Source organism: Hyperolius riggenbachi, chromosome 6 (genome assembly GCF_040937935.1).
Source record: "Hyperolius riggenbachi isolate aHypRig1 chromosome 6, aHypRig1.pri, whole genome shotgun sequence".
NCBI classification, from domain to species: Eukaryota; Metazoa; Chordata; class Amphibia; order Anura; family Hyperoliidae; genus Hyperolius; species Hyperolius riggenbachi.
This window is the reverse complement of record NC_090651.1, coordinates 329083215-329227393: the sequence shown is the minus strand read 5'-3', so window position 1 is coordinate 329227393 and position 144179 is coordinate 329083215. Positions and strand designations below refer to the sequence as shown.

The window sequence follows — 144179 nt, the reverse complement described above, 5'->3', positions numbered from 1 at the left end:
TAGGTCGTGGGCGGATTGGGTAGTTGGCTGGTTAACAGATTCTGAGATAAGGAGGTGGGAAGTTCTAAAAAAGAAGTGGTGGGAGTTGGGTTTGTTGTGGCTTCCAAACTTGGGGCTCTGTTGGACTGGATGTTGAGTGGTTGGAAAAAGGTTTTAATGGAGGTTTGTAGAGTATTTGGTGTTTTCTGCTGGGAGGCTGTCTTAGTAGTGGTAGGTTGAAGTTGAGATAGATTAAAAAAGGAATTGTTAGGTGACGGTGGTTCCGTTTCGCAAATGCTGATCTGTGAAATTCTCAATTCGAGGGGAGTGGAAGTGTTGGATTGATAAGGATCTATTTGCTCTTTAATGTTGTCAGGGGTTGTGCAAACGGGGGTGTTGGAGGCCATTTCAATATGTGCTAATCGGGCTGTTTTGGATCTAGACTTGGGGGAATTATGCGTGTCATTGGTTCCTGTCGTCTCCTGTGTGCAGGCCGAATGTTCAGGGCTGGTTGAGATTTCATTAAAATGTCTTTTCTTGGGGTTATTCCTAGGAGGTTTAGGTGCTATGTTGAGTGTGGGATCAGCAGAGTCTGGGGGTAATGATTGAGGTGGTTCTAGAACCTTGGGGGTTGAAATGATAGGCGCTATTGCTGAACTTGGAACAAGGATAGGGGGGCCATGGGTTGGGGCCGTGGGGGGAGGTGGGAATAGGGGTGGGGGTGGAAAGGGTGGAAATTTGAACGGGGGTGGGGGTGGTGGTAAGTTCAGGCTCATAAGAGGACGTGGTGTATTGATAGGTGGGTGATTATGTGGTGGACCAGGGTGTGGACCGGCAGGGGGGAGCCGGGGCCTGCGCTCCCTCTCCCTGTGCTCTGCATAGGCCTGCCGGTCCCTGTTTAATTTCTTCATTTTGGTGTCAATAGTGTCTAACTCAAATTTCCTGACCCTATTGGTGAGACTAGACATCATTACATGGTATTGTGAATTGTCGGTATGTAGGGACAAGAAATCCCGGCATTCCAAAATAATAGGCTGTAAATCTTTGATTAGTGATTCCCTCTTTTTAATTAATCTAATCATCATTCCTTCTACACAAAATTCGAGGTATTCATACCACTCAGTTGAAAAAGTAATATCTTTAGGAAAGGCTGAGAGTGTCTTTATTCTTATTCCATCTGGCGAAATTTTTTCTTCAATGTAAGTCTGTTGCATGGCAATATCGGCCAGATGGAAAAACTCATCCTTGAGTGCATTCTCTAGTCTTGTGAAGGTAGGTTTAAGATCAATGTAAACCTCCTAGGAATAACCCCAAGAAAAGACATTTTAATGAAATCTCAACCAGCCCTGAACATTCGGCCTGCACACAGGAGACGACAGGTACCAGTGACACGCATAATTCCCCCAAGTCTAGATCCAAAACAGCCCGATTAGCACATATTGAAATGGCCTCCAACACCCCCGTTTGCACAACCCCTGACAACATTAAATAGCAAATAGATCCTTATCAATCCAACACTTCCACTCCCCTCGAATTGAGAATTTCACAGATCAGCATTTGCGAAACGGAACCACTGTCACCTAACAATTCCTTTTTTAATCTATCTCAACTTCAACCTACCACTACTAAGACAGCCTCCCGGCAGAAAACACCAAATACTCTACAAACCTCCATTAAAACCTTTTTCCAACCACTCAACATCCAGTCCAACAGAGCCCCAAGTTTGGAAGCCACAACAAACCCAACTCCCACCACTTCTTTTTTAGAACTTCCCACCTCCTTATCTCAGAATCTGTTAACCAGCCAACTACCCAATCCGCCCACGACCTAAACTCTCTCCCTCCCCTGTCCGTTAATGACCACAACCCAGCACGATTGAGAAAACGAGGCAGTAGAGGTAAAGGAAAGAGTAAAAAGAAAAATAGAGACACAAACACTGTCCCAATACCCATCCCAAATACACCCAACACCGAAAATATCAAATGCATCTTCAATTTGTCAGACCACATCCTCACCAAACATGAGACCACATTACTGGAGAAAGGACTCTCCTTCTGTCCAGTCAATGCTCCAAACATGTTTGAAGTTTTTACCGATCTCAATGCGTTTATACGCAAGCTCACCTTAAAAAGACATTTCGAAATCAAAAAACACCAGAAACTCCCTGAATCGACTGCTATGATCATTACCAATAATGACACTTTACCGACTGTATCCATAAACCCCCTTGAATTAGAACTGGAAAAATGTATCACCACTAACTTGAAGGGGAGATCTCGTTTCTACCCCACAGCCTCTAAAGGCAACTTTATTGAGACATTCTATACCATGGTACTCAGTGACCTCCAAAACTCACAGTCCTCCAACCTCATTCTTAATAGTAACCTTACCCATAGAGAAAAATTTGCACTTAAAACCCTCCAAAACAACACAGAACTTATAATCAAACCAGCCGACAAAGGCGGGGGCATTGTGATCCTAAACAGAACCGATTACATTGAAGAAGCTTACAGACTTCTGAATGACACAAGACATTATGCTAAACTTACTCTGGACCCTACCCCCACATTGAACAACACCCTTAAAGAATTCATAAACCAGGCTTTCCTCCATAACATAGTCAGTAAAAATGAAAGAAACTTTATTATAAATTTACAGCCTAAAACTCCATTTTTTTATTACTTACCCAAGATACATAAGAATCTCCAAAAACCACCTGGTAGGCCGATAATAGCAGGGATAGATTCCATGAGCAGCAATTTATCACGTTTTCTAGACCAACACCTACAGCCCCTGGTCCGAAATCTACCCTCCTATCTTAGAGATTCTCAACATCTCATACAGCTCCTGTCCGACATAAATTGGTCCCCTGATTTTCACTGGCTCACCTGTGACATATCCTCTCTCTATACCAACATCCCACACCAATTTGGACTTTCAGCTATTCAATACTTCCTTTCCACGATTCCATCCATGCCCGTTATTCAACAACAATTCTTATTGCATTGCACTGAATTCATTCTGGAAAATAACGTTTTTTCTTTCCATAACCAATTCTATCATCAGATTAGTGGTACTGCAATGGGCAGCTCATTTGCACCATCTTATGCTAACCTTACAATGGGCCTATTGGAAAATCAACTTCTACAACACAATCAATTATTCATCAATAATATTGTATTTTACAAGCGCTACATAGATGATTTAATCTTCATTTGGAAAGGCGACACATCCCTTATCCCCATTTTCATTCAACTTCTCAACAGTAACTCAGCCGGACTAGAATTTACGTCACATCATCACTCCACAACCATTGACTTTCTAGACTTGACCATCTTCATCGAGTCTAATACCATTAAAACCAAAACCTTTTTTAAAACAGTCGATTCCAATAACTACATCCACTTTAACAGTTATCATCACCGGCCGTGGACACTCAATACCCCATATTGTCAGTTTAAACGTATTTACCGCAACTGTACTGAAAATATTGACTATGAGGAACAATCTAAATTACTGACCAAAAAATTCACAGCTCGTAAATATCCTAGAAAACTGATTAGAGACGCCAGTTGGAGAGCAAAATCTATGAACCTAGCTCCACCGTCCTCCTCTCCGACCACATCAGACCCACCACCACGGTTTATCACAAGATACAACAAAGAACATCAAAACATTAAAAAGATTCTTCATAATAGATGGGAAATCCTTCTACAAGACCCCTATCTTAAAACAATTTTACCATCCAAACCAGCAATCACTTATAGGAGAGCTCCCAATCTCCGGAATCTCCTAGCCCCCAGTCGTCTCCATACACCACCTCCAGCTCCCACTCTTACCATGTCCCCGATCGAACCAGGCTCTCACCCTTGTAGAAGCCCCAGATGTTCTGCATGCCAGTTTGTTACCAATACCCCAGTGTTTCATTCCACAGCCACAGGTATTCAATATTCCATCAAACAGAACAACACTTGCCTATCAAAATATATCATTTACGTCATAACCTGTGCCTGTCGTCTCCAGTATGTGGGCAGGACAACACAAATGGCACGTAACAGGATAGGACAGCACAAGAGAAACATCTTAAATAAATTTCCCTTCCACAGTGTCTCCAGGCAGGTGGTTTTCATTCACACCACCACAGTAACCCAGACTCCTTCTCCATAACCTTGATTGACTCTATTGGTGAGACCTCACCCAACGCCCATGAAAATCTCAAAAAAAGAGAAATGTATTGGATCCAAGTACTCAAAACCCTTATTCCAGAAGGACTGAATGAAGTACTGGAAAAGGTTTACTGAATGTTGGATCCACATATAGCCGCTATAGTTTTTAAATGTCGCTCTCTTTTTATTATTATTATTATTATTAGTATTATTAATTTTAAATTTATTTATTTATTTTTATTATTTATTATTATTATTTTTATATATATATACATTTTTATTATTATTATTATTATTATTTACACACATTTTTATAAACTTTTTATTACCACGTTATCTCCCTCACACTCCAAAATGTTTGTTTACCTCATTATTACTGATGTCCAAAAACTAAATTGGGTGCTGGCTTGCTGTGCCGGGATTTGAGCCTGGGTCGCCTGTGTTGGAGGCAGAGCCCTTGACCATTACACTATGTAGCCACTATAGGCAGCAGCCATCACGCCAGTGTGTAAGTTTTCACACTTGGTACTTTTCCATCTCTACTCCGCCCCACAGCAATGACATCATACGTTCCACATGGCAGTTGCTGATTGGTGGAAAAGCTTACACTCCCCCTTCTTAAGACACTGGAGCATTCTATGTGATTACAGAGGCGCTCAGTGTGGTTTTGATGCTGTTAAGGTAAGCCAGTGTTCAGGCAACGCTGGTCTGTTGTTTGATTGTCTTATTGTTCTATTGTTTTATTGTTTAACAGAGATCATTATCACTACCATTTCTAGTACTATTATACTTTGATTGACCTCGTCCTCACCCTGGTAATAATACATATGTTTACCCTATATTCTATAGATAATAATATGTATATATATGTATTTTTTACTTTATATTTTTGTTCTGTATTTTTACTCCATATTTTTACTCTTTGTCCTTTTAGCAGTAAATACGTTTTTACCTCTCTTGGTGACACGTTTGCCCTCCCCCGTCTTTCTTTAAATTTAGACCCAATACTGAATCAACAGGTAGCTCCCATTTATTATGATATACCACTTGATCCCATTAAGGAACATATTAATTTACATGCATTTATTCACCTGATCAAATGTACCTCTATTTATAACTGTTGCATGAAAAGCAAAAGGAATACAGTGGCCAGTAGAGCTAATAGGCTAAATCCTGAGTTTTCTACATGAAAATGTTCTGCATAAAATCACTTTGCATAGAATTGCATAATTTAAGAGTGTTGCATAATAAGTACCTATGAATATGTTTTGATGTTCATATAGTTATGTTTTGACATTGAATTGTTTGTGAACATGAGCGATACTCACAAAACCTGCCTTACACTATGTCCTCTGACACTTTGTTTTCAGCTGTATGCTCCTTTTTTCATTGGCCTGATGAAGCGGGATTGAGCCCGTGAAACGCGTTGCCTATTTTTACTGTGGAGTATAAATAAATTGTTGTTTGACTGTTGATGCCACAGTCCTTCCTTTGTTTGCTTTGTCCGCATGGATGGGATAGGCCCACCACTGCCCCATCGGTTTTAAGCTCGTTTAAGTGACTTTTATTCTATTGGCGCCTCTGGAAAGCTTCTACATATTGCTAAGTCCACCCTTGGTGGAGGGTTGTACCCATCTTCTTCCCATCTACAGAGAGCGACTTTTAATCCTGAGTGGGGTCAGGTTAATCTCCCCACCTGCCTTCACAGTGGTTGCCTAATGGTAACCCTGGTTTGTGAGTATTAAATTGTTATATTACTCATTATTAATTATCATCTATACAATATCACACTATTGGGCTCTTGGTGTCCCCCCTCCCTTTATTTGTGCAGATGCAGTCATTAGAAGAATTGTGCAGAGGGCAGAAAGTTATTTTTCTCCATGCCCTTAGTTGTCAGTCTTCCTGGACAGGAAAAATAAGCTTCTCCCCCAACAGGGCCCCCTGCAGCTTCTGCCCCCCCTGTGACTTCATCCCTTGCAGGGTCTATTGTTACACCCCTGCTTCTGTGGAGATTTTATTGCGCTCTTTCTTCTTGCTGGAAATACTGTATTTCCAGTTACTTTCTGTTCTGACAATGAGATTCCAAAGAAAGAAGAACATTCAGATTGAGGGCTGTATAAAAAGGAGAACTGAGAGCCCAATATAGTGTGGTAAGTCAAGGCAATTTGTATGATGAGAAAGAGTAAAATGTATACTCACAAACTAGGGTTACCTCCAGGCAACCACTGTATAGGCAGGTGAGGAGATTAACCTGTCCTCACTCAGGATTAAGAAGTCGCTCTCTGTAGACGTGAAGAAAAGGGGTATCCCCCTCCACCAAGGGTGGATGTATAATGTATTATAAACTGAACAGAGGCGCCAAAAGGATAAAACCAGTATTTAAAATATTTAAAATTGCTTAGTCGGATAGTACTTGTTAAAATCTGAATTGATTCAGATCCGGATATCCAGATATCCGGATCCGATTCCGAACTTTTAGATATTCGCATGAACGCGGATATCCAAACGCATTATCCGTGGATATCCGACCCATTCGGATAGACAAACTGGAAGTGCCCTTTAAAATACTTTTGAAACTTCTCTTCTCCTCCTTCTCCTTCTCCCTCTCTCTCTCTCTCTGATTTTGTCTTCCAGGGATTTGTAGGCTGTGAAAAGCAAGCTCACATACATTGGCCAGGAATGAAACACAGGTCAACTGCTTGGAAGGCAGCTCTCCTCACCGCTATACCACCATTGGCCAGGAATTGAACCAAGGTAAACTAACATTACAGGCTGAAGCCAGCCATTTCACTCATCTTTTCAACTACAAGAAAGGCCCAGGAGTATTCGTAGCTACCGTAATATCTATGTTACGGCAGGGCCCTTATTACACTTTCTCTTCCAGGGCTATGGAAACTGTTTTGCCCATGCGATAAAGCGAGGTGCAAAAATGAAATCATGCCTAGCAGAGGATGGTGTCAATCCATCAACCTCTGGGTTATGGGCCCAGCACACTTCTGCTGCGCCACTCTGCTTTCTGCTTACATTTGTGTACAATCTTCAAGTTTAAGAAGGGTACATTAGTTCCCTTCACAAAACACAAAAGGCAAGGCCATCCCCGGTTAACAGCCAAATGCACTAACCAATTGTGCCACAGACACTATGCACACAGTTGCTGCTAAATGGCTATCTGGGGTTCTCTTCGGACAACTGTTGAACACAAAAGGCAAGGCCATCCCTAGCAGGAAGGGTTGCATGGCCACCTAGCTTTTCATCCTTCCCACCCTTGCCCTGGAATCTTCCAGACTTCAAACTGTTGTCCTTTGCTGTGTGTGCTACACCAGCATCATCCAGGGGGGACATGATCTTTATGATTCTGATGTCTTGAATTGAAGTCTGTAAGCAGTATCACCATGTGTCCCACTGCTTTCATCTAGCAAATTAGGCAAATAAGCAAGCTCATTTTTCTCTTGGGTATATCACAATGGTACATGCTAGGCTGGCTTCAGCATGTAGTGCTGTTGGTAGTATAGTGGTGAGCATAGCTGCCTTCCAAGCAGTTGAGCTGGGTTCAATTCCTGGCCCATGTGTGTGAGCTTGCTTTTGACAGCCTACAAATCCCTGGAAGACGAGAGAGTGGTGGCACTTTTTGTCACCGAACTTGTAATCCGGATTCGGATAGCTGGTAAATCCGCGGATATCCGGGTAGGCCGTTAAACTCTCCGCAGATAGCTATCCGGATTTGCCTAGGTATCTGTAATCCGGATAAGAGGTCGGATAGCTTAAAAATCCGGATGAGCATCCCTGCTTAAGGTTCCATTTCCACTACACGCGAATTCTGGATGCAAATTTTCCGCATCCAAACTGACTCCAATGAATGCCTATGGGCCCGTTTCCACTAAACGTGATTTTTCTGATGCAAAGCGATGCAGAAAAATGTTGGCAGATTTCTGCAGCATGCATCTGTTTCCTATACAATGATTAATAGACACATCCAGATTTCTGTGTTTACATTTGCGGAAACGATGCCAAAATCTGCATCCAGAAAAATGGATGCAGAATGCAACATGCTAGTGGAAATATGCCCTAAATCGCAAATGTGCTGCATGCAGCAGTTTGGGGATGATTGCGATGTGATTATCATTCTATATTGAATGGGAATCACAAATACAAATCGTGGCAAAATCATGGAATTCTGTGACTCAAAATTGCGATTGTGGTTGCAATCGAGATTTGTGATCTGAGTGTGAACCGGCCCTGACTGTTGATTGTATTATTAAAATGCCAGTGTATTTATACTTGAATATGCTTTAACTGGGGCACTGGTTAAAGTGGACCTGAATTCTTGCACAAGGCAGAAGGAAAACATAGAGAAATGCACCCTGTATGTATTTAGAGAGTTTAGCCTGTTTAAAGCAAACTCGAACTCAGAACATCCTCTCTGCTCTAAAAGATACACAACAGCATAATAACCTTTAACCTCCTTAGGGGTAACCCCATGTGGGACACGGGTAAGCCGCTGCGGAGGATTTCTCAGGCGCCGCTGGGCCGATTTGCATAATTTTTTTTCATACACACAGCTAGCACTTTGCTAGCTGCGTGTTACCTACGATCGGCGCCGCTCCGTGCCGATTCGCCGCTAGCCGCCGCGTTAGAGGGGACCCCCCCCTAAGACCCCGTGCGCTGCCTGGCCAATCAGTGCCAGGCAGCGCTGAGGGGTGGATCGGGACTCCCTCTGATGTCACGACGTCGATGACGTCTGTGACGTCATCGCGCCCATCACCATGGAGATGGGGGAAGCCCTAATGGGCCTGATCGCCGGAGGCGATCGGAGGGGTTGGGGGGATGCCGCTGCTCAGCGGCTATGATGTATCTAGCGCTAGGCTAGCTACATGATTTAAAAAAAAAAAATTAAAAATAGTGCTGCGCTGCCTCCCTGGCGGATTTAATTGACCGCCAGGGAGGTTAAACAAAAAGAATTGTATTTGATTCAGCTGATACAAATCCTCAAATAAATCTTCATTATTTCTACTTCCTGCTTTCATGGAAGCAGACATATTGTTAAAGTGATCCTAAAGTAAAAAAAAAATGACTTTTACTCACCTGGGACTTCCAATAGCCCCCTGTAGCTGTCCGGTGCCCTCGCCGTGTCCCTCCGATCCTCCTGTCCCTGCCGGCAGCCACTTCCGGTTTCACCGCCAGGACCCGACAGGCTGGGAACGCGAGTGATTCTTCATGTTCCCAGCCACAATTGCGCCCTCTATGCTGCTATAGCATATGGCATGAAGCATATAGCAGCATAGAGGGCGCAATTGTGGCTGGGAACGCGAAGAATCACTCGCGTTCCCAGCCTGTCGGCTCCTGGTGTTGAAACCGGAAGTGGCTGCCGGCGGGGACACGAGGATCGGAGCGAGGCTGCGAGGGCACCGGACAGCTGCAGAGGGCTATTGGAAGCCCCAGGTGAGTAAAAGTCTTTCTTTTTTTTTTTTTGACTTAAGGTTCGCTTTAACACTCTGTGCTTTCAAATGAGCTTATCTGCCTTATCTGCCATGGCAGCTGAAAGATCAAATTATTGGGAGGCATGCACAGCGCGGTGTCGGGCGTTTTGTCAATGTTTGTATAAATTGTTAAAAATAAATATAAAATCAAAAATGTAATGCTCCTGGAAAAAAAATTATAGGAACTAACAATACAAACACACGCCTAACTATATGAGTTCGTTTTTCGAGGTTTTACAGTACTGGTTTAAACATGCAAATAAAAGTAGACCAATTTGTAAAAATATCAATTTAATATCAAATAAATACTACAATATCAAAACAATATAAAATTGCACTTTTGATTTAAAACCAAACTCGTAAGGTTATTCCTACAATGAGCTGGATCATACAATTTCAGTGATACAATCAAATTGTTGTTATACGCATTTATCAATAAGCAAAAACTTAAACCAATAGCAGTCAATTCAAATACAATGCAGAGCTATGACTCATCAAATATGGCCGCCGGCCATGTCAATCAATTTATCACAGAATTCCTGGAGACAAAATGGCTGAATCAATCGAAAACAAAATGGTGGCTACTAAAAACAAGATGGCGGCTATCAAAACAAAATGGCAGTTATCAAAATCAAAATGGCGCTATCAAAAATCAAAATTGCGCAGTCAAAATCAAAATTGCGCTATTAAAAACAAAATGGTCGATGTCAGCTATACCACTCAATATGACAAATTTAGGATGACTCAGTGGATATAACGACTGGGCGTTATGCAATCAACTATAAATGACAGGAATTTTACTTCTGTCTACACTTTAACCTCCGCTGGCCTGTGTTACTACACAGAGCGAGCGGGTAACATACATATATATAATTTTGGAATGAAATATCTTATTGAGTCATTCTAAACTTTGCTAGGTGTGGCCTGCACATGCTGCGGCAAAATATCAATATTTAGAGGAGGTAGCTTGAAATCTAGCTTTTATCCAAAACTGAGTTAAACAGCCAGTTATCAATGAACATATGGTAGATCCTATGGGAGTGTCGTTTCCAATTTGCAATTTTGGAAAAGCTTCCCCCTTTCGGATGGTTATTTAAACTATCAAACAATGAAATTCAATCAATACATCATATGTTCAGATATTCTGCGCTGTAATAAGCCAACTAACTAAAATGGTTATTAATAGTTACCAAGATGGCCTCTGGGGCGTATTCCTTTAGGCGTGGCCGCTTGTGATCATTCAGATGGCATGGATTCCCCTGTGAGCCCTCTTCAGCTGGTGATCTGATGATCCATTCATGACTGACTCATCTCTTCTTATTCCCCTCACTACCTATGATCCTGCCCAGGAGATTAAATCTTCCAACCTATCACAAGGCAGTGGGAGTGATCAGTGGGAGTTCTCTGTGACTAATCTTTAACCCAAGTGTAATACTGGCTTTCACCCTCTGGAGGTGCTGTTGGATAACTAATCGCATTCTTGATGGGATATGTGGCAAAATTAAAGACAACAATCATGTTTTATTAATTATCACTCATAGTGGATGAATCAATGCTATAATTCCTCTATGGATAGCTAACCTGGGTCGGATCACTGGTTATTATCCAGTATACAGTGACCTTTTCTACCATATTCCAGATAGATTGGATTTGATCCAAAAATCATAGTAACATATTTAAAATCATCATGGATCTCTCATTATATAAAATATTGTGGTTGTTAGCAGAGTTTTATACCATTAACATTATTGTCTAACATGCAACACGGGTAAACATATTGCATTTCCATACCATTTTGGATATAGTCATTCAAAGAATGTTGATATTAACACGTATACATTTTCACATTATTATTGAATTGATTGTAAATAATATATAAGACTTAATCATAAAATATCTGTATTACTCTTTGTATGATACCTTTCTACTCATAAGGCATACATATAAAACGCCATAACCTTATATATATATATATATATATATATATATATATATATATATTCATTTTAAATAAGAGCGTTCATGCACTCAGATGTGTTTTTCCCAACTTGTACTTTGTCCAAAGGTTAGGGATGCATGTGTCCACACTTTATTTGCTATGTTGTCAAGTGTTTTGGTCTAAAACAATGGTTAATTTCTAAAATATACAAGCCTTAGAGATTGTATTCAGAGGTTCATCTTCTCAGCCTTCTATATTGAACAACTGTTTGTTTCTAAACAAGGTAATAGCCTGATTCCATTGTTCCAGCAAGTAATGAATGGTATCACTCATTGCAAACAGTACATCAGCTGACTGCCTGTTTTTTATTTTTATAGCTAACCTCACTTTAGAGACACAGCCAAGTCAGCCTTGCATGGCAATATTACATCGCCATATTAAAATAAGCTATACATTTCTAAATAATCAATGTACCTATATTAACTAGAATCACCATACATTAAAAAGTCTTTGTCTTCTGTACCTAAGGGAAGGAAATATTAGATTTTATTCCTATTTGATCATGTACAGTTCAGTTTATCGGAAAAACGATATTCCGCCATATGGAAATCTCGACAGCGGCTTGATGCGGACGCATCTCCCTGCACTCCGATCACAGTCCCGGCCAAAAGCAACTTAGCGCCCGAACAAGGGGAAAATTCTAGGTCACCTGACTTTCTACGGACGCCGGATCATATATAGAAGCCGACAATGTCATCATCGCAGCCCCAGAGAAGAGAGCACGCGGCTAAATCCCTGGACTTTTTCAAGCCAAGAGACAGCACTGCTTCTAAGATGGCAACGGGGAAACCCAGAGACAACAAGGAGCAGCCAGAAACAGAGCGAGTGCCGGATTCGGCACGCAAACTAGAAGATATAATGGAGCTGATAGCAGACCTGAAAGAGACATTCAGAGTGAAAATACGAACCGCAGTAAGTATACTATCAGCACAAATTGATGATATAGGGGAGCGGACGAATAGACAAGAGAAACACATGGATGATGTGGTAGATACTGTCACTAAGCTACAGGACGCTCGTTTTGCCCAGGATGATCGCATTACTACTCTAGAGTTGAAAATGGAGGACATGGATAACAGGGTAGGAGAGACAATCTGCGCATAAGGGCCATTCTGGAGGCCATTACTGAAATAAGAGTATGTAACTGCTCTATTCAAGGCACTTTTACCTGATTGCCATGACAAACTATTAAGATTCGATAGAATACACAGATCCTTAGTGACACCCAAAAGATCTGAGCTGCCTAGAGACATCATTTTAAAGAGGCACTACCCTGAAGCAAAAGAAAAGATCCTGAGAGCAGCCAGAGGACTAGGACCATACGGCATAGGAGAATACAACGTACAAATATACTCCGATGTATCTCCAATCACACTGGCTAAAAGACAGGAACTTAAACCAGTCACCCTAACATTACAGAAGAAAGCTGTTCCATACAAGTAGTGTTGGGCGAACAGTGTTCGCCACTGTTCGGGTTCTGCAGAACATCACCCTGTTCGGGTGATGTTCGAGTTCGGCCGAACACCTGATGGTGTTCGGCCAAACCGTTCGGCCACATGGCCGAACTAAGAGCGCATGGCCGAACGTTCCCCGAACGTTCGGCTAGCGCTGTGATTGGCCGAACGGGTCACGTGGTTCGGACCCGAACGCGCTCTGATTGGCCGAACGGGTCACGTGGTTCGGACCCCGAACGCGCTCTGATTGGCCGAACGGTCACGTGGTTCGGGTAAATAAATACCCGAACCACGTCATATCTCCGCCATTTGTCTGTGGGTTTAGCTTTGGGTAGGCAGGCAGGCTAGTTCGCGCTCCAGCCACGCTAGCCAGGGTCCCCCCAGTCATTGTGTGTCGCTGCTGGGAACAGTAGTACACCGCTCGCTCAGCCACACTATATAGCATTGTGTGTACTGCCACTGTGTACCTCGCTCAGCCACGCTATATATAGCATTGTGTTTACTGCCACTCTGTGTACACGGCTCAGCCAGACTATATAGCATTGTGTGTACTGCCACTCTGTGTACACCGCTCAGCCAGACTATATAGCATTGTTTACTGCCACTCTGTGTACATGGCTCAGCCAGACTATATAGCATTGTGTGTACTGCCACTCTGTGTACACCGCTCAGCCAGACTATATAGCATTGTTTACTGCCACTCTGTGTACACGGCTCAGCCACACTATATAGCATTGTGTGTACTGCCACTGTGTACCTCGCTCAGCCACGCTATATATAGCATTGTGTGTACTGCCACTCTGTGTACACGGCTCAGCCAGACTATATAGCATTGTGTGTACTGCCACTCTGTGTACACCGCTCAGCCAGACTATATAGCATTGTGTGTACTGCAGCTCTGTGTACACCGCTCAGCCAGACCATATAGCATTGTTTACTGCCACTCTGTGTACACGGCTCAGCCACACTATATAGCATTGTTTACTGCCACTCTGTGTACACCGCTCAGCCAGACTATATAGCATTGTTTACTGCCACTCTGTGTACACGGCTCAGCCACACTATATAGCATTGTGTGTACTGCCACTGTGTACCTCGCTCAGCCACGCTAAATATAGCATTGTGTGTACTGCCACTTTGTGTACACGGCAGTGCTGGTCGTAATGGAGAAAGCTACGCTTACGGATCATTACGCGTAATTTTATGCTATTACGCATTACGAAATTACGCTTACGGCATAGACAGTCAATTTCGGTACATGTCTATAATTACGCATAGCACTTACGCAATTACGCGTAAGTATACCGTAATTCGGGTTATTACGTTATAGGTTTACGCGTAAAATCCTACTAGCAATTAATGCGTAAGGTCATGCTGCCAAGCGGAAAAGTTGACGCATGGATCAATGTTAGGTAGCCGCCGACTTTAAGGGTTAATAGCAAAGCCCCCTTAAGTGCTAAGAGCCTCAAATTTGGAGAATATATTAAGGAGATCAGAAGGAATAAGAGGAAAAAAAATTTTTTCAAAAAGACCTTATAGTTTTTGAGAAAATCGATGTTAAAGTTTCAAAGGAAAAATATATACATTTAAAAACCCGCCGACTTTAACGGTTAATAGCAAAGCCTGCTTAAAATTTAGGAACACCAAATTCACAGGGTATATTAAGGGGATCAGTGGGAATAAGAGGAAAAAAATTTTTTCAAAAAGACCTTATAGTTTTTGAGAAAATCGATTTTTAAGTTTCAAGGGCGAAAATGTCTTTTAAATGCGGAAAATGTCAGTTTTTTTTGCACAGGTAACAATAGTGTTTTATTTTCATAGATTCCCCCAAGTGGGAAGAGTTTTACTTACTTCGTTCTGAGTGTGGGAAATATAAAAAAAAACGACGTGGGGTCCCCCCTCCCAGACCTCTTTAACCCCTTGTCCCCCATGCAGACTGGGATAGCCAGAATGCGGAGCACCGGCCGCGTGGGGCTCCGCACCCTGACTATACCAGCCCGCATGGTCCATGGATTGGGGGGTCTCGGAAGGGGAGGGGCAGCCAAGCTTTCCCCTCCCCCTCCGAGCCCTTGTCCAATCCAAGGACAAGGGGCTCTTCTCCACCTCCGATGGGCGGTGGAGGTGGAGGCCGCGATTTCCTGGGGAGGGGTTCATGGTGGCATCTGGGAGTCCCCTTTAAAAAGGGGTCCCCCAGATGCCCACCCCCCTCCCAGGAGAAATGAGTATAGAGGTACTTGTAGTACCCCTTACCCATTTCCTTTAAGAGTTAAAAGTAAATAAACACACAAACACATAGAAAAAGTATTTTAATTGAACAAAAAACATAACCACGAAAAAAGTCCTTTAATATTCTTAATTAACCATTAATACTTACCTGTCCCTTTAAAAGCCAGTTCCCACGCAATATCCTCAGAAATATACTAATCAGTTACAATGTAACAAAGTTATTACAATGTAACAACTTTGTTACTTTGTAACACCACCGCACCCAACGTCACTCGCCGCTCACCCGCCGGCCGCCGCATACACGCTAGTCCCCGCCGGCTCCCGCCGTCCACTCCGCCCACACCTGTCACTCATATACATGCTGGCACCCATGGGTGCCAGCATGTATATAGGTGACATGTGGGAGAGGCGGGGAGGGCAGCGGAGCCGGCAGGGACTTAGCGTCCCTTCACCCGACAGAGCTCTGAGCTATATTAGCTCAGAGCTCTCGAAAGCATCTTTGTATTTGGGCTCCAAGGAGCCCCATTGGTCCTTAGCAGACCAATGGGGTTCCTTCAAATCAGAAGGAACCCCATTGGTCTGCTAAGGACCAATGGGGCTCCTTGGAGCCCAAATACAAAGATGCTTAGAGAGCTCTGAGCTATAGCTCAGAGCTCTGTCGGTCCGTGCAGCGCAGACGCGGTGGCGGCGGCGGCGGTGAGTGACGTCGGGTGCGGCGTAGTTACAATGTAACAAAGTTGTTACATTGTAATAACTTTGTTACATTGTAACTGATTAGTATATTTCCGAGGATATTGCGTGGGAACTGGCTTTTAAAGGGACAGGTAAGTATTAATGGTTAATTAAGAATATTAAAGGACTTTTTTCGTGGTTATGTTTTTTGTTCAATTAAAATACTTTTTCTATGTGTTTGTGTGTTTATTTACTTTTAACTCTTAAAGGAAATGGGTAAGGGGTACTACAAGTACCTCTATACTCATTTCTCCTGGGAGGGGGGTGGGCATCTGGGGGACCCCTTTTTAAAGGGGACTCCCAGATGCCACCATGAACCCCTCCCCAGGAAATTGCGGCCTCCACCTCCACCGCCCATCGGAGGTGGAGAAGAGCCCCTTGTCCTTGGATTGGACAAGGGCTCGGAGGGGGAGGGGAAAGCTTGGCTGCCCCTCCCCTTCCGAGACCCCCCAATTCATGGACCATGCGGGCTGGTATAGTCAGGGTGCGGAGCCCCACGCGGCCGGTGCTCCGCATTCTGGCTATCCCAGTCTGCATGGGGGACAAGGGGTTAAAGAGGTCTGGGAGGGGGGACCCCACGTCGTTTTTTTTTTATATTTCCCACACTCAGAACGAAGTAAGTAAAACTCTTCCCACTTGGGGGAATCTATGAAAATAAAACACTATTGTTACCTGTGCAAAAAAAACTGACATTTTCCGCATTTAAAAGACATTTTCGCCCTTGAAACTTAAAAATCGATTTTCTCAAAAACTATAAGGTCTTTTTGAAAAAAAAATTTTTCCTCTTATTCCTTCTGATCTCCTTAATATATTCTCTAAATTTGAGGCTCTTAGCACTTAAGGGGGCTTTGCTATTAACCCTTAAAGTCGGCGGCTTTTTTATATTATACGGGAGCGTAATATTACGCGATTACGGCAGACTGTGTAATTTCAATGGGAGTTTACTGTCTTACGCGTAATTTGTTACGCGTAAAATGTAACCCAACGGTCTATGCGTAATTAATTACGCGTAATACCGTAGCCTTACACGTAACGCTTACGGTGCATTTGTAGTGAATTACGATGCGTAATTACGCTAATGCGTAATTTCGGCCCAGCACTGGTACACGGCTCAGCCAGACTATATAGCATTGTGTGTACTGCCACTCTGTGTACACCGCTCAGCCAGACTATATAGCATTGTGTGTACTGCAGCTCTGTGTACACCGCTCAGCCAGACTATATAGCATTGTTTACTGCCACTCTGTGTACACGGCTCAGCCACACTATATAGCATTGTTTACTGCCACTCTGTGTACACCTCTCAGCCAGACTATATAGCATTGTTTACTGCCACTCTGTGTACACCGCTCAGCCAGACTATATAGCATTGTGTTACTGTTTACTGCCACTCTGTGTACCTCGCTCAGCCACACTATATAGCATTGTGTTTACTGCCACTCTGTGTACACCGCTCAGCCAGACTATATAGCACTGTGTTTACTGCCACTCTGTGTACCTCGCTCAGCCACACTATATAGCATTGTGTTTACTGCCACTCTGTGTACACCGCTCACCCAGCACACTATATAGCATTGTGTTTACTGCCACTCTGTGTCTGCTGGGAACAGTAGTACACCGCTCGCTTAGCCACACTAAATAGCATTGTGTTTACTGCCACTCTGTGTACACCGCAGACCCAGCACACTATATAGCATTGTGTTTACTGCCACTCTGTGTCTGCTGGGAACAGTACACAACCACTATATGAGCTCACCATGAGTTCCTCAGAGACCTCCGCTGTGAGCAGCACTCCCAACAACAGCAACAGCCAACGCCCCACGCAAGCTATAACATCCACCCCAGCAGCCAGTGGTCAGCAGCAGCCCTCCCCGGAGGAGAACGTTGTGTCCATCGGTCCGGCGCCAGAGCGATTATTGAGGGCTGCCATTGAGGAGATGATGGGGCCTGATGAGGACGATGAGGGGTCTGTGTCTGGGGATGTTGGGGTGGCAGAGGTGGTGGGTGGGTCAGACTCAGGAGAAGAGTTGTATGATGAGGATGATGATCGGGACCATCTGTATGTGCCTCAGAGTCCGACCCCGGAAAACATGTTGTATCGTGTGTTTAGGTACTAAAATCTGCGTTCCCACTTCCCAGTACTGCCCGCAGTGCCTGGGTCCACGGATCCATATAATTTTTTGGGCAGCACTATCAAACTGTGGTACTATGAGTGAGTTGCCATGGTCCTTCTGTGCTGCCTGTCACACTCACCGTCTGTCTGCAGATGGATTGTTCAACACAGCTACGCCATCTGACATGTAGTCCTGGACCTTGACCATCTTCTCCAGGCGATTGGTGTTGGAGGACGTGGAACTGCCCGATTGCTGTTCTGTGGGCTGCTGCATGGGTGTCAGAAAATGTTCCCACTCCAAGGACACTGCCAATACCATTCCCTTTTCGGCACTAGCAGCAGCTTGTGTTCTTTGCTGCCCTCCTGGTCCTCCTGGGTTTGCTGAAGTCAGTCTGTCGGCGTACAACTGGCTAGAGAAGGAGGAGGATGTCAATCTCCTCTCTAAAGTCTCCATCCTCAAGGGCCTGCTGGAATTGTTCCATTTTTGACCTGTCTGACACTTTCTTCAATCAGTTTTTTAACGTTGTGTTTGTATAAACTGGGTATAAACCCAGTAATTGGTGTTGTCCAGATTCCAGAATAATGAATAATAATGAATAGTGAATAATGCGCGGGCCGCTTTCAATGCAGTCTAGCATGAATTGAGCCATGTGTGCCAGAGAGTCCTGCCAGACTCCTCTGTCTTCATGTTCTTGTGAGCGTTGTGATTGTTGTGATGCACCATATTCGTCACCAGCATCACTTTCTTCCTCTTCTGCTGTCCATTCCCGCTAAATTGTGGAAGTCCAACGTGCACCGCTCTGTCCCTCGGCAGTGGGGGCATCCAATTCCTGCTCCAACTCCAGCTGTTCCTCGTCCTGTTCTTTGTCATAGCTGGGACCAGCGTTTCCTGAGGCAGGTTGCCTGATGTTGGTATCATCACGCTGATCGTTTTCATCTTCAGAATCCCCCACTTGCATCATGCCAGCGGTTTCCATCTTCAACATTGATTTCTTCAGTAAACACAGCAGTGGTATTGTAATGCTGACTGTAGAGTTGTCACTGCTCAGTCACGCAACGTGGATTGCTCAAAATTTTGGAGGACTTGGCAGAGATCCAACATGGTGGCCCAATCAGATCCACAGAAGCTTGGTAGCTAGCTGCTGGAATGCGCCTCGGCACTGCGCAAAAGCGTGCTAGCATGTGCAGCGTAGAATTCCAGCGCGTAGGGAGGGACATCACCCAGCGAGTGATGGTGCGCTACATTGAAGCGCTCCTGCATCTCTTGGTGAGTCCTTCAGAAGCGGTACTGGACTTTAAACAATGTTTGTTGTTTTTTCCTTCAACAGAAGATCTGCCACGTTGGAGTGAGGAGGACGCCGCCGACCCCGACACCAAGCTGAACCCCGGCGAACTCCAAGCAGAGGATCTTCAGGAACCCTCAAGGCTTTGAGCAAGCTGAGGAGGATCAGCAGTCCCGACGAGACCTCTCCTCATATGCGACTGAGTGCAGTGGAGCTCCCCAGAACAACCTCTCACTTGTCACTTTGTCACTGGTCACTTTGTCACTTTGTCATTTTGTCACTTTGTCACTTGTCACTTTGTCACTTGTCACTTTGTCATTTTGTCACTTTGTCACTTGTCACTTTGTCACTTGTCACTTGTCACTTTGTCATTTTGTCACTTTGTCATTTTGTCACTTTGTCACTTTGTCACTGGTCACTTTGTCACTTTTCACTTTGTCACTTGTCACTTGGTCACTTGTCACTTGGTCACTTGGTCACTTGTCCAGATGATCTCGGTACACCTCCTGCGATTCAAATTCCTGCACACATTGCTCTGGGATTTGGGTGTGATGAATGATGCATCTAACTGGCCACCGGAGGCAATTAAGGCTTTCAAAACATTGAAAGCAGCTTTCTGTTCCGCCCCCATTTTGCGTCATGTTGAGTTGTTGACGTCATGTTCATCCTCGGCCTCGCCTTGCATTTCAGTGCGAGGTGCATTTTCCACAGAAAAAGGTTGTGAATCCGGGCACAACATTTGTGGCTGTTCCATTGACCTTTCACAGGTAGAAGATTGTGGGGGTGGGAATAGCTCCTCCGAATAGCCCATTGTGTCCTGAAAACTACTCATTGCATTGCATTGCTCATTGCATTGCTTTGCGCACACATTTTTTTGTCCTCATGCAAGGCCTGAGTCGCACCTGAAAGCGTGGCCTTCTCCTCCTGCGCCTCCTCCTGTTCCATCTGCTGGGTTAGCGTTGACGCCCGGTCCCTGTTTATTGAACCTCTTATCTTTATTACATTTATAACTGCATGGCGGTAAAAAGCATGCTATCCGCACGCTTCTTGTCCTCATGCAAGGCCTGGGTTGTTGTGTCTCAAAAAGCATGGCCTTCTCCTCCTGCGCCTGCTCCTGTTCCATCACCTGTGCTGCTGCTGCTGGGTTAGCGTTACCGGTCCCTTTTCCTGGAACCTCTTCTCTGTATTACATTTATGACTGCATGGCGACAAAAAGCATGTTACCTGTGCAAAGAAACATGACATTTTCCACATTTAAAAGACAGTTTTTCCTTTGAAACTTTACAATCAATTTTCTCAAAAACTATAAGCTCTTTTTCAAATATTTTTTTTCCTCTTGTACCCACTCCCAAGGTGCACATACCCTGCTAATTTGGGGTATGTAGCATGTAAGGAAGCTTTACAAAGCACGAAAGTTCGGGTCCCCATTGACTTCCATTATGTTCGGAGTTCGGCGCGAACACCCGAACATCACGGCGATGTTCGGCGAACGTTCGCGAACCCGAACATCTAGGTGTTCGCTCAACACTACATACAAGTGGGGGTTTCCTTTCATGTTAATTTTCAAACTCGGCTCTAAAAAATATCAGGTCAATTCACTACAAGCTGGATTAAAAACGCTTAAATGGATACTGTAACCCCTAAACCAACCACCCACAATAAATATATGTACCTTATCTCCTGTTTCCTCGGATGCATAATCAGCATATATCGCCGCTCTCCATCCCGTTCTGGCAGTTATTTTCCCTGTTAAAATTCCTCCGGAATCCATATGGCAGCGAGCCCCGCATCTACTTCCGGGGCATTTATCATTACACATCAATCTGGCACTTCCCTCTAGCGCTGCGCATGAGAGGACGTCATTATCATGCATGCGCAGAACGTCCTCTCATGCTTGCGCCTAGTGACAGCTTCAGGAACGAGCTCGCAGGCAACTGCAGGTAAAATATCCATTCTGCGACCATAGACCACCCACAAGCGTCGTGCGGGGGGTTTTGAACCGCACCAGGTGTGGTGACCCGGCCGCCCTGTGCGCTGAGGGAGGTGGTGCATTGTAATGGAGGGGGGAGCCGTGGTGAGGGCAGCCCAAACTCTCCCTTCCTCTCCCTGGGCGGCCCTCCATGCTTTCCAGGCCCGCATTTACCTCACAGGATCCTATAGGCACAGATGGATGTCCTGGCACCTTTGACTCCGCCCTCCATGAACCTGCAAACCCCCACTGAGCCACACCGCAAGCATGCTGGCTGTCCCAGCTGTCATTTCTCCCTTACTTCCCTTGCCCATCATAGGTACATACAAGTTTCCCTGTAGTCAGGTACCCTCAATAGTAAGTAGCTAGAGGTGCCCCCGACTGGAGGGAGATCTCATCAGTGGAATGCCAAGAGCTGGGTTAGTAATCTCACATTTGCGCTCTCTTGGGATTCATGCATAGGGAAGGAGATCGGAAAGTGCTCGGAGAGGCATTTGAGCTGCTTTTCCATCATCATGCGCCTGTAGGCACGTGCCTACAGTGCCTTATGGTAAATCCGGCCCTGATGCTCCCCCCTCAAGACTGCAGAGTGAGAGCGCAGGGAAGCACTATACACAGCTATTCACCTCCCAGCTTCCATTCGCCGCTCACTCGCCGCCGGTCGCCTCTCTGCATAGCCGCTGATACACATGCTGCTTCCTTTATGTAGATATACACACACACACACACATATAGACTGGAAGCAGTAGCTGGGGCATGTACTATACATAAGGGGAATATATATAGAGGGTGGGTGGTCCATGCTATATATACAGGATCTTCTCAAAAAATTTGCATATTGTGATAAAGTTCATTATTTTCTGTAATGTACTGATAAACATTAGACTTTCATATATTTTAGATTCAAATACACTCAACTGAAGTAGTTCAAGCCTTTTATTGTTTTAATATTGATGATTTTGGCATACAGCTCATGAAAACTGTGAGAAAACGCGGAAAAGCCGCCGCGTGTGCTCAGAACAAGGCGGCTGATTCCGCATCCAATGCGGCGGTTTGCACGATTAGGCCTACATCTGCCAGTATGGCTGAACGCGGAGAAACCGCCGCATGCCTTGATAGTGGTGCGGCTGGTTCCGCATCCAGCGCGGCGTGTGGTACGCAAGGCATGTCTGGTGTGGCTGGGACTGATAGTCCACACAGGTTCAGAAGGACACGCGCGCACGCTGAGAGGCAGAACTTTTATGACAGCCAGGAGGGAGTCAGCTGACCAAGCCGGTCATCTGACGATTGTACCAGTTCCCATCGGTCCAGCACTTAGGGGAGGCGCTGGAGAGCGCTGGACTATATATACTGGGTGCTGGTCATTCGCTGGTTGTCTGCCATTGCGATCACTACGTGGAAGCACTCAGACCTTATTGTCAGAATCTGTGTTATCATTCTGTTATACTTCAGACTAGTTCCAGGGTGTTGATGATCAAGGACCTCACACCCAAAGATTAGGAATCTGTGTTATCATTCTGTTATACTTCAGACTAGTCCCAGGGTGTTGATGATCAAGGACCTCACACCCAAAGATTAGGAATCTGTGTTATCATTCTGTTATACTTCAGACTAGTTCCAGGGTGTTGATGATCAAGGACCTCACACCCAAGATTAGGGACTTGTGTTATCATTCTGTTATACTTCAGACTAGTTCCAGGGTGTTGATGATCACGGAGCTCACATCCAAGACTAGGCATTGTTTATTATCTGTTATGACTTTCTGCTTTCCTGACCACTCTTCTGTTCACTGATTTGGTACTTCGCTATATCTGATACTCTGTTGCCAAACCCTGCTTGCCTTAGGATTACCGAATCAGCCTCCTGTCTTTGTACTCTGTATGTCCGTGTGTTGCCGACCTGGCTTGTCCGACCTTGAGAGCTATCTCCTCAGTTAAGAGATAGTTCACAGATCAGTCAGTGACATCCTCCTATTGGTGTCACTCACGCTCTGGTCCTTCCTCTCCCAGTCTGACTCCTCCCTGCGGGAGATTCTCAGGCTGCTGAAAGGTACTCATACTCTAGCAGTATTCCTTACTGCCTTTGTACCTGTCCTCCTGATATTGTTCTCAAAGTATTACTGTTGCACCAAACACTCATATCTCTCAGGTGTCCAGAGGTTAGTAATATATCTGATTATCGGTGATACTGCAGATCATCAATAATCAGGTATATATCTGTATTTTTGGTGATACTGCAGATCACCAATAATCAGATCCTCTCTGTGTTACACCGATTGTTACAAAACCCCAAAATTCCTATCTCAAAAAATTAGCATATTTCATCCGACCAATAAAAGAAAAGTGTTTTTAAAACAAAAAAAGTCAACCTTCAAATAATTATGTTCAGTTATGCACTCAATACTTGGTTGGGAATCCTTTTGCAGAAATGACTGCTTCAATGTGGTGTGGCATGGAGGCAATCAGCCTGTGGCACTGCTCAGGTGTAATGGAGGCCCAGGATGCTTCGATAGTGGCCTTAAGCTCATCCAAAATGTTGGATCTTGCGTCTCTCAACTTTCTCTTCACAATATCCCACAGATTCTCTATGGGGTTTAGGTCAGGAGAGTTGCAAAAGTATTCGGCCCCCTTGAAGTTTTCCACATTTTGTCACATTACTGCCACAAACATGAATCAATTTTATTGGAATTCCACGTGAAAGACCAATACACGTGAGAAGTGGAACAGTAATCATACATGATTCCAAACATTTTTTACAAATCAATAACTGCAAAGGGGAGTGTGCGTAATTATTCGGCCCCTTTTGGTCTGAGTGCAGTCAGTTGCCCATAGACATTGCCTGATGAGTGCTAATGACTAAATAGAGTGCAGCTATGTGTAATCTAATGTCAGTACAAAAACAGCTGCTCTGTGACGGCCTCAGAGGTTGTCTAAGAGAATCTTGGGAGCAACAACACCATGAAGTCCAAAGAACACACCAGACAGGTCAGGGATAAAGTTATTGAGACATTTAAAGCAGGCTTAGGCTACAAAAAGATTTCCAAAGCCTTGAACATTCCACGGAGCACTGTTCAAGCGATTATTCAGAAATGGAAGGAGTATGGCACAACTGTAAACCTACCAAGACAAGGCTGTCCACCTAAACTCACAGGCCAAACAAGGAGAGCGCTAATCAGAAATGCAGTCAAGAGGCCCATGGTGACTCTGGATGAGCTGCAGAGATCTAGAGCTCAGGTGGAGGAATCTCACCATAGGACAACTATTAGTTGTGCACTGCACAAAGTTGGCTCTTATGGAAGAGTGACAAGAAGAAAGCCATTGTTAACAGAAAAGCATGAGAAGTCCCGTTTGCCACAAGCCATGTGGGGGACACAGCAAACATGTGAAAGAAGGTGCTCTGGTCGGATGAGACCAAAATGGAACTTTTTAGCCAAAATGCAAAACGCTATGTATGGCGGAAAACGAATGCTGCTCATCACTCTGATCACACCATCCCCACTGTCAAATATGGTGGTGGCAGCATCATGCTCTGGGGTTGCTTCTCTTCAGCAAGGACAGGGAAGCTGGTCAAAGTTGATAGGAAGATGGATGGAGCCAAATACAGGGCAAACTTGGAAGAAAACCTCTTGGAGTCTGCAAAAGACTTGAGACTGGGGCGGAGGTTCACCTTCCAGCAGGACAACAACTCTAAACATAAAGCCAGGGCAACAATGGAATTGTTTAAAACAAAACATAATCATGTGTTAGAATGGCCCAGTCAAAGTCCAGATCTAAATCCAATCGAGAATCTGTGGCAAGATCTGAAAACTGCTGTTCACAAACGCTGTCCATCTAATCTGACTGAGCTGGAGCTGTTTTGCAAAGAAGAATGGGCAAGGATTTCAGTCTCTAGATGTGCAAAGCTGGAGAGACATACCTTAAAAGACTGGCAGCTGTAATTGCAGCAAAAGGTGGTTCTACAAAGTATTGACTCAGGGGGCTGAATAATTACGCACACCCCACTTTGCAGTTATTTATTTGTAAAAAATGTTTGGAATCATGTATGATTTTCGATCCACTTCTCACGTGTACACCACTTTGTATTGGTCTTTCACGTGGAATTCCAATAAAATTGAATCATGTTTGTGGCAGTAATGTGACAATATGGGGAAAACTTCAAGGGGGGCGAATACTTTTGCAAGCCACTGTATATATATATATATATATATATATATATATATATATATATATATATATATATATATATATATATATACATATAGGGACTATTATGAGCACAAGACCAATTTAGAGCTAAAACTGCAGTCGAGGTAGTGACCCTTGGGTCCCCTCTGTCCCAAGGGCCCCGATGCGGTCACAACCTCTGCAACCCCTATTGTGAAAAAATCTCTAAATCTGCAGTGCATCTGGCAATAGCCAGTATTAAAAAAAAAAACTGTCCCAGAACATTAGTCTTTTTTTCCCAACAGCAACAAAAGTTTACCTGCATTCTCACCACCACCTAGTATTGTTTCCACTCATCCCTTGTGGTACACAGTATGTCCCTACCTCCCCATAGGCACACAGTATGTCACTCCCTCCCCACCGGCCCAAGCGACCATGTTTCAGGGTCATATTGTAGATCTAAATTGCCTTCCTTTGTCCACTAATTGAAAAAGAAAGGTTGTGTACTGACTGAGTTGTGGTGGATCATGGTTCGTATTATTGGGAGTTAAAACAATGTGGATTACTTAATTTACAGTTGTAGAAAAAGTGTATCTTTTATTCCATTATAATAAGGTCTGTTTTAAAAAATTTGGGGGGAAAGAACAGCATGGGCTTGATTCACAAAGCGGTGCTAACCCAGTTAGAGACTTTAGGCGTGATAACCATTGCACCATGCTGGTGAAAAGCCAGTTTAGACATGATAAGTTTAGGCGTGATAAGTTTAGGCATGATAAGTTTAGGCATGCTAAGTTTAGGCGTGATAAGTTTAAACATGCTAAGTTTAGATAAGTTTACATCGCGCGCAAAGTCCTGCACGCAAAGCAGCGCCATTAAACTCTATGCGAAGTGCACCAGACTTTGCTAGCGCAAAACTTTTGATCAGCTGTGCACTGCGGTGCTAACCCAGTTGGTGCTTAAACTTATCATGCCTAAACTTATCACACCTAAACTTATTATGCCTAAACTTATCACACCTAAACTTATCATGCCTAAACTGAGTTTAGGTGTGATAAAGGGCTTTTCACCAGCGTGCTAACTGTTAACACCGCTTTGTGAATCAGGCCCTATATGTTACATTTTTAATAATACATAATATCCAAATGTTTTATGTATTTCTATCTATGTGTCTAATAGAATAATCATGGATGATGCATCAAGCAGTACAACGCAAGCAGGACAGCTGAGAAGTGTGAGACGAGAAGAGAGCGTGAGTATACAGTTTTTCTACAATTCATGTATTATTTCCATAAAAAAATATTGAGAGTAAAAATGAAGATAAATACAGGTATTTCTCGTGTAACAAATGAGATAGAGACTATAGTTTCGATCTTAACCTGGATCCGTTTTTAACTCAGAACGCTGTGCTATCTCTGCCCCGTTTGTCTCCTATGCACCCCCTTTACTTCCAGTGTCCCCCTCTGTGCCTCCCTCCCTGTTTTCTTCTGTGACTGTTTCTCCTCCCCTTCATTCCATTTGTTCTCTCTGTACTTTGCCCCCCCCCCCCCCCCCCGTGTCGCTCTATGTCCCCCATCTGTGCCTCTCTATATCCCCACTTCTGTTATAACCCCTCTGTGCCTCTGTTTGTACACCCTATGCCTTTGTATCCCTTTTGATTCTGTTTGTAACCCTTTGCCTCCATTTGTACCCTCTGTTCCACCATTTGCACCTCCCATGCCTCCGTTTCTACTCCCTGTGCCTCATTCTTTAACCCTTGTGACTCTGTTTGCACCACCTGTGCATACATGTGTACCTCCCTGTGCCTCATTACCACTTTCTACCTTTTTTTACCCCCTTGTACCCCGCTTTATCCCCTCGCTCTCTGTATAATATGGACTCACCTTCCATCCCGCGTCCAACGTTGTCTGTCCTCCGCTCTACACCTCCTGCTCCCCACGTACAACACCACTAGATGCAGCATTGCATCGCTTACTGTATGTCGTGTGACATAAAAGAACCTGTATGTCACTTTACATACAGGAGTCTAAGAGATGCTGAATCTATCTGTGCTGTACGCGGCTATAGAAAGCAAGAGGCGGAGAGCATAGGACAAACAGCATTGTAATCAGTTTTGAAGTGAGTCCAACACTGCTGCGGGGAAAAGCGGCTGCACTCGCAGGTGGTTTCAAGTCACTTTTTCAAACTTTCCTCCGTGCGCAAATGACTTCATTGAGGGGTTTGGTACGTTCTTATCGGCTGTTTGTTCGTATGTTGGGCGTTCATAAACCGGAGAATACATGTAAACAAAAAGTAAACGGTCCCGGTTTATTTTCCATGAATTTCCCATTACTCTCCACTTTCCATCACCCCAGAATCAAACCCACAAAGTTGATTTTGTTTACCCCTAGAATTGTCTATTTATTCAATAGTGTGAAAAAACGTTCCGTTTTGTTATGTACCTAATTTTTTTTATTTTATTTTACAGTTGAGATGGTTTCAGGAACAAATGAGGCAAATAAGTGGTCAAAACGAGCCGTCAACCAGTTTTCCAGAAAACCCTATCAGAGATATAAACAATCCAAACCACTTGGACACACTCGTTGGTGTACATGTCTGAATTGTGTGGCGATGCCGACTGGAATTGAATCCATATGCTGCAAGGAAATTTCAAACATTGAATCTTTGATGGAAAATTCCAATTTCATCTCTGAACACGCTGACATGCCAAACCTATGTCAGAACCCAAACTGAGCAAGAATCGCCGTTGGGAGTAATGGACTAAGACGAGGAGATAAATATCAAAATAGGTTTGTGTTTTGTTTAGTTATAAATAATATGTTTTCTACATAATTTGGTGCGAGATTCATAGATGGACTTTACATTTTAACGTAAAGTATTTAAAGTAACCCCCCCAATTAAAAGGGATACATTACAAGTCTGTGTCCTCTGCTTGTCCTCTGCAGGATCTAGGTAAACTGTGTTTTCCTTACACATGCGGCACTTGGTTGACTATTAACGTGGCTGAATGTGTTAGATTTGATGTAATGCACACGCCCTTACTAGGCAAACAAGTGGGCCACACGTATATGCAGAGTTGACACGTGTATGCAGAGTCCAGAGGCAAATGTGGAACCAGCAGAGACGGTAGACACATTGTTCTTTTCTACATGACTATTTAGGTGGGTGGGCTGCCTTGGTATTTTGAAAATAACACCCGGATGCGCTGATGTGTTTGATTTGCTGTGGTGTCCAAAGCAATCAAGGCATGTTCTTATCTGTGCGGGCAGGGAGTCTCTGACAGGGAAATGTGGTAGTGCTGATGTCATCATGAATTTAGTGCGCAGTCAACAGTCCTGTAGACGTCAGCGCTAACACGTGACCCACGTTGTGGAGCGCAGAGGAACCCGAACTTGCAAAGTCGGCATTTACAGCGCATGAGGCCGTAGGCCGTCGGGGCATCGTTGAGGGCACAGGACGGCTTCCCGGGGCTGGAGGAAGCCCCAGGTAAGTGTAAATTTTTTATTTTGGTGTGGACGTATTATTTTACAGTAAAACATAGCTGTACTAAGCAAAATGGTTTATACATGCCTGTTGCTTCATACACCACCATACACACGGATCACTTCTACATTGCCGTCCTTAGCCTTCTCGCTGCTCCCAAACCAGGTCCACCCACTTGTCTCAGTCGAGCCATTATATGCAGGAAAAGTGCACCCACTACGTATCTCCCCATCATCTGCTGGACAGATACGCAAACAGCGCACCTGACTTACTCAATGGCTCAGATTGATGGAAATGCGGGGAACCGTTATAGTATCTGCGTGCATTTTAAGGAAGGCGGAGTGGGAGCAAGATGTTATATAATGCTTTGCATGTCTTAAATTTTTAAAATAGAAAAATTAACATATTTTTCTTTCTAATCACAAAGGTCTCTCAGAAGAACAGTTTATCGTGCTTCGTGCTTCGTGCATTTGCTCACGGTTACTTAGGTCGTGGAGATTGTAGACCCATTCCATCTTGCATCGTTCTAAAAGTGCGACAAGCCTTTCCAGACCCTGAAGGGGATTATGTTGGATTCAAACCATATCGGGACTCTGCAGCTGAATCCATGGTTTAGAAATTTTCTTACCTGATTAGTTATTGTTAACTGTTTATATACTTTCAATATTTGAAACTGTTATTGTTCTTGTTCGGACACACATTGTGAACATTTTTTACTGTGGTGTCTTGGAATTTTGTGCATCTTATTGACCAAATGATTGTTTTTCAGAGAGCAATTTTTTCATAGTGGCTTACCCTATCATGCTGCAAACATCGATACAGCTGTCGCATATTCAATATGCAAAAGCATATTCAATATTCAAAAGCCGTTCTACACTGGACGTTCCTTCCGGATTGCAATCGGTTTTCACAGGCCTGTGTCTGTAAATTTTTAATGAATGCGCTCATCTACGGCCATTAATTCATTCTCCTCTCGGGAACTGTGTACTTAATTCTGTAAGAATGTGCATCTGCGGTTAGTGGTCAATCAGCACACCAACAAATGTTAACATAGATGATTGCAGTCATTTGGACACAATGCTCATCAGACAGTCAATAGAATGGGATGGGGACCGTTGAAAACCAGCTGCAAACAGGACGCCACGTGCAGGGTAGTCCGTGCTCGTCATTTCATAATCAGACAAGTTTTTCAAACGCTGTGCCCCAAATCCACCTGATTATGTGGGTAGATAGCATGCAGGTCTCACAGGGTATGCAGGATCAGGATGGCAAGTGCATGGTACACCATGCTCATTGTTTGATATTCACATGATGTCCAACACGCCATGAACAACCAGTCAAGATAGCAGGCAGCCTTTGCTGAAATCATCGGGGCGGTTTGCAGTGAATTCCTCCAGCAGTGTATTGGGTAGATGGGAAATACACCCCCATTGAGGGGCTCTGGATCAGAGACAGCTATATGTGGGATAGGTTTGTCCTTGTAGTTCTATTGTTTGATAGTTTTGATAGTTTAAAAGACTGATGTCTGGGTTTTGGTGGAAAATGTGTTCAACTTACCCGGGGATTCAAATGGTCCCCTCACCTCACTGATCCTCTAGTTCCCGCCACCAGTTCGCTTCTTGAATTTCTGATCCTAAAGTCAGAAAACCACAGTGTCTGTACGGCTGTGTCCTTGCTCCTGCTATTGCCACCAGAAGCTTACAGTGCATGCATAGACCATACTGGGCTTGCGTAATACACTCCTGGTGACGTCAGCAGTAGGAAGGACGTGACTGTTCAGGCGCAGTGGTTTTACGATTTTAAAGTATGAAATTCCTTGAGTTAAACGGAGGGGGGCCCAGAGCAATGGTGAGTGCTTGCATGGGCACAAGAAGTCAGCGTTGGACCATTACAAGACCCAGGTACGGTCAACTCATTTTCCCCATACCCCAGTACAGTACTCATTTAAGATGAAGTGGTAAGGCTTAGATGTGGGTAACCGATACGATACTGAGATTTCTTATTACTTTCAGCTGCCTTGAAACTACACTCATCAATCTTTACAAAAGTAGAAGAATACTAAGTATAGATGGAGGCCAAGATGCAGCAGGGGTTAGTGTAGCAACTGCCCCAATATTTGCTCACAATCAATACACCACTCGATTGAGATGCTCCAAAAGACAGTCCTGAAACTTTGACGCACAAGGTTATATTGTTAATTTTTATTCAAGTTTTTATTACTTCAAACCTGGATGCGTGTTATGGTCCAGCATTGTCTATTTTTCACCAACAAATGTTTTTCCAATTTTAAGTTTTGTTTTAAGTTGATATGTTTATAATAATATATCTATGTGAAGAACACATTTGTTGTTTGTCACAATTTGCTAAAGTATTAAAAAAAAATAAAAAAATAATACATTTTTTTTAAAACAAATTTAGCGTATTTATTTGCAAGAAATAGAAGTGCATGCATTTGTACATAAGACTAGCAGGGGAAGGTAATCATACGTTGAAAGGGTGTGAGTGACCTGGTGCCCCAATTGTTGACCATCATGATATATATATCACAAAACAAATCCGGCTTTCATCAACCAATAGGAACAAAGGACCGGCAAGGTAATTATGGATGGATGAGGGTGGAGAATTAGGAATGAGAGGGTTAGGAGACGGGTGTATAGATCGTGTGGGTGATTAAAATAGAAAAATAAACCGATAAAGGTTATAGCAAATTTATAAATAATGCTGATGGTGTAATCATAACAATGTGGAGCTCAAACAACATTTGTAATCCATATTTTTACATAAACATAATTTATGAAACTTGACTAAGCCCCATTGTTCTTTTATGCAGCACACATAAAAACTGTTGATGGGAAACAACATGGAATACCCTGAAAAATTAGCTTCGTAATGTTAAAAGATCTTATACGATGGCAATCAAACTGTTCGATTGGCGGCTTTTGACACATTTGATCATGAAATTTTGCTCAACAGGCTACAAGAGTACTGTGGCATAGTTGGCATTGTTCTCCGGTAGTTCAACTCCTTCCTGGCTGGCAGAACACAAAGGGTAGTCTTAGGGCCCCTCCTCTCCAACCCTGTACCACTAAAATATGGTGTACCTCAGGGCGCAATATTATCCCCTTTACTTTTCACAATATACATGCTGCCACTTGGAGAAATCATACAAAAACAAGGCTTGACATATCATTGCTACGCTGATGACACCCAGCTATATTTGTCATTCAAACCTAGTGTCGCAAACCCTACTTCACAGATAAACACTTGTTTAGCTGAGCTTCAGGAGTGGATGAATAATAACTGGCTAAAACTTAATGCTGACAAAACTGAGGTTCTTGTTATCGAGGGTCAGGGCCCAACAGCAAAGCAGCTCCAGTCTCAACCAACGCCACTAAGGATAGGGAGCTCAGACCTGAACAACTCAGACTGCGTGCGCAGCCTGGGAGTACTGAGTGATGGGAAATTAAGCTTCAAGAATCAAATCTCAGCTGTTGTGAAACATTCCTTCTTTCACCTAAGGAATATTGCAAGGATTAAACACCTCATTCCTTCAGAGGATCTTCCAACCCTAGTTCATGCCTTCATCACATCAAGGTTGGACTTCTGCAATGTACTCTACACAGGCCTGCATAAGAAAGACCTATGCCGCCTGCAATTAGTACAGAATGCCGCCGCAAGGCTGTTAACGAGCCAACCCCGCCATTACCACATAACACCAACCCTGTGCTCACTCCACTGGCTACCGATAAAATGGAGAATTCTGTTTAAGATTGGCTTACTGACATTCAAATCCCTGCACAATCTGGGTCCTGGATAGCTGAAGGACTTGTTGCACACCCCACAATCTTAGATCAAAAGGACGTAACACCTTGGTCACCCCCAGAGTCCACCTCAAAACCTTTGGAGACAGAGCCTTTTGTCATGCTGCCCCTACACTTTCAAACTCCCTGCCACACCCAATCAAGACAGCTCCATCCCTGGAAGCATTTAAGTCTAAACTGAAAACCCACCTCTTCAGTCTGGCATTTATGAACATCTGACTATCTCCTATGTAACACAACCCAGCCTGCAACCCTGTATTGATCTGAGACACAACTATGCGCTTTGAGTCCTATGGGAGAAAAGCGCTTTACAAATGTTATTGTATTGTATTGTATTATTGTATTGGCATCTTATAAGTTTCAACAGGTTTTAAAACAAAAGTTGTTTGATATTTGTCCTGCAAAACGCCGGGTACACACTTTGGGATTTTCTTGCAGATTTTCTACCAGACCAGTTATTTTCAACATGTCCGATCTGCTTTCCGATGGCTTTCTGAGCATTTTCCCATTGATTTTCTGTTGCATTGAACGCAAATTGATTGGAAAATGCTTGGGAATCGAACGAAAAGCAGATTGGACTTGTTGTTGTTGTACTTGTTGGAAATAAACGATCGAACAGTAAATGTGCAAGAAAATCTCCTAATGTGTACCCAGCATTATAGACCCGTGTTCAGCATTTTTTTATGGGGCTTTACACAATGAGTTTTCTATCTTCATGATTTTCCTGTATAAATTGTTTATTTTTATAATAAAAGAAGTCATTTCAATATCTCATGTCGGATACACACACAGTGCTATTTGAGAAGTGACAAGAAGTTTATTGGATTTTCTGAATTGCACTATATTTGTTTACTTTAAAATTAAGCAGGTTAATACATTTTGGAACTGTTATGTAATTAATTTATTGATAGCGATAGTGATGCGGAGGAAGCCTTTTCTATGGCCACAGCACTAACAGATCTCCGTGAAGTATGCGAAAGCACATTAGGACAAGCCAGCTTCATTTTGCAATAAGGTGCAGCGGACTGAAGAGAATAAAATTGTGTTTTTTGGGCACAACAAGGGTTGAAAAGAACATAGCACTTCAAGTAAAAAACATGGTAGGTGGATGCATGGGTTCCATTCAGTATAAGCGGATTCTAAAGACCAATGACTGGGAATCAATGATGAAAAACTGAAGCTGTGCTGGTCCTTGATCTTTCAACAACAATACGACCATAAACAGCTTTAAATCCACCAAGCCATTCAAGCAGATGAACAGCTAAAATGTTCCTGAATGTCCGTCTCAGTCCCCAGACCTGAATATATTTGGAAACCAGTGTTGTGAACTAAAGATTAATGTCCGTGCTTGAAAGCCATCAATCATGAATGCACTAAAGATGCTTTGTAAAGAGCAATGGCCCAATATAATAATAATAAACAATAAGAATTAATTCTTCAATTGTAATCCAGGCTCTCACTGGCAGGGATGCTCGGATACCCCTTTTCAAAATTCGAATTGATCCAGATCCGGATACCCAGATATCCGGATCCGGATCGGATATCCAAATTCAACCGTTTAGATATCCGCGTTCACGCGGATATCCAAGCGCATTATCCGCGGATATCCGACCTATTCGGATATCTGGATTGAAAAAACAGAAGTGCCCTTTAAATAGCTTTAAAAGGGGTTTTTAGGGTAAATGAGGCATGTATCATCATTATTTTGCAAAGGGGAACACTAATTGATGATGTGGGAACTTCAAATCCCCCCCCCCCAAAAAAAAAATGTCTGTCAATTAACATTAGGCCTAGGTTCCAGACAGCGGTCGTGCAGCCACATTGTGTCCAAAGTCCAACCGCACAACTGGGACATGACAGGTTTTCAGCCAAGACACCTCCAAAAAATTACGCAGCAATTGTGTTTTGGGTTAAATTTAGGGATGCTCATTCGGATTCCACGGAAATGCAATTTCCGAAATACCGAACGGAAATTGCATTTCCGCATCCGAATGCGGAAATCGGTAATGCAAGTGTGTTAGGCGGATTTCCGCCGGAAATCGCGGAAATTTCCGCCGGAAATCGCGGAAATTCCGCCCGACTTTAACATCAATTTTCTCAAAAACTATAAGGTCTTTTTGAAAACTTTTTTTGCATCTTGTTCAGGAGATTCTGCTTAATAAACCCTGAAAATTTGGTGTTTCTAGGACTTAAGGGGGATTTGCTATTAACTGCTAAAGTCGGCGGATTTTTACTGTAATGTAAAATGCAGAAAATCCGCATCTGCCTATTTTCTGCATTTACATTACAGTAAAAATCCGCCGACTTTAGCGGTTAATAGCAAAGCCCCCGTAAGTCCTAGAAACACCAAATTTTCAGGGTTTATTAAGCAGGATCTCCTGAACAAGATGCAAAAAAAAGTTTTCAAAAAGACCTTATAGTTTTTGAGAAAATCGATGTTAAATTCGGGCGGAATTTCCGCGATTTCCGGCGGAAATTCCGCATTGGAATGCGGAAATTGGTAGCGGAAAGCGGAATCGGTATTTGGCAATGTCGGAATGCGGATTTACCGCGGAATCGGAAATTGGCATTTCCGACCATCCCTAGTTAAATATAGGTGATAGTGGCCTGTGGCATCCTGGCCTGGCGGTGGGAGATGCACAGGCAGCAGGAGCAGCTCAATGCAGCAGCAGCAGGTGTAACGTGTGCCAGGAGCATGCCGGACGTGGCACGTGTCATGTGTCACTTGCCACATGACACTCAGGAAGCATTCGGCAAGCCAGGACGATCTGTCTCATCATGGCAGCCCTCCTTATTATACAGGTTGACTGGCCAGTGTTCCTTTCTGTGATTGGGTGCCAGTGCTTAGGCTGGGAGGCCTCTGATTGGCTCAATGAGGTCAGGTGGGGCTGGCCAGGGTTCCCCTCTGTGATTGGTTGCTAGGGCTTCTGCTGGGAGCCCTCTGATTGGCTCCAGGATGTCATCACCTTAGTTGCAGTATTTCGGATCCGGATATCCCTGGATATCCCCGGATATCCGCGTTATGCGGTCAAATATCTGCAGATAGCTATCCAGATTTCTATAGAAATCCACAATCTTAAATCTGATCTGGATAGCATAAAAATGGTCGGATATCCGGGCTACCCGGATATCCGGAATCCGGATGAGAATCCCTGTTCACTGGAGCAAACAGAAATCTTTTAGCGAAATTGATGATCTACTAATCATAAATTTCATATATTTTTTAGGTGAACGGCATTATTTTATGTAAACAGTTATTGTACATTGTATGTAAATCCAATCAACCTCACTACCCTTCTCAGATATCACTGTCTGTGTCTCCGATATGATATATTTAAGTTACATGTTTTAATGTAACAACACTCGATTTATAAAGAAAAATCATGATGATTCAGATATTTGTGCATACTTTCACATCCCACTGTAATTTCAACTGTTAGAATTAGTCTGTGAGGGCATGTTCACAATTTACGCATTTTTGTTATTTTATTACACACGTAAGTGATAACACAAATCGCATGCCAAACGATTGTGCAATGAATGTGTATGAGAATGTTTATATCTGCGCGTGTCATAAGCAATGTTGTCTGCAAAGTGTTGCATGGACAGTTGTGGTTCATATTGCACCACAATGGTAAGTATAGGGAAAACACATAAAGATTGCACAAATTGTTTGGTGAAACGATTGTGTTCCCCTTTTTTTTAGAATAAATACATTTTAATTATTCTTTTCCGGTGCAATGAGTTAACTGCTTGACTTTCTTAGGGTTATTAATTAAAAAAACGCTCTGGAAAAGTAGTTTCAGCAGAAACGCATCGCCCTTGAAAACTTAGAAAACATTTAAAAAATTTAATTAGAACGCTAACACTAACAGAATGCAATGTGAACGATGCCTCAGACTAGGAACAGTGTGTCCTACATAACCTGTCAAATAAAAACCACACACCAGTTTTGGGTTTGTTTTCCCCAATTAGCATTGCTTGATGTGAATGATGGCTCACACAAAAACGTTATCAAAAGTCCAAAAAATAATACATTCAAGATTTAAAGGAAGCTTTGAATGGTTACAAAATTCTATCCAAATGCCTTCCTGTATATCAGTATACGTCAAGTAAACTGGTCTATTCTTGGAAAGAGTTCACCACTGCTGCGACTCTACATAGGATTGGCCATCTTGTAAAGATGACAGAAAGAGCACTAGGCAGAGTGCTGAATGAGGTGAGGAATCAGGCTCTAGTGTCAGCTGAAGACTTTGTAAACTCTCTGGCATATGCTAACATATCTTAATTAATATATGACAAGCTAAACAATTAACAAGAATTGACTTCATCGGAGGACAACGCAGAGTAAGTGTAACGAATGGTGTCAGCAAGGACAGATTTTCTGATTATTGGTGATCTGCAGTATCACCAATAATACAGATGCTATACCTGATTATATGGTGATCTGCAGAATCACCAATAATGTGAGTATAGTAAGACACAGGATAACCAGGTGTGAGATAAGTGTTTGGTGCAACAGTAAATATAGATAGAGATACCCACTTTCCCAGAGGAGCTGGTAACGAGGGGTATCTCTACAGAACACTGGAGTCAGTACTCCAGCAGGCTGGAGACTCAGATGAAGTAGTGATCAGTTCACCCGAGCAGTGGATGATGCACAGTAGACAGAAGGTACCTATCACCCGAGGAGCGGGTGATTCAGACTGCACTATAGCTGTCAACCTGAGGAGCAGGTGATTAAGACTGTACTGCAGCTATCAACCTGAGGAGCAGGTGATTAGGACTGTACTGCAGCTATCAACCTGAGGAGCAGGTGATTAAGACTGTACTGCAGCTTTCAACCTGAGGAGCAGGTGATCAAGACTGTACTGCAGCTATCAACCTGAGGAGCAGGTGATTAAGACTGTACTGCAGCTATCAACCTGAGGAGCAGGTGATTAAGACTGTACTGCAGCTATCAACCTGAGGAGCAGGTGATTACTAAACTGAGAGTCCCTCACCAGCACTAAGCTCACTCGTGAGGGCAGGAGAGTCAGACAAGCAGGATCGGCAACACACAGACAGATATGGTACAAAGACAGAAGACTGAATCAGAATGAGGTAGAAGCTGAGTCGGCAACAAGATCAGATAGGCATAGACACAGAATCAGTAGGCAGAAGAGTAGTTAAGGCAAGCAGAGGGTCATAACAAATAATACAATTCAATTAGTACTTTAAGCTATCAACAGAATCTGGCTAAGTGTGGATCCCCAGCTCCTGCTGGTTCTAGCACACTTTGGGATCTGACTAAGGTCTGAGTGCTAACACATAACATTTGCAACAGCAGACGAAGAGCAACTGACAGGCAGGTAATATATATACTAAGAGCGCTCCGCAGCGCCGCCCCAGTCACTTAGCCAATCCGGAGCACTGCTGGAGTCAGCTGACCGGCTGATCAGCTGACTCCCCTTCTATTTGCATAAAGGTCCTGCCCTCAGTCAATGTGCAACTGAGGGACCAGGCAAAACTCCAACATGTAACTGCGAGGTGGAGGCCGCCAGCTGAGATGCAGATACAGACGCCATGCTGCTCACCGCCGCGGCGGCCTCTCCGCTATCTATTACAGTAAGCCTTAGTCCATTCCAAAAACAACATTGCTGTTCGATGAATGTTTGCAAATGAACGACTACACCAGGGGTCCTCAAACTTTTTAGGCCAAGGGCAGGGTCTATATAATTCAGACTGCTGGGTGGCCAGAAGGTACATACATACATACATAAAATGAGGTTGCAAAATATTGCAATGAATAGAGCTATTGATTCCCCTCAATCATGCATGGAGGAGAACTCCCACCTGCAGCCATTCAGTTAAGCGGTGCACGAAGATCGTCTTTGTGCAAAAGACAGTGAAGCATACCTAGGTGACAACCTGGTGTCCAGTTGGACAGCAGTGTCCTATGATGCAGAATTTGATTGGAAGCCAGCAAATGACTGCTCACTGGCTTCTACAGTATGTGGATGGGTGGTGATAGCACTGCTAATCTGTATGTGGGCCACCAGCTGGACGCATCTACAAGTTATAGATTTTGTGTTTGTGGGCCAGTGAAAAAACCTTGGGGGTCCACATTTGTACCACGGGCCTTAGTTTGAGGACAACTGGCCTATAGATTCGACATCATTTCTGTATATAAAGTACTGTATGTAAAGTGTACCACACCAGTTCAAGCTACTGTTACAAAAAACAAAAATCTTGTTGTAGGTATACAGCCACATCCCCGCGGCAAATCGATTGGTGTATACCCCCCCCCCCCCAAATCCCAGGGAACCTTCAACCACTTTTTCAGTAGCTGATTTCACTGCCCGGGAGGCAGATCTTTAAAGGGACTCCGAGCAGTGCAGAAACTATGGAAAGATGCATATCATTTTAAAGCTCTCTTTCTCCTCTTTCCAATGATATACAAACCGCCACCCTACGCCTTTTAGTTTTCGCTATTTTTGCGATTGAAATTGGCTCGGCCGCGACTTCGATCGCGAATATAGAGAAAACTAAAAGGCGTAGAACGACGATTTGGGTGTCGCCAGAAATACGAGAAAGAGAGCTTTAAAATGATACCCATCTTTCCATAGTTACATTGTATTACACAGGGCGACTTTTTCTGCTGAATGGAGCTGCTGACTTTGAGAAAAAGTCGCCCTGTGTAATACAATGTAACTATGGAAAGATGGGTATCATTTTAAAGCTCTCTTTCTCGTCTTTCTGGAAACACCTAAATCGTCGTTCTCCGCCTTTTAGTTTTCTCTATATTCGCGATCGAAATAGCGGGCGCGGCAATTTCAATCGCGAAAATAGCGAAAACTAAAAGGCGTAGGGCGGCGGTTTAAAAATGATATGCATCTTTCCATAGTTTCTGCACTGCTCGGAGTCCCTTTAAACTGTAGCTTTGCCTCAACTGACGTCACTCAATGTGTGGATTAGAGGTGTACCGAACGGTTTGCCGGCGAACGGTTCCAGGCGAACATTGGGGGTTCGCGTTCGCCTGCGCCAGGCGAACTTTTCCAGAAGTTCGATTCGCCCCATAATGCACTATGAGGGTCAACTTTGACCCTCTGCATCACAGTCAGCAGGCACATTGTAGCCCTTCAGGCTACAGTAAGCCCTGGAGCCCCACCCCCCCTTATATAAGGCAGCCTCCGGCGGCCATTACAGTCACTCGTGTGCCTGCTAGAGAGAGGAAAGGGACAGCTGCTGCAGACTTTTTCTCCTAGGGACAGATTAGTTAGGTTCTAGGCTGCTTTGCTTGTTCCTGACTGATTAATATTGCTTTTAAAGCACCCAGCAACAGCTCTTTTCAGAGCTCAACCTGTACATTTTTTTTTTCTGTGTGTCAAACTGACACTTTTGTTGCATGCACAGCCTTGCTAATTGATAGTGTGTGTGCCACTGCCAGCAGCCCAGCACATTCAGTGACTGACTGCCTGTGTGTGTGACAGGGAGCTGCACATTGTACTACCCAGTACTGCATATACCCCAGTACCTGTTGTGTTTACTTAACCCACCTCATCACTGCATATACCTAGCTTTGTGTTGAGTGAACCCAGCTCACTGCATCTAACTACCCAGTACCTGTTGTGTTTACTTAACCCACCTCATCACTGCATATACAGTGGAGGAAATAATTATTTGACCCCTCACTGATTTTGTAAGTTTGTCCAATGACAAAGAAATGAAAAGTCTCAGAACAGTATCATTTCAATTGTAGGTTTATTTTAACAGTGGCAGATAGCACATCAAAAGGAAAATCGAAAAAATAACCTTAAATAAAAGATAGCAACTGATTTGCATTTCATTGAGTGAAATAAGTTTTTGAACCCTCTAACAATAAAAGACTTAATACTTAGTGGAAAAACCCTTGTTTGCAAGCACAGAGGTCAAACGTTTCTTGTAATTGATGACCAAGTTTGCACACATGTTAGGAGGAATGTTGGTCCACTCCTCTTTGCAGATCATCTCTAAATCCCTAAGGTTTCGAGGCTGTCTCTGTGCAACTCTGAGCTTGAGCTCCCTCCATAGGTTTTCTATTGGATTAAGGTCCGGAGACTGACTAGGCCACTCCATGACCTTAATGTGCTTCTTCTTGAGCCACTCCTTTGTTGCCTTTGCTGTATGTTTTGGGTCATTGTCGTGCTGGAACACCCATCCACGACCCATTTTCAGTTTCCTGGCAGAGGGAAGGAGGTTGTCGTTCAGGATTTCACGATACATGGCTCCGTCCATTTTCCCGTTAATGCGATTAAGTTGTCGTGTGCCCTTAGCAGAAAAACACCCCCAAAGCAAAATGTTTCCACCCCCATGCTTGACGGTGGGGACGGTGTTTTGGGGGTCATAGGCAGCATTTTTCTTCCTCCAAACACAGCGAGTTGAGTTAATGCCAAAGAGCTCTATTTTGGTCTCATCAGACCACAGCACCTTCTCCCAGTCACTCACAGAATCATTCAGGTGTTCATTGGCAAACTTCAGACGGGCCTGCACATGTGCCTTCTTGAGCAGGGGGACCTTGCGAGCCCTGCAGGATTTTAATCCATTGCGGTGTAATGTGTTTCCAATGGTTTTCTTGGTGACCGTGGTCCCTGCTAATTTGAGGTCATTCACTAACTCCTCCCGTGTAGTTCTAGGATGCTTTTTCACCTTTCTCAGAACCATTGACACCCCACGAGGTGAGATCTTGCGTGGAGCCCCAGAGCGAGGTCGATTGATGGTCATTTTGTGCTCCTTCCATTTTCGAACAATCGCATCAACAGTTGTCACCTTCTCTCCCAGCTTCTTGCTAATGGTTTTGTAGCCTATTCCAGCCTTGTGCAGGTCTACAATTTTGTCTCTGACATCCTTGGACAGCTCTTTGGTCTTTCCCATGTTGGAGAGTTTGGAGTTTGCTTGATTGATTGATTCTGTGGACAGGTGTCTTTTATACAGGTGACTAGTTAAGACAGGTGTCCTTAATGAGGGTGACTAATTGAGTAGAAGTGTCTAACCACACTGTGGGAGCCATAACTCTTAATGGTTGGTAGGGGTTCAAAAACTTATTTCACTCAATGAAATGCAAATCAGTTGCTATCTTTTATTTAAGGTTATTTTTTCGATTTTCCTTTTAAAGTGCTATCTGCCACTGTTAAAATAAACCTACCATTGAAATGATACTGTTCTGAGACTTTTCATTTCTTTGTCATTGGACAAACTTACAAAATCAGTGAGGGGTCAAATAATTATTTCCTCCACTGTACCTAGCGTTGTGTTGAGTGAACCCAGCTCACTGCATCTAAGTCTGACTACCTGTTGTGTTGAGTGAGAACCCACCTCACTGCATCTTAAGTACCTTTACTGTATACTGTTCAGTGAACCCAGCTCACTGCATCTAACTACCCAGTACCTGTTGTGTTTACTTAACCCACATCATCACTGCATATACCTAGCGTTGTGTTGAGTGAACCCAGCTCACTGCATCTAACTACCTCTTGTGTTGAGTGTGAACCCACCTGGCCACCTCACTGCATCTAACTACCTGTTGTGTTGAGTGAGAACCCACCTCACTGCATCTTAAGTACCTTTACTGTTGAGTGAACCCAGCTCACTGCATCTAACTACCTGTTGTGTTGAGTGTGAACCCACCTGGCCACCTCACTGCATCTAACTACCTGTTGTGTTGAGTGAGAACCCACCTCACTGCATCTTAAAGAGACACTGAAGCGGAAAAAAAAGTATGATATTATGATTTGTATGTGTAGTACAGCTAAGAAATAAAACATTAAGATCAGATACATCAGTGTAATTGTTTCCAGTACAGGAAGAGTTGAGAAACTCCAGCTGTTATCTCTATGCAAACAAGCCATTAAGCTCTCCGACTAACTTAGTCGTGGAGAGGGCTGTTATCTGACTTTTATTATCTCAACTGTTCCTGGACTATTGACTTTTCCTCTGCCAGAGGAGATGTCATTACTTTACAGACTGCTCTGAAAGAATCATTTTGAATGCTGAGTGTTGTGTAATCTGCACATATTATAGAATAATGCAATGTTAGAAAAAAACACTATATACCTGAAAATAAAAGTATGAGAATATTTTCTTTGCTGCTAATCTTCTAGTAATTATTTATAGTACACAACCAATTCATTATATCATATTTTTTTTTCGCTTCAGTGTCTCTTTAAGTACCTTTACTGTTGAGTGAACCCAGCTCACTGCATCTAACTACCTGTTGTGTTGAGTGTGAACCCACCTGGCCACCTCACTGCATCTAACTACCTGTTGTGTTGAGTGAGAACCCACCTCACTGCATCTTAAGTACCTTTACTGTTGAGTGAACCCAGCTCACTGCATCTAACTACCTGTTGTGTTGAGTGTGAACCCACCTGGCCACCTCACTGCATCTAACTACCTGTTGTGTTGAGTGAGAACCCACCTCACTGCATCTTAAGTACCTTTACTGTTGAGTGAACCCAGCTCACTGCATCTAACTACCCAGTACCTGTTGTGTTTACTTAACCCACCTCATCACTGCATATACCTAGCCTTGTGTTGAGCGAACCCAGCTCACTGCATCTAACTACCTGTTGTGTTGAGTGTGAACCCACCTGGCCACCTCACTGCATCTAACTACCTGTTGTGTTGAGTGAGAACCCACCTCACTGCATATAGCTAGCATACCCCCGAGATGGACAAAATGGACAAACCAGGTAGAGGAAGAGGTAGAGGCAGACCCAGAGGAAGGCCACCAGGCACCGGCAGGTCTGTGGCTGTGCGAGGTGGTGTTGCTGTGATTTCATGCGGACCTGCCCCAAAATACAGTGCTCAGAAGAAGGCACGTGCCATCACTTCCCAAAATCGTGAGGAGGTGATTGAGTATTTAACACAGAACACCTCATCTCCCGCAGCCACCAGCGCTACAACAAGCACCACATCCGGTGCATTTGACACTTCGCAGGAGTTATTTGGTGGTGGTGGTGAAATCACTGATTCCCAGCCACTACTGCAACAACAACAAGAAGGCGCAGGTACACCACCTCATACGTCTGAGTTAGGTGGCGATAGTATGGACGTAACGTGTGTGGATGGGGATGATGGTGGACCACCTGAAGTTGGTGCACTTGAGGAGGTGTCTGAAGAAAGCGCAGCTGGCCAGGAGGATTATGATGACGATTATACGGATACCACATATGTTCCCGGTAGAGGAGATGACCAGGGGGACAGTTCAGAGGAGGAGTCAGAGAGGAGTAGGAGAAGACGACTCCATGATAGAAGCAGAGGGAGCTCGTCCTCAGAAACAGCTGGGGGCAGTGTCCGGCGCCAGGTATCGCCAGCTATGGCCAGGGAGCACACATGCCCTTCAACGTCAGCTGCTGATGCCACCGTAGCGCCATCACCCCAGGGGGGCTCAGCGGTTTGGAAATTTTTTCACGTGTGTGTCTCAGATCGGAGCAAAGCCATCTGTTGTCTCTGCCAGCAAAAATTGAGCCGTGGAAAGGCCAACTCTCACGTAGGGACAAGTGCCTTACGAAGGCACCTGGAGAGAAGGCACAAACAGCTATGGCAAGAACACCTGAGTAAAAGCAGCACTCCTCAAAAGACAAGCCAAACTCCTTCTCCTCTTCCTCCTTCAGGTGCATCGTCTTCATCCACTTTCTCCCTTGCACCTTCACAGCCACCCTCCTCCACACTGCCTCTTCCCTTGAGCGGTTCCTTCTCCTCTGCCCACAGCAGTACCCAGCTGTCTGTGAAGGAAGTATTTGAGCGGAAGAAGCAAATGTCTGCCAGTCACCCTCTTGCCCGTAGTGTTGGGCGAACAGTGTTCGCCACTGTTCGGGTTCTGCAGAACATCGGCCGAACACCTGATGGTGTTCGGCCAAACTGTTCGGCCATATGGCCGAACTAAGAGCGCATGGCCGAACGTTACCCGAACGTTCGGCTAGCGCTGTGATTGGCCGAATGGGTCACGTGTAGTGTTGGGCGAACATCTAGATGTTCGGGTTCGGGCCGAACATGGCCGCGATGTTCGGGTGTTCGAGCCGAACTCCGAACATAATGGAAGTCAATGGGGACCCGAACTTTCGTGCTTTGTAAAGCCTTCTTATATGCTACATACCCCAAATTTACAGGGTATGTGCACCTTGGGAGTGGGTACAAGAGGAAAATTTTTTTTAGCAAAAAGAGCTTATAGTTTTTGAGAAAATCGATTTTAAAGTTTCAAAGGGAAAACTGTCTTTTAAATGCGGGAAATGTCTGTTTTCTTTGCACAGGTAACATGCTTTTGTCGGCATGCAGTCATAAATGTAATACATATAAGAGGTTCCAGGAAAAGGGACCGGTAACGCTAACCCAGCAGCAGCACACGTGATGGAACAGGAGGAGGGTGGCGCAGGAGGAGAAGGCCACGCTTTGAGACACAACAACCCAGGCCTTGCATGAGGACAAGAAGCGTGCGGGTAGCAATTTGCATTTTGTCGCCATGCAGTCATAAATGTAATACAGATGAGAGGTTCAATAAACAGGGACCGGAAACGCTAACCCATCACACATGTTCATTGTTCATGTTACTTGGTTGGGGTCCGGGAGTGTTGCGTAGTCGTTTCCAATCCAGGATTGATTCATTTTAATTTGAGTCAGACGGTCTGCATTTTCTGTGGAGAGGCGGATACGCCGCTGATCTGTGACGATGCCTCCGGCAGCACTGAAACAGCGTTCCAACATAACGCTGGCTGCCGGGCAAGCCAGCACCTCTATTGCGTACATTGCCAGTTTGTGCCAGGTGTCTAGCTTCGATACCCAATAGTTGAAGGGTGCAGATGGATTGTTCAACACAGCTACGCCATCTGACATGTAGTCCTTGACCATCTTCTCCAGGCGATCGGTGTTGGAGGTGGATCTGCACGCTTGCTGTTCTGTGCGCTGCTGCATGGGTGTCAGAAAATTTTCCCACTCCAAGGACACTGCCGATACCATTCCCTTTTGGGCACTAGCTGCGGCTTGTGTTGTTTGCTGCCCTCCTGGTCGTCCTGGGTTTGCGGAAGTCAGTCTGTCGGCGTACAACTGGCTAGAGGAGGGGGAGGATGTCAATCTCCTCTCTAAAGTCTCCACAAGGGCCTGCTGGTATTCTTCCATTTTGACCTGTCTGGCTCTTTCTTCAAGCAGTTTTGGAACATTGTGTTTGTACCGTGGATCCAGAAGGGTATAAACCCAGTAATTGGTGTTGTCCAGAATGCGCACAATGCGTGGGTTGCGTTCAATGCAGTCCTAGGCCGAAGAGCTCATAGCCTAGGGTCACAAAAACCTGTTTATTTGGGCAATTTCAATGGTGGCGAGTCTGACGTACATAAATCGCAGCAATGGCCGTTAGCAACGTCTGAATCTCACGAAATGTCTCATGCAGGTAGAAGAGATATTGTTAGACTTGGGCTCCAAAGATGGGTTCCCTACACCTCTGCAAACCAGAGTTACAGGGCTCCAAATTTGGTAAAATCCCCCATAGGCTTTAATTGGGCCTCCTATTTACAGTTCCAAAAACGAAAATCGTTTCAAAGGGCAATTGCTCAGCAGTGGCACATTTTCTAGCATTGTAGGGACCCTTAGGGGGAACATGACTGGTGAGTTTCGGGCCCCTAGGCCGAAGAGGTCATAGCCTAGGGTCACAAAAACCTGTTTATTTGGGCTATTTCAATGGTAGTGATGGTGACGTACATAAATCTCAGCCATGGCCGTTAGCAACGTCTGAATTTCACAAAATGTCTCATGCAGGTAGAAGACATATTGTTAGACTTGGATTCCAAAGATGGGGTTCCTACATCTCTGCAAACCAAAGTTACAGGGGTCAAAAATTGGTAAAATCCCCCATAGGCTTTCATTGCCTCCCTATTTCACTTTCCAAAATCTCACATTTTTTCAAAGGGCAATGGCTCAGCAGTACTAAATTTTCTAGCATTGTAGGGACCCTTAGGGGGAACATGACTGGTGAGTTTCGGGCCCCTAGGCCGAAGAGGTCATAGCCTAGGGTCACAAAAACCTGTTTATTTGGGCTATTTCAATGGTAGTGATGGTGACGTACATAAATCTCAGCCATGGCCGTTAGCAACGTCTGAATTTCACGAAATGTCTCATGCAGGTAGAAGACATATTGTTAGACTTGGATTCCAAAGATGGGGTCCCTACATCTCTGCAAACCAGAGTTACAGGGCTCCAAAATTGGTAAAATCCCCCATAGGCTTTCATTGGGCCTCCTATTTACCGTTCCAAAATCTCACACCATTTCAAAGGGCAATGGCTCAGCAGTGGCAAAACTCACCAGTCATGTTCCCCCTAAGGGTCCCTACAATGCTAGAAAATTTGCCACTGCTGAGCAATTGCCCTTTGAAAAGATGTGAGATTTTGGAACTGTAAATAGGAGGCCCAATGAAAGCCTATGGGGGATTTTACCAATTTTGGAGCCCTGTAACTCTGGTTTGCAGAGATGTAGGGACCCCATCTTTGGAATCCAAGTCTAACAATATGTCTTCTACCTGCATGAGACATTTCGTGAAATTCAGACGTTGCTAACGGCCATGGCTGAGATTTATGTACGTCACCATCACTACCATTGAAATAGCCAAAATAAACAGGTTTTTGTGACCCTAGGCTATGACCTCTTCGGCCTAGGGGCCCGAAACTCACCAGTCATGTTCCCCCTAAGGGTCCCTACAATGCTAGAAAATTTGGTACTGCTGAGCCATTGCTCTTTGAAAAGATGTGAGATTTTGGAAAGTGAAATAGGGAGGCAATGAAATCCTATGGGGGATTTTACCAATTTTGGACCCCTGTAACTCTGGTTTGCAGAGATGTAGGGACCCCATCTTTGGAATCCAAGTCTAACAATATGTCTTCTACCTGCATGAGACATTTCGTGAAATTCAGACGTTGCTAACGGCCATGGCTGAGATTTATGTACGTCACCATCACTACCATTGAAATAGCCAAAATAAACAGGTTTTTGTGACCCTAGGCTATGACCTCTTCGGCCTAGGGGCCCGAAACTGACCAGTCATGTTCCCCCTAAGGGTCCCTACAATGCTAGAAAATTTGCTACTGCTGAGCCATTGCCCTTTGAAAAGATGTGAGATTTTGGAAAGTGAAATAGGGAGGCAATGAAATCCTATGGGGGATTTTACCAATTTTGGACCCCTGTAACTCTGGTTTGCAGAGATGTAGGGACCCCATCTTTAGAATCCAAGTCTAACAATATGTCTTCTACCTGCATGAGACATTTCGTGAGATTCAGACGTTGCTAACGGCCATGGCTGAGATTTATGTACGTCACCATCACTACCATTGAAATAGCCAAAATAAACAGGTTTTTGTGACCCTAGGCTATGACCTCTTCGGCCTAGGGGCCCGAAACTCACCAGTCATGGTCCCCCTAAGGGTCCCTACAATGCTAGAAAATTTGGTACTGCTGAGCCATTGCCCTTTGAAAAGATGTGAGATTTTGGAAAGTGAAATAGGGAGGCAATGAAATCCTATGGGGGATTTTACCAATTTTGGAGCCCTGTAACTCTGGTTTGCAGAGATGTAGGGACCCCATCTTTGGAATCCAAGTCTAACAATATGTCTTCTACCTGCATGAGACATTTCGTGAGATTCAGACGTTGCTAACGGCCATGGCTGAGATTTATGTACGTCACCATCACTACCATTGAAATAGCCAAAATAAACAGGTTTTTGTGACCCTAGGCTATGACCTCTTCGGCCTAGGGGCCCGAAACTCACCAGTCATGTTCCCCCTAAGGGTCCCTACAATGCTAGAAAATTTGGTACTGCTGAGCCATTGCCCTTTGAAAAGATGTGAGATTTTGGAAAGTGAAATAGGGAGGCAATGAAATCCTATGGGGGATTTTACCAATTTTGGACCCCTGTAACTCTGGTTTGCAGAGATGTAGGGACCCCATCTTTGGAATCCAAGTCTAACAATATGTCTTCTACCTGCATGAGACATTTCGTGAGATCCAGACGTTGCTAATGGCCATGGCTGAGATTTATGTACGTCACCATCACTACCATTGAAATAGCCAAAATAAACAGGTTTTTGTGACCCTAGGCTATGACCTCTTCGGCCTAGGGGCCCGAAACTCACCAGTCATGTTCCCCCTAAGGGTCCCTACAATGCTAGAAAATTTGCCACTGCTGAGCAATTGCCCTTTGAAAAGATGTGAGATTTTGGAACTGTAAATAGGAGGCCCTATGAAATCCTATGGGGGATTTTTACCAATTTTGGACCCCTGTAACTCTGGTTTGCAGAGATGTAGGGACCCCTTCTTTGGAATCCAAGTCTAACAATATGTCTTCTACCTGCATGAGACATTTCGTGAAATTCAGACATTGCTAACGGCCATGGCTGAGATTTATGTACGTCACCATCACTACCATTGAAATAGCCCAAATAAACAGGTTTTTGTGACCCTAGGCTATGACCTCTTCGGCCTAGGGGCCCGAAACTCACCAGTCATGTTCCCCCTAAGGGTCCCTACAATGCTAGAAAATTTGCCACTGCTGAGTAATTGCCCTTTGAAAAGATGTGATATTTTGGAACTGTAAATAGGAGGCCCAATGAAAGCCTATGGGGGATTTTACCAAATTTGGAGCCCTGTAACTCTGGTTTGCAGAGATGTAGGGACCCCATCTTTGGAGCCCAAGTCTAACAATATGTCTTCTACCTGCATGAGACATTTCGTGAGATTCAGACGTTGCTAACGGCCATTGCTGCGATTTATGTATGTCAGACTCGCCACCATTGAAATTGCCCAAATAAACAGGTTTTGTGACCCTAGGCTATGACCTCTTCGGCCTAGGACTGCATTGAACGCGACCCACGCATTGTGCGCATTCTGGACAACACCAATTACTGGGTTTATACCCTTCTGGATCCACGGTACAAACACAATGTTCCAAAACTGCTTGAAGAAAGAGCCAGACAGGTCAAAATGGAAGAATACCAGCAGGCCCTTGTGGAGACTTTAGAGAGGAGATTGACATCCTCCCCATCCTCTAGCCAGTTGTACGCCGACAGACTGACTTCCGCAAACCCAGGACGACCAGGAGGGCAGCAAACAACACAAGCCGCAGCTAGTGCCCAAAAGGGAATGGTATCGGCAGTGTCCTTGGAGTGGGAAAATTTTCTGACACCCATGCAGCAGCACACAGAACAGCAAGCGTGCAGATCCACCTCCAACACCGATCGCCTGGAGAAGATGGTCAAGGACTACATGTCTGATGGCGTAGCTGTGTTGAACAATCCATCTGCACCCTTCAACTATTGGGTATCGAAGCTAGACACCTGGCACAAACTGGCAATGTACGCAATAGAGGTGCTGGCTTGCCCGGCAGCCAGCGTTATGTCGGAACGCTGTTTCAGTGCTGCCGGAGGCATCGTCACAGATCGGCGGCGTATCCGCCTCTCCACAGAAAATGCAGACCGTCTGACTCAAATTAAAATGAATCAATCCTGGATTGGAAACGACTACGCAACACTCCCGGACCCCAACCAAGTAACATGAACAATGAACATGTGTGATGGGTTAGCGTTTCCGGTCCCTGTTTATTGAACCTCTCATCTGTATTACATTTATGACTGCATGGCGACAAAATGCAAATTGCTATCCGCACGCTTCTTGTCCTCATGCAAGGCCTGGGTTGTTGTGTCTCAAAGCGTGGCCTTCTCCTCCTGCGCCACCCTCCTCCTGTTCCATCACGTGTGCTGCTGCTGGGTTAGCGTTACCGGTCCCTTTTCCTGGAACCTCTTATATGTATTACATTTATGACTGCATGCCGACAAAAAGCATGTTACCTGTGCAAAGAAACATGACATTTTCCACATTTAAAAGACAGTTTTTCCTTTGAAACTTTACAATAAATTTTCTCAAAAACTATAAGCTCTTTTTCAAATATTTTTTTTCCTCTTGTACCCACTCCCAAGGTGCACATACCCTGTAAATTTGGGGTATGTAGCATGTAAGGAGGCTTTACAAAGCACAAAAGTTCGGGTCCCCATTGACTTCCATTATGTTCGGAGTTCGGGTCGAACACCCGAACATCGCGGCCATGTTCGGCCTGTTCGGCCCGAACCCGAACATCTAGGTGTTCGCCCAACACTACTTGCCCGGCGTCTGACAGCTGGCGTGGCGGAACTATTAGCTCGCCAGCTATTACCATACAAGCTGGTGTAGTCGAAAGGCTTGTTGTGGCCATTGGTACACCGCAGTGGAAGATACCAGGCCGCAATTATTTTTCTCAAAAGGCCATACCCAAACTGTACCGTGCAGTTGAGAGGCAAGTGGTGTCATCTCTGGCACACAGCGTTGGGTCTAGGGTCCACCTGACCACGGATGCCTGGTCTGCCAAGCACGGGCAGGGCCACTACATTACATACACAGCCCATTGGGTCAACCTGGTGACCGATGGCAGCAAGCAGGGAGTACGTGGCTGCGCAGAGGACCGACTTGTCACACCTCCACGGCTTGCAGGCAGGCCTCCAGCCACCTCCTCTCCACCTGCTATCACCGCTTCGCTGCCGTCATCCTCCTCCTCCTCCTCCTTGGCTGGTGCCGCCATCTCCTCCCCAGCTACACAGCCCCAGCACCCCAGGGCCTATGCTGCATGCCAGGTGCGACGGTGTCATGCAGTGTTAGACATGTCTTGCCTGAAAGCGGAGAGTCACACTGGAGCAGCTCTCCTGGCTGCTCTTAACAAACAGGTGGAGCAATGGCTGACCCCGCACAAGCTTGAGATCGGCAACGTGGTGTGTGACAACGGCAGCAATCTCATTGCTGCGTTGAATTTGGGAAAGCTGACACACATACCCTGCATGGCACATGTGCTTAATCTGGTCGTGCAAAGATTTGTGTCCAAGTACCCAGGCTTAGAGGACGTCCTGAAGCAGGCCAGGAAGTTGTGTGGGCATTTCAGGCGCTCTTACAAGGCCATGGCACGCTTTGCAGAGATTCAGCGTAGAAACAACTTGCCGGTGAGACGCCTGATTTGCGATAGCCCGACTCGCTGGAATTCCACCCTGCTGATGTTCTCTCGCCTGCTAGACCAGGAGAAAGCCGTCACCCAGTACCTGTATCATTACAGTACAAGGACACAATCTGGGAGGATGGGGATGTTGTGGCCCAACAACTGGACACTGATGCGAAATGCATGCAGGGTCATGGAGCCCTTTGAGGAGGTGACCAAACTGGTGAGTCGCGATGAGGGCACCATCAGCGACTTGATCCCCTACGCCTACTTCCTGGAGCGTGCCGTGCGTAGAGTGGTGGATACAGCTGTGGAGGAGCGTGAACAAGAAGAGTTAGTGCAGCAGGATTCATTGGAGCCATTTACACACGAACCCGATGTTTCCACAACACCGGCAGCAGCACAGAGGGAGGAGTAGGAGGAAGAAGAAGAGTCGTGTGGGGAAGGAGAGGAGTCAGACTCTGATGATGGTGATGATGAGGAAGGTGTTTCTGTGGAGGAGGAAGAGGCGGCGGAAGGAGAACAACCGCGGCAGCCATCACAGGGGGCTTCTGCTGCTCCACGTTCCAGTGGTATTGTTCGTGGCTGGGGGGAGGAAGAGGAGTTGCGTCCCGTCACTGAGGAAGAGCAAGAGGAGATGGAGAGTACCTCTGCATCCAGCTTTGTGCAGATGTCCTCTTTCATGTTGTCCAGCCTGTTGAGGGACCCCCGTATCAAAAAACTCAAGACGAATGACCTGTACTGGGTGGCCACGCTACTAGACCCTCGGTACAGGCACAAAGTGGCGGACCTCTTACCAACTCAACAAAAGGCGGAAAGGATGCAGCACTTGCAGAACAAGCTGTCGATGATGCTTTACAATGCGTTTAAGGGTGATGTGGCTGCAAAACGCAATCAAGGTACCACTGGCAGTAACCCTCCTCCTCCCAAGTCCACGCAGGCAAGAACAGGACGCTCCAGCGATCTCAGGGTGATGTCGGACATGCGGACGTTCTTTAGTCCAACTCCTCGCCATAGTCCTTCCGGATCCACCCTCCACCAACGCCTGGACCAGCAGGTAGCCGACTACCTGGCCTTGAGTGTGGATGTAGACTCTGCGAAAAGTGACGATGAACCCTTGGACTACTGGTTGCGCAGGCTTGACCTGTGGCCAGAGCTGTCCCAATTTGCCATACAACTTCTCTCTTGCCCTGCCGCAAGCGTCCTGTCAGAAAGGACCTTCAGTGCAGCTGGAGGCATAGTTACTGAGAAGAGAAGTCGCCTAAGTCACGACAGTGTTCAGTACCTGACCTTTATCAAAATGAATGAGGAATGGATCACGGAGGGCTACTGCACGACCGAAGACTAAGTCAGTCCACTCCCCACACACAGCATCTCTGCCTGCAGGCCGCTTGACTGCCTTCTCCGCCACTACCAACAGGGTCCAGGACTCTAGGCGGATTCCTGAATTTTTAAGGCCGCTGCTAGCAGTGGCCGCTACACTAATTTTTCTGGTGCGTGTACATGTGCCCATCCCCCTTCGTGATCATTACCTTGCCGCGGTGAAGGGGCTTGCGCATCACAATGAAGCAATGACCGCCGGCTATTTGAGTGTCTCGGGTGGGGGTGGCACACAAAAGATATTAAGGTCGTTGCTTCATTGTGGTCAGACCAAATTTGATCAGCTGGAAAGTCACTGTTCTGTCATTCAGCTACATCAGCCGGGCAAGCATATGGGCTGAAAAGCCACCATCACCTGCACTCTCGTCACGTGCGCACCAGTCCAGCACGGCCGTCACTACACAAACGGCTGTTTGCAGTCACTGCATACCTTTCACTGCATCTGTGACTGCACATTATACCTGGCAGTCAGTGCATAACTTGCACTTGAATGGATACACTTTTAAACAATTTAAAAATACAACCATCTAAACTTTCAAACAATTTAAAAATACAACCATCTAAACTTTCAAACAATTTAAAAATACAACCATCTATCATTTTCAAAAAATTTTAAAAAAAGGGCAAAAAAACTTGCCCTCCGTAAAACATTCTTGGCAAATGCTTTCGACTTGGTTTGTCTTCCGCTGGCTCAAGGGTCCATCTGACCACAGATGCCTGGTCTGCAAAGCACGGTCAGGGCAGCTACAGCATGGGTCTCAGCAGGCTCCCACTTCGGGCCGCAATCCAACCTTCATTCCCCGCGGTGACAATGGCAGACTTGCCCTCCATAACGGATTCCCGTTAAAGGATTTAAAGTTAATTCATTTCAAATACACAGCAGGGCCTTGAAAGTCCGCCTCCTGTATTGTTATTTTTGGTCACTACCTCGGGGCGGGCGTGCATGCCTACCTGCTGCCCTCCTTGGATGTGTAGTGGTAGCCGTTTCTCAGGCTCCACACCGGATTCCATCCCTCATTCCCCGGCCATTACCCGGGGTCACAAATGACAGACTTGCCCGCCTCCATATGATTCTCGTGAAAGGAATGTGGTGTCATCTTTGCCCGCCATAACTGGTTCTCGTTAAAGGATTTAAAGTACATTCATTTCAAATACACAGCAGGGCCTCGAAAGTCCTCCTCCAGTATTGTTATTTTTGGTTACTACCTCGGGGCGGGCGGGCGTGCATGCCTGCCCACTGCCCTCCTTGGATGTGTAGTGGTAGCCGTTGCTCAGGCTCCACACCGGATTCAAACCTCTCATTCCCCGGCCATTACCCGGGGTCACAATGGCAGACTTGCCCGCCTCCACAGGATTCTCATTGTAGCGGTACTGAACAAGTACACAGCAAGTAGAAAATGTAAATTAAAAACAAAACGTAAGCTTTTTAACAATGCCATGGAAAGTTGAGAAGGAAGTCACACATTACCTGACATCACTGAGTGAGGAAGAGCAATCACGCCATGTTGCGCAGTAGTCCAGCATGGCCGTCACTACACAAACAGCTGTTTGCGGTGCGTTACACAGTGAGTTTGGTGTGTCAGTGTGAAGCAGTACTCTAATTACACTCCCTGTTTGATGTATACACATGCAAGATGTTTGAAAGCACGTTAGGCCTGCAATTTAGCATTCAATGTGATTTCTGCCCTTAAAACGCTGCTTTGCGTCACATCCAGATTTTTCACCGGGACTTTTGGCATGTATCCTACTCCGCCATGCCCCCCTCAAGGTGTTAGACCCCTTGAAACATCTTTTCCATCACTTTTGTGGCCAGCATAATTTTTTTCTATTTTTCAAAGTTCGCCTCCCCATTGAAGTCTATTGCGGTTCGCGAACTTTTCCGCGAACCGAACCTTCTGCGGAAGTTCGCGAACCCGGTTCGCGAACTGAAAATCGGAGGTTCGCGACATCTCTAGTGTGGATCTCCTCCTTTCCCTGTTTTCTGTGAAGGAAGACAGAGAGGGACGGGGAGAGGATGAGATCTGTGCCTACTAACTTCAGTAGAAGATGAGCAACATCAGAAATCTCTGCCTCTTTCAGGAATCGTTAACCGGAATGTCCCCCAGGGATTTGGGTGTTGTAAAGCCCTCGTTTTGACGAGCGGCTGTGTTGCTTTTCCTCTACTCTGACTCTAAAAGCAAACTATGTGCTAAAAATAGCAATTATTGTTTGCTTCATTGTATCTTCAATGGACAATTGTATACATATTGCGGATAAATTCCTAACTTATTATTATTAGTAATAGGCGGGCGTTATTTGAGCATTTAATGGGAAAGTCCAAATAAAAAATGTATTTTTTTCAATAAATCTTCCACATCAGGTCGTGGAACACTAGCACTGTTCTTTGGCAAGCTTGAGGATCTGGTTGACCAATCTGAAATCTGGCTTCCAACACTCAGCTTTAACGTGTCCTCCAAAATTAGCTCAAGGAAATTGACCTTTTCTCGTAAATGTTTTTTTTTTATCCTCTTGACGACCAGCTAACGCCGATTGGCGTAAACTGGTCGTCTGCGGGTTACCATGGAAACGCCTGCTCGATCGAGCGGCCTTTCCATGTCAGTTCACGGAGGGTGTCTCCATGAACAGCCGGAGAGCCGCCGATGGCGGCTCGCCGGCAAAATGTAAACAGGCGGGGAAGAAATCCCCGCTGTTTACATCATACGGCGCTGCTACGCAGCAGCGCCGTAAGGCAGATCGGCGATCCCCGGCCTCTGATTGGCCGGGGATCGCCGGCATATGATAGGCTGAAGCCTATCCTTCAATGCGCAGGACGGAAATCCGTCCTGCGCAGCACACAGGGGAAGGGAGAGGGAGGGAGCGGGCGAGAGGGCGGAAAGCGCTGCGGAGGGGGGCTTTGAAGAGCCCCCCCCCCCGCTAAGCAACTGCAGCCGGCGGCGATCAGACCCCCCCAGCAGGACATCCCCCTAGTGGGGAAAAAAGGGGGGTAGTCTGATCGCCCTGCTGCACTCCTGATCGGTGCTGCGGGCTGTAGAGCCCACGCAGCACCGATCAGTGTAAAATCCCCTGGTCGGCAAGTGGTTATGGAATGTCTTTTCAAAAAATAGTTGTAATTAGGGATGATCGGAAAGAGCAAATTCCGTTCCACCGGAATTCGTGGAATCCGCCAGTGCTGAAGTCCGTCACTGTGAAAATTCTGCCGGATTTTTGGGAAATTCCGCGGAATTCCGGATTCTGGCGGAGAAATTTAAATAATTGCAAATGGAACCTTGTTTATGCTATATGGTAGCCCATAGACGCTATTAACTGTTCCCTTAGTCATTTTCTCCTCCCTTGCTCCTCCCGGAGGGAGGAGGGTCTCGTCTTCCATGGAATTGTAGAATTTCAAAAGCCAGCTTACATACCTTGGCCGGGAATTGAACCCAGGTCTAATGCTTGGTATACTTGGTAGATAGCTCTCTTCACCACTGTACCCCAACCAACACTACATGCTGAAGCCAGCCTAGCATGTACCATTATGATATATCCAAGAGAAAAATGAGCTTGCTTAGGGATTTGTAGAATGTCAAAAACCAACTCACATACATTGGCCAAACCCAGGAATTGAACCCAGGCCTACCGCTCTGTAGGCTGCTATCCTAACCATTATTCCACCAACACAGCACACTACAATGCTACATGCTGAAGCCAGCCTAGCATGTACCATTGTGATATATCCAAGAGAAAAATGAGCTTGCTTAGGGAATTGTAGGATTTCAAAAGCCAGCTTACATATATTGTCCGGGAATTGAACCCAGGTCTAGTGCTCGGTAGGCTGCTATCCTAACCATTATACCACCAACACAACACACTACAATGCTACATGCTGAAGCCAGCCTAGCAAGTACCATTGTGATAAATCCAAGAGAAAAGTGAGCTTGCTTAGGGAATTGTAGGATTTCAAAAGCCAGCTTACATACATTGGTCAGGAATTGAACCCAGGTCTAGTGTTTGGTAGGCTGCTATCCTAACCATTATACTACCAACACAACACACTTCAATGCTACATGCTGAAGCCAGCCTAGCATGTACCATTGTGATATACCCAAGAGAAAAATGAGCTCTCTCTCTCTCTCTCTCTAGGACTTGATGCCATTCGTAATTTGTAATAAAATTCGTAATTTTATGATTTCTATAGAAAAGGCCCCTGCACTTGCTGTTGCTTTATATGTATCAGGAGGCTCTACCTGCAGCCACTTCTAAGACAGGTACTCTTTGCCAAGGTGCACTTAGTGGTCATGCATGCTGAGACACTTGGTTTTAGGCCTTGCAATATTTAATAATGCAAATATCCCTGCACATGCTGTCGCATTAAATGTATCTGGAGGCTTTACCTGCAGCCATTTCTAAGACAGGTGCTCTTTGCCAAGGTGCACTTAGCGGTCATGCATGCTGAGATACTTGGTTTTGGGCATTGCAAAATCTGATCCTGCAAATGTCCCTGAACATGCTGTCACTTTAAATGTATCAGGAGGCTCTGGACTGAAACACAAGTTCAAGAATGGCAGAACTTACAGGTAACAGTAAATTCGGGCGCCTGAGGCTAGTGGACAAATCGGGCGCCGCCATTCACTCCTATAATAAATATCGTTTAATGGGCGCCCGATAGGAAAAAAGGGCGCCGGTGAAAAATAACGTTTTAAAAGCGGCGCCCGGAGACTTAATGTTTTATTACTGCTTCTCATGATTACACATTATTTAATGATTTATACATTTTTAAATATTATTTTTAAACGAAAAACAGTACAATATTTTTTTCAAACATTATTTTTAAACGAAAAACAGTACATTTTTTTTACATTATTTTTAAACGAAAAAACCAACAGGGGGGTCTTAGGTTTAGGCACCAACAGGGGGGTCTTAGGTTTAGGCACCAACAGGGGGGGTCTTAGGTTTAGGCACCAACAGGGGGTCTTAGGTTTAGGCACCAAAAGGGGGGTCTTAGGTTTAGGCACCAACAGGGGGGTCTTAGGTTTATGCACCAACAGGGGGGTCTTAGGTTTAGGCACCAACAGGGGGGTCTTAGGTTTAGGCACCAACAGGGGGGTCTTAGGTTTAGGCACCAACAGGGGGGTCTTAGGTTTAGGCACTAACAGGGGGGTCTAGGGGTTAGGGGTAGGTACAGGGAGGGTTACTTAGGCACCAACAGGGGGGGTCTTAGGTTTAGGCATCAACAGGGGGGTCTAGGGGTTAGGGGTAGGTACAGGGAGGGTTACTTAGTAATCTTTTTTTTTTAACGTTATTATACATTTCAGTATTTAAACGAAAGATTAACGTTTTTACAATTGCCGATTTAATGCACATTGTTTAATGATTTATACCTTTAAAAAACATTAATTTTAAACGAAATACAGTACAATACATTTTTAAACGTTATCCATGCTTATCGTTAAAAACCCGGCGCCCTTTTTTCCCAGCGCCCCTTTTTAACGTACGCGAATTTACATACCAAACACAAAAATTATGTCCATAAGCGTAATTTTGCGAATTATGTGAAAGTTCGCGTAATCATGATTTAGTCATTACGCTCATCACTACCATGATGACAACCTGTCCTTCCCGTCATCACCCCAATACTTTTTTATGAAAGATTTCACAATATCATTATGGTGTAATGAAAAAAAAGTAAGTGAGATGCTAGTATAGGTTTTGAGATAATTCAAAATTTATATGAATCTTATGCACCTTGGATTTGCTCTTTACCTGTCAGAAAGAAAAAAAAAAAGATTTCTAGAATGTTCTGGAAACCGGTCTGTTTTTTTTTTTTGTAGTGTGGGACATTTGGCCACACCCCTTCTGATGTCATAGTACTGTACCTTCTGATGTCATAGTACTCACAGGCCTATAATAGGAGGTGCTGACTCCTATTTCAGGCAGTGTAGCCAGCTCTGGCAGCACTAGGGCAACACGGAGGCTGAGGTGGCTTGCACTTGGCAGATCTGGGTCTCTAGTTGGAATCCCAGCCAGGGAACTATCTGCATGGAGTTTTGTATGTTCTTCCCGTGTCTTCGTGGGTTTCCTTCAGGTACTCCAGTTTCTTCCCACAACCCAAAAAACATATGTCAGGTGATAATGATGTGTTGGTGCTCTTTGCTGCCTATCAGGCTTGTGGCTTCGGTACAACTATAAAGTGGGGAATGAGGGAATGCCGCTTTATGGAGAGCGGATAGGCAGTACCCGGTCACCCTGGAGTGAGAAGTTTATAGTGAACCTGGTCATCTAAGAGGCGAGAAGCTGTGCATCATCACCAGATGATGCCAGCAGTGGTACTCAAGACCGTTGTGTTCTCAGGTTTCTTACGCATAGTGTAAGAGCGCTACCCATTATGACACCTGCCCCTTGTCATCACCCCCCCCCCCCCCCCCCCGAACAATATAATAATTGCATATATTTTTATGAAAGAATTTTCAATATCATTATGGAGCAATGAAAAAATTATAAGTGAGATGCTAGTACAGGTTTTGAGCTCATGCAAATTTTTTATTAATCTTATGCACCTTGGACTTGCTCTTGTCAGAAGAAAAAAAAAGATTTCTAGTTTGTTTTTTTTTCCATTTAACTGTTCTACAGTAATATTTTGCTAGTTAGCTGAGTGGGTATATTTAAATAATTTTAAATACACCCTTGAATTTTACTCTGCAGGTTGCAACCGTTTATTTGTAAATGAATGTTAAATTGTGTCTCTATAGCTGCATGTTTAAAAAGCTATGTTACTGTACTAATGTATTATCTTGCCAGTTCATGAAATATTTCATTTTTGGTTTGTCTGGAAGTACTTATATATTGTAAATGCAGTTATGTAACAGACATATCGATGGTAAAAGTTTTTCTCCTAAACGGTTGACAACCATATTTAAAAAAAGCCAGAGCTGTTAGAAAAAGGCATTGATACTTACTCAGGGAAAAAGATCACGACTGAAATAGTTACCGGGGCTGATTGAGGCTGAACATAAGACAGCAGAAGGTTGACGAGGGACTCAGGTGTGCTTATAGAGCTGGAGGAAGCCCCGGGGTAGGGATAAATTCTTTGTATTCTAACAGCTCTGGTACACTTTACATTTCTTAATACCAGTTTGGAGAGAAGAGGTTTGGCTGAAGGGGAGGTGGAGGCCATATGTAAAACTTAGGGCTATATTAAAATAATTTTAAATATGCCCCTGAGTTTTACTCTGCAGGTTGCAACCGTCCATTTGTAATTGAATGTTAAATTGTGTCTGTATAGCTGCATGTTTAAAATACTATGTTACTGTACTAATGTAATATCTTGCCAGTTCATTGAAATATTTCATTTTTGGTTTGTCTGGAAGAACTTATATATTGTAAATGCATTTATGTAACAGACATATCGATGGTAAAAGTTTTAAATATTAAATATATATTTAAAGAAAACCAGAGCTGTTAGAAAAAAAAGAATCAATACTTACTCGGGGCAGAAGATCCCGACTGAACCAGTTACCGGGGATGATTGAGGCTGAACGGCAGACTTCGGGAGAACAACGAGGGAGTCAGATTTGCTTATGGAGCTGGAGGAAGCCCCGGGGTAGGGATAAATTCTTTGTATTCTAACAGCTCTGGTACACTTTACATTTCTTAACACCAGTTTGAAGAGAAGAGGTTTGGCTGTAGGGGAGGTGGAGGCCATATGTAACACTTAGGGATATATTTAAATAATTTTAAATATGCCCCTGATTTTTACTCTGCAGGTTGCAACCATCCGTTTGTAATTGAATGTTAAATTGTTTCTCTAGAGCTGCATGTTTAAAATGCTATGTTACTGTACTATTGTAATATCTTGCCAGTTCGTAGAAATATTTTATTTTTGGTGTGTCTGGAAGTACTTATATATTGTTAATGCATTAATGTAACAGACATATCGATGGTAAAAGTTTTTCTCCTAAATGGTTGACAACCATATTTAAAGAAAACCAGATCTGTTAGAAAAGAAAGAATCGATACTTACTCGGGGCAGAATATCCAGACTGAACTAGTTACCGAGGATGATTGAGGCTGAACGGCAGACCGCAGAAGGGCCGCAAGGGACTCAGATATGCTTATGGAGCTGGAGGAAGCCACGGGTAGGGATAGATTCTTTGTATTCTAACAGCTCTGGTCCACTTTACATTTCTTAATACCAGTTTGGAGAGAAGAGGTTTGGCTGTAGGGGAGGTGGAGGCCATATGTAAAACTTAGGGGTATATTTAAATAATATTAAATATGCCCCTGATTTTTACTCTGCAGGTTGCAACCGTCCGTTTGTAATTGAATGTTAAATTGTGTCTTTATAGCTGCATGTTTAAAATACTATGTTACTGTACTAATATAATATCTTGCCAGTTCATTAAAATATTTCATTTTTTGTGTGTCTGAAAGTACTTATATATTGTAAATGCATTAATGTAACAGACATATCGATGGTAAAAGTTTGTCTCCTAAACGGTTGACAACCATATTTAAAGAAAACCAGAGGATGCTATATATTGCACTTTTTGGTTTTCTTTGTTCTGTCCCAGCGACAGAAGTGCTAACGAGGATGCGCATGGCCAGGGTTGCACAGAGGCAGTGGCCAGTGACAGGCTTAGTCACCAAAAGCAAAAGCTAAAATCGAAACTGAGCCACAAGCAGGGGACCAGTGGGCTGAGTACGGGCGCGGGCACAAGGTGATTGCATGGGGCCGGTAGAAGCCCCAGGTAAGTGAAACTGCCTTTTTTTTTTTATAAGTATCCCTTTAAGTGTTGATGGCAAAGGTTCAATGGTAAAATATTTTACAAACTAAGAAAATACAGATATGGTAAAATATTAATATTTATTGTTATATTTTGTTAATGTCATAGCAACAATATTTAGCACTATACAAAAAATACACATTACTTATCTGAATACTTAACAAATAATAAACTATGAGAAATGAGGTGAAGAGAAACTGCCCAATCAAGCTTACACTGTAAAGAAAAGAAAAAAAATGTATAAGGTTAAAACACTGTCCAGGTGTAATCCTCCTTCTTCATGGATGGCAGTACAAACACATCATAGAAATCCAAGAGTAAGCCCTAAAGACAAATATCAATATGAAGAGGGTACATTAAAAAAAAATAAAAAAATAAATAAAATTATATATATATATATATATATATATATATATATATATATATATATATATATATATATTATTAATAACAATAGTTTGACTGCAGCATGATTGTTTGCCTATTTCCATTTTGGTAACTAATGACCTCCTGGAATTCTCACGTAAAAAGGGCTTTTGTGTTACTTATAACGTACACAGTGAGCTTATTTATTACAAACAGAATAGAATATTTTTTGTTTCCTTTTCAGTTAATGGGGTTCTTTCGCGAAAAAAATAGGCAGTTAAAAAATGTGACAGATGACAGGTTTTGGGCCAGTCCATCTTTTTAAGGGGGATTCTCAGGGCCTTCTTTGTTTTCAACAGCATTTCCTGAACAACAGTTTAACTGCCAAAATAGCAAGATACCAGCCTGCCTCCCTAATCACTTGCACACTATTATGTCAGTTAGATTTTGCAACTGTTGATCAGGAAATGCTGTTTAAAACAAAGAAAGCCCTGATAATCCCCCTTAAAAAGATGGACTGGCCCAAAACCTGTCATCTGTCACATTTTTTAACTGCCTACTTTTTTCGTGAAAGAACTCCTTTAAATGTGAAATTTTACTTTTTATTGGGGCTGATTCACAAAGGTTTTCTGTTGAATTATCTCACCTTACTAATTACCTCACCAGAGACTGAAGCCTAAAAAATTCTATCTTTTTAATAGCCAGTCCCGTTCAGCAATAATTCCATAGTTGAAACGCTGCATCACTGCAGCAGAACGAGGTTTATTCCCCCAAAATCCAGGGGCAAAATTCCACGACTTGGAAAAACAGTACTAGCTATTAAGAAGAGGGAATTTTTTAGGCTCCAGACTCTCTTTAACCACTTGAGGACCGTAGTGACCAGGCTATTTTTTTCAATTTAGGCCACTGCAGCTTAAAGACCTCAATGCAGGGCCACACAACTCAGCACAAAAGTGATCCCCCCACCCCTTTTCTGCCCATGAACAGAGCTTTCTTTTGGTGGGCTCTGATCGTTCCCAGAATGTTTATTTTATTATAAATTTTAATTGTTTTTTGTTAAATAAATATTGCTATTTTCTTTTCCCCAGAACGCACGTCGCTAGGGCTGAAGATCAGGGGCATTGTGCCCAGGATATCAGGGCAGATCATCATCAATCAGGGCAGATCATGCCCATCAATAGTTCTCCAAACCTGCTATGCCACTCGGAAGTCCCCTGGTCTGTTCATACCGCTATTCACTGTGATCCGCTGCAGACACAGCAGAGGACAGCAGCTGTGTAGAGTAAAGTGTGTCTGCCAGGATCGCAGCATGTGCAGCAGGCAGCTACGGACTACATCCACTACACTCTCTATCACAGCTCACGCATAGATACCATCTCCTTCCTCCTCCACTTCCTGCCTTTCACTGTGTGGAGGGGAGGGGAATACTCACAGTGGGAGAAGAGAGAGATGCCTGGGCTGACCAAATAAAAATAAAAAAAAAACATCCTATATGGTTGCAATGTATGATGAACAGATACTGGTGCTGTACTGTATGTGGTATCCAGTATATAACAGTATATAGGCAATAGACTGGTTGGATTGGTCAACTCTCCCTAAGTGGATTGGTCAGCTCTCCCTGTCTCCCTGTTTATCAGAGTGGTATGGAAGGATAGATTGTGCTGTACTCATAAATCACACCTCTTTCACCCTTCTGGCCCACCCTTGTATCCTATTTGCCTCTCAGATCTCGCACATATGCGCCTGTGCCAGTTCACTACAGTCCTCAGCAGCGAGATCTGAGAGTCGATAACAGGATAGGGCGTATCATTCAGCATCAATGACATCCGGCGTGTAAGACGACCCCTGACTTTGCATAGGATTTTCAAAGGTTAAAAAGTAGTCTTATACACCGGAATATACTGTAAGCTTTTTAAAACAAATCCATTAACTCATATTTACAACTTACTGCCAATAAAAGTTGGAAGCATCCTTTACTCTGCACTCAGATTACCAAGACTGCAGACATGAAAAGAGTTCCTAATCAGCGCAAAGAAAATTGGACCAAAAAGTTGTGCAAGCAAGGAGCAGTTGCTCAGATTATACATTCTGACAGGTCACCTTGAGCAAATGTCTTACTTTTGCACCAACTTTACTTTGCTTTATTTTTTCTTGCATTGGTTTTGAAAATCTTCCACTTTATGTTATAAGGGAAAAACTAGCCCCTCTCCCACAAAAACTTCCCAGATAGTTAAATAACGAAGACAGCCCATGAGGTCCCCAGAAAAAATGTCATGGGGGCCCCTGGAATCCAAACTTCTCCCCGCTGTAACTGATCTCCCCATGCACACACCTTTCCCTGATACACATGCAAAATAGCGCAGGGATCAGAGCAATATTTACCTGCTCCAGCACTGTGGGTCTCCTCCACGCATCACAGCCATACACTCTCGGCTGCCATTTGCCAGCTCCCAATCATGTGACTCGCATCGGTCATTTGATCAGGAGTCAGCGAATGGCAGCAGAGAGTGTGTGGCTGTGAAGCATGGAGGAGACCCACAGTGCTGGAGCAGGTAAATATTACTCTGGTCCTTGTGCTACTCTGCATGTGGGTAATGAGAGGGTGGAGGAGTGGGCCCCACAGCCCTTGGACCCCCAGCAGTTGCAGTGGTCGCATGGGCTATTGTTACGCCCCTGGAGGAAGACACTACCCAAATTAAATCAGGCTCAATGTTACAAGGCCCATAAAAAATGGCAAATATACTCTCTTTCTTTCTTTTTTTTATTTGATTCAATTTATTTTTAGACATTTATAACTGTGTGTTGAGCCATTTTGATGGGACAGCACATTTACACTGTTATACAAGCTGCACACTGACTACTTTATATTGTATCAAAGTGTCATATATTCAGTGTTGTCCCATGAAAAGATACAATAAAATATTTACCATAACTTTTAGAGCTGTACTCACTTTTTTTGATATACTGTATACATAAAAGATGCATCATGGCACTTTATTAAAAGGTAAACTAATGGTAAAGGAGCAAAGGTGATACTAACATTCAACAAATACAATAAGATAACATTAATATACAATAAGTATATTGTTACCTTTAGTAATTCCTATTAGCGCCAGCAATGGTATTATATATAGATCCATCCTTATGTGTTAATTCCTGTTTGTAAAAAAAAAGAAAAAATGAAAAAAGAAAATGGATTACAGTATATTTTTTAGATGGTGAAGTTGGGTAGCAGCAGGGCCAGATTTTACCATAAGGTACTGTAGGGACGTGCCCACAGGCACCTGATAATGAAAAGGTGGCTCACTCCCCTCTTCGAGTGCCTCCCCACTTCCATCCCTATGCAGAGTCCTGATGAGAGTGTAAATGAGAGCTCTTTCACATTCGGAGCTGATCCTTGCGTTTAAACGGATTGCTCCTAGGATGCATTTAGAAAGGTAACATTTAAGTCTATTTGATATAGACAAAGCATTCCAGAGTGTTACATTGTAGCGCATCTGAGAGCTTTGTATCGTCCAACACCAGCGTTTTCCCATCGGGTTAGTTAGAAGTATCGCCGCTGATCAGCATTGCACTGCCACTTTCTGACATCATGCCCCAGGTCATAAATGCGTGCAAGAAATTGGGGTTTGTGTACGTGTTATTTAATGTGATTTAATCAATGTTATTTAATGTGAAAGAGGCCTGAGAGGTTACTTACCTGGCCCTCGGCGTTCCACTGATGAGATCTCCCTTCAGCCGAGGGCACCTCTAGATACTTAATACTGAGGGTACTTCATACTATAATGCTACCTAATACTAAGGGACGCCTGTAGCTACCTATGACAGGCAAGGGAAGTAAGGGAGAAGTCACAGCTGGGACAGCCAGCACATTTGCGGTGCGGGTTAGCGGGGGTTTGTAGGTTTATGGAGGGCGAACTCTAGGGTTCCAGGAAATCTGTGCCTTTAGGCTCCTGTGATGTAAATTCGGGCCTGCGTGGGTAGCAGTGCAGCATTTGGAAGGCAAAGGAAGCAGTAATGGGAAGTAAATGAGAGTGTGGCACAGGAGGAGAGAGAGAGGAGGAGGAAAAGCTACAGCCACAAACTGCAGAGCAGCGCACTTGTGCAGACTTTCCACCTTTCGCTTTCCAGCTTTCTGCTTTCTACCCTCACCTTGGCCCGTACGCAATTACCTTTTTTCCTGAGTTTTCTCCTAGCAAAATAACACCTAGGAGAAAACTCAGGAGAAATAGTTAATTGTATATGGGCCCTTGGCCCATGTGCAATTGTTTTTTTCTCTTGAGTTTTCTTATAAGTGATACTTTCAAAATTGTCAGTAAAGTGCCTTTTAAACAGCATGCAAGAAAATACTAAAAATAATTTTGATAGTACTTTTTCATCAACTTTTTGGTACTTTTTCAGTTGAAAAATTATCTCCTGGGAGAAAACTCAGGCAAAAAAGGTAATTGCCCCTTGTGTCTGTTTGGGTATGTGATAAGCACACAATATCCTGTGCACACTCATCTCCACTAATGAAGGCAGGAGTATTATAGAGTACCTAGTTAAAGAGTGCTTAAAATATGTGCAAACATAAACAAATAAGTACGTTTTTTTTCTAGAGTAAAATGAGCCATAAATTCCTTTTCTCCTATGATGCTGTCACTTACAGTAGGTAGTAGAAATCCTACATAAGTGACAGGTTTTGGACTAGTCCATCTCTTCATAGGGGATTCATTTCTCAGCAAGGCTTTTATTCTTTATAAAGATATTCCCTAAAAAGGATTTAAAGAATAATGCTGGCCAGCTTCCCTGCTCGCTACACAGTTTTTTGGCAGTTGGACAGAGCAACTGCCATTCACTAACTGCTTTTGAAAATAAATAAATCCCTGAGAATCCACTATGAAGAGATGGACTAGTCCAAAACCTGTCGCTTCTGTCAGATTTCTACTGCCTACTGTAAGTGACAGCAACATAGGAGAAAAGTAATGTATGGCTCATTTTACTCTGGAAAAAAAATTAACTTCTTATTTGTGTATGTTTTAAATATTTTAAATTTTACAGTTTTTCGCCATAGTGCCCCTTTAAAATATAAAAGACAGAGCCTGTCATGGCTCAGTCCTAATGACGGAGAACTGGCAGGTGTATATGTGTGTGTGTGTGTGGGGGGGGGGGAGGGCGCTCAGGGTTCAATACCTAACTGTTCTGACATAATCCCTTGAGGTAGTTGATAGCTTCAACCTCCCATCATCCAAATCCCCCCCCCCCCATATTGCAGTTTGTTTTTAATAAAAATCTATGTGAGATCTCTGGCCCCACCTATCTGCTTTGCTGCAGCCCACCCCCGGCTTGGCAGCCATGGCCTAATTGGTGACCATGACTGTATTCCTGAGGAAGGGGGTGGAACATCAGTTGTGACCCAATTACATTAGATCTGGTAAGTATTTAAGCCTTCACGATTGTCAGTGAATCGCAAAGGCTTCTGTCCTGGAGGTGTACGCTCTCTCTGCCTTCTCCTCTTTAGAGTAAGCACTCTATCTTGCACTGGCTCACTCTATTTGGCAGTCTTTATCAGTGGCACGCCATGGCTGCATTCACTTTATTGTGTAGTTTGCACTCTTTTCAAATATTTTTTTTGCCATGTTTAAGGTGATACTTTTTCTATTCATTACTGCACTTTGTTTCTGGTGACCATCTATTCGATTTCCTTGTTACTGTCTGCAATGGCACTTTTCAGACATTTACCTTTATTGGTAATCTTATCTACCTCTTTCTGAATAATTATTGCACCAGCACTTCCTCTTGCTCTTACCCATATTGTTACACATTAGATTAATTTAAATTTGGAGGATTGAGCTTTATATATTTACCGTATTTTTCGGACCATAAGACACACTTTTTCTCCCCCATAAGTGGGGAGAAAAAGTCCCGCGTCTTATGGTCCAAAGGTAGCAAAAAATAGTAGTAAAATGCATTACACATATTGCAAAAACTGTTATTACTGTTGCGCTCTGTGAGTCTCTGTGCCTGCTGCACATCAATCATTCTCCTCGGCCATGCCGCCAATCATCTGCCCCCGTGCCCGCTCTTCAAGTCGCCGCCAATTACCCGCCTCCATGCCATCCGCAATAAGCCTCCGCCCGCTCTCCATACCATAATAATCTGCCTCCACCTGCTCCCCATACCGCAATAACCTACCTCCGCCCGCTCTCCATGCCACCTCCAATCCACCCTCTGTGCAGTTCGGCGTTCGGCGGCCAGTCGGGATGTACAGTAGTCCGCCCGCGTGTCCACCTCGTGTGCTTGCGTGATTGCCGCCGAAACTCCGCCTACCGCTGGATGTATCGCTAGATGGCTGGCCAAAAGTATGTTGGATCTCTGCCCAGCACTCTGACCTCTGCTTGATGCCGCTTGATGGTTGGGCGTAAGTACTGAAGATCTCCGCCCAGCACTTTGCCCTGCATGATTGATGGGTAAAAGACCGCACACCCCATTGTCACACAGCGCTTCTGTTAGTTCGCAGCAGCTTGTCATTGAGGTATGGTATGAGCTGCTAATATTATTGTAATGCTTGCTTGTAAAAATGTACTACCGTTACTGTAAATTGTATGCAGTACTGTAAGCCTCACAAATGCTGTATACTGTAATCACTGCCACCCAAAGCCATTAAAGATTTCAGAGCTGCTCTATCGTATATATTTGCCCATCATGCAGAGACTTTATGTTATTCAGCAATAACTTGTATTGTCGTGCAGTGTAAAGCACTCTCCAGCCTCTTCTCTTACCAGGCTAAAAGCTGTCAGCAAAGTTCAGTGTTGCATATGATGTGTTGATAACCATAAATAATGCAGAGATACTCTCTCTGCATGATGGGTATCCACATACCTTTATGCAACACTGAACTTTGCTGACAGCTTTTAGCCTGGTAAGAGAAGAGGCTGGAGTGTTTTACACTGCACAATAAGTTATTGCTGAATAACAGAGTCTCTGCATGATGGGCAAATATATGGTATGATAGAGCAGTTCTAAAATCTTTAATGGCTTTGGGTGGCAGTGATTACAGTATGTGTTGTACCTTAGATTGCTAGATAGCAGAGAGTCTCTGAATGACTAATGGGTACTGTTTTTGGGACACTGTCCTATGAGAGCACCTGATGGAATATAGGGGGATAATGAGAGCACCTGATGGAATATAGGGGGATAATGAGAGCACCTGATGGAATATGGGGGGAGTAATGAGAGCACCTGATGGGTTTTGGGGGTATGAGAGAACCTGAGTGAATATGGGTGTTATTGTGGTTCTATGCTGCATAAAATATTTTAGGACACTATTTGGTACAGAATCTTTTTTTTCTTCATTTTCCTTCTAAAAAACTAGGTGGGTCTTATGGTCCAGTGGGTCTTCTGGTCTGAAAAATACAGTGTATGCAACTTTGTAGTATTGCATTATTTATTCACCCCAGTTTCCAATTGTTTTAATGGTATTTTAATTCTGACCCTGTCATACTGTGTATTAATAAAGCTCATGTGTTACCATCATGTATTTGTGTGGTGCGGTTTCATGGGATCGCCTTTTCCCTCTTTGGTGTATGCAGTCTGCAAGTATTTCTGCCCAGATACAAATCCCAGCTCAGAAAAACCTGACTGTTATGAACGCGTACATCAAAAAAGGGCATCGGGAAAATAGGGCGCAGGGTGTAAACGATAAGCAGTAATACCATTTATAAAAATGTTGTGTTGTATTTTGTTTACAAATAATGTTTTACAAATTTAGAAATCATTAAATAATGTGTATGAAATCGCCAATTGTGAAAACGTTAATCTTCCCTGTTTCAAAAGTGAAACTTATAAATACGTTTGTTTAAAAAACGATAATATATGTTTAATCGTTATAATTGTATATTATTGTGAATAACCTTCATTCATTTGAAAATATTGTTTATAAAGATGATATAAATACAACTACGTTCGTAATAAATGTTGTAAAACATTAGTATGTATTACTAAAATATTACTAAAACTAAACCTAATCCTACTCTCACACAGAACCCTCCCTGTACCTACCCCTAACCCTAAGACCCCCGTGGTGGTGCCTAACCCTAACCACCCCCCTGGTGGTGCCTAACCCTAACACCCCCCTGGTGGTGCCTAACCTTAACCACCCCCCTGGTGGTGCCTAACCCTAAGACCCCCCTAGTGGTGCCTAACCCTAACCACCCCCCTGGTGGTGTATATTGTACTGTAACTATACCTAACCCTACTCTCACACAGAACCCTCCCTGTACCTATCCCTAACCCTAAGACCCCCCGGGTGGTGCCTAACCCTAACCACCCCCCTGGTGGTGCCTAACCCTAACCACCCCCCTGGTGGTGTATATTTGTGATGAATAGCGGAAAAGCCGCCGCGTGTACTGACAGCAAGGCGGCTGATTCCGCGTCTGATGCGGCGGTTTGTCCGCGTCAGCATGCGTCTGGTTTATCTGGAACTAATGGTGCACATGGGAAGAATGGCGTGAGGGCCGCCGCATGTTCTGACGGCAAGGCGGCGGATTCCACGTCCAGTGCGGCGGTTTCCCCGCAGCAACATGCGTCTGGGTTGTCTGGACCTAGTAGTGCACGCACGTGCGCGCAAGACAGGCTCTTTATACCAATAGGAGGAAGGTCAGCTGATCACAACGGTCAGCTGACTCCTGCTCAGCTTGTGACTGGTTGATGGGAGCTGGGCGGCGCTGTGGGGCACTTAACTATATATATCTCTTGCTGTTCAGTTGCTGGTTGTCTGGCGTTGCGAATGCTTCTGTGTTAGCACTCAGACCTTAGTCAGATCCTTTAGTGTGGTGGAACCAGGAGGACCTGGGAATCCACACTTAGCCAGTTACTGTTTATCATCTGTGTTATTCTCTAGCATAGTTCCAGGGTGTTGAGATCACGGCCCTCACACCCCAGACTAGGAATACTGTATATCATCTGTGTTATTCTCTAGCATAGTTCCAGGGTGTTGAGATCACGGCCCTCACACCCCAGACTAGGAATACTGTATATCATCTGTGTTATTCTCTAGCATAGTTCCAGGGTGTTGAGATCACGGCCCTCACACCCCAGTCTAGGAATACTGTATATCATCTGTGTTATTCTCTAGCATAGTTCCAGGGTGTTGAGACCACGGACCTCACACCCAGACTAGGCATTGTTTTTAAATCTGCTATGACCTATAGCTTTCCTGACTACTCCTTTGATCTCTGATTTGGTACTTAGCAGATCTGACACTCTGTTACCGACCCGGCCTGTCTGACCTTCTGGCTATCACTCTCCATTGGGTGTCCGGCCTGCCCGCAGGGGCCCCCTGCTCCGCAGAGGGGACACTGTCTCTTCTCAGTCAAGGGTCCTCCTCTTCAGGAGTCCTTGACTGCAGTAGAGTCTTCTTTACTTATTGGACCACCTGCTACCCCGGTGGTCCAAAGTTTACTGTTGCACCAAAACACTTACACGCTTCAGGTGTCTAGAGGTTAGACGTACTTGATTATTGGCGATTCTGCAGATCCTCAATAATCAGGTATATCTGTATTCTTGGGGATACTGCAGATCGCCAAGAATCAGATTCTCTCTCTGGTTGCTGACACCTATCGTTACAATATTGTACTGTAACTATACCTAACCCTACTCTCACACAGAACCCTCCCTGTACCTATCCCTAACCCCTAGACCCCCTGGTGGTGCCTAATCCTAAGAACCCCCTGGTGGTGCCTAACCCTAAGACCCCCCTGGTGGTGCCTAACCCTACCCCCTGGTGGTGCCTAACCCTAACCACCCTCCTTACTGATTGCTTTATTATGTGGATAATAATGTTTTACAAATAGTGAGTGTAAAAAATATATTGCAGTTTACGTTACGTACTAATCACTATATTTTTGTGAATAATAATGTTTTATAAACATTAAGGGATACAATTTTAAATAATTTTATTGTGTGGATAATAAGGTTTTACAAATAGTGACTGTAAAACATATATTGCAATCTACGTTACGTACTGATCGCTTTATTTTGTGCATAATAATGTTTTACAAACAGTATGGGATAAAATTTTAAATAATGTTTTAGTTAAATACAATAAATATGTTTAGTATTTTTATAATCGTTATTCGACACAGGCGCATTTTCTAAACTTAAATCATCACAAGCACAGTTATAAAACATTAAAAATCTCCGGGCGCCGTTTGTAAAACGTTAATAATCTCCGGTGCCCTTTTTTCCTGTTCGGCGCCCATTAAACTATATTTATTATGAGAGTGAATGGCGGCGCCCTTTTTGTCCACTAGCTGCTGGCGCCCTTTTTTCCTGTTACCGTTATGAACACTGCTGAACCCTGCTCACCTGCTGATGTTATCACAAGTCACCAACAGGTGGCTCTAGCTTTCCACCCTATCTGCAGTTCCCAGTTTCAACACAAGATGGAGGATCTCAGTCTGTTTCTCTGATCAGCAGGTGTTCCCTTGCAGTCAGTCACCTGGACTTCCCATTTTAAGGACAACCGAGGTGACATGTGACATGATGAGATAGACATAGTTACATAGTTACATAGTTATTTTGGTTGAAAAAAGACATACGTCCATCGAGTTCAACCAGTACAAAGTACATCTCCAGCCCGTCCCCCACATATCCCTGTTGATCCAGAGGAAGGCGAAAAAACCCCCACAAGGCATGGTCCAATTAGCCCCAAAAGGGAAAAATTCCTTCCTGACTCCAGATGGCAATCAGATAAAATCCCTGGATCAACATGTGTATGTACAGTGCCAAGCACATAAATGACTATGCTGTGTTCTTTTTTTTTCTTTCAATGCCTGAAAAAGGTTACAATCAGGTTTGCAAGTAACAGGTTGGGACTGGGTCAGACTACAGCATCACCCTCACTCATAAGTAATTACAGCTATAAAAATTGTCAATAGTTTATAGATTTGAGCTCTGGCATACTTTAATGAAGGTATTATCGAGCAGAGACAATAAAAACTAGATTAGATATAAAATAAAACTGTGGGATATCTAAAAAAGTCATTTTTAGGAGGAGGAGAATAGATACTATTATTTATCTCATCAGTTTATTTTCACCTTGAATGTCCTTTAAGACTGGCACACCCTTTGCAGTAGTGCAGAACTTCAGTTAGCTTGGCTCCTGTTGCTGGTTCTTCACTTCCTTGTACTCTGCTTTGCACTTGCTTATCCTGATCTGTTTGTGTATGACTTTGGCTTGCTTCCTGACCCTGCTCCTGTTACCTGACCCTGTACTGTGATTATATGAGTATTGTGACATTGTATATTTTGAATACAGTAACAGTGCTCACCTGGTAGACAGATTCTTGCCCCCGTTTCTCCTGCAAGTGAAAGATAAGATCCATGGTACATAAATAATGACACTATTAAAATGTAATATAAAACGCACTGCAGAGTGTCACTGTAATATTTCAATAAATTTTACTTCCAAATTAAGCGCATTGTAAAAAGTATATATCAGTGAATACACTGAGAAATTCAGACATTTGGTAATGGTCCATATCTGAATTGAAAACTGAAAAACACTTCAAAGTGTACCACATGACTTGAGTAAGGTGGTCTCATGCAGTGTTCCTCAACCCTTTCCTCAGGGCCCACCAACAGTGCATGTTTTGTGGAAATCCACAGCTAATCAGCTCTGCTGAGACACTAATTTCCTCACCTGTGCATGTTTGTGGTTTTCTGCAAAACATTACTGTTGGTGGGCTTTGAGGACAGGGTTGGGGAACTCTGTCATACAGCACTGGCACTTATGTTCTTTAGTGTTCATATTAAAGTATACCTGAGATGGGAAGGGGGGGATCTACACATATGTAGGGCTTCCTCCAGTCCCCTCCTTCCTTAAAGTGATCCTTAAGTCTAACAAAAAAAAATGAGATTTACTCACCTGGGGCTTCCCTCAGCCCCCTGCAGCCAATCGGTGCCCTCGCAGCCCCGCTCAGATGCTCCTGCACCCGCCGGCGAACACTTCCGGTTTGGCCGTCACCGGCCGACAGGCATGGGAACGCGAGTGATTCTCCGCGTTCCCAGCCATAATATCACCCCCTATGGTGCTATTGCGGCCTCCTGTATGTGACCAGTATGTGACTGGTCTAAAATGAATGACAATGAAATAATACATAATGGGAGTAGTTTACTAAGCCTCTTAAACCCCTTGTTCTCTATGTAGAGATGTCCCAAACATAGAATTTTCTGATCACAAACGGCAAAAGCGGACTTCCGAAAAGGAAGGCAAATCTGGCGAACCGCCATAGACTTCAATGGGCATGCCAGAGGGGGATCCATGCCAAAAGTCTCAACAAAAGTTATGGAGTTCACGCAAGGTCAGGGTTTAATCCCTAAAGATCAGAAATCACATTATGCACAGCTCTGGGTGTCAGTGGACTGTGGAGTGTCACAAACAGAGAAATGCAATGGTACTATCTTAATAGAGTGAAATAATAATGCACTGGAGTGGTTCTGTGCCTGCAACTTTAAGCGGAACTGTAGATCTAAAATAAAAACCTTGTTTCACTTACCTGGCCCCAGCAGCTGTCCTGTCCCGCGCCGCTCCTCAACGAGTCTCCGTTCGCCTGCCGCCAGCTACTTTCACTTTCGCCGCCGGGCCACTGCGCCTGCGTGGCTCCGGCCACGCGTATCCTTTCTTCACGTTCCCTGCTATTGCCGAGGAGAACGCAAAGAAAGGATACGCTTGGCCAGAGCCGCACTGGCATCGACTTACAAGTCGAGCTACGGGACAGAGCGGCGGCGGGGGAACGGAGACTCGTTGAGGAGCGGCGCGGGACAGGACAGCTGCTGGGGGCTTGGGGAAGCCCCAGGTAAGTGAACCAATGTTTTTATTTTAGATCTACAGTTCCGCTTTAATGAGGCAACAGCAGTAGTGTGCACACAGCTCTGGGTGTCAGTGGGCTGTGGAGTGTAACACACAAAAAAATACAATAGACTGATGTACCAACCCTCAAAAGGGTTGTTTCGGATATTCTCAGCAAGTGAGGAACAAGAACACAGGCCTAGCTAATGCTTTCCCTACCTATCTGCAGCAAGTCTGACCCTGCTCTCACTAACAGTCAGCTGCCAGCAAAGAATTAATCCAATATGGCCGCTGCAACTGCTTTTTGATAGGGGGGTGGGGGGTCCAGGAAGGGGTGCTAGCTGATTGGCTGCCATGTGTCAGCTGAGTGTAAGGTAAGAGGTCAAAGTTTAGTATAGGGGGCGAATTGAGCACGCCAAATGTTCACTGTTCGCCGCAAACAGCTAATGTTTGCAAAACACTGCTCGCTGGTGAACAGTTTGGGCCATCTCTATCTCTATGTAGTTTGGTTCAACACAGGAATTTTGGAGTGCACCCTTGAAAGCCGCATGGACCGTGTGAGTTGAGTTGTACCAACTCATATAGTCCATAAGACCAGGGACAATATGCAGAAGGGCAGAAAAGACAGGCGGGGAGAGATGGGTTTATTAAAATATGAGGGGTGCAGGCTACAGCTTGAGGGTTAGAACTGACATGTTACATATGGGAAATATGAGGGAGTTTGCAAGTCGTACTGCAGAAATAGGGCATAGTGAACCACAAGTGGGTTCAGGCTGCAGCAGAGGGGGTATATTGAAATATTGGGGGGTGCAGGTTGCAGCAAATGAAGACATAATGAAATATGGGGGGGAGGCACTGTGTACCAATGAGTTGTAGGACTGGTTGCACTATGGCAGTACTGCCTGCATGTGTGGGGGGGGAGGGTCACTTTTTAGGGCCATAGACAACATTTCAGTGGGGGTTCAGCTATCTATCTTCAATTGTATTATACCTTCTTACTGTCATTGAATTGCTTTATATGATTTTATTACATTTTATAAATAATTAATTTTATAAATAATTAACAATTCTGTAAGTGCAGAGCTGGTACCTGATTTCCAGGCATGGTCATTTCATACTGGCTTGATTGAAGAGCGTGTGCATTGACGTATACTGCACCTTTTGTTCCCCAAAGCAAAAGAAAGAAAAGGATAAAAATGCAAGGCCGACAATAAGCAGCTACATAGGTAACATTGCTGCACTGCTAATTATAAGTTTCATGAGAACTTAAAGAGCAACTTTATTGTATATAACTAAATGAATAAAACAGCTTATTTTTTAAATATTCATTTATAAATCACTTACTCAGTGTTTGCACATTGTAAAATCTTAAATCACGCTGATTAACATTCTTACTAATGACACAATTTTTACTACTGGCAAGGTGATTCATTATGAAATGTTTTTACTTTCCCTCAGTGAAGTGAGCAGGAACATTTTAGTCTAAGGAAAAAACTTGAGAATTATATGCGATTTGATCTGGTCAACCCAGCAACGTAAAGATTAATCCAAAGTAGTGTACATCATTGCCACTTCACTGTCGATAAGCAAATAGCAGGATGGATGGACATATACAGCAACATTTTGGAGCACAAAGCTCCTTTTTTGCATGCATGAAAAAAGGGCGCAGAGAAAAAAGGGCCTGGCTGGATAACAAAATGACGTCGGTGAATAACGAAATCTGATAACGATAAACATAGTTGTCAAACTTAGTTAGCGATAAATACCGTTGTAATAACAGACGGGAAATAATAACGAAAATATATGAACGTTAAAAATCGTTATGTAATTCAACAATACAGCTTAACCCAACCCTGCTCTCACACAGAACCCTCCATTGGTGGTGCCTAAAAGTAACCACTCCCCTGGTGTTGCCTAAACCTAATTACTCCTCCCCCTGGTGGTGCCTAACCCCCCCCCCGGTGGTGCCTAACCCTAACTACCCTCTTGGTGGTGCCTAACCCTAACCACCCCTGGTGTTGCCTAAAACTAACCGCTGCCTGGGTGGTGCCTAACCCTAACCACTCCCCCTGGTGGTGCCTAATCCTAACCACTTCCTCTGCAGAAACACACTTTTAAACATAGAAATTACAATATCTTTGGTAAAGTATAAAATCTTTGATAAAGTAAAATCTGTACATGCAAATGAAATAATATGACAAAAACTATAACGTTGCAAGCTTCTAAAATGATAACTACTTTAAAAACTCTAATGTTCTAAAGTTGTTAACGATATTTATCGCGGCACCCTTTTTCTGCTTTTCTGAGCTCTTGCTGAGCGCTTGTGATTGCTGAGCGCTTTCTGAGCACTTTTTAAAAATCGCTCCCATTCACTTTCATGAAAATCACAGTAAAAAACGATTGAGCAGATTGCATAAAGGGTGATTTTTTTACATGATTTTTACAGCGATTTTAATTAAGGTGAATGGGAGTGATTTAAAAAAAATGCTCAGAAAGCGCTCAGCAATCGCAAGCGCTCAGCAAGCACTCAGAAAAGCGCTTATAGTGTGGATACAGCCTTACTGAGTGCTCTGGGGCAAAAGGTTTCATGACATCATTGGATAGGCTAAACATCACTGGGAGGGCGGGGTTACATAAAACTTTACAGCAATATATATATATATAATGTTTGCTAAGATCGTGATAATTAAGGTCAAAATGGAGACCCTTAATAAGTTATTATGTTCTGCTATGCGTCACTACAGTTACACTTTAAAACATGGTTCATGTCTCACATCTTGTTATTTTACTGTCCCCGAGCAGTGTTGCGTGCACATTTTCGGCAAAGTCATTTTCATCGAAATCGCTTTTTTCCAGTTTCAAAAAATGTTCATGCCAAATGCTTGTATTTTCACGTTTTGCATTTTTCGAGAATTTTTTTTTTTACTGTTCTGTGGAGTTAAAGGGACTCCGAGCAGTGCAGAAACTATGGAAAGTTGCATACCATTTTGAAGCTCTCTTTTTCCTCTTTCCAACGATATATAAACTGCCACCCTACGCCTTTTAGTTTTCGTTATTTTCGCGATCAAATTCACATTCGCGATCGAAAATAACGAAAACTAAAAGGCGTAGGGCGGCAGTTTAGGTGTCGTTGGAAAGAGGAGAAAGAGAGCTTCAAAATGATATGCATCTTTCCATAGTTTCTGCACTGCTCGGAGTCCCTTTAATTACTCATGTAAGAATATTAATTTGTGATTCAAAGCAGTGTACTATTCCTAATGCACATTACACTTGCTGTGATTTTAAGTCTGTTTGCAAATTATGCACATTGAAGACTTTTGCATACGGTAACTATGTGTGTAGAAATATTTTTATGAAAGTATTATGTTATTTTAAAGTGTTCCAGAGATGATGAATCATAAAAGTTTTATACTTACCTGGGGCTTCCTCCAGCCCCATCCACATGGATCACTCCCATGCCGCTATCCTCGGTCTTCTCCGTCTTCAGTATCGGGTCTCGTCTGCACAGTACTATTTTCCCCTGGAGAGAGATGGAGGTAGATTGCCATCTGGAGTCGGGAAGGAATTTTTCCCTTTAGGGGCTAATTGGACCATGCCTTGTAAGGGTTTTTTCGCCTTCCTCTGGATCAACAGGGATATGTGAGGGAGCAGGCTGGTGTTGTACTTTATACTGGTTGAACTCGATGGACGTATGTCTTTGTTCAACCAAAATAACTATGTAACTATGTAACTATGTAGCACACTGCACTTGTGCAGACTGGCTGAACTTATAGGACCTGTTAATAAAGACAGAGAAGACTGAGGACGGCAGTGTGGGATCGATCCATTCGGATGGGGCTGGAGAAAGCCCCAGGTATGTATAAAACTTTTAAGATTCATTGTCTCTGGTTTTCTTTAAACAAAAGCTTAGTTTTCCTGTTGCACCCATACTACTAAGCATTATCTGTGGGACTACAAAACTTTTGAGTGCTGCATAAATGGGCAAATAAACAGTGAGGGGCAATAAATATAAATTTTATACTAATCTTTGTGGACTTACCATTTTTTGAGATGTTTTCATAATAATCTGTTGACTGCAGGTCATCTGAACGCCTAAGCATAGAAGAGGTTGTGGGTTTATAATAATAAAGTAAAAGTAAATTTACTAAAACTGTGTATTTAGAGTTCTGATTCATGGAGACCAGTGCTGCTCATCCAATATTCGGGTATTCAAACTACTCAGATAATCCAAACTTTTTCCACTATCCAAATTTTGGATCGGATTCCGGATATCTGTGTAAATATTGGGTTCGGATATCCGATTCTACTCGGATACCAAAAAGTTCAGATTCAGATATCCGATTCGGATCCGGATATCTGGGTATCCGGATCCAAATTCGGATTTTGAAAAGGGGTATCAGAGCAGCACTGATGGAGACTTCCAATTAGCACAGTTGTATTCCATCTAGTGTTGGGTGAACAGTGTTCGCCACTGTTCGGGTTCTGCAGAACATCACCCTGTTCGGGTGATGTTCGAGTTCGGCCGAACACCTGATGGTGTTCGGCCAAACCGTTCGGCCACATGGCCGAACTAAGAGCGCATGGCCGAACGTTCCCCGAACGTTCGGCTAGCGCTGTGATTGGCCGAACGGGTCACGTGGTTCGGACCCGAACGCGCTCTGATTGGCCGAACGGTCACGTGGTTCGGGTAAATAAATACCCGAACCATGTCATATCTCTGCCATTTGTCTGTGGGTTTAGCTTTGGGTAGGCAGGCAGGGTAGTTCGCTCTCCAGCCACGCTAGCCAGGGTCCCCCCCAGTCATTGTGTGTCGCTGCTGGGAACAGTAGTACACCGCTCGCTCAGCCACACTATATATAGCATTGTTTACTGCCACTGTGTACCTCGCTCAGCCACACTATATATAGCATTGTGTTTACTGCCACTCTGTGTACACGGCTCAGCCAGACTATATAGCATTGTGTGTACTGCCACTGTGTACCTCGCTCAGCCACGCTATATATAGCATTGTGTTTACTGCCACTCTGTGTACACGGCTCAGCCAGACTATATAGCATTGTGTGTACTGCCACTGTGTACCTCGCTCAGCCACGCTATATATAGCATTGTGTTTACTGCCACTCTGTGTACACCGCTCAGCCAGACTATATAGCATTGTGTGTACTGCCACTCTGTGTACACGGCTCAGCCAGACTATATAGCATTGTGTGTACTGCCACTCTGTGTACACCGCTCAGCCAGACTATATAGCATTGTGTGTACTGCCACTCTGTGTACACGGCTCAGCCAGACTATATAGCATTGTGTGTACTGCCGCTCTGTGTACACCGCTCAGCCAGACTATATAGCATTGTTTACTGCCACTCTGTGTACACGGCTCAGCCAGACTATATAGCATTGTTTACTGCCACTCTGTGTACACCGCACAGCCAGACTATATAGCATTGTGTGTACTGCCACTCTGTGTACACCGCTCAGCCAGACTATATAGCATTGTGTGTACTGCCACTGTGTACCTCGCTCAGCCACGCTATATATAGCATTGTGTTTACTGCCACTCTGTGTACACCGCTCAGCCAGACTATATAGCATTGTGTGTACTGCCACTCTGTGTACACGGCTCAGCCAGACTATATAGCATTGTGTGTACTGCCACTGTGTACCTCGCTCAGCCACGCTATATATAGCATTGTGTTTACTGCCACTCTGTGTACACCGCTCAGCCAGACTATATAGCATTGTGTGTACTGCCACTCTGTGTACACGGCTCAGCCAGACTATATAGCATTGTGTGTACTGCCACTCTGTGTACACCGCTCAGCCAGACTATATAGCATTGTGTGTACTGCCACTCTGTGTACACGGCTCAGCCAGACTATATAGCATTGTGTGTACTGCCGCTCTGTGTACACCGCTCAGCCAGACTATATAGCATTGTTTACTGCCACTCTGTGTACACGGCTCAGCCAGACTATATAGCATTGTTTACTGCCACTCTGTGTACACCGCACAGCCAGACTATATAGCATTGTGTGTACTGCCACTCTGTGTACACCGCTCAGCCAGACTATATAGCATTGCGTACTCTGCCAGTCAGTATATTGCTGGGATCAGTAATACTCCACTCACCGCCAACCACTATATGAGCTCACCATGAGTTCCTCAGAGACCTCCGCTGTGAGCAGCACTCCCAACAACAGCAACAGCCAACGCCCCACGCAAGCTATAACATCCACCCCAGCAGCCAGTGGTCAGCAGCAGCCCTCCCCGGAGGAGAACGTTGTGTCCATCGGTCCGTCGCCAGAGCGATTAATGAGGGCTGCCATTGAGGAGATGATGGGGCCTGATGTGGAGGAGGAGGTCTGGCTCAGGCCAGCATCCCAAGTTAATGTTGAGGACGATGAGGGGTCTGTGTCTGGGGATGTTGGGGTGGCAGAGGTGGTGGGTGGGTCAGACTCAGTAGAAGAGTTGTATGATAAGGAGGATGATCGGGACCATCTGTTTGTGCCTCAGAGTCCGACCCCGGAAAACATGTTGTTTCGTGTGTTTAGGTACTAAAATCTGCGTTCCCACTTCCCAGTACTGCCCGCAGTGCCCGGGTCCACGGATCCATATAATTTTTTCGGCAGCACTATCAAACTGTGGTACTATGAGTGAGTTGCCATGGTCCTTCTGTGCTGCCTGTCACACTCACCGTCTGTCTGCAGATGGATTGTTCAACACAGCTACGCCATCTGACATGTAGTCCTGGACCTTGACCATCTTCTCCAGGCGATTGGTGTTGGAGGACGTGGAACTGCCCGATTGCTGTTCTGTGGGCTGCTGCATGGGTGTCAGAAAATGTTCCCACTCCAAGGACACTGCCAATACCATTCCCTTTTCGGCACTAGCAGCAGCTTGTGTTCTTTGCTGCCCTCCTGGTCCTCCTGAGTTTGCTGAAGTCAGTCTGTCGGCGTACAACTGGCTAGAGAAGGAGGAGGATGTCAATCTCCTCTCTAAAGTCTCCATCCTCAAGGGCCTGCTGGAATTGTTCCATTTTTGACCTGTCTGACACTTTCTTCAATCAGTTTTTTAACATTGTGTTTGTATAAACTGGGTATAAACCCAGTAATTGGTGTTGTCCAGATTCCAGAATAATGAATAATAATGAATAGTGAATAATGCGCGGGTCGCGTTCAATGCAGTCTAGCATGAATTGAGCCATGTGTGCCAGAGAGTCCTGCCAGACTCCTCTGTCTTCATGTTCTTGTGAGCGTTGTGATTGTTGTGATGCACCATATTCGTCACCAGCATCACTTTCTTCCTCTTCTGCTGTCCATTCCCGCTAAATTGTGGAAGTCCAACGTGCACCGCTCTGTCCCTCGGCAGTGGGGGCATCCAATTCCTGCTCCAACTCCAGCTGTTCCTCGTCCTGTTCTTTGTCATAGCTGGGACCAGCGTTTCCTGAGGCAGGTTGCCTGATGTTGGTATCATCACGCTGATCGTTTTCATCTTCAGAATCCCCCACTTGCATCATGCCAGCGGTTTCCATCTTCAACATTGATTTCTTCAGTAAACACAGCAGTGGTATTGTAATGCTGACTGTAGAGTTGTCACTGCTCAGTCACGCAACGTGGATTGCTCAAAATTTTGGAGGACTTGGCAGAGATCCAACATGGTGGCCCAATCAGATCCACAGAAGCTTGGTAGCTAGCTGCTGGAATGCGCCTCGGCACTGCGCAAAAGCGTGCTAGCATGTGCAGCGTAGAATTCCAGCGCGTAGGGAGGGACATCACCCAGCGAGCGATGGTGCGCTAGATTAAAGCGCTCCTGCATCTCTTGGTGAGTCCTTCAGAAGCGGTACTGGACTTTTAACAATGTTTTTTTTTTCCTTCGACAGAAGATCTGCCACGTTGGAGTGAGGAGGACGCCGCCGACCCCGGCACCAAGCTGAACCCCGGCGAACTCCAAGCAGAGGATCTTCAGGAACCCTCAAGGCTTTGAGCAAGCTGAGGAGGATCAGCAGTCCCGACGAGACCTCTCCTCATATGCGACTGAGTGCAGTGGAGCTCCCCAGAACAACCTCTCGGTTGTCACTTTGTCACTGGTCACTTTGTCACTTTGTCATTTTGTCACTTGTCACTTTGTCACTTGTCACTTTGTCACTTGTCACTTTGTCATTTTGTCACTTTGTCACTTGTCACTTTGTCACTTGTCACTTGTCACTTTGTCACTTGTCACTTTGTCATTTTGTCACTTTGTCATTTTGTCACTTTGTCACTTTGTCACTGGTCACTTTGTCACTTTTCACTTGGTCACTTGTCACTTGGTCACTTGGTCACTTGTCCAGATGATCTCGGTACACCTCCTGCGATTCGAATTCCTGCACACATTGCTCTGGGATTTGGGTGTGATGAATGATGCATCTAACTGGCCACCGGAGGCAATTAAGGCCTTCAAAACATTGAAAGCAGCTTTCTGTTCCGCCTCCATTTTGCGTCATGTTGAGTTGTTGACGTCATGTTCGAACTCCAAGCAGAGGATCTTCAGGAACCCTCAAGGCTTTGAGCAAGCTGAGGAGGATCAGCAGTCCCGACGAGACCTCTCCTCATATGCGACTGAGTGCAGTGGAGCTCCCCAGAACAACCTCTCAGTTGTCACTTTGTCACTGGTCACTTTGTCACTTTGTCATTTTGTCACTTGTCACTTTGTCACTTGTCACTTTGTCACTTTGTCACTTTGTCACTGGTCACTTTGTCACTTTTCACTTGGTCACTTGTCACTTGGTCACTTGGTCACTTGTCCAGATGATCTCGGTACACCTCCTGCGATTCGAATTCCTGCACACATTGCTCTGGGATTTGGGTGTGATGAATGATGCATCTAACTGGCCACCGGAGGCAATTAAGGCCTTCAAAACATTGAAAGCAGCTTTCTGTTCCGCCTCCATTTTGCGTCATGTTGAGTTGTTGACGTCATGTTCGAACTCCAAGCAGAGGATCTTCAGGAACCCTCAAGGCTTTGAGCAAGCTGAGGAGGATCAGCAGTCCCGACGAGACCTCTCCTCATATGCGACTGAGTGCAGTGGAGCTCCCCAGAACAACCTCTCAGTTGTCACTTTGTCACTGGTCACTTTGTCACTTTGTCATTTTGTCACTTGTCACTTTGTCACTTGTCACTTTGTCACTTGTCACTTTGTCATTTTGTCACTTTGTCACTTTGTCACTTGTCACTTGTCACTTTGTCACTTTGTCATTTTGTCACTTTGTCACTTTGTCATTTTGTCACTTTGTCACTTTGTCACTGGTCACTTTGTCACTTTTCACTTGGTCACTTGTCACTTGGTCACTTGGTCACTTGTCCAGATGATCTCGGTACACCTCCTGCGATTCAAATTCCTGCACACATTGCTCTGGGATTTGGGTGTGATGAATGATGCATCTAACTGGCCACCGGAGGCAATTAAGGCCTTCAAAACATTGAAAGCAGCTTTCTGTTCCGCCTCCATTTTGCGTCATGTTGAGTTGTTGACGTCATGTTCATCCTCGGCCTCGCCTTGCATTTCAGTGCGAGGTGCATTTTCCACAGAAAAAGGTTGTGAATCCGGGCACAACATTTGTGGCTGTTCCATTGACCTTTCACAGGTAGAAGATTGTGGGGGTGGGAATAGCTCCTCCGAATAGCCCATTGTGTCCTGAAAACTACTCATTGCATTGCTTTGCGCACACATTTTTTTGTCCTCATGCAAGGCCTGAGTTGCACCTGAAAGCGTGGCCTTCTCCTCCTGCGCCTCCTCCTGTTCCATCACGTCTGCTGCTGCTGGGTTAGCGTTGACGCCCGGTCCCTGTTTATTGAACCTCTTATCTTTATTACATTTATGACTGCATGGCGGTAAAAAGCATGCTATCCGCACGCTTCTTGTCCTCATGCAAGGCCTGGGTTGTTGTGTCTCAAAAAGCGTGGCCTTCTCCTCCTGCGCCACCCTCCTCTTGTTCCATCGCGTGTGCTGCTGCTGGGTTAGCGTTTCCGGTCCCTTTTCCTGGAACCTCTTCTCTGTATTACATTTATGACTGCATGGCGACAAAAAGCATGTTACCTGTGCAAAGAAACATGACATTTTCCACATTTAAAAGACAGTTTTTCCTTTGAAACTTTACAATCAATTTTCTCAAAAACTATAAGCTCTTTTTCAAATATTTTTTTTCCTCTTGTATCCACTCCCAAGGTGCACATACCCTGCTAATTTGGGGTATGTAGCATGTAAGGAAGCTTTACAAAGCACGAAAGTTCAGGTCCCCATTGACTTCCATTATGTTCGGAGTTCGGCGCGAACACCCGAACATCGCGGCGATGTTCGGCGAACGTTCGCGAACCCGAACATCTAGGTGTTCGCCCAACACTAATTCCATCCATGGGATTTAAGGGTTATTACAGGTAAGTAAATGAGGTTTACTGCCTTGTACGCTAACCCGTGTCTTCTTCCCTAATGTCTCCAACCCATTACCCTCTAGACTGTAAACTTGCAAGGGCACAGACCTCCTTCCTAATGTGGGGGCGTAACTAGAGGAGAGCAGCCCAGCAATCGGAGGGGCCCCCAACGCAGCTAGTTTGGGGCCTCAACTACTAACCTTCCCTTCCTCTCATACAGGAAAATATACTTCAGATCAGATGTTTTTGTGGCTACTCTTATTATTAGTGTGAATGGCCACATGATGGCCACACTTGTTTTATGACCTATGTGAGATGGGCCCTAATGGCCCATACTCACGAGGGACTTTTGTCGCCTCAACACGCGGCGCGCGCGTGTTGCGGCGACAGGTCGCCCGTGAGTATGGGCCGTCGCACGCGCGCGCACCCCGAACTGTCGCCCGCCGCTCTTGTCGCCATGCGATTGAAAGTTTCAATCGCATGGCAACAGTCGCCGCCGCACCTCCGCCGCAACTGTCGCTAGTCCGCGTGAGTACGCGGACTAGCGACAGCAACCTCCATAGAGGTGAATGAAGCTTCCGGCGGGGGGAGGAGGAACGTCGGCGACAGCTTCCGTCTCGCCGCTGGTCCCTCTTCCGCGTGTGTACGCGGAGGGACCTGGAGAGAAGCTGTCGCCGGCCTGTCGCTAGCACGCTCACGTGTGCTGGCGACAGGCCACTTCTGCAGCCCGTGAGTACGGGCCATTAGGCTGTAAAGGACACCAAGAGGAGGCAAGGTAAGTTTTGTGAATATTAGGGGGCAACAAAGTTTTCCTGGGGCCCAATGAAGTGTAGTAACACCTCTGTCCTAATGTTTCTTATTCAGCATTAATTTATCAACATGCACTAGCATTGGTGATTTCTCAAACCACACAACTATGTATGTACTTGTATTTGTGTTACTGGATGTCATGATTGCACATAGATTTGAATGTCTCATGTATCTATGCTTCCCTATCTATGCCTCCCACTATTTGTTTTGCACTATGTACAGCACTATGGGAGATGTTGATGTTGTAAAAGAAAAAAAAATATATATATAAATGCATCCAATCCATAAATGCAAACAAAAACAAAATATTTTTCTTTATGGGAGTCGAGATCCATTTGGTAGCTATAGGGACATGCTATGTGTAGGATTAGTGCTGATACAGACTGCTGTACTAAGGCAGGTTGTTTTGTTTAGGATTAGATTGTAAGCTCATCTGAGGGACAGCTAGGGACATGACTATATACTGTATACTCTACAGCGTTGCAAAAAATGCCAGCACTACAGAAATACTAAATAATAAAATGTACTGTAGAAGGGCTCTTTCACACCAAAAATCGCAAAACACAATTGCACATTTTTCGCTATGTTGGTTTCAATCAAAATGCAGAATAAATGCAGCCTTTTAGAAAATCTAATTCAGTATGAATGCATTCCCATGATTCCAATAGTAACTTAACAGTACTTGCATTTAGAAAATCACAAGCCTTTTCAAAAACAAAATGGAATGCAGCCAGTGTGAAAGAGCCCTGCTTTGAATTAGTTAAAAGCCTATCCATTGACACGTTTTTGAGCATATTTGCTTACCTGTTTTATATAAGTGTGTGTGTGTGTGTGTGTGTGTGTGTGTGTGTGTGTGTGTGTGTGTGTGTGTGTGTGTGTGTGTGTGTGTGTGTGTGTGTGTGTGTGTGTGTGTGTGTGTGTGTGTGTGTGTGTGTGTGTGTGTGTGTGTGTGTGCGTGTGTGTGTGTGCGCGTGTGCGCTTGTGCGCATGTGCGCGTGCGTGTGTGTGTGAGAGAGAGAGATCGGCCGGTCAGCTGACTCCAGCAGTGCTCCTGATTGGTTGAGTGACTGGGGCGGCGCTGTGGGGCGCTCTCATTATATATAGGACCTGCCTGTCAGTAGCTCCTCGTCTGCTGTTGCAAATGCTACGTGTTAGCACTCAGACCTTAGTCAGATCCCAAAGTGTGCTAGAACCAGCAGGAGCTGGGGATCCACACTTAGTCAGATTATGTTGATAGCTAAAGTACTAATTGAATAGGACGGTAGAGGGGGGTGGGATTGGACTCTGAGGATTTAGTATTTGTTTTGTTTTTTGTTTTTGGCTTAGTTGTTATATAATAAAGATAATTAACGCAAACTATGATGCAAATTACTCCCAACTACAGGAGGTCTCTGATGAAGCCAACAGTTAACAGGTTGGGACATGGCTTTTGTTGAGCTGCTGACTGTTTGCGAAAACAAAAAATTATAAAAAAAAAAAAAAGTACTAATTGAATTGTATTATTTGTTATGACCTTCTGCTAGCCTTGAATACTCTTCTGCTTACTGATTCTGTGATTCTGCCTATCTGATCCTGTTGCCGACTCAGCCTGAACACTACTCTGATTTAAGCTTTCTGTCTTTGTACAGTATCTGTCCGTTTGTTGCCAAATCTGCTTGTCTGACTCTCCTGCCCTCACCAGTGAGCCTAGTCCCTGGTGAGGGATTCTCTGTACAGCTTAATCACCTGCTCCTCAGGTGACCAGTAGCTGCAGTACAGTCTTAATCACCTGCTCCTCAGGTGACCAGTAGCTGCAGTACAGTCTTAATCATCTGCTCCTCAGGTGACTAGTAACTACGGGACTGTCCTCATCACCTGCTCCTCAGGTGATTAGGAGTTGCAGTACAGTCTTGATCTCCTGCCCCTCAGGTGATCACCTGCTGCAGTACAGTCTGAATCACCCACTCCACGGGTGATCAGTATATGTTGTCTTACTGTGCCCCACCCGCTCCTCGGGTGAACTGATTACTAGTTCATCTGCATCTCCATCTTGCTGGAGTGCTGATCCCTGCCTTCTAAAGAGATATCTCCCTCTACCAGCTTCTCTGGGGGAGTTGGTATCTCTATCTGTATTACTGTTGCACCAAACACCTATCTTACATCTGGTTGCCCTGTGTCTCGCTATACTCGCATTATTGGTGATTCTGCAGATCACCACATAATCAGGTATAGTATCTGTATTATTGGTGATACTGCAGATCACCAATAATCAGAAAATCTGTTCTTACTGACACCAATCGTTACAGTCAATAGGTGAATTTTGGTTGGCTGTTGCAGAATCCACCCACTTTCCTGAAAATTAATCCCAGTCATCCAGTGACCAAGTGTGCTAAGTTTTAAAACCCTACCATTAACAGTGTAAGAATGGTCGCTGTTTACATTTTGCCATTGAAAATTAATTGCTCACATTTGATTGGCTGTTTTATGCTCCACCCACTTTCCCTGAATTTTTCACCTTGGTCACCAAGTGACCAACTGAGCCAAGTTTATGGACTCAGTGAGGCACTACACCTGCTATTGCCGAAATTCTGTTTTGTCCCCACGTTTATTGTCTGATGAAGCCGGCTCGGCCTGCGAAATGTGTTGCACTTTTGGGGTACTATATAATAAATGTGATTGCTACTTTTCAGACAGTTTTTGTGCCTGCTTTATGGAGGTAAGTCCACCACTTCCTCCAAGCAAATTTTAAAGGTTTTATCCACTTTTACTCTGCTGGCGCCTCTGTTCTCCTACTGTATCAATGTAGCTAGACCTGGAAAGTGGCAAGTTATGATTTTCTGCTTTGTGTCCTGAAGCTATTATGTTATACACTTACTTTTTGCGTTGTCTCCATCTTACAGACAAATAAATGATTGCTGCAACGAGGCCCATCAGTATCACAGCTCCGACCACAGCACTTATTACCCCTCCGATATTTATTATCACATGACCATCAGCATTTTCCAGGAATTCTGATAAAACAGGACATTGTATCTGTCAGTGATATTGCTACTATTTCAGTTACCCATACAAAGTGAGGTTTAATGGCCGGTTTCCACTACATGCGGTGCGATGCGATCGCCGCACTGCATTGCACCATAAGCAAAATGCAACCAATTCACGTCAATGGAGTAGCTTCCATTAATGCAAATTTACCAACGTGTTTCGGCATGATGCAATGCGGGTGTAATTATGAATAGCATGCTGCAGTTTTCTGCAGCACGCATCCCATTCCCCATTGCTACCAACAGTTTTTCACATGACAACCGGGAATACCATTGGGGGGGGGTGTAAGGCGATGCGACAATTGCCTCGCTTTCTAAACGCCAATGGAAACGGGCCCTAAATGAGTAAACTAGTGATCAAAAATCATTGGGAAAAGGTATCCACGCTGCCTCCACTAGTCTGAAAGGTCAAACTATCTCAGTTGGGCAGTGGGCACTAGGGATGATCAAAAATATGCATATTCTTCTAAGTAGATGCAAATGTATGCACATTTTTATGCAAATATATGTAGTTTGAAAATGGACCAATCACTTTTAACCTGGGTTTAAATTGACTGGTCCTTTTTCAGACTGAATATATTTGCATAAAAAATTGCATAATTTCAGAAGCATTTGCATCTCATTGATCATCCCTACTGAGCACTAGAGAAGGTCAAGTAAATACTAGTACTGCAGGCTTGCGTGCAAATATAATGCAAATGATATCCAGTTTGGAATTAGGTCAATCAAAATCAGTAGGAAGTGTATTGGAGTGGCCCAACTCCAAGCTTCATGGAAGTTGGAATTAATAGCGTCTCATTCACCATCTCTACACATAAAAATCCAGCTTCAACTGCAGATGAATCATTGAATCAGGAATGTAAGTTGTTAATATTGTTACAATACATTATTATAGCACTGACACTTTTTCTGTAGTACTTTGCAGATGATATTAAATAAATCATGAATGTTCTGCTGAGGGTTTCAGATTTAGAGGGGCTCACAACATAGACCTCTTCCACATGGACAGCTGAAGTTGTGAGTGGGGACATGAAAAAGCATATTAGCTAGGGGCGGGACAAGGCTCTCCAACACTAGAGGCAGAGATTCCAAGGTGTGTCCCTTAGGGATGGCTGGAAATGGTGATTGTTTTTATTCCAACGTGGTTCCGCTTTCCAAACAGTGTCTTTACGATTTCTTCAGAAATCGGAATTTCCAATTACCGATTTCTGCAGAAAGTTATTTTTTTGGTCATTTTTTCCCACGAAGTTAGTTCATTGTAAAAGTAATTTTTTTATTTATTTATTTTTTGTGGAATGTGCTATTTTTGGGGGATTATGCAGAATCTGCATTTCCACTTGGCAACTATGTTAAACTTCTGCATTCTCTAATTGGTCCAATGCTTCTGAGTCTTGTGATTGGCCTAAAATTTCTGAGACTCGGTACTGCTGTATTTTTGCAGAATTCCAATTTCTGCATATCGATTTCCAATGCGGAAACTTGGGAATCTGAATTCCACAGAATTCAAAAGCTCATCCTTAGAGCCCGCCTTCCCTGAATTGTGCCTGCCCCAGTATAGCTAGGAAATGTGCCCCTAATATTAGGATGTCCCCCAGCCTAGTTTAGATGTGCCTCCAGCGTTAGATATTTTCCCCAACCCCACACCATTATAGATAACCAGATGTGCCACCAATATTAGGTTGCCCCCCAGTATTGGTAGCCAGATGTGCCCCCCAGTATTAGCCCCTTTTCCAGTATAGGTAGCCAGATCTGCCCCCAGTATTAGCCAACTCCCACCTCAGTATAATAACCACATGTACCACCATTATTAGCAGGGCCGGGCCAAGGCAGAGGCAAGAGAGGCTCCAGCCTCAGGGTGCAGTGTAGGAGGGGGCACACAACTCACTCAGCTATTATTCCCCTATTGTGTTTGAAGCAGAGAGAAATAAGATAAGGGGATGCATGGCAGTGACTGCTACCCAGATAACTAGAGATTAAGGTGTTGGGGGGGGGGGGGGGGGGCGTTTGGAGTCCCAGGCATGCCTCTAAGTATAATAGCAATCAGTGTGGTATGGCTGGGGTGGGAGGGATGGAGGGGTGCACTTTGGTGTCTCAGCCTTGGGTGCTGGAGGACTCTGAGTATTAGGTAGCCTCTTGGGCAAGGATTACACTATACACTTGATTCACCCCCTCTGGGCTCCAGGTGGTAGAGGTCCATCTGTCTTCTCTGCAGCGCCTGCGCTCTGCACTTCCTGATTCTCAGATCAGGAAGAAGTGAGCAGCACTACTTAGAAAACAGATTGGAGGAGGTAAGTGGGTGCTAAAATCCTCCCTGCACTGTCTTAAGGGGGAGCCAAGGAAAGGGGGGAGGATAGGAGCTATGCCCCCATTCCACACCCTTGCAGCTCTGTGCCCAGAGGAAGAAGCCTATTGAGTTTCTGCCTTGGACCTGCCCTGATATTACCACACCAGTGTCACTGAAATTTGCCTCGGACTTATCCCTCGATGCACCTGTAGTACTGCAGCTCGGTGCCCTGTGACTGTGAGGATGTGACTGACTCCCTCTTAGATGCCACATGACTGTGTCTGACACCAGAAGGATCCAGATTGGCTAGAGACAAGCAAGACACTAGCCAACAGAGATGGCCCAAACAGTTCGCCGGCAAGTAGTATTCTGCGAACATCGGCTGTTCACATTCGCAGCGAACAGCGAACATTTGGCGTGTTCGATTTGCCCCCTATACGTTATCATTGAGCTAAACTTTGACCCTTACCTCACAATCAGCAGACACATGGCAGCCAATCAGCTAGCACCTCCTCCTGGACCCCCCCTATCAAAAAGCAGTAGAGGTGGCCATATTGGATTAATTCTCTGTTGGCTGCTGACTGTTAGTGAGAGCAGGTCAGACTTGCTGCAGATATGTAGGGAAAGCATTAGCTAGGCCTGTGTTCTTGTTCCTCACTTACTGAGAAAGCACCCCAAACAGGCCTTTTGAGGGCTAACACATCGGTCTCCTGTGTTTTTTGTGTGTGTGTGTGTGTGTGTGACACTCCACAGCTCACTGACACCCAGAGCTGTGTGCACACTACTGCTGTTGCCTCATTAAGTTGCAGGCACAGAACCACTCCAGTGCATTATTATTTCACTGTATTCTAATAGTACTATTCTATCTCTGTGTGAGACACTCCATAGCCCACTGACACCCAGAGCTTTGCATAATGTGATTTCTGCCCTTTGGGGATTAAAACCCATATTGTGTAGTACAAATAATTACTAGAACATTAGTAACAAAGAAAATATTCTCATATTTTTATTTTCAGTTATATAGACACTTGAGATGCTTCAGAAGACAGAGCTCCCTGCGACTTTGAAAGTCATGGAGCTCAATGGCTCTTTTGTATAGATAGCAACTTGAGTTTCTTAACTCTTCCCATACTGGAAACAATATTAGATGAATGTCTTTGCTCCCAATGTTTTATTTCTTAGCTGTACTACACATACAAATCATTATATCATATTTTTTTTTCACTTTAACTGTCAATGAACTACCTTAGCCTGACCATATAGGCTGGAAAACTGTGATTGCCTGCACTTCCACGAGTGTGCGCACAAATGTGACAGCCACTACACACCACTACACAAAGATTGCTGCCTAGAGGACTAACATTTATGTCCTAGAGGTGTCAACTAGCAAAAACAATCATTTGGTCACCTTTTATTATCAATAAAGCTCTTTGCGGTTGTTTGTGGTGCATTTAACTAGAGTTGGGCCGAACGGTTCGCCGGCGAACGTGGTTCGCGCGAACTTAGGTGGTTCGCGTGCGGGTGTCGCACGCGAACGTTTTGCGGCAAAAGTTCGCAAAAAATCGGTTCGCCCCATAATGCACCTGAGGGTCAACTTTGACCCTCTACATCACAGTCAGCAGGCCCAGTGTAGCCAATTAGGCTACACTAGCCCCTGGAGCCCCACCCCCCCTTATATAAGGCAGGCAGCGGTGGCCGTTATGGCCACTCGCGTGCCTGCATTAGTAAGAGTAGGGCGAGCTGCTGCAGTCTCTCATAGGGAAAGATTAGTTAGGCTTAACTTCTTCCTGGCTGCATACCTGTTCTGTTCAGTGAGCCCTCAGCCCACTGCATACCTGTACTGTGATCCTGCCACTGCATACCTGTTCAGTGATCCTGCCACTGCATACCTGTTCATTGATCCTGCCACTGCATACCTGTTCAGTGATCCTGCCAGTGCATACCTGTTCATTGATCCTGCCACTGCATACCTGTTCAGTGATCCTGCCAGTGCATACCTGTTCATTGATCCTGCCACTGCATACCTGTTCAGTGATCCTGCCAGTGCATACCTGTTCATTGATCCTGCCACTGCATACCTGTTCAGTGATCCTGCCAGTGCATACCTGTTCATTGATCCTGCCACTGCATACCTGTTCATTGATCCTGCCACTGCATACCTGTTCATTGATCCTGCCACTGCATACCTGTTCAGTGATCCTGCCAGTGCATACCTGTTCATTGATCCTGCCACTGCATACCTGTTCAGTGATCCTGCCACTGCGTACCTGTTCAGTGATCCTGCCACTGCATACCTGTTCATTGATCCTGCCACTGCATACCTGTTCAGTGAACCCGCCACTGCATACCTGTTCTGTTCAGTGAACAGTTTGGTGTGTCAGTGTGAAGCAGTACCTTAATTACACTACCTGATTGACGTATACACATGCAAGATGTTTTAAAGCACTTTAGGCCTGTCATTTAGCATTCAATGTGATTTCTGCCCTTAAAACGCTGCTTTGCGTCAAATCCAGATTTTTCCCGGGGACTTTTGGCATCTATCCCACTCCGCCATGCCCCCCTCCAGGTGTTAGACCCCTTGAAACATCTTTTCCATCACTTTTGTGGCCAGCATAATTTTTTTTTTTTTTCAAAGTTCGCATCCCCATTGAAGTCTATTGCGGTTCGCGAACTTTAACGCGAACCGAACCTTCCGCGAAAGTTCGCGAACCCGGTTCGCGAACCTAAAATCGGAGGTTCGGCCCAACTCTACATTTAACGTGGTGTTTCCTGTCAGTGTGAGCTGGGCCTAGCCCTTACATTTCCTTATCGCCGTGTATACACGCCGGACGTTTTAAAGCACTTAATTCCACAAATATAGGACTGTACTGTGATTTCTGCCCTTTAGAGGTTAAAACACAACTCTGCGTCAACTCCTTAATTTGTGGTGGGACTTTTGGCATGGATCCCCCTCCGGCATGCCCCGGTCCCGGTGTTAGTCCACTTGAAACAATGTTTCCATTACTTTTGAGGTGAGAAACAGTCTTAGTAGGTTTTAAAATGCGCCCGGCCATTGAAGTCCATGGCGGTTCGCCTGTTCGCGAACATTTGGGGAAGTTCGTGTATGCGAATGGAAAATTCTATGTTCGCAACATCTTTACCAGCCATAGATCACTATTTCTTTGCGCACTACTGTCCGCCCGGAGCTTTTAGGCCCCCCAAAAATTTGCCATAACCGCACCGTTTGTGTCCACCCTGAAATACTGATGAATAATACAGCCAGCACGGACAGGCCCCTGGGTCGTGACTCGTGGGATCTCCGGGGGCTATAGTTACTCCTCTGCTGGCTGGATTAACCTATAAAACCATCCAAGGCAAATATAAAAGCTTGGCCAATGATCTTTTTATCTGTAGATCTATACAAATGACAAAAAGACATGAACTGCATATGGAGGTTAGAAGATTTTACTATCTATTTAGAAAAGGGTTCTTCACAGTAAGAGTGGTAAAGATGTGAAACTTCTTACCATGGTAAGTAGTTAAGGCAAATTCTATACTTGCATTTGAAAGGAGCTTGGATGCTGTGAAGGATATCCACAGCTAAGATTGCTAGGTGTGGAAAGATGAAATTTTGATCCAGTCGGATAATGATTCTGTCTTATTTTCCTCTGGATAAAGGTGCAGTGAGACTCAAAAGGTTGAATTTAGTGGGCATTTTTTTTTTGTAAAACTTAGATAGCTATGTAACTACTAGAACAGGCATCCTGGAATGGCAATTTTTTTACACAAAAGGCGGGTCCATTGCCACCCAGCCTGTGGGAGGGTTGATGCTGTGACATACAATCACAATCACTCTGTTACAATTCCTTTATTATAGTGTTGTTGTTATTATAGCACTACTATAAAAAATGGGCGCTAGGCGCGCACATCCGTGCAAGCTGACACCCCTGCCACCATGTGCGCATCGCGCGCGCACATGCCCGCCCGCCTTGTCCTCCTCCTGTCCCAACAGCTACACATGCGCAGTAGCCAAAACAGGATAATAGCTTAATTGCAACACTTCTTATTACAGGCCTCCCATTATAGGTTGCCGGTGTTATAGCACCCCCCAGCGTTCCTTAGCACTAGCAAAGTATCCCCACATACTGTACGTGAGAGGCAGCTCGCTGCCCGCCCAAATTGCCTCTGCTTCTCTTCCTCCCTTCATCTGCAGAGTATGAGCAGAAGCATAGCAGCAGAAGATTCACCGTCTCCTGTGGTCCAGCAATGACATAATCTCTCCTTTAGCTATCTAAATGGGGAAGGGGGGAACACACCTATTTTTTGCTGTGGGGTGTTGCTGCAAGTACCTATCTGCCTAGCTACCTCACCAGTGGACCCAGCACCTTTCTAGCACCCACAGTAAAAAAAATTCCTGAAGCCACCCCTAAATGAGGACAATTGCTTGGTAGTTTGAACATTCCTTGACATTGCTCTTCTTTGGGATTAGGATGTAAATTGACCTTTTCTAGTCGTGTGCCCACTATTGCATATTCCGTATTTGCTCACTTTGTTAATTTCTTCTATTTTTGGGATTGCTTATTTAGAAATGCTTTCATATCTCTCCTTGCTATTCTCTGGAAATCTGCATTCAGTTGGTGATAGTGTTCCATTTCTCCTGTCTTTTCCTTCTCTTCTTTCCTCAGCTATTTGTAAAGCCTCATTATTAGACAGCTGTTTGGCTTTCTTGCTCTTCTTTTTCTTTGGAATGTTTCTTTGTTGCTGCCATTTACATAATATTATGAACCTCTGCAGTGGCTTAGGGTTCCCCATTGTAGCCATAGCAGATGCTATGTCGTCCATAGCCAAGGGTGCAGAGTAATGTGAGCAGAGCAAAGGAGATAAGTTATCTATATTTGGGGACACCTAATATTGGGGCCCCTCTGGCTATCTATAGGGAGGGGGAGGGGGGCTATCTAGTACTGAAAGCCCCTCTGTCTTCCCATACTGGGGCCGTACCTAATACTTGGTGTTCATCTGGATACCTTTAGTGGGGAGCACTTCTGGCTAGTTATACTGAGGAACCTCAGGCTAAGTAAAACTAGTGTGCTTGGGGGGTGAAAAAAGGTACCTTATTTTTTTGTGGGGGACCTCAACCAAAATTTTACTCTGGATCTCCATGGTTTCTATCTACACCCCTAAACCTTTGTTCATAGCTTCTCAGGCACTCTGTTTACCAGATTTAATCCTATAAAATCTATTTTACACCTACACTACATATTCCTAAGCGATATTATTTAGGTCATACACATAGGTCGGTCATAGGATAAGTATTTATTAGTAATCAGGTTTAACAGATATTTTAAAAAGCACAAACAAATACATGAGAAGATAGTTGCCCAGTCCCGATATCTTTGGATGGACAGTTAATAAGTGTCAAATATGACCGCTGCATCTGCGTTTTGAAAAACACATTCTCATTCAGTTGCATTAAAAATCACAGCAAATTTGTGATAAAACCAAGTGCAGCAACTTTGCCTTGGGGCCCTTTTCCACTAGCAATCGCTAGCGTTCACGCTGAACGCTAGCGATTGCTGAATCGCAATTACCGCCGATTCCCCGACGTTCGCGGCCGCGATTTTGCTATGCTATGCACTGCATAGCAAAATCGTGGCAAAAGTCGCTCCGCGGCGCGATCGCGATCAAGTAAAAAACGAATCGCGGTAGTGGAAATTACCTACCGCGATTCCTATATTAAAAAGCAAACCGTAGCGATTGTAAAATCGCTAGCGGTTTGTGTTTTTGTGATTCAGCCAGCGCAAACGCGCTGGTGGAAAAGGGCCCTTGATTCTTATTCAAGTGAATGAGAGTACGATTTTCAAAATACAATGTTAATGCTGCAGAAACGCTGCGGATCTGCGGATTTACAGCTAGTGGGAAAGGGCCCTAATCCTAGAGAAGGTGGCAATCCTGTTATTTGATGATAGAGAATATCCCTTGACGACGGTGCAACACCGAAACCAGTAGGGAAGAGAGACTGGGCATTCTTTTGATCACACTACAGCGTGTCTATGCGTACTTTGGTTATGCTCAAGGTGATATTAACAGCCAGGTCCTTGTCACAGAGGCCCACAATGTGAAAGTTATAAGTCATTTTTTTACCTACTATTAGCTGAATAAATTATGATTGTAGGTTTGCCAACCAATTCTGTAGATGAAGAAATGTATGGACAATTAATGACTAGGGATGCTCATTCGCATTCCGCGGAAATGCAATTTCCGCATTTCCAGTTGGAAATTGCATTTCCACATTGGAATGCAGAAATCGGTAATACAAGTGCGGTAGGCGGATTTTCGTCTGACTTACACATCGATTTTCTCAAAAACATTAAGGTCTTTTTGAAAACCTTTTTACATCTTTTTCACAGTCTTCTGTTTGATAAACCCTGAAATTTGGTGTTTCTAGGACCTACGGGGGCTTTGCTATTAACGCTAAAGTCGGCGGCTTTTGACTGTAATGTAAAATGCAGAAAATCTGCATTATCTGATATGCGGTAATTTTAAGCCAATCAGAAGACTCCGAATGAATAAACCAAGCAAAGAATGGGTATTTAGGTGGAAATTTCCACATTCTCTGATCGGAATGAGAAAATCGGTAGCGGAAAGCGGAATCGGTAGCGGTAATCGGCAATGGCGGAATGCGGATTTTCCGCGGAATCGGAAATTGGCATTTCCAACCATAGAAGAAGGTCACACTTCAAACTAGAATATAAAATATAAAACGTAATAATAAAATAATATTATTACTATATAATACCACTACCATACTACAATGAAAAAGATGTTTGTGAACTTACCATTACTAGTAGGTGCATACAGTGCATACACATATATAGAGGCACTGGCATTTAGCTGAGTTATGGAGTTATAAACCAAACAAGTGTAATTGCCCCCTTTCTGAACAGTGATTGTATCTTGCTGGACATTTAAGTTTTTCTCATTGTAAATCCATTGAAAGTTAGGTGACGGAAGAGATTCAGCAGAACATTTTAATCTAATGGTATCGCCATTTGACTGGTTTGTTAGTTTCACATTTTCGGGGCCATCTGCAATAAGAAAATACCAGTATTTGTGTCAGTATAGCAAAAGTGATGGAAAAGGCATTGTAGTACCAGCGAGATAAATTATACAGAACGTTTGGAATTTTGGCACTTGGCAATAAACATTGTTCTAGTCCTGTGTAGGCAGTCAGAGAAACAGGTTACTTTACACGTAAAATTGGTTGTGGAGTTTTTGGCTATGACAGCTTTTCACTGTGTAGGTTGGTGGTTCAACTGTGGCCAAAATTCACCAGTGTTTTTTTGTTTTTCCCCCTACAATCAGTTACCCCCAGCACTCAATACTATTTCCCTTCCGAGCATGTTATAAGCTCTGTGGAGCTATGTACTAATCTCATCCCCCAAACCTTGCATGACCTTCACCTTCAGGGCCCTTTTCCACTAGCAATCGCTAGCGTTCACGCTGAACGCTAGCGATTGCTGAATCGCAATTACCGGCGATTCCCCGACGTTCGCGGCCGCGATTTTGCTATGCTATGCACTGCATAGCAAAATCGCGGCAATAATCGCTCCGCCGCGCGATCGCGATCCGGTCAAAAACGAATCGCGGTAGTGGAAATGACCTACCGCGATTCCTATGCTAAAAGCAAACTGTAGCGATTTGACAAATCACTAGCGGTTTGCGGTTTTGCGATTAAGCAATCGCAAACGCTGTAGTGGAAAAGGGCCCTTAGAGTCTATTTACATTTTTACATCACCAAATGAAGCAAAACCTTCCATCCCTTGTACAAGGCACCATTCCATTTCTAAGCTCATTATAACTATTAATAACTAATACTATTCCATCCCCTAAACCTTATACAACATACATGTTATTATTACTATTCCTACAATTACACCCTCCTCCAACCAAAATCATACATCAATCATAGTATTCCAACCCCTCAGTAAGGTGCTAATTTTTATTCTCCCTCCACAGGGCCGGCCTTAGGTTTCACAGCGCCCTGAGCGAATCCTGATTTGTGTGCCCCCCTTCATCCTCTTCACGCATGCACGCACACACAGGCCCATATGCAATTCACCTCTTCTCCTGAGATATCTCCTAGGAGTCGGACAGTGGTTCCCAACCTTTTTGACATTGTGACACATCACCCCAAATGCTCAGAAGTCTGTGACACGTCACATATGTATAATAGGAAAAATACTATTAATAACCATGAATGGATGGAAAGAGTGTATTATCCTGAATACACTTAAAAATGAAGGCTAGAATCAGGAATATTAATAAAAACAATCGGTGGGACAGTTAGCCGCCCCCCCCCCCCCCATTTAGAATGATAGCACAGCACCGACAATTTGCACCACGCGTTATAGCCGCAGCGCGCCCCCCCACAAAAATGCCCCTCAATCTCATGTGTAGGTGCCCTCAATATACTGTAGGTTGCCAAGCATAGGTGCCCCCAGTATAGGAAGTCAGTTGAAGGTCTCCATCGCCCCCATAGGTAGCCAGGCATAGATGCCTCCAATATAGGTACCTATGTGTTGGTGCCCTCAGTAAAGGTAGCCAGCTATAGTTGCCCCCAGTATAGGAAATCAGGTGTAGGTGCCCTCGGCATAGGTAACCAGCTATTAGGCGCCCCCTTGGAAGCCGGCGCCCTAAGCGACCGCTCTGGTCGCACAGGTCAATGGCCGGCTATGTCCCTCCAAACCTTAGGACCCTCATGCCTAGTATTATTATCCTCCCCACTTTCTTACCAACCCCCGAAAACTATGAAGAACTCTCGACATTGAAGCACCAAGTTTTCTATTCCAGTAAATTCCAGTGCTGAAACTAAGACAATACAAAGGCCCATATGCAATTAACTTTTTCTCCTGAGTTTTCTCCTACGAGATAATTTTTCATCTTCTACCTAGATTAACTTTTTAGCACTTTGCAATGGAATACGTACTACAAAGTAGGTGAAAAAGCACTATCAAAATTATTTTGAGTATTTTTTTTTGCTTGCTGGTAATTTAAAAGGCATTTTATTGACACGTTTGAAAATATCACCTAGGAGAAAGGTGAAAAAGTGAATTGCTTATGGCCCAAAGTCTCACAAAAACAAAAAAAAACTCCTGCTCTGAGGTGGATAAGGCTGAAATTATACAGTTAAGCCTATCATTTAGGCATCGGTGGATAGCTGCAGGGGCGTAGCAATAGGGGGTACAGAGGTTGCAACCTCATCCGGGCCCCTGGGCCAGAGGAGCCCCGAGGGGCCCTGTCTCAACTGTAGTTATACTGGTCCTGTGCTCATAATAATCACTTCTATAGATATTTTGTATAGTGGTAATCATTAACAAACTGATCCCCATCCCCTTCTTGCACCTCTGACACTGTAGTTGCCAGTAGCAGGTTTTGGTGCGCCGTATCAATTGTTATGTATAGCGTGCTTGGGGTGCCCAAATGTAAAATTTGCTTTGGGGCCCACAGCTCCTTGGCTACACCACTGGATAGCTGCATGACTCATGGCCTCCCGCCCTGTTCATCTGACATACAGTAGTATTTGGTTCTTGACTTTATTGAAAAAGTTCCAATTCTGAAAATAACCGGTGCCAGGCAGATCACACAGAAGAGCAATGTTTGCTATTATTCTATTTGCAGAAGGTTCTGATGTGAAATAAACCAATTTTGAAATTGCCATGTAGGTAGCAGTACTAGCAGGCAGCATGATAGTCATTAGATGTCATGTTGCTACCATTTTTATAAAGACAGAAAAGCTTAAGTTTACATTTCAAATTCATTATAGTAAAGAAACATTTACAAACACTATGGAGGGAGCAACTCCCCACAAAATTAAAAGTAAAAGGTCTTAAAAAAATCTGAAGTGAAAAAACAAACAAAAAAAAACAGATACTTACCTAAGGAGAGGGAAGGCTCTGGGTCCTATAGAGCATTCCTGTTCATCTGCTGGTCCCCATGCTCCAGGGCTGGATCCCCTGTTAGCAGCCCCCGACCGATCACTCGGAGACTGCTCACTTCCGCCGCTGTGACAGGCTTTTGCAATCTTTGGGAGCCTGAGTGCTTCTGAAGACAGCTGCTCTGTCTGTACTGGGCATGCGTAGGTGGGCTAGAATGCGTGCTCACACCTGCACAGTACAAAGCGGCGATCCTCAGGAGCACTCAGGCTCCCGATGATTGCCGAAGTCTGTCACAGCGGTGGAAGTGACCAGTCACTGCTAACGCGGGATCCAGCCCTGGAGCACGGGTACCAGCAGAGGAATGGGAAGGCTCTATAGGACCCAGAGCCTTCCCTCTGCTTAGGAGAGTATCTGTTTTTGTTTGTTTGTTTGTTTTTTCACTTCAGATTCTCTTTAAAACAATCCTAGAGGGAAATGAAATACAAAGAGAGCCCACCAACAGAGAGCTCTGTTGGTGGGGTGAAAGGGGGGGGGATCACTTGCGTGGTGAGTTGTGCAGCCCTGCAGCGAGGCCTTAAAGCTGCAGTGGCCTATTAAGTAAAAAATGGCCTGGACACTAGGGAAGGGGGGGGGGGGGTTAACAGCACAGCCCTCAAGTGGTTGAAGGACTAACACACCACTAATACATAGCAATCTGTACAAACTTTATTTATAGTTAACTTGAAGATAGATATCTGTAATGGTTACTTACAGGCTACAGTAAGTGTGTAGGGAGCACTGCTCTCCTTACTGACACGGTTCTGAGCTTCACACTGATAGCTTCCTGAATCCATGCGGGTAATCCTGGAGAAGGTGACAGTCCTGTTATCTGATGACAGAGAGGCACTAGAGGGGAGACTGGTACCATCCCTGCTCCATACTAGCCTTTCCGCATTAGCAGCGGTGCAGGTCAGGGTGACTGTGTCATTTTCCTTAGGATCTGTGATAGAAGCGATGATTGTAGGCTTGCCAACCAATTCTGTAGATGGAGAAAATAAACAATTGACAAACCACATAAAATTAACAAATACTAAAACTTTAAAAGAACAGGTCATTGTTATACATTTTTTTTCTTAGTCTGTGGACTGATATTTGGATGGAAGCTAGCTGGTTCACTTGTACACTCTTTTTAACCATTTATCTGCAAATCTCTCATTCCAAAATTCCAATATTGTGCCAACATTTAAATATTTGATAGTGTGCACAAATGCTGAACACATTTGTGGTCATGGGTGTTCTGTCATACATAAGGGTATTTTTTTTATGTACATTCTTTAAAGGAAACCTGTAACATGAAAAAAAAAACCTCTGGTGGTGTTGGATACTTACCTCGAAAGGGAAAGCCTTTAGATCCTAACAAGGCTTCCCCCATCCTCCTCTGTCCGGGCAATCCAGCGGTGCCACCCCCCCTAACAGCTGTGAGGTAAATATTTACCTACTGTAATCCAGCACAGGCGCAGTAGCGGCTCTTCATTCGGGCTAAGGCGGAAATAGACGATCATATTACACCTGTGCAGTAGAGCGGATATGATCTGGCTCGGCTATTTTCGCCTTAGCCCGAACAAGAATCCACTACTGCATCTGCTACTGTGAATATTTACGCGCAGGCACACTACTTGTCAACCCTTGTCAAGGGACTTTTGGGGGAGCCAGCGCTGGATTCCACCAGGCTACAGAGGATGGGGAAGCCTCATTGGGACCCTGAGGCTTCCCCCTCCCAAGGTAAGTATCTCCTGGAGGGTTTTTTATGTTACAGAGTCTCTTTAATTTTATTTTTAGTTCATTCTGCCACTAGGGCTGATGTATATATGTGTTGTGGCAAAATTGGTAAAAAAAAAAAAAAATACTCTACTCTGCCACTTTGTAACCTTTGTTTTTTTTTCACTTTCAAAGACCTCAACACCAATTGGCATTAAGCATTAGAGATGGCTCGAACCTCTGATTTTCGGTTCCTCCTCGAACTTTCGAAAAAGTTTGCGAACCTGCGAACTTTTCGAACCGCAATAGACTTCAATGGACAGGCAAACTTGAAAAACTGTAAACACTGTTTCTGGCCATAAAAGTGATGGAAAAGATGTTTCAAGGGGTCTAACACCTGGAGGGGAGCATAGCGGAGTGGGATACATGACAAAAGTCCGGGGGAAAATTACAGATTTGACGCACAGCAGGGTTATAATCCCTAAAAGGCAGAAATCACATTGCATTACTAATTTGGAGGCCTAAAGTGCTTGAAAACATCTTGCATGTGTAGACATGGATCAGCAGTTAGTGTAAGTAGTGTACTGCTTCACACTGACAGACCAAACTCACTGTGTAATGCACTGCAAACAGCTGTTTGTGTAGTGATGGTGCGCACCATGGTTGGGCTGAGGTAGCTCAGTGACAGAACAACAGTGACTGTCCAGCTGATCGAATTTGGTCTATCCACAATAAAGCAACAACCTTATTATCTTGGGTGTGCCCCTCCCCCCCCCCCAACACACTCATATAGGTCATTAGAGATGGCCCGAATGGTTCACATTCGAACGTGAACAAGCAAACCTCGGTGGTTCACGTTTGCGGTGACACGCCCCCTATACTACATCATTAGGCTCAACTTCGACCCTCTACATCAAAGTCAGCAGACACATGATAGCCAATCAGGCTACACTCCCTCCTGGAGCCCCCCCCCCCTTATAAAAGGCAGGCAGCATCAGCCATTTCACTCACTCGTGTGGTTGCAGTAATTAGAGAGGGGAGAGCTTGCTGCAGAGAGACATAGGGAAGGCTTAGTTAGGCTCTTGTTAGGCTTGTTAGCTTGCTCCTTGCTGATACTTATTGCTAAAAAGCACCCCTCAACAGCTCTTTTGAGAGCTAATGTTGTCCTTGTGATCTATTTTTTGTTTGTGTGTGTGTGTCCCACAGACATTTGTTGCATATACAGCCCTGTCAGTCAGTCGCAGCTGGTCCTTGGTCCCTTGCTAATTCCTACTGTGCTACTGCCAAGCCCAGCACATTCAGTGACTACCTGTTCACTGTACTTGTGTGTGTGACAGCTGCACATTTGTAATACCAATCATTGCATACCTGTTCAGTGCATCTACCTACGTGACCGCACGCAGTGTTATATTATATACCAGTCACTGCACCTGTTCACGGTACGTGTGTGTGTGACAGCTAGGCATTTGTAATACCAATCCCTGCATACATGTTCAGTGCACCTACCTACGTGACCGCACGCAGTGTTATATTATATACCAGTCACTGCACCTGTTCATGGTACCTGTGTGTGTGACAGCTGCACATTTGTAATACTAGTCACTGCATACCTGTTCAGGGTACCTGTGCGTGTGACAGCTGCACATTTGTAATACCAGTCACTGCATACCTGTTCACTGCACCTGTGTGACCACACGCTGTTTTATATACCAGTCCGTGCATACCTGTTAACTGCACCTGTGTAACCGCACATTGTTGTACCAGCAGTCACTGCAACCTGTTCACGGAACCTGTGTAACCGCACATTTTTGTACCAGCAGTCACTGCAACCTGTTCATTGCACCTGTGTAACCGCACATCAGAATCAAAATCAGAATCAGAATCAATTTTATTTCGCCAAGCATGACTGGGTCATGCCGGGAATTGGGTTTGGCACAAACAGAGAACTCAGCGACACAAAAAAAGCAACACAAAAGGCAACAACAAAGACATTAAAAATAACCATGACATCTAGCAACCCAAAACAGTAAATGGATGACGCATTACAGTAAAAACACAAAAGTGCAGAAAAATTGTACGCTAAGATGGGTGTGGCTTTAGCAGGGTAAGGTAAAGCACTAATAGGGACACGGGTGGCAGGAAAAACAGAAAAACACAGCCAGTGGATGACCTACCACCCATATCATTGGAACCATATGATCTGACTACCGGCCTGACGGAGGAAGCCAGTGAATGGAATTCAAGAGTTTAACGGCAGCAGGGAAGAAGGAGTTCATATGCCTAGCTGTCTTGGTGGTACATTGTTGTACCAGCTGTCACTGCAACCTTTTCACTGCACCTGTGTAACCGCACATTGTATTAGTCAAGTCAGTGCATACCTTTCACTTCAATATGGACAAAACAAGAGGCAGGGGCAGAGGCAGGCCACCTGGCAGGTCTGTTCAAGGTCGCGCTGTTATGATTTTGTGCGGTCCGCAACCAAAGTACAGTGTTCAGAAGATGGCACGTGCCATCAACCCACAATATTGTCAGGAGGTAGTTGACTATTTAACACAGAAGACCTCATCCTCCTCAGCTTCTGCATGGAAGCGTGACATATCTTCCTCCTCCTTCTCTGATTCTGGCACCCAACTTAACATGCCATCGGCAGCCATCACCAAAGTGCCATCATCCCAGGGCTCAGCGGTGTGGAAATTTTTTTGTGTGTCTGCCTCAGATGGGAGCAATGCCATCTGTACTCTCTGCCACCAAAAATTGAGCCCTGGAAAGACCAAGACTCGCGTAGGGACTACCTTACAAAGGTGCATGATTACAAAGCACAAACTGCAATGGGATGACCACCTGAGGAAAAGCAGAACACAAAAGCAAAGCCACACACCGCAGTGGAAGATACCAGGCCACAATTATTTCTCAAAAAAGGCGATACCCGAACTGTACCATGGTGTTGAAAGGCAAGGGGTGACATCTCTGGCACACAGCGTTGGGTCAAGGGTCCATCTGACCACGGATGCCTGGTCTGCAAAGCACGGTCATGCCTGCCTGAAGACTAAGTCAGTCCCCACACACAGCATCTCTGCCTGCACGCCGTGTGACTGCCTGCCCCAAAACTAAGTCAGTCCCGACACAGCATCTCTGCCTGCAGGCCGCTTGACTGTCTTCTCCGCCACCACCAACAGGGTCCAGGACTTCAGGTGGATGCCTGAATTTTTAAGGCTGCTGGCGCTAGCAGTGGCCGCTATAATAATTTTTCTGGTGCGGGTACATGCCTGCCTAATTTTTCTGGCTACACTGCGACTACAACAATAAAACAAAAGGCATATACATGTGTCAGTTCCCCTTCATGATCATTACCTTGCCGCGGTGAAGGGGATTGCGTATCACAATGAAGCAATGACCGACTAAATGAGTGTGTTGCGGCTGGGGGACACACCTGACCCAAGAAGATAGATAATAAGGTTGTTGCTTCATTGTGGACAGACCAAATTCGATAAGCTGGACACTCAGTCACTGTTGTTCTGTCATTCAGCTACCTCAGCCCGACCATATCGGCTTGAAAACCGCCATCGCCTGCACTCTCGCCATGGTGCGCACCAGTCCAGCACAGCCGTCACTACACAAACAGCTGTTTGCGGTGTGTCACAAAGTGAGTTTAGTCTGTCAGTGTGTACACTAATTACACTACCTGATTGATATATACACATGCAAGATGTTTTAAACCACTTTAGGCCTCCAATTTAGCATGCAATGTGATTTCTGCCCTTAAAACACTGCTGTGCGTCAAATCCGGATTTTTCCCCAGGACTTTTGGCGTGTATTCCACTCCGCCATGCCCCTCTCTAGGTGTTAGACCCCCTTTTCCATCACTTTTGTGGCCAGCATAAATGTTTCTAGTTTTCAAAGTTCGCCTCCCCAATGAAGTCTATTGCGGCTTGCGCGAACCGAACTTTTGTGGACGTTCGCGTTCGAGGTTTGCGAACCTAAAATCGGAGGTTCGAGCCATTTCTATAGGCCATTGCTTCATTGTGATACGCAAGCCCTTTCACCACGGCAAGGTAACGATCACAAAGGGGAATTGACATGTACATGCCTTTTGTTTTGTTGTTGCAGCCGCAGTGTAGCCAGAAAAATTAGGCATGCACACGCACCAGAAAAATTATTATTATGTAAGTAGCAGCCACTGCTAGCAGCAGCGGCCATAAAAATTCAGGATTCCACCTGGAGCCCTGGACCCTGTTGGTGATGGCGGAGAAGGCAGTCAAGGGGCCTGCAGGCAGAGATGCTGTGTGGGGACCGACTTAGTTTTGTGGCAGGCAGTCACACGGCGTGCAGGCAGAGATGGTGTGTGTGGGGACTGATAAAGGTGAGGTACTGAACACTTTCTTGACCTGACTGCTGGTGGTATAATACAATATCCAGTTACACAGGTGCAGTGAAAAGGTATGCACTGACTGCTGCTATAATACAATTGTGCAGTCACACAGGTGCAGGGAAAAGGTATGCAGTGACTGCTACTATAATGCTGAAAACAGCAGACTTTCCCAAGCACTTAGCAAAGTATCAATTCATAAAGGCTACAGTGAGGTAAATTACCGACTTGGCTGTAATTACCTACAACTCATGTCAGTAAATTGTCAGCAAATTCATAAAGCCTTCAACAAGCGGTAAGTCAGACGATAATTACCGACACCTCTGGTGAGGTCTTAACAATGCAAAGTCTCCGTCTGTGCAGGGAGCCAAAGTCTCTGTGAGTCTGTGCAGGGAACCGAAGTCTCTGTGAGTTTGTACAGGGAGCCGAAGTCTCTGTGAGTCTGTGCAGGGAACCGAAGTCTCTGTGAGTCTGTGCAGGGAACCGAAATCTCAGTGAGTCTGTGCAGGGAACCATAATTACAGCTTGTAACAAAAGAGAGATAACGCCACACTTCTGCTGTACCGCTCAATGGGCTGCAGTAATTTACCAAACTTCAAAGGTAGCTGTGAAAATCTTTATGAATTAGCACACAAAGGTCTAATACACTGAATGCAATATTTTCCCTCCCAGATTTTTTTTACCGCAAAGCCTTTTATGAATTGAGGCCATAATGTGTTTAATTCTGCCCTATTCATCATGTTACACTGTTTAATGCAGTTTTGTACATACGTCCCTATACTTCCACTATCTGTACCAATGAGAATCCTACTTTATGAAGATCCCAATTCCTCAGATCAGTAGAGCAATGGGAAGCTTCAAAGTCAAATTTAGAGATACTGGGGCTTTCTTTAACTGCAACACTAAATCTAAAAGGAACCCTGGCTAAGCCATCTTGGAATCTACCTCTGGCGTTTCCTATTGGTCCATGGAACGCAAGGTGAGGAGGAACGTGAAGAGAGGAATCAGTCTAACAGTCCAGGTCATGGCAAATACAAATTAAAAATAAAGTAGTTTCAACAGGATAGAAGATGATCTACCACTTTTACAGAGTAATATTTTCAATGGTAATGAGGAGGAAATACCCAAACATCTATATGTACTGGTAATCCCGTTACTCCAGCCAGCAAAGAGTTTAGCTAATTGATACCCATTATTACAGATGTTATCACCAACATTTATCACTGGCACACAATGCAGTTGCATAATCCTTACTAAAGATAGCCAAAGAGAAGCTAATAGTTCTAGTTTTCCTGCAAATGTAATGAAAATTGTATACAGATTGGAAATGGGACAGTTAAAACTGTCAGGACATGCAGTTTGCTGGCCCAATGCTACACTACATACAATTTGCACTACATTTTCACGAGAAATGGAAGTAGTAAAATCTCATTGACCAGCTCCAATACTGTCCCAATAACCCTCCAATCAGGAAACATAAACAATTAGCATCTGCATGACTTTCATTATTAATTAGTTAGACCAGGGGTGCCCAATAGTGATGGGCAAACAGTGTTCGCCACTGTTCGGGTTCGCCCGGATTTTGGCCTGTTCGGGTTCGGTTCGGCACCCCCCGAACACCTCATGGTGTTCGGGAGGGTGCTCAGGCACGCTACCCGAACCCGAACAGGCCTTCTTTGTTCGGCCGAACACAGCCGTGTCCGGCCGAACATAGCCCCCTATAGGGTCCCAGCATAAAGGGAGAGCATGCCCCGAGCGTGGGGGGAGGGGGGGGGGGGTCGGAAATGCCCACCACCCCTCCCCGCTAAGCTCTCCCTTCTGCCGGTACCCTATAATTAAATTTAAGTGCCCAAAAGTACCTGAGGAGGAGGAGGGCAGGAAGAGGGAAACCGGAGTTCTTGGGCGCTAGTACCATCTGGTACTTCCGCCCTCTCTTGACGCACTTCGTGTTTACATTTGAAGTCGCGTCAAGAGGGCGCAGAAGTACCGCGATGACGCGTACGAGGGTACGTGTCATCATGTAGATGACGCGTACCCTCGTTCGTGTCATCGCGGTACTTCTGCGCCCTCTTGACGCGACTTCAAATGTAAACAGGAAGTGCGTCAAGAGAGGGCGGAAGCACCAGATGGTACTAGTGCCCAAGAACTCCGGCTTCCCTCTTCCTGCCCTCCTCCTCCTCAGGTACTTTTGGGCACTTAAATTTAATTATAGGGTACCGGCAGAAGGGAGAGCTTAGCGGGCAGGGGTGGGGGCATTTCCAACCCCCCCCCCCCCCCCCCGCGCTCGGGGCATGCTCTCCTTTTATGCTGGGACCCTATAGGGGCCCCAAAGGGACATGTTCGGGTTGGGTTCGGGGTTCGGCTCGAACATGCCGAACATCAGGGGCATGTTCGGCCGAACCACACTGAACCCGAACATTCAGATGTTCGCCCAACACTAGTGCCCAAGTCAAACTCCAGTCCCTGAGAGCCATATCCATGCCAGTGTTTAGGATGGACTGAGAAACAGAGAAGAGTCTTCTTCTTGATGGACCACACCTTTCCTGATTCAGTCCCATCAATTAATTTGAGCTGTGCCAAAAATGTGTGAGGACCTCGGCCCCTGAAAACTGGAGTTGAACAGCCCTAAGCTAGACTTGCCTCCTGCCAGGCAAAAATCATTCATCCATCTTTTTTTTTTAACTAAAATAGCACAAGTATGTCAGAATATGTGGGAGAGATTAGCACAGACAAGTTTGAGGACAGGAAAAGTAGGAAAAGTGGTACAGATATTGTATATAACAATATGAAAGGAGAGGTGATCAGGGCCGTAACTAGAAATCGCTGGGCCCCCCTGCAAAACTTTGGATGGGGCTCCCTCCCGCCGAACTCCCCCCTCCCCCCTTTCTGCACAGCTAAACTGAGAATCAATGTTAGGCCTCGTTCACATCAGGGCCGTTTCTGTGCGCTTTTCACAGCGCACTGCCCTGTACATAGGGTTGAGCCGAAATTTTTGAAATTTCGCGTTACTATAATTACGCATGCGAAATTTGCTATTACGCTGCGAAATTATGGTAGCGTAATTGCCATTAAAATCGTAATTGAAAATACCGTAAGCGTAATTTTCAGCGCGTAATTTTGCGTTTCGTTCATAATGTAATTTCGCGTTAAACCATAACGTAATTTCGCGTTAAACCATCCCGTAATTTCGCATTTCTTCGTAATTTCGCGAATTTCGTAATTACTTGTTAGCTATAAAAAATTACTTGTTCACATTAGCCAATCAGAAGCGAATCAGCGGTAGTCAGACGAACGCTAACAAATTTTCGCATAGAAACGCTTTTTCACGTTAAATAATGTAAAAACTAAGCATGCGCAGTTCAAGGGTGTAAACTACGCTTACAAACGTTTGCATGCAAGGCAAACGTAATTTCACGATACCCACCGTAACGCGAAAACGACGCGAAAATTAACGCTTACAGTAATATGAACTATCGCGAAATTACGTTATGTAACTACGCTTACAAACGGTTGCATGCAAGGCAAACGTAATTTCGCGATACCCACTGTAATGCGAAAATTACGTGAAAATTACGCTTACGCGGAATTTCACGAAATCCTTCTTCATTACGATTATGTACTTACGGCCATAATCGTAATTACACTAATTACGCGATATTTCGCGAAATCTTAATTAAGTCATTACGCTCATCTCTACATTCAGCAAGTTATTGATTTTCCCATGTATTTAAATGTGGCTGGTTCACATCTATGCGCTGCGCTGAGCAGCGTTACAAAAACGTAGCATTTCTGTGCGTTGAGCTGTAAAGCGCACATCAATGCAAGTGAAGGGGTGCGCTTTTTAAGCGCATAGAAGCGCGTACAAGCACATAGAAGCGCATGCGTTTTTTACCCCTATTTGGAGAAAAAACATAGAAAAACCAAGTTTATTGACAACTGCTACTGCTACATTAAGCAAAACGTGCTTTAAAGAAACACAGCGCAACGCACAGAAGCGCGCACTAAAGCACACACAACAAGCGCATGCGTTTTTTGCCACGCGCTTTCACGCGTTTCTCAGTGCAGCAGATGTGAACGAGGCCTTATTCAATTGGATAGTGCACACTTGAATGTGTGTTTTCCCCATGCAGATAAAAACAGACAGCAGTAAAGCACTGCATGCATTTTCTTTATTAATTACATTCACTTCTGAAATAACACGTGCAGACACACATGGTGTCAGGGCCGGGCCAAGGCAGAGGCGAAAGAGGCTCCAGCCTCAAGGCACAGTGTAGGAGGGGGCACACAACTCACTCAGCGATCATTCCCCTATTGTGTTTGAAGCAAAAAGAAATAAGAACAGGTGATACATGGCAGTGACTGCAAGCCAGATAACTAGAGATTAAGGTGTTGGGGGCCCTGGGGCACCTCTTAGGGCCCGTTTCCACTTGTGCGGTGGGAATCGGCGTGGTAAAAATTTGCATGCGGTTATATGCAAATTTTCATGTGAATTTGCATACGATTTCGCATGGATGACGATGTATGTGAATTTAACCATGGCAGTGCCTGTGTGCTTTTCCATTGATTCTATGCGAAATCGTATGCGAATTTGCATGAAAATTTGCATACCAATACCGCATGCAAATTCCCTATTAAATACTTTGTATGCGATTCGCATAGCGGTATGCGGTATGCGAATTCTGATGGCTCTGCCGTGCAGATTTTTCCTGCACAGAAAAACGCAAAGGAATCCTGTCAAGTGGAAACAGTCCCATCCACTTGTATTGGCTATGCGAATTCGCTCGCGATAGTGGAAACGGGCCCTCAGTCTAACAGCAATCAGTGTGTGACGGCTGGGGTGGGAGGGATGGAGGGGCACACTTTTTGTCTCAGCCTTGGGTGCTGGAGGACCTTGTCTCGGCTCCGCATGGTGTGCAGAAAATGCATACAGAACACCGATAGACAAGTTTGCTCCCAGCCTCAGCTTATTACACTCACTCTGTCCTCCTTTGATTGAACAGAACTGGCTCTGTGGCCTTCTCCAACATCACTCCAGTACAGAGCACTTTAGGGGGGGGGGGGGGGGGGGGGTAGAGAGATTGAGGGCTGGGTGTTGTACAGACATGCCTGCTGCACACTGAATAGGGACTGTCTACAAATCTTTGTCTACAAGACTTTGTATGATTCCTTATCAGCAGATGCAGTCATTAGAATTTTGCAGAGAATAGAAAGCTTTTTCCCTCCTTGCCCTTGTGAGTGTCCCAGGGCATGGCCCCCTGCGGCTTCTGGGCCCCCCTGCAGCTGCATCCCTTGCAGGGTCCATTGTTATGCCCCTGAAGGTGATGATATTTAGGAAATACAACATTAGTGATTCATGTTAAAGTAGTTTGGCGATAAAATATGTAGAGATTATTGCACAGACTGTGAGTAACACAGTGTATGTAAAACAATATAAGTTTAAAAAGGAATTGTAGTAAAAATAACATCATTGCTTTTTTTTTTACAATGTCCAATGTATAAAATATTTAGTCAGGGCTCAGGATATCTTTGTAAATGTTTGTTTACAGTGATGGCTCGAACATCAAACTTTTGGTTCGCGAACTTCGAACGGGAATTTCTGCAAAAGTTTGCAAACAGCTGAATCTGGCAAAACTGCATAGGCTTCAATGGGCAGGCAATTTTTAAAATCTATAGGGACTGTTTCTGGCCACAAAAGTGATGGAAAAGTAGTTCCAAAGGTCCACCTGGACCGGGGCATGCCGGAGGGGGATCCATGGCAAAAGTCCCACCAAAAATTAAGTAGTTGATGCAGAGTCGTGTTTTAATCTCTAAAGGGCAGAAATCACAGTACAGTCCTAAATTTGTGGAATTAAGTGCTTTAAAATGTCCAGTGTGTGTACACGGCGATAAGGTACTGTAAGGGTTAGGCCGGCTCACACTGACAGACAAAATGCAGCGTTAAACGCACCACTAACAACCGCAAAGAGCTTTAGTGATAACGTCAGGTGAGCAAATCATTGTTTTTGCTAGTTGACAGCTCCAGGATATAAATATTAGTCCTCTAGGCAGCAATCTTTGCGTAGCGGTGTGTAGTGGCTGCCATGCTTGTGCGCACGTTCTTGGGAGTGCAGGTGATCACAGATTTCCAGCCTCTATGGTCAGGCTGAGGTAGTTCATTGACAGTTAAGTGACCAGAAAGCACTGATTCTGCACTGAGGCTGAGTATTCAGGGACGAAGGATATTAGAATAGGAACATTTCTTTTTAAAGCTACAGGTAAGTATTTCTGTTAATTAACATTAATAAAGGACTTTACTCGTTGTTGAGTTTTTTTTTCCATTTAACCCTTTGTGGAAGTGGGTAAGGTGTACTTTGTACCCCTATACTCATTTCTCTTGGGAGGGGGGCGGGCATCTGGGGGTCCCCTTCTTAAAGGGGAAAAAACCACCATGAACCTCCCCCAGGGAGAGACCCTTCTTAATGGATTGGACAAGGGCCGGGGAGAAGGGAGGCTTGACCCACCCCCATACCATAGTTCAGGGTGTGAAGCCCCACTCGGCTTTGGCCTCCGCATTCTGGCTATCCCAGCCTGCATGGGGTAAAGGGGTTAAAGAAGCTCGGGAGGGGGGGCACCACGTCATTTAAAAAAAAAATTCCCACACTCTGAACATAAAAAAAAAAAAAAAAGTTACCAGGGATCTTTATACAGCCATACTGTGGCTGTATAGCGATCCCTGGCCAAAGCATTGCGTACGGACCCCTGGAAACTCCGTCATGAAATTCATTGCTTTTTCTTTTGATACATGTAAATTTACTTTACCGTTTGCTACATTCCCTGTCATTTACCACATTTAAACTTATACTTTTTTCCTATGAATCTTTAGAATCAATTTTCTCAAAAAACGATAAGGTCTTTTTGAAAGGGTTTTTTTATTTTTTCTATTCGCCGGGCAAACAGTTCGGGCCATCTCTATTTGTTTACTAAGAGTTCTAAAGCCAGTAGAAGCAAGCATATATGGTACTACTATATGGTATATTAAAGTGTACCTGAACTCAACAACAGAAGGAAAACAGAAAGAAATGTACCCTGTATAGCCTGTCTAATTTCCCCTCATTCGTGTCTAATCACAGTTTGTAATCAGGGCGGAATGACAACTCATGGGGCCCTCAGGCAATAGGAGATTATGGGGCCCCGTACACCTGCAAGCCACACCCACCCATCCTCAAGCCCCACCCACACATAGCACCACCCACATAACCTACACTTGTTACAGAATTATAGGTAGCCAGGCATAGTTGCCTCCAGTATAGGTTAGCCTATATACAGTGGGTTGCAAAAATATTCGGCCCCCTTGAAGTTTTCCACATTTTGTCACATTACTGCCACAAGCATGAATCAATTTTATTGGAATTCCACGTGAAAGACCAATACAAAGTGGTGTACACGTGAGAAGTGGATCGAAAATCATACATCATTCCAAACATTTTTTACAAATAAATAACTGCAAAGTGGGGTGTGCGTAATTATTCAGCCCCCTGAGTCAATACTTTGTAGAACCACCTTTTGCTGCAATTACAGCTGCCAGTCTTTTAGGGTATTTCTCTACCAGCTTTGCACATCTAGAGACTGAAATCCTTGCGCATTCTTCTTTGCAAAACAGCTCCAGCTCAGTCAGATTAGTTTGACAGCGTTTATGAACAGCAGTTTTCAGATCTAGCCACATATTCTCGATTGGATTTAGATCTGGACTTTGACTGGGCCATTCTAACACATAGATATGTTTTGTGTTAAACCATTCCATTGTTGCCCTGGCTTTATGTTTAGGGTAATTGTCCTGCTGGAAGGTGAACCTCCGCCACAGTCTCAAGTCTTTTGCAGACTCCAAGAGGTTTTCTTCCAAGTTTGCCCTGTATTTGGCTCCGTCCATCTTCCCATCAACTCTGACCAGCTTCCCTGTCCCTGCTGAAGAGAAGCACTCCAAGAGCATGATGCTGCCACCACCATATTCGACAGTGGGATGGTGTGTTCAGAGTGATGTGCAGTGTTAGTTTTCCGCCACACATAGCGTTTTGCATTTTGGCCAAAAAGTTCAGTTTTGGTCTCATCTGACCAGAGCACCTTCTTTCAGGAGCAGGAAAAAATGGCACACAGCTGCGCTAGACCATTATGGCGCCTTCATTCACTTTAATGTAAAACGCTATTTAGCATTGTGAATGGCCATTATCATGCTGGAGGGAGAAATGCAAACAGCAAATACCACTATGATCACTAAGTAGTGTTGTAGCACAGTGGTAAAGACAGGGGCTTGGAATACATGTTTTGTCACTGGTGCTGGTTCGAATCCAGTCAATGCTTTGTTTTTTTTTAATTATTATTTATTGCAAGATGCGCTGCTATCTAACTATTATTAAAAGGAGTTTAAAAATACTAATGAAGTAAAAGTTTTATGCTGTAAAGATCACAACTGCATAACGTATGCAGGGTTACAAATGAAGTGGGAATGCAGAATAAGGATCAGAGACATGGAATTACTGGCTGCACGTTAAAGAGAAGAGATTTCTTTTTGACTAATCAATATTGTTATTTATTGTTAGTTTTCAGCCAGTAATTCCTTGTCTGTAATCCTTATTCTGCATTCCCACTTCATTTGTAACCCTGCATACGTTATGCAGTTGTGATCTTTACAGCATAAAACTTTTACTTCATTAAAGTATTTTTAAACTACTTTTATTAATAGATAGATAGCAGCGCATCAAGTCTCAGGTGCACTCTATTTAGTCATTAGCACTCATCAGGCAATGTCTATGGGCAACTGACTGCACTCAGACCAAAGGGGGCTGAATAATTACGCATACCCCACTTTGCAGTTATTGATTTGTAACAAATGTTTGGAATCATGTATGATTTTTGTTCCACTTCTCACATGTACACCACTTTGTATTGGTCTTTCACGTGGAATTCCAATAAAATTGATTCATGTTTGTGGCAGTAATGTGACAAAACATGGACAACTTCAAGGGGGGCGAATACTTTTGCAAGCCACTGTATATACACACACCCACATACACACACTTGTGAGAAGGGGGAGGAGAAGAGGGACAGCTTCTGGTGGGTGATATAAGGAAGGTAACCATGTAGAGCGGATTTGTAAATTACCTCTTGGAAGCCCTGTACACACATGCTAGATTGTCCCCTGGGATGTTATTTCAGTCTAGAATTTGTAAAGGGGCCCACACACGGGTCGATTTCAGCCATCAATCGATTCTATAGAATTGATTGATTGATTGATTGGAAATCAATTTTATCAAATAAGCCAATCAATTGATTTGCAGCCAGTTTTGATTGATTTCAATCGATTTGATCTATCTAAATGGATGGAAAGTCTAGATCGACCTGCTGCTGGCAGAAGATCAATGGCCCATAGAGTTACATTGAATATAATAGTCCAATAATGCATTTAGACCGATTTTAAATAGATTTCCAATATATTTAATTTGAAAATCTATTGGAAATCTGTTCCTAGTGTGTGGCACACATCAGATACATTCCTGTCAGATTCAACTTGACAGGCCACTGACAGAAATCTATCTGATGGTCAAATCTGCTGCAAATCTTTAAGTGTATGGCCACCACTGCTATGTCAAGGATGATAAGGTACCCAATGTCTAGAGGAGGCGCTTACTTCTTATCAGTTTTCTAAATGGGCAATAAAAAGCTTGACAATGTTGAAAAACCCCATTCCAGACTTCACAGATGGAGTAAAACAGGATATAGCCCTGTACACACGCTAAAGGAAACTTGGCCAAGGCAGCCAATAATGACCACTGCTGCTGAGACTCTAGTGTGTGTACAGCAGCCCCTGACCACCAGCAACCATTTGGCCAGCAATCCGGATTGTTCTCCCCAATTACTACCACAGCTGTAAGTTGTCACTCCTGCGCCGCTGTATTGGCCTCCCCCCATCCTCGGCATAAGAACAGGATAAGTCGCTAACCCTGTAGGCTACCAATGCATCTGTACAGCCTCGGCAGTACAATGTCATTCAAAGGTTCGGGCCCGATCCCTGCTAGTCCACATGCCTTGTTGCAGATGAGTATGAGGCATAAGTGAGAAAGTGCATGAGAATGTGAGCCCTGATCATCCACAGCTAGGCAGCGTTATGGTGCCCATACACAGGACAATACAAATGTTTGATTTTCCTATTCATTTGACCAAAACAAAAGAAAGTCAAAATATTTTTTATTTTTTTTTTAGTTCAAGAAAAACTAATGGAATAATCAAATGAAATCATCTAATCGAAAAATAAAAAAAATAAAAAAACTGTACCATATATGGGCACTTTAAGCGTGACTTCTGCAAACCAAGTCTAGCTCATCATAGTATTCCACTCCCTCCCACTTCCGTAGAATTTAATCTGTATTGTTTTTCTTTTCAAATCAAGTGAAGATATACAGGTTTTGGTGTTTGTGTGATGATTTTATAATGTGTTACTCACCATAGACTGTCAGGGTTACAGAAGCCTGTTGTGCTATATCTGTCTGCACTTGCACTGTGTAATCTCCCTCATCAGTTCTCTCCAGGCTGGAGATCAGCAGTGATGCATTGGGGAAAGCTCTGACCCGATTGTGGTACTTTGGTCCATTGAGTTGTACTGGGTCAGACTCAAAAGGAATATATACAAGGATCTGATTCTGAACTGACGTGTCTGCTCCTTTATTCCAGAAAAAACTCAGAATGTCCCCACCAGTAATGCCAGTAACAGTAAGAGTGACAGATCCTCGGATAACTGGATGCTGAGGGATCAGCTGTATACCGAGCTTCTGTCCGCTGGCCACACCCATCCACACACTGAGAGCTGCAGGAGAGAGAGAAGGTGATCAGTCACATTGGTGTAATATAAACATTTCATAAGAATCATATTTTAAAGAAGCTTCCAAATGTTACTTATGTTTAAAAAAATAATACACTCAAGTAAGAAAACTCAGCTTGATGATTTACTCCCCCTTTGCCTCTCCGTATCCTATTCGCTTACCCAACCTCCACACACACCCTTTTTTCCCCCTCTTCCTCCTCTATCCACACTTCCTGGTATCATTCAGTCTAAACAATCTGGAAGACTATGGGGCATTTCCTTATCCTGTATCTTTCCCTTTTTTATATTGCAAGCATTAACCCTTTATGTACAGGTGAAAGTCTAAAAATTAGAAAATCATGCAAAAGCTCATTTATTTCGGTAATTCAACTTAAAAGGTGAAACTAATATTCGAAATGAACCAATTGCATGCAAAGTGAGATATTTCAAGTCTTTATTTGTTATAATTTTGATGAGTATAGCTTACAGCTTATGAGAACACCAAAATCTCAGAAAGTAAAGCCTGGTACACACTTTCAATTATGATTGGCCAATCACTGACCAATTTTACCACCTCCATGTAGTATGAGGGTCAACAGATATTGAATACCATGAGCAGATTGTGTACATAAACCCTCATACTACATGGAGGTGGTAGAATTGGTCAATGATTGGCCAATCAAAATTGAAGGTGTGTACCAGGCTTTAGAATATTGTGAAACTGTTCAATATTCCACAACAACGACAACAAATAACATTTGTAAAGCGCTTTTCTCCCATAGGACTCAAAGTGCATAAGCATGGTTCAGACCAATAATTGCTTGGTAAATTGTGGTACAGAAGAAGAACTCTATAAAGGTAGGTACACACGTCAGATAAAAGTCTTTGGAAAATGAAAGATCGCAGACCAATTTTACCCCCTTCCATGTAGTATGAGCGCCATACTCTACACAGTCTATTCTATGGAGCTGTTCTCCCTATCAGATAGAAATCTTTGCAAGATGCTGCACACACAGATGCTGTACACATGCAAAAGATCAGTATCTGCAAAAGATCTGTTCCTGCAAAGGATCCGTTCCTGCAAAATGCATTCAAAGTCTATGATATCTGCAGATCTCATACACACCTTGTTTAACGGACCATCATCTGCAGATCAGACAATTATCTGCCGATCTAAAGATCCAACCTGGTGGATCTGATCTGCAGATAATTGTCCGTTAAACAAGGTGTGTATGAGGATCTGCAGATATCATAGACTATGAATGCATTTTGCAGGAACGGATCTTTTGCAGGAACTGATCTTTTGCAGATACTGATCTGTTGCATGTGTACAGCATCTTTGTGTGCAGCATCTTGCAAAGATTTCTATCTGATGTGGAGTTCAGCTCCATAGAATAGACTGTGTAGAGTATGGCGCTCATACTACATGGAAGGGGGTAAAATTGGTCTGTGATCTTTCATTTTCCAAAGACTTTTATCTGACGTGTGCCAGGCTAAACAGGTGGCTTTTCAGTCTGGATTTGAACAACTCCAGGAAAGGGGCTGTCTTTACTGGATGTGGTAGGGAGTTCCAAAGGGTAGGGGCTGCATGACAGAAAGTTATGGCTTCTAAGGTTTTCAGGTGCATTCTGGGAGTGACCAAGTTTATGGAACCTGGTGATCTGAGGCTGTGAGAGGTGTGGTGCAGTTCCAGCAAGTCCATCCAGTGGCTGGATGGTGTAATGGTTAAGGGCTCTGCCTCTGATGCAAGAGACCAGGGTTTGAATCTCGGCTCTCCCTGTTCAGTAAGCCAGAACCTATTCAGTAGGAGACCTTGGGCAAGACTCCCTAACACTGCTACTGCCTATAGAGCGTGTCCTAGTGGCTGCAGCTCTGGTGCTTTGAGTCTGCCAGGAGAAAAGCGCAATAGAGTTTGTATGTTCTCTCCGTGTCTGCGTGGGTTTCCTCCGGGCACTCCGGTTTCCTCCCACCTTCCAAAAACATACGGATAAGTTAATTGGCTCCCCCTAAAATTGGCCATAGACTACAGTACTTACACTACATAATACAGACATATGGTAATGGTAAGGATTAGATTGTGAGCTCCTTTGAGGGACAGTTAGTGACAAGATATATATATATATATACACACTGTACAGCGCTGCGTAATATGTCGGCGCTATATAAATACTAAATAATAATAATAATATAAATGTTATTTGTCTTGTCTTCATGTACTTAGGGCCAAAATTGTACAGGGATTTGAATGTCAACAGTCTAGACTTTAAGAGTATTCTTCATTTTACAGGTAGCCAGTGCAATGAGCAAAGAATCGGTGTAATGTGACAGTGGTAAGTTTTTTTTTTGTTTTTTTTTTGTTTGTTTTTTTACCAATCTGGCATCAACATTCTGTACTAATTGAAGGCGGTACAGGTCCATGTTTGGGAAGCCTGCATAGAGGGCATTGCAGTAGTCCATCCATATTGTGATGACGGAGGCATGAACTAGGGTTGGAAGATCCTCTGGGGGAATGAGATGTTTAATTTTTGCAATGTTCTTCAGATGAAAGCAGGAAGATTTGACTACAGCCCAGATTTAGTTTCTGAACTAGCTCAATTCCCCATTAACTAGCACACCAAGGCTACACACAAGGTCAGAGCTGTCATGTCTGAATTCAGAATCCTGATTGGTGTTGATTTAGAATGGAGCTGTTTTGATGCCATGCACTGGCTTTGGACAACAAGGATCTCAGTTTTGTCAGCATTCAGTTTCAACCAGTTGTCATATTCTATGCTCAGTGTCAGATTCTAATCAACTAATTAATCGAAAACAACTGCGAAGGGTTCCTATTTCATAAATTAGTTTCAACTTTTAAGTTGAATTAGTGAAATAAATGAACTTTCGCACAATATTCAATTTTTTTTGAGTTTCACCTGTATGGGATTGACTTGCTTTAACATTGAAAGGTTATTTCATGCTATCATCCACAAGCAGAACATGTCAGAATCAGAATTATTTATTTCAGTACAAAGTGGGGGGGGGGGGGTGTACCCAGAATTGGTTTTGGCTTATACAGGTTCTGGAAGGAGGGTGGGAAATGTCCAAGAGCCGAGGCTGCCATACTATGGTGCCACCAGTCACACTTTGCATCATCTATTATACCTAAGGAGACACTGAAGGGGGGAAACAGAGGAAGGTGAAGGTTCAGCAAGGATGACCCAGTTCTTCATGAAAGTAACCTGCGTTAATCACTGATGCTGCTGAGGATCCCGATTGCTGATATCTGGCATCTGGCAGTGCGGGTCAAAGTGTTCCAGTTCAAAAGGTGTCCCTGCTGCGGTGGAGCAGCAGCAGCCAGTGGCAGGGCCGGCGCTACAATTAACCACTTGAGGACCACAGTCTTTCTACCCCTTAAGGACCAGGCACTTTTTCCCCATTCAGACCACTGCAGCTTTCACGGTTTATTGCTCGCTCATACAACCTACCACCTAAATGAATTTTAGCTCCTTTTCTTGTCACTAATAAAGCTTTCTTTTGGTGCTATTGGATTGCTCCTGCGATTTTTACTTTTTATTATATTCAGCAAAAAAGACATGAATTTTGGCAAAAAAAATGATTTTTTTAACTTTCTGTGCTGACATTTTTCAAATAAAGTAAAATTTCTGTATACATGCAGCGCGAAAAATGTGGACAAACATGTTTTTGATAAAAAAAACCCCATTCAGTGTATATTTATTGGTTTGGGTAAAAGTTATAGCGTTTACAAACTATGGTGCAAAAAGTGAATTTTCCCATTTTCAAGCATCTATGACTTTTCTGACCCCCTGTCATGTTTCATGAGGGGCTAGAATTCCAGGATAGTATAAATACCCCCCAAATGACCCCATTTTGGAAAGAAGACATCCCAAAGTATTCACTGAGAGGCATAGTGAGTTCATAGAAGATATTATTTTTTGTCACAAGTAAGCGGAAAATGACACTTAATGACAAAAAAAAAAAAAAAAAAAAAAAAAAAAGTTTCCATTTCTGCTAACTTGCGACAAAAAAAAATGAAATCTGCCACGGACTCACCATGCCCCTCTCTGAATACCTTGAAGTGTCTACTTTCCAAAATGGGGTCATTTGTGGGGTGTGTTTACTGTCCTGACATTTTGGGGGGTGCTAAATTGTAAGCACCCCTGTAAAGCCTAAAGGTGCTCATTGGACTTTGGACCCCTTAGCTCAGTTAGGCTGCAAAAAAGTGCCACACATGTGGTATTGCCATACTCAGTAGAAGTACTATAATGTGTTTTGGGGTGTATTTTTACACATACCCATGCTGGGTGGGAGAAATATCTCTGTAAATGACAATGTTTTCATTTTTTTTACACACAATTGTCCATTTACAGAGTTATTTCTCCCACCCAGCATGGGCATGTGTAAAAATACACCACAAAACACATTATACTACTTCTCCTGAGTACGGCGATACCACATGTGTGGCACTTTTTTGCACCCTAACTGCGCTAAAGGGCCCAAAGTCCAATGAGTACCTTTAGGATTTCACAGGTCATTTTGCGACATTTGGTTTCAAGACTACTCTTCATGGTTTAGGGCCCCTAAAATGCCAGGGCATTATAGGAACCCCACAAATGACCCCATTTTAGAAAGAAGACACCCCAAGGTATTCCGTTAGGAGTATGGTGAGTTCATAGAAGATTTTATTTTTTGTCACAAGTTAGCGGAACATGACACTTTGTGAAAAAAAAACAATTAAAATCAATTTCCGCTAACTTGTGACAAAAAAATAAAAACTTTTATGAACTCACCATACTCCTAACGGAATACCTTTGGGTGTCTTCTTTCTAAAATGGGGTCATTTGTGGGGTTCCTATACTGCCCTGGCATTTTAGGGGCCCTAAACCATGAGGAGTAGTCTGGAAATCAAATTCCGCAAAATGACCTGTGAAATCCTAAAGGTACTCATTGGACTTTGGGCCCTTTAGCGCAGTTAGGGTGCAAAAAAGTGCCACACATGTGGTATCGCCGTACTCGGGAGAAGTAGTACAATGTGTTTTGGGGTGTATTTTTACACATACCCATGCTGGGTGGGAGAAATAACTCTGTAAATGGACAATTGTGTGTAAAAAAATCAAAAGATTGTCATTTACAGAGGTATTTCTCCCCCCCAGCATGGGTATGTGTAAAAATACACCCCAAAACACATTATACTACTTCTCCCGAGTACGGCAATACCACATGTGTGGCACTTTTTTGCACACTAACTGCGCTAAAGGGCCCAAAGTCCAATGAGTACCTTTAGGATTTCACAGGTCATTTTTGTTTCAAGACTACTCCTCACGGTTTAGGGCCCCTAAAATGCCAGGGCAGTATAGGAACCCCACTAATGACCCCATTTTACAAAGAAGACACCCCAAGGTATTCCGTTAGGAGTATGGTGAGTTCATAGAAGATTTTATTTTTTGCCACAAGTTAGCGGAAATTGATTTGAATTGTTTTTCTTCACAAAGTGTCATATTCCGCTAACTTGTGACAAAAAATAAAATCTTCTATGAACTCACCATCCTCCTAACGGAATACCTTTGGGTGTCTCCTTTCTAGAATGGGGTCATTTGTGGGGTTCCTATACTGCCCTGGCATTTTAGGGGCCCTAAACCGTGAGGAGTAGTCCTGAAACCAAATGTCGCAAAATGACCTGTGAAATCCTAAAGGTACTCATTGGACTTTGGGCCCCTTAGCGCACTTAGGGTGTAAAAAAGTGCCACACATGTGGTACCGCCGTACTCAGGAGAAGTAGTATAATGTATTTTGTGGTGTATTTTTACACATACCCATGCTGGGTGGTAGAAATATCTCTGTACATGACAATTGTTTGATTTTTTTAACACACAATTGTCCATTTACAGAGAGATTTCTCCCACCCAGCATGGGTATGTGTAAAAATACACCACAAAACACATTATACTACTTCTCCTGAGTACGGCGATACCACATGTGTGACACTTTTTTTGCAGCCTAGGTGCGCTAAGGGGCCCAACGTCCTATTCACAGGTCATTTTGAGGCATTTGTTTTCTAGACTACTCCTCACGGTTTAGGGCCCCTAAAATGCCAGGGCAGTATAGGAACCCCACAAGTGACCCCATTTTAGAAAGAAGACACCCCAAGGTATTCCATTAGGTGTATGGCGAGGTCATCGAAGATTTTATTTTTAGTCACAAGTTAGTGAAAATGACACTTTGTGAAAAAAACCCAATAAAAATCAATTTCCGCTAACTTTTGACAAAAAATAAAATCTTCTATGAACTCGTCATACACCTAACAGAATACCTTGGGGTGTCTTTTTTCTAAAATGGGGTCACTTGTGGGGTTCCTATACCGCCCTGGCATTTTACGGGCCCAAAACCGTGAGTAGTCTGGAAACCAAATGTCTCAAAATGACTGTTCAGGGGTATAAGCATCTGCAAATTTTGATGACAGGTGGTCTATGAGGGGCCGAATTTTGTGGAACCGGTCATAAGCAGGGTGGCCTTTTAGATGACAGGTTGTATTGGGCCTGATCTGATGAATATGAGTGCTAGGGGGTGACAGGAGGTGATTGATGGGTGTCTCGGGGGGTGATTAGAGGGGAAAATAGATGCACTCAATGCACTGGGGAGGTGATCGGAAGGGGGTCTGAGGGGGATCTGAGGGTTTGGCCGAGTGATCAGGAGCCCACACGGGGCAAATTAGGGCCTGATCTGATGGGTAGGTGTGCTAGGGGGTGACATGTAGTGACAGGAGGTGATTGATGGGTGTCTCAAGGTGTGATTAGTGGGGGGAATAGATGCAAGTAATGCAATGGCGAGGTGATCAGGGCTGGGGTCTGAGGGTGTGGGAGGGTGATTGGGTGCCCTAGGGGCAGATGGGGGTCTAATCTGATGGGTAGCAGTGACAGGGGGTGATTGATGGGTAATTAGTGGGTGTTTAGAGGAGAGAACAGATGCAATGCACTTGGGAGGTGATCTGACTGCGGGTCTGCAGGCGATCGGATGGTGTGGGTGGGTGATCAGATTGCCCGCAAGGGGCAGGTTAGGGGCTGATTGATGGGTGGCAGTGACAGGGGGTGACAGGGGGTGATTGATGGGTGATAGGTGATTGGCAGGTGATTGACAGGTGATCAGTGGGTTATTACAGGGAAGAACAGATGTAATTAATGCACTGGCGAATTGATAAGGGGGGGTCAGAGGGCAATCTGAACGTGTTGGCGGGTGATTGGGTGCCCGCAAGGGGCAGATTAGGGTCTGATCTGATAGGTAAAAGTGACAGGTGGTGATAGGGGGTGATTGATGGGTAATTAGTGGGTGTTTAGAGGAGAGAATAAATGTAAACAATGGATTTGGGAGGTGATCTGATGTCGGATCTGCGGGCGATCTATTGGTGTGGGTGGGTGATCAAATTGCCCGCAAGGGGCAGGTTAGGGGCTGATTGATGGGTGGCAGTGACAGGGGGTGATTGATGGGTGATAGGTGATTGGCAGGTGATTGACAGGTGATCAGTGGGTTATTACAGGGAAGAACAGATGTAATTAATGCACTGGCGAATTGATAAGGGGGGGTCAGAGGGCAATCTGAACGTGTTGGCGGGTGATTGGGTGCCCGCAAGGGGCAGATTAGGGTCTGATCTGATAGGTAAAAGTGACAGGTGGTGATAGGGGGTGATTGATGGGTAATTAGTGGGTGTTTAGAGGAGAGAATAGATGTAAACAATGGATTTGGGAGGTGATCTGATGTCGGATCTGCGGGCGATCTATTGGTGTGGGTGGGTGATCAGATTGCCTGCAAGGGGCAGGTTAGGGGCTGATTGATGGGTGGCAGTGACAGGGGGTGACAGGGGGTGATTGATGGGTGATAGGTGATTGGCAGGTGATTGACAGGTGATCAGTGGGTTATTACAGGGAAGAACAGATGTAATTAATGCACTGGCGAATTGAAAAGGGGGGTGAGAGGGCGATCTGAGCGTGTTGGCGGGTGATTGGGTGCCCGCAAGGGGCAGATTAGGGTCTGATCTGATAGGTAAAAGTGACAGGTGGTGATAGGGGGTGATTGATGGGTGATTGATGGGTAATTAGTGGGTGTTTAGAGGAGAGAATAGATGTAAACAATGAATTTGGGAGGTGATCTGATGTCGGATCTGCGGGCGATCTATTGGTGTGGGTGGGTGATCAAATTGCCCGCAAGGGGCAGGTTAGGGGCTGATTGTTGGGTGGCAGTGACAGGGGGTGATTGATGGGTGATTGATGGGTGATTGATGGGTGATTGACAGGTGATTGACAGGTTATCAGGGGGGATAGATGCATACAGTACACAGGGGGGGGGGTCTGGGGGGGGGGGTCCTGGGGAGAATCTGAGGGGTGGGGGGGTGATCAGGAGGGGGCAGGGGGCAGGGGGGGAGATAAAAAAAAAATAGCGTTGATAGATAGTGACAGGGAGTGATTGATGGGTTATTAGGGGGGTGATTGGGTGCAAACAGGGGTCTGGGGGGTGGGCAGGGGGGGGGTCTGAGGGGTGCTGTGGGCGATCAGTGGGCGGGGGGGGGCAGATCAGTGTGTTTGGGTGCAGACTAGGGTGGCTGCAGCCTGCCCTGGTGGTCCCTCCGACACTGGGACCACCAGGGCAGGAGGCAGCCTGTATAATACACTTTGTATACATTACAAAGTGTATTATACACTTTGTAGCGGCGATCGCGGGGTTAACATCCCGCCGGCGCTTCCGTATGGCCGGCGGGATGTTACGGCGGGTGGGCGGAGCCAGTTGCTGGGGGAAGCGCGCGTCATCAATGACGCGATCGCTCCCCCGGCTAAGGAAAAGGACGCACCGCCTTAAGGCGTATTGCGGTCCTTAGGGGATCCACTTTGCCGCCGCCCATGGGCTGTGGGCGGTCGGCAAGTGGTTAAGGTAAGGGGGGCAATTGCCCCCAGGCCCCAGAGCCCAGGGGGGCCCCCAAGCCTGTCACATCTTCACTCAAACCTGCATTTGCTGTGGGCAGCCACAGATGGCTGGCTTTAGCAGACGGGCATGTAAGGGGCAGGAAGCTACAGGGCTGCAGACAACTCCCAGTGACGCTGATGCCTGTTGCTCCCTGAGTCCTCCTTCTCCTCCTCCTCTCTCTCTGTAGGGCACTGAGTCCTTCAGCCACACCCACTTCCTCTCCAGGCTGCTTATCACACATGCTACCTCACTGCCGGGAGATTCAAGAGCTCTCTGATGAGATACCAAAGAGCTGCTAATAGTGGTAGATGTGGGGAAGAAGACAAGTAAGTAAACAATTAAGCAGATAGCTGCAATAAAGATAAGCTCACCTATGGGAGGAGAGGGAATGGGGGCTGCTGAGTATTTACATGTGTTTCCTCCCCCAGCAAGACAAACAGCTCAAACTGCAATCCTGGTAAGAAAAATGTCGCTTTTCCTCCTACACTTTCCTCACCATCACATTCTAACTCTGTCTCTCAGCCATCTAATGCTCTCTTCCCCTCTCATTTTCTATTTGATCTTGCAGTCTGTAACCACTCACATCCCCTCCCCCCCTTACAAACACTGACATCTTCTTCAGGATATTGCAGAGTACACAACCTGTTCATAGTATTCACAATCTGTTGGCCCTCATGGTAAGGGAGGTGGTAAAATTGGTCAGTGATTGGCCAATTAAAATTGAATGTGTTTATGCACCCTAAAGGCTAGTACACACTTTCAATAATATTTGGTAAATCGTTACCAATTTTAACATCTCCATGTAGTATAAGGCTGGGAACACAATAGGCATTGCTTGAAAGGTTGCGTTTTGCATGCATTTTTCTTGGGTTTTAATGCAAGTGCGTTTGTATTTGTTTTTTTTACATGCGTTTTACGCAAATCACTAGGAAGTCAACAGGAAGCGAAAATACATCATCAAACCTATTTAAAAAATGCATAGAAACTACAATAAAATGCTATACCTCTGCATCACCATTGACATACATTATATGCGTTTTAGATGCGTTTTGGAAAAATATGCAGCAAGTTCATCATTTTCTAAAACACACATTGCAGAACACGGACACATGCGCTTTTTCATGTGTCCCATTGACTTGCATTATGTGTCTTAACGCTAGCATTTTCTGCAACACTAGTATTTCTGCCTAGAGTGTTGTTACCCTGTGGGTTTACCTACACAATTTGCTCATTATATTCAATAACTATTGACCCTCATACTACATGGAGGTGCTAAAATTAGGCAGTAATTGTCAATCATATTTAACCACTTGAGGACCCACCCTTTACCCCCCCTTAAGGACCAGCGCTGTTTTAGGTGATCTGTGCTGGGTGGGCTGTGCAGCCCCCAGCACAGATCAGGGTGCAGGCAGAGCGACCAGATCGCCCCCCTTTTTTCCCCACTAGGGGGATGATGTGCTGGGGGGGTCTGATCGCTCCTGCCTGATGGGTGTTGCGGAGGGGGGCACCTCAAAGCCCCCCTCCGCGGCGACATTCTCCCCCTGCCTCTCCTATCTGTCTCCTCTGGGGATCGGGGCTGCACAGGACGCTATCCGTCCTGTGCAGCCAGTGACAGGCTGTCCCCTGTCACATGGCGGCGATCCCCGGCCGCTGATTGGCCGGGGATCGCCGATCTGCCTTACGGCGCTGCTGCGCAGCAGCGCCGTACAATGTAAACAAAGCGGATTATTTCCGCTTGTGTTTACATTTAGCCTGCGAGCCGCCATCGGCGGCCCGCAGGCTATTCACGGAGCCCCCCGCCGTGAATTGACAGGAGGCTGCTTCCTGATTAATCAGCCTGCAGCTGGCGACGCAGTACTGCGTCGCTGGTCCTGCAGCTGCCACTTTGCCGACGCGCGGTATGAGTGCGCGGTCGGCAAGTGGTTAAAGGTGTGTACCAGACTTAAGCCTGGTACAAACATCCTCTTCTGATTGGCCAATGATTGGACAATTTTACCACCTGCATGTAGTATGAGGGTCGATAGATTGAAGATGTGTACCACCAGGATTTAAACATTTTTATTTAGTTCAGCGCCACAGAATATGTTGGTGCTTTATAAATCAATAATAATAAAAAAAAAAATTCTGACTTGAATATACTTATATGAGCTTAATGTCTTTCTTATTGTTAAACTAATTATCTATACTACAGTCAATCTTTACACTTTGTTTTATCAGTTTTATCTCTTAACCTCCCTGGCGGTCAATTAAATCCGCCAGGGAGGCAGCGCAGCACTATTTTTTTTTTAAAATCATGTAGCTAGCCTAGCGCTAGCTACATACCAGCCGCTGAGCAGCGGCATCCCCCCACCCCCTCCGATCACCTCTGGCAATCAGGCCCGTCAGGAAATACCGTTCTGAATGGGATTTCCATTAGGGCTTCCCCCGTCGCCATGGCAATGGACGCGATGACGTCACCGACGTCCCGAACCACCCCTCAGCGCTGCCTAGCACTGATTGGCCAGGAAACGCACGGGGTCTCTCACAGGGTTACCGCTAAGGAGGTTAATAGTAATGTGATGTATTCCTGTTAAACTTATGCTTTTTGCTTCTTGTAATCTAACAAAACTTTCTGGAAAACAAAATACTTTAAGCATAGTCAAACTTCAGTTGTATAGATAGTATGAAGGAAATTATTTTTTTACGCTACTAGTGCTAGTAATTACCGATACGATTCCCCTTCTTGGTACTGATTTTTTATGTACATTTCTCCCAGACTAAAATGCACTATACAGTACATTCCCTTTTTCCTAAGTTGTCATAACTTACAGTAGGTAGTGAAAATCTGACAGGATGTGGACAGGTCTATCTCCTAATGAGGGATTCTCAGTTGTTTTTTTATTTACAAAATACTCATTATTCAACTCCAGAGCCCGTATGCAATTAACTTTTTCCCCAGAATTTTTGTCCTAGGTGATATTTTCCCACCTGGCAAATAAAATGCTAAAACACCAGTCAGAGAGAAAATACTCAAAATATTTTTGATAGTACCTTTTCATCTACTTTTTTAGTAATGTTCGCCATTGTAAAGTGCTGAAATGTTATTCTAAATAGAAGATGAAAAATTATCTCCCAGGAGAAAATTAAGTAGAAAAAGTTAATTGCCTATGGCCCCAGCTGTTTGGATCCACAGGAAGGTAAAGCAAAACTTACTGGAATGCTGCAGCCAGTCCCACATCACAAGGCAAGAATTCTATCTGATGCCACTCCACTATGTGTTAGCTGACCCCTGTCTGTGCATAAAACATCAACTTAAATTAAAAACAGAGATTGGTGTTAGTTAAGGAGTTAACTGTACAAAACAGAGTCTGTCTAAACATTTAAAAAACAAAAAAAATCATTCAGATTTATGTAAACAAGAATGATGTCCCATGATGCATCACTGCCTAATATACAAAAGCCAACAGCTGAGCCAAATACACGAAAGCCTGAACCACTGGTATACAGTGTGCCTATTGGCTAAAGCCACCCCGATCAAACATGCTACAGTTGTTTCAGAGTTTCTCCTCGTAATCAGTGCATGTCATGGACTAATTTGGTATTATAAAGTATGGCTTGGACCAGATAGTTTAGAGTACCCAGATAGCTCTTGGTGAACCAGAACCCCTAGGAACGTATAAGTGGTCAATGTGACCAAAATGTCCACTTGCTAATTTTGCCTCTTTACCATGAGTTATCTGGGCCACTGACCTCTAACTCACTCCATATTCTGTATCTGCATTCTCAGCCCCCTTCCTAACCTAATTCCATCCCTCCCAAAAATGGTAGTTTTTGCTTCTGACAAACGTTTGGTAACATTTTTAGAAAGACTAGTACTGAAGTCATTGGAGAAAATGAAAAGTGACTTATTGGATCACCTTTTTAAAGTTCTAATGGACATTAACTACTTGCTGCAAACTGGGGTATATAAGTGTCCAGTTTGCAGCTCCTTCCTGCAATTAAGATGTACAGGTGCATTTTTGCGCATGCACTTTTTAAATACAGTATTTTTTAACCTCTTTAACAGTTTCCAATCCTTTTTCAGAATCACCCACGTCCTTTCCAGCACCTTTTCTTTCCTAAGTGCTGGGGTGGTGGTGGGTATTCCTGAAAAAGAATAAAAACCAGAGCTCAGGGGGCTCTGTAAGTTTATCAGTGGTGAGATTTCAGGACCCGGCATCAGTGGTGGGGGCAGGGCTCGTACCAGCTCTCGCACTGTAGCCCCATCCCATTGCACAAGCACCAATGTAATATTTTTACGCTGCTCTCATCACTCCTGAAGGGGATCAAAGTGGTGGACTTTGTCCATCATGCACATAGGGAGACACCTATCATGATCATGCTACTGTGGTCAGGTTAACCACTTGAGGACCACAGTCTTTTCGCCCCTTAAGGACCAGAGCCTTTTTTTCCATTCAGACCACTGCAGTTTTCACGGTTTATTGCTCGGTCATACAACCTACCACCTAAATGAATTTTACCTCCTTTTCTTGTCACTAATACAGCTTTCTTTTGGTGCTATTTGATTGCTGCTGCGAGTTTTACTTTTTATTATATTCATCAAAAAATGATTTTTTTTTTACTTTCTGTGTTGACATTTTTCGAATAAAGTAAAATTTCTGTATACATGCAGCACGAAAAATGTGGACAAACATGTTTTTGATTAAAAAAAAAAACATTCAGTGTATATTTATTGGATTGGGTAAAAGTTATAGCGTTTGCAAACTATGGTGCAAAAAGTGAATTTTCCCATTTGGAAGCATCTCTGACTTTTCTGAGCGCCTGTCATGTTTCATGAGGGGCTAAAATTCCAGGATAGTATAGATACCCCCCAAATGACCCCATTTTGGAAAGAAGACATCCCAAAGTATTCAGTGAGAGGCATGGTGAGTTCATAGAAGATTTTATTTTTTGTCACAAGTTAGCAGAAAATGACACTTTGTGACAAAAAAAAAAGTTTCCATTTCTTCTAACTTGCAACAACAACAAAAAAATGAAATCTGCCACGGACTAGGGGGCTATGCTCCCCTCTGAATACCTTGAAGTGTTTACTTTCCGAAATGGGGTCATTTGTGGGGTGTGTTCACTGTCCTGGCATTTTGGGGGGTGCCTAATTGTAAGCACCCCTGTAAAGCCTAAAGATGGTCATTGGACTTTGGGCCCCTTAGCGCAGTTAGGCTGCAAAAAAGTGCCACACATGTGGTATTGCCGTACTCAGGAGAAGTAGTATAATGTGTTTTGGGGTGTATTTTTACACATACCAATGCTGGATGGGAGAAATATCTCCGTAAATGACAATTTTTTGATTTGTTTTACACACAATTGTCCATTTACAGAGATATTTCTCCCACTCAGCATGGGTATGTGTAAAAATACACCACAGAACACATTTTACTACTTCTCTTGAGTACGGCGATACCACATGTGTGGCACTTTTTTGCACCCTAACTGCGCTAAGGGGCCCAAAGTTCAATGAGTACCTTTAGGATTTCACGGGTCATTTTGCGACATTTGGTTTCAAGACTACTCCTCACGGTTTAGGGCCCCTAAAATGCCAGGGCAGTATAGGAACCCCACAAATGACCCCATTTTAGAAAGAAGGCACCCCAGGGCATTCCGTTAGGAGTATGGTGAGTTCATAGAAGATTTTTTTTTTTTGTCCCAAGTTAGCGGAAATTGATTTTAATTGTTTTTTTTTCACAAAGTGTCATTTTCCGCTAACTTGTGACAAAAAATAAAACCTTCTATGAACTCACGATACTCCTAACGGAATACCTTTGGGTGTCTTCTTTCTAAAATGGGGTCATTTGTGGGGTTCCTATACTGCCCTGGCATTTTAGGGGCCCTAAACCGTGAGGAGTAGTCCTGAAACCAAATGTCGCAAAATGACCTGTGAAATCCTAAAGGTACTCATTGGACTTTGGGCCCCTTAGCGCACTTAGGGTGCAAAAAAGTGCCACACATGTGGTACAGCCGTACTCAGGAGAAGTAGTATAATGTGTTTTGTGGTGTATTTTTACACATACAGATGCTGGGTGGGAGAAATATCTCTGTAAATGACAATTATTTGATTTTTTTTACACACAATTGTCCATGTACAGAGAGATTTCTCCCACCCAGCATGGGTATTTATAAAAATACACCCCAAAACACATTATACTACTTCTTCTGAGTACGGCGATACCACATGTGACACTTTTTTGCAACCTAGGTGCGCTAAGGGGCCTAACGTCCTATTCACAGGTCATTTTAAGGCATTTGGATTCTAGACTACTCATCACGGTTTAGGGCCCCTAAAATGCCAGGGCAGTATAGGAACCACACAAGTGACCCCATTTTAGAAAGAAGACACCTCAAGGTATTCCGTTAGGAGTATGGTGAGTTCATAGAAGATTTTTTTTTTGTCACAAGTTAGCGGAAATTGATTTTAATTGTTTTTTTTCACAAAGTGTCATTTGCACTTGGTAGGTGATCTGACGTCGGATCTGCGGGCGATCTATTGGTGTGGGTGGGTGATCAGATTGCCCGCAAGGGGCAGTTTAGGGGCAGATTGATGGGTGGCAGTGACAGGGGGTGATTGATGGGTGATTGACAGGTGATCAGTGGGCTATTACAGGGAAGAACAGTTGTAAATATTGCACTGGCAAATTGATAAGGGGGGGGGGGGTCTGAAGGCAATCTGAGCGTGTAGATGGGTGACTGGGTGCCCGCAAGGGGCAGATTATGGTCTGATCTGATGGGTAACAGTGATAGGGGGTGATTGATGGGTGATTGATGGGTAATTAGTGGGTGTTTAGGGTAGAGAACAGATGTAAACACTGCACTTGGGAGGTGATCTGACATCGGATCTGCGGGCGATCTATTGGTGTGGGTGGGTGATCAGATTGCCCGCAAGGGGCAGGTTAGGGGCTGATTGATGGGTGGCAGTGACAGGGGGTGATTGATGGGTGGCAGTGACAGGGGATGATTGAGGGTGATTGACAGGTGATTGACAGGTGATCAGTGGGTTATTACAGGGAAGAACAGTTGTAAATATTGAATTGGCGAATTGATAAGGGGGGGTCCGAGGGCAATCTGAGCGTGTAGGCGGGTGATTGGGTGTCCGCAAGGGGCAGATTAGGACTGATCTGATGGGTAACAGTGACAGGTGGTGATAGGGGGTGATTGATGGGTAATTAGTGGGTGTTTAGGGTAGAGAACAGATGTAAACACTGCACTTGGGAGGTGATCTGACGTCGGATCTGCGGGCTATCTAGTGGTGTGGGTGGGTGATCAGATTGCCCGCAAGGGGCAGGTTAGGGGCTGATTGATGGGTGGCAGTGACAGGGGGTGATTGATGGGTGATTGACAGGTGATTGACAGGTGATCAGTGGGTTATTACAGGGGGGATAGAGGTATACAGTACACAGGGGGGGGGGGGTTTGGGGGGGGGTCTGGGGAGAATCTGAGGGGTGGGGGGTGATCAGGAGGGAGCAGGGGGCAGTTTAGGGTTAAAAAAAAATAGCGTTGACAGATAGTGACAGGGAGTGATTCATGGGTGATTAGGGGGGTGATTGGGTGTAAACATGGGTCTGGGAGGTGGGCAGGGGGGGGTCTGAGGGGTGCTGTGGGCGATCAGGGGGCAGGGGGGAGAAATCAGTGTGCTTGGGTGCAGACCAGGGTGGCTGCAGCCTGCCCTGGTGGTCCCTCGGACACTGGAACCACCAGGGCAGGAGGCAGCCTGTATAATAGGCTTTGTATACATTACAAAGCCTATTATACACTTTCCGTGCGGCGATCCGGGTGCTAGTAACCCGCCAGCGCTTCCGAACGGCCGGCGGGTTACAGCGCGAGGGGGGCGAAGCCAGTCACCGGCGGCTGATCGCGTCACGAATGACGCGATCGCCGCATAACCACGCCCGCCGCCGCCGATGGGCGTATTGCGGTCATTTGGGCCCAGCCCTTGCCGTCGGCTTAAGGCGTCACAAGTGGTTAAGGTTGTAGGAAAAGCAGAGATATTAGCCTTCCAAGATTGAGGCATTGGGTACACAAGGCTGGAGGGTAAAAAAGATAATAATTGTGCCCACTAATGATCCAATCTTTTTTGCACACTCTTACCAAATATATGTAGTAGGAGGGTAAACTGAGTGAATTCACCTTGAATGGATATTTTAGGAAGTGGTAAGATTCAACAAAAATTATTGCATCATTAGTGGGCACTGGACACATACATATCACAGGATGGAGGAAAGGAGAGGTTAGAGCTTTGTAGAGCAGCAAGTCCACAGGTCTGATGAAGAAATCAGTTGTTACACAGGACTGAGGTGACTGGGATGAAGAAGCAAACTAGCTGCAAATGATTTGGGTCACAAAACGAAGCAAGGCAGCAAAGTTTCAGCACTGGGGTGTTGGAAGTGGGTAAAAACCTTAAAGAGAACCTGTAAGGAAAAAAGTGCTGCTTCCTATGCGGTACTTACCTTGAGAGGGGGAAGCCTCTGGATCCTAATGAGGCTTCCATTGTCCTCCTGTGTAACCCGGATCCAACGCTGGCAACCTCCAAAAAGATGTGCAAGCGCGCAGGTGGAAGATGCCAGTACAGTAGAGCAATAGCCCAAGTGGGAAGCTGGTACTGTGTCTGGGCTGGATCATAGAGGTAAATATTGACATCTGCAGCTGTTCGAAGGAGCCAGTGCTGGATTGGTGCTGCACAAGGGGAAGCCTCATTAGGATCCAAAGGCTTCCCCCTCCCGTGGTAAGTAGTCCCCAGGGGCACTTTTCTTTATTACAAGTTCTCTTTAATTTCAGTTGTTATGCATTTTAGGTTGAACATTTTGGAAAATGTTCTCATCACTTACAACTTAAAGCGGAATATAACCCTGCATTTCAACTTTGCTCTAAAACATTATTTACAGCATATTATATGCAACCAGCATTTTTTTTTTTTACTAGACCAGCATTGGAAGGGTTACACACAGAGCTTTAAAGTTCCGTGGAGAGACATGCTGCCGCAGCCGAAGTTTAGATAGATACATTTAAGTAAACACAATGTAACAAGTGGTGAATGTGACTCACTCTCTCTGACTGTGCAGGAGCTGGAGGACAGCCAAAGAGTGTGTAACATTCACCACTTGTTACATTGTGTTTACTTAAATGTATCTATCTAAACTTCGGCTGCGGCAGCATGTCTCTCCACGGAACTTTAAAGCTCTGTGTGTAACCCTTCCAATGCTGGTCTAGTAAAAAAAAAATGCTGGCTGCATATTGTAACGAGTGTGGAATTATCTCCGTGGTCAGCGCACAAGATGTGCGCTGACACTGCGGAAGTCCTCCACAAGCGTATAAAACGACAGAACCCAGCTTTGGTGCAATGCACTTGTAGAGAGAAAGTGAGCACAGAGACAGAATGTATGTGTGTCCACCAATCTAGTCGCCACCCGGCGGCGGTGAACACACAACAGCGGAAACCAAGTGGGAACGCAATCGCAAGAGTGGCGATTGCCAACAATGACACAAGACCGAGTAAGACAGAGCACAAGTGTAGCAAGAAAGACACAGCACATAACAATGATCAGAACACCAAGGAAAATAACAAACGCACTCACTAAGCGCGGTCGCCGCATGAAAAGCGCAACAGCGACAAAGCACGCTAATGGCGCGGTCTCTGCACGAAAAGCGCAACAGAGACAAAACACGCCAACCCTAACTGACCAATGTAACACGGAAATGAATAGAGAACGCGAAAGCTTGCTAAACGGTTACCTCACCGAGCCTACAGCAAGCGTTCGTTCCAGACAAGACAGACAGAAGGAGTAACCAGTAGCAACCGCAGCTCTGTCCTACACTCCCAGACAGAGTACAGAAGGAACCACCGCCACTACCGCTAGGGCGAATGCGATCCCAACAGACAGAACGATTTCCTGTCGACCGCCGCAGGAGACAAGACAATCTCAACAGATAGACAGTACAAGGCAATACAGATAATACAACCTGACTACCTGACTACGCTAGAAGGAAGGCTAGTGCACTCCCAATGAATTACTCTAAGATAATCTTAGCAAACAATTAGCAGAGGCTGAGACTCCAGGTAAGTTAGCAGAAAGAAACCTCTATGGCCAGCAGTGAATTCTGGGAGGAAATGGCATTTATACTGCAAGCCATCAAAGGAAGCAGCTAAGCAATTTGCATGACAAGTGGAGGCAAATTCCTCAGCAGCAGAGCAACTCTGAAACTTGCAGAGTGAAGACAGGTCTCTTTTCCAGAGACCTGCAACACTCAGACCTAAAAAATGGTCAAACAGCTGTCTGCCTATGCAGACAGCAGCGCGGATCATTACACATATAATGTGCTGTAAATAATGTTTTAGAGCAAAGTTGAAATGCAGGGTTATATTCCGCTTTAAATAACAAGTTGCTGTTCTTACCTGACACAATAACACAGAGGTTGAGCCAATGTTGCTGGGAGATCATTTTCTTCAGCTCATAAATTCAGATACAAAAAACAACAAGCAATAGTTCCTCAGCAGAATGTTCCTTCACAATGCCTCTTACTTCTCCAGTCCTGGTTGTCCTCAGTGTCACCTCACGTTTCCTGAACACTTTTACTTGAACCTCAGTATTTACCAGATGCTCCGTTTTATAGCTTTTTCTCTTCTGTCTTCTTTGCGTCTCCTTTTTGTGCCAGTGCAGCTCTCTCTATACTGCAAAGCCCAGTGCATTTAAGGAAGTAGTAGGAAGTAATAGGTTAAAAAAATGAGTTCTGTTGAATTTCCGTGGTTATACATTAACACTTTTTTTGCTGAGAATTTGTATTAAAAAGGAACTATAGTCAAAACTCTTTTTATTTGCAAGGCAGTTGGGTGCAGCCAGTGACCTATCTGTCTGGCATCAGTGCTGTTTGTGTTACCATTGGTGAGGTTTCATAGTAGCAGGTCTCTTTATTACAGGAACAGAACAGACTTTTTTTTTCCACTTAGGAATGAAACATCCCTAACATACATTGGGCTTGATTCAACTAATGATAAAATTGGCATAGTGATTGTACCTATATCTATGCCAGTAGAGCAGCACTCTTTTTGCATAAAACACCTTATTCTACCAACACAAGCCTTACCCAGATAACACAGATTGTGCAACATGCACTACTCTACTGGCATAGGTACCTGTAAAATTGCCTGTTACCATTGGTTAGTGAATCAAGTTCATTGTTTTTTACAATGTAACAGTAAAATTTCTGTTTTTTACTGCTTCTTTCTAGAAGATGGGGATATTTCCTTTTACTTCCTGTACTGATGATAAAACATGGGCTATATAATAGATACTGAGATACCAAAGATTCTTAAAATAAGACAAACAGATGAGTATGTTTTCATATAATCATAACTTCAAATCATAGTTCACAATTATGATGCAAAATCGTACAGTGAAATTTTGAATAAAATTGTAATTCATTTCGTTTGTAACTAACCACAATCAGGAACTGTAATATCTCAGTTATGCATAATTTCTCATAAGTTTTGTATAATTGAATGCCAACTTTAGCAGTTAATAGTAAAGACCACTTACACGCTATCATCACTGAAATTGCTACGTTTGTTAAAGGGAAAATCAACTCTAGAAAAAAAAATGAGTTTCACTTACCTGCCACCTGCAGCCATCCTGTGCCCTTGCAGTCATTCATGGCTCCTCCAGTCAACCGCTGCCAGCTAGTTTCATTTTGCCGACTTGGAGTCGGTGGGCCACCATGCATACCTTTGCACGCATTCCTGCTGGTGCTGAAAGCTATCGGGAACATTAACGCGTACATTTTTATGCATTGCACCACAACGCATAAAAATGTACTGTTAATGTTTGCAATAGCTTCCTGTTTGGTTTGTTATCAATTCTGCTTTCTGTCGATTGGTTAGTCTTAGTATTTAAGCCTGGTGAGCGCTCCCAGTCTTCCCCGTGATAGCATTAGCTTTGGCTTGTTGCTGGGTAGTGCTCACCGTCTGATCGATTCCTTTTGGTGACTATTGCCTTGTATCCTGACCATGCTTAACCTCTGATTGATTCCTGTTGCCGACGATTGCCTGGAACCTCGACTACGCTGTCTTGCCGCATGGATTGACCTCTGCTTGGGTACGGATTTGCTTGAACTCTGCCTGGACTGACTTTGGCCTGTCATGACTACGTTATCTCTGGAAAGTGTCTATCTGGACTCCCTCACCGCCATCAGGAACTCCTTACACTTCTGCTACTTGGTTCACTCGTCTGGATAGCCTCATCTACTAGGCCTCAGGTGACTCTTGCATGTTCATATCTACTGTGCCCAGTATTGCATTGCCTTGAATATTCAGGTTGTCTGGTGATTAGCTGTCTGTCAATATATATGCTACATCTAACTGCAGGGTATATTGTAGTATTGTGTTAGGCAGGAGTTTGCGCAGGTGTTACGGCTGGGCTCTGGGTCAGTCATATGAGCGTACAGCTTGACCTGTGGTTATTGACCAGACAAGCCTAACAACACTACAGTATACACTATACTTCACTACACTGCACTGTAATTCATTAACACTACACTACACTGCACTATCACTTCAGCTATTACCTGGTCCTCTCCCCCTTGCACTGGTCCTGTTGTCAGATGTGCTCCTCTTCTCCAACAGCTGCCGATTTCCAGGTACACTGCGGCTTCCTTCTGCTATACAGCTCTGCTGGGTCGTCCGTACTCCTGGTGCTGTACATCCTGGCCACTGTTCTGTAACTGTAACACCAGCAGCACACAAGTTCTGGGGTCACGCATTATGTTACCCCATGCGTGACCCCGACTGTGTGCACCATCGGCATTGCAGGGGGCATAAGTGGTTATCTGCTTTCAGACTGTGTTGGTCGAAATCTATGTCCTGCAGGTGGCTGCGTGACTCTGACAGGACATAGATTTCAACTTGTTCACCGCGTGCTCCCGCCGATACCGACAATCACATACACAAATGACGATCTTATCAGAAGCAATTAAAACATAACTTTTACTTTATTGCGTAAAAGGTTTCTAATCTTGGAAATGTATTACAAATCAGAGTTGGATTGTACTGTAGATCTTGACCACAGAAATCCAACGCTGAACTGGACTAAGGATATTCTATGGTCACAATCCTAAACTCCGAATAGATGCTGAATTACTTCCTTACATATGAAATAAAGACCCCCACCAAACCAACATGTTTCAACCCCTTTAAAATGGAGCCGTCGTCAGGGCAAAGTGCAAAGTGCTAGGGTGCTAAGTGCATCATAGAAAGACTATCAGCATTGTAAATACATATCAAGAAAAATAACAAATGAGAACATGTGCTCTCTAGTAAAGTCAGCACTGCTCTGCACCCGCCACAGGCACCATTCTATGATGTTGGAGCTCTGTAATCTGGTCAGGAGCCACTTTCTTTGGCTCCTTTGAAAATAACTTTTTTTTTTTGCAAGTACTGTAACATATTATTGTAACTACTAGTATTATACATTCATATGCACATGAAGATACAGGAAGAGTAAGTTGGGTATCCTTTAAAATGTTACAATTATTTGCAATAGAGGGCCTTTAAATGTATCCTCATTATTTAGCTCCAGCTGTTTTGATCCACAGGAAGTTAAAGTGGACCCAAAGCAAATATTTTTTTAATTCAAAATATTTAGTTGCACCACTCTGACACATACAGAGATAAATAGACACTCCTTCAAGCCTATGAGCATTTCAGTGCATGCTTTTCACCCTTCTCTTTTCATAACTAGGGTTATACAGGTGGCAGCCATTAGCAATTCCTCCTTTGCTGGACACCATCTAATCCACCAGTTTGCCGGATTCTGTCCCGGCAATATGAAAGAAAGGGAGGGGTTTCTCCAATAAATGTAAAATATTTTATATTTGTCATCATGCAGCTGAAAAAGGCTGCTATTTATTATTATAATTTATAAAATAGATTTTATTCCTGAAATCTTGTATTTTTAATTTGGGTCCACTTTCAAGCAAAACTTCCTGGAATGCTACAGCCAGTCCCACCTCACGAAGCAAGAATTCCATCTGACTCCACATGGCAGTCAGAGAAATTCCCTGGATCAGAACTCTTGTGTTAGCTGACACTTGTCTGTGCATTGCTTATCAAATTCCTCTCCCGTGGGGGGCTTTAATAATTATTTCAGTTTGATCACAAAGATCAGATCGGACTTTCAGTAGCTCAGGAAATTGGACTATTAGTGGGCACCTTGAAGGACACATGAGTCGATAAAAAAAAGAAACGTTTTACTCACCTCGTACTTCTTTCGGACCCTAGAAGTCTATCAGTCACCATGCCCCAGTTCAGCTCTTCACCAACCTACCGCTACGGTCTCTGTAAGATCATGACCCATGACTGGGTCGGGATCTTCTGTGCATGCTTGCCCGAGCCACGTGCCTCTTGTGATCATGCTCCCGTGGTCAGGAGTGCTCTGCACTTGCACAGTTCACAAAGACTTGAGCTGCGCAAGCGCAGAGTTTTCCCTGCCATGGGAGCATGATCATATGAGGCTCATGTAAGCGCAGAAGATCCCGACCTGGACATAGCGGTGGCCTGGAGTGGAGCGATTGTACAGAACATACTGTAATAGTGATTGTTGAGGTTGTAGGAAAAGCAGAGATATTAGTCATCTAAGATTTGGGGATTGGGAACACAAGGCTGGAGGGTAAAAAAGTAATAATAGTGCCCACTAATGATACAACCTTTTAATACAATCTTACCAAATCTATGAAGTGGAAAGATAAACTGAGTGAATATACTTTGAATGGATACTTTAGGTAGTCCCGCATGGTACATAGAAGTGATACGATGTGACAACAAATATTGCATCAGCAGTGGGCACTTACATATCACAGGATAGAACTATGTAGAACTGGAATGTCCAGAGGTCTGATGAGGACTTAAAAATAAAAACAGTAGTTACACAGGACTGGGGTGTCTGGGATGAAGAAGAGGCATAGCTGAAAATGATTTGGGTCAGGAAATTAAGCAAGGCAGCAGAGTTTCAGCACTGGTGTGTTGGAAGTGGGTGAAAACCTGAAAGGTTAAGTATGTTTGTTATGCATTTTAGGTTGGACATTTTGGGAAATTCTCTCATCACTTACACTTAAATAACAAGTAATCCAGTTGTTGTTCTTACCTGACACAATAACACAGAGGTTGAGCCAATGTTGCTGGGAGATCCTTTTCTTCATCTCATAAATTCAGACACAACAAGCAACAGTTCCTCAGCAGAATGTTCCCTCAAGATACCTCTCACTTCTCCAGCCCTAGTTGTACTCGGTGTCGCCTCACGTTGAATGGACACTTTTACTTTATCCTCAGGATTTAACAGATACTTTGTTTTACAGATTTTTCTCTTCTGTCCTCATTGCTTCTCCTTTTGTGCCCGTGCATCTCTCTTTATATTGTGAAACCCAGTGCATTTCAGGAAATAGTATAAAGTCATTGGTTATAAAAATGAGTACCGTTAAAAGCATTTCTGCGGTTTAACATTAAAGGAGACCAGAGATGTTTATAATATAAAGATTTTAGACTAGCCTGGGGCTTCCTCCAGCCCCATGAACACCGATGAGTCCCTCACCGTCCTCCCATGTGCCTCCGTTCAGCCACAATCAGCTCCACTATTTTCAATGCGGAGTATCAGCACTCAGCATCATGATGTCCTTTTGAGCTGTGTCTGGACAGCATCAGTCCCCAATTTGTTGCCAGATCCCAGATGGGCGCCAATAATCACAATCATGTAGAGACTGTAGATGTTTTCTGTGGTTAGTTAGAGACTTAAGGTGTGTGGGGGGGGGGGGGGGGAACTACTCAAGAGACATAGACCAGGCAAAGGCTAGAGGCTTTCTTTTTTAACAATAACTGTTTAATAATACAGAAAGTACCAACATATGAGCAACACACTGAGTAGTCTATAAGCAATGTGTTCCTAAAAGAAACTTAGATTAAGAAGATATGAATTTTGTGGAGGTGTGTGTGTGTGTGTGTGTATGTGTGTGTGTGTTTGTGAGTGTGTGTCTGTGTTTGTGTAATGGGAGGCTGTTTAAAGAGACTCTGTATAAAAAAAGTACCCTTGGGGGGTACTTACCTCGGGAGGGGAAAGCCTCTGGATCCGAATGAGGCTTCTCCCGTCCCTGTAGCTGCAGGCAGTCCAGCGCTGGCTCCCCCAAAGCGACCCGGAATCCTCCTCTGACAAGCCTGACAAGCACTGATAAGCGCTGATTTATTTACCTTTCCTGCCTCCAGCGGGGGTGCTGTTGCGGCTCTCCGCACGGAGATAGGCAGAAATAGCCGATCTCCGTTGGGTCCGCTCTACATGCAGGCGCAGGAGACTTGCGACTGCGCAGTAGAGTGGCCCGACAGCGATCGGCTATTTCCGCCTATCTCCGAGCGGAGAGCTGATACTGCACCTGCGCTGGAGCCTGGAAGGTAAATATTTACATCCCCGCAGTTCAGAGGGCCAGAGTGAGACCGCCGTGGGACACAGGAGGACGGGAAAGCCTCGATAGGATCCGGAGGCTTCCCCATACCAACGTGAGTACCCCCCAGGGGAGGTTTTTCTCATTACAGGTTTTCTTTAACTAGGTAATTAGTTTATTGTCAAGATAAATTAAAGGAACATCACAAGGACTTCTC

General features: G+C 44.4%; 1 protein-coding gene across 1 annotated transcript; it reads right to left on the bottom strand.

Annotated features, from left to right (window-relative positions):
- Nucleotides 1–62140: 62140 nt before the first annotated feature.
- On the bottom strand, nucleotides 62141–142730 carry LOC137522908 (carcinoembryonic antigen-related cell adhesion molecule 19-like). Its single transcript, XM_068243050.1, has 8 exons — nucleotides 142681–142730; nucleotides 137943–138218; nucleotides 130718–130797; nucleotides 118223–118582; nucleotides 76298–76365; nucleotides 73688–73717; nucleotides 65467–65531; nucleotides 62141–62333 (listed from the first exon to the last, which is right to left on the bottom strand). The coding sequence occupies exons 3-7, from the start codon at nucleotides 130740–130742 to the stop codon at nucleotides 65469–65471; spliced, it is 546 nt and encodes a 181-aa protein (XP_068099151.1). The 5' UTR covers nucleotides 130743–130797; nucleotides 137943–138218; nucleotides 142681–142730; the 3' UTR covers nucleotides 62141–62333; nucleotides 65467–65468.
- Nucleotides 142731–144179: the final 1449 nt, after the last annotated feature.

Coding starts and splice junctions, on each gene's coding strand:
- LOC137522908 (XM_068243050.1), bottom strand. CDS start 130,742: ATGTGGGACTGGCTGCAGCATTCCA. Junction 118,583..130,717: donor GGACTGGCTGCAGCATTCCA/GTAAGTTTTGCT, acceptor TCTCTCCTGCAG/CTCTCAGTGTGTGGATGGGT. Junction 65,532..73,687: donor GGCAAGAATCTGTCTACCAG/GTGAGCACTGTT, acceptor TTTTACAAACAG/GAATTAACACATAAGGATGG.